Consider the following 139,182-nt stretch of genomic DNA (forward strand, 5'->3'; position numbering starts at 1 on the left):
TCCCCTTCTATTCTCCATCTACACTCACTCCCCCGGAGAACTCATTGGCTTCCACGGCTTCAACTACTATCTCTATGCAGATAATAGCCAAATCTACATCTCCCCTGTTCCCTCTCCCTCTCTCTAGGCCCACATCTTCTCCTGCCTTCAGGACATCTCTACTTGGATGCCCTCCTGCCACCTCAAACTCAACATGTCCAAGACAAAGCTCCTTGTCTTTCCTCCCAAACCCTGTCCTCTCCCGAACTTTCCCGTCACTGTGGATGGCACAACCATCCTTCACATCTCACAAGCCTGTAACTTTGGTGTTATCCTTGACTCTGCTCTCTCATTCAACCCACATATCCAATTCCTCAACAAATCCTGTCAGTTTCACCTCACAACACTCCCAAGATCCGCCCTTTCCTCTCCATCCAAACCGCTACCATGTTAGTACAATCACACATCCTATCCTGCCTAGATTACTGCATCAGCCTCCTTTCTGACCTCCCAACCTCCTGCCTCTCCCCACTCCAGTCATTCATTCATTCATTCAATCGTATTTACTGAATGCTTACTGTGTGCAGGGCACTGTACTAAGCACTTGGGAAGCACAATTCAGCAATACCCAACAACGGGCTCAGAGTCCACACTTCACTCTGCTGCCTGGATTATCTTTCCACAGAAACTTTCAGGACATGTCACTCCCCTCCTCGAAAACCTCCAATGGTTACCTATCCACCTCTGTAACAAACAAAAACTCCTCTCTATTGGCTTTAAAGCTCTCCATCACCTTGCCCCCTCCTACCTCACTTCCCTTCTCTCCTTCTACATCCCAGCCTGCACACTCCGCTCCTCTGGTGCTAATCTTCTCACTGTGCCTCTATCTTGCCTGTCTTGACCCCCAACCCCTGGCCCACGTCCTACCTCTGGCCTGGAACGGCCTCCCTCCTCAAATCCTCCAGACAATCACTCTCCCCTCCTTCAAAGCCCTACTGAAGGCACACAACCTCCAAGAGTCCTTCCCAGCCTAACCCCCACCTTTCCTCAGCTCCCACTCCCTTCTGCTTCACCCTGACTTGCTCCCTTTGCTCTTCCCCCCTCTTCCTGCCCCACAGCACTTGTGTATATTTTATTTATTTATATTGATGCCGGTTTATGTTTACTTGTATTGATGTCTGTCTCCCCCCGCCGACCAGACTGTGACCCCATTGTGGGTAGGGATCGTCTCTCTTTATTGCTGCATTGTACTTTCCAAGCTCTTAGTACAGTGCTCTGCACACAGTATGCACTCAATAAATTTGATTGAATGAATGAATGAAGCTTCACATTAACGGTGAGCATAGCCCTTTTTATGGTATTTATTAAGCACTTACTATAATAATAATTATTATTATTGCGGTATTTGTTAAGTACTTACTATGTACCAGGCACTATATTAAGCACTGGGGTAGATACAATTGAATCTGGTTGGACACAGTCCCTGTCCCACACGGGGCTCACAGTCTCAATCCCCATTTCACAGATGAGGTAACTGAGGCCCAGAGAAGTGAAGTAACTTGCCCAAGGTCACACAGCAGACAAGTGGTGGAGTCAGGATTAGAACCCAGGTCCTTCTGACTCCCAGGCCCATGATCTCAACAGCGGGCTCACAGTCTAGAAGGGGGAGACAGACAGCAAAACTAAACATATTGACAAAATAAATAGAATAAATATGTACAAGTAAAATAAAAAGAGTAATAAATATGTACAAACATATATACAGGTGTCCTGTACATATACATATGTCCTACGTGGGGCTCACAAGTCTTAACCCTCATTTTACAGATGATGTAACTGAGGCCCAGAGCAGTGAAGTGACTTACCCAAGGTCACACAGCAGACAAGTGGCGGAGCAAGGATTAGAAGCCACGTCCTTCTGACTCCCAAGCCCTTGCTCTATTCACTAGGCCACACGCTTCCAAAAGGGCTCAATAAATACGATTGAGTGAATGAATGAAGAAGAAACATACAATTTGGATAAAACATAAAAAGGTGCCAGAATAGAGAAAGCATAAAGGGGAGAGTACGTCAATCAACCAATACATTTTATTTGTTGAGCACTTACAAGCACTGAACTAAGCGCTTGGGAGATTACAATACAATAGAATTGGTAGACATGATCCCTGCCCACAAGGAGCTTACAATCTAGAAGGGGAGGTGGGCATTAAAATAAAGGACAAATAGGGGAAATGGCAGAATAGAAGGGCACGTACATAGGTGCTGGGGGCTGTGTGGGGTGAGAAATAAAGTGCTTATGGTTGGTGCTGTGCAGGAATGGTGAAGATTTCAAATGCTTAAGGGCTACAGACCCAAGCGCATAGGTACCTGAGAAGGAAGGGTGAGTAGTTGGGAAAATGAGGGGTTAGTCAGGAAAGACCTCTTGGAGGTGGTGTGATTTATGTATATATCGGTATCTGTAATGTATTATATTAATAATATTAATATTCAGAATAATATTGATATACATTATTTATATTAATGTCTGTATCCCCATCCAGACTGTGAGCTTGTTATGGGCAGGGAATGTATCTGTTGTAGGTTGCACTCTCCCAAGTGCTTAGTACAGTGCTTTGCAGACAGTAAGCACTCTTTCCCAAGCGCTTAGTGCAGTGCTGTGCACACAGTAAGCTCTCAATAAATACAATTGAATGAATAAATACGATTGAATGAATGAATGTAGTAGAGATAAATACAAGGAAAGCCCAGGAGGAGAGATGCTAGCTACTAAATATAGGTATAGTTAATTCTCATATGGAGTTCAGAAATGTGAGTATTTCTACTTTTACTCTGTACTAGTACTTTTACTACTTTACTATTTCTGAGTAGAAATACTTCTACTCAGTATTTCCACTGAGCAGCGTGGCTCAGTGGAAAGAACCCGGGCTTTGGAGTCAGAGGTCATGGGTTCAAATACCGGCTCCACCAGTTGTCAGCTGTGTGACTTTGGGCAAGTCACTTCACTTCTCTGGGCCTCAGTTACCTCATCTGTAAAATGGGGATTAAGACTGTGAGCCCCCCGTGGGGCAACCTGATCACCTTGTAACTTCCCCAGTGCTTTGCACATAGTAAGCGCTTAATGAATGCCATCATTATTATTATTATTACTATCTCTGAACTCTGGTGACCAACATTGTCCTCCCTCAGGCTTAGTGGAAAGAGTATGGGCTGGGAGCCAGAGGATCTAGGTTCTGATCCCTGCTTTGCCAGGTATCAGGCAGAAACTCCTCACCCTCGGCTTCAAGGCTCTCCATCACCTCGCCCCCTCCTACCTCACCTCCCTTCTTTCCTTCTACAGCCCAGCCCGCACCCTCCTCTCCTCTGCCGCTAATCTCCTCACCGTGCCTTGTTCTCGCCTGTCCCGCCGTCGACCCCCGGCCCACATCTTCCCCCTGGCCTGGAATGCCCTCCCTCCCCACATCCACCAAGCTAGCTCTCTTCCTCCCTTCAAGGCCCTACTGAGAGCTCACCTCCTCCAGGAGGCCTTCCCAGATTGAGCCCCTTCCTTCCTCTCCCCCTCGCCCCCCTCTCCATCCCCCCATCTTACCTCCTTCCCTTCCCAACAGCACCTGTATATATGTATATATGCCTGTACATATTTATTACTCTATTTATTTTACTTGTACATATCTATTCTATTTAATTTTGTTAGTATGTTTGGTTTTGTTCTCTGTCTCCCCCTTTTAGACTGTGAGCCCACTGTTGGGTTGGGACTGTCTCTATATGTTGCCGACTGGTACTTCCCAAGCGCTTAGTACAGTGCTCTGCACACAGTAAGCGCTCAATAAATACGATTGATTGATTGATTGCTGTGTGACCTTGGACAAGTCCCTTAACTTCTCCTTGCCTCAGTTCCCTCATCTGCAAAATGGGGATTTACTACCTGTTCTCCCTCTTACTTTGACTGTGAACCCCATGTGGGACCTGATTATCTTGTATCTACCCCAGTACCTAGTACCGTGCTTGGCAAAGTGTAGGTGCTTAACAAATACTATTATTATGATGATGATGATGACAATGATGTACATATCTGTAGTTTATATTAAAGTCTGTCTCCCCCTCTACACTGTAAGCTCATTGTGGGCAGGGTATGTGTCTGTTTATTGTTACATCGTACTCTCCCAAGCACATAATACAGTGCTCTGCACACAGTAAGTGCTCAATAAATACGATTGACTGACTGACTGACTGAGTGGTTTCATTCTGGTCTTAGGAGCCTACATCTCCTAGCCTAACCTGACATGTGAGACCACGGAGGGAGGGACGGAGCATGAAACCAGCCAACCCGAGTTAAGAAGATGCATACAGAACACTTCTGGTTTTATTGTACCTAGGAGAAATTAAGACAACGAAACAGGGAGCAGTTGCCGCAGGGGGCGCTTTCTACCTAAGGTGATGGGGGTGAAGTTTACTGCCATATACTGGCCAGTTAGGACTTGCACCAGGAGATTAGTGGCCATTGTATGAGACGGCTCCTCAAAACCAATGGTCAACAGCTGCTGGTAGTCACCAGAAGGCTGAATGCACAGGACCCTATGGAGGCAAAAAAGACTTGGATCAGTGGGGCCCCCACAAATTGGAGAGGGCAGACCACCTCACCGCTCATCACCAAGTGGTGATGCCCCATCCGGCCCACCCCTCCGGTGTAGCGTTTCAAATCCCATGGCCAGGACATATCTCTGCCCTTACTCCCATTTTACCCCAATCCCCAAATTGCCCTTCCCGCCATGGCCTGGCTCTCTACAACATTTTAGTTCCAAGACCACCCCGACCCATATCCTGCCCTACTGTGCTTACCAGGCATAAATGTCTGAAATTTCATTCTTGTCAGGCACTAGAGGCACCCATCGCCCCAAGGACCAGACTTTTCGGTTCCTTGTGCGTTTGCTGGAAGTCTTCTTGCCCTTTTTGGAGCTTGAATCTCGGTAGCAGAGGAAGTAACTGGGGAGTGGGCAAAGAGTTAACACTGATGTCTACCTGCCAGGTGGGGATTGGGGGGAAGGGGGGAGCGGGATGGTTAGAAAGTGGCTTTGCCACTTTCTTTGTTCCAAGGAGGAGGCAGAGGAGCAGCCACAACCACTCTTGCTTGGACTCTCCCCAGTCCCGGGCCTGTCGAGGGGGTGCGGATGGAGAAGTGGGGAGAGTATGCTCCCAGAATGCTCTTTATATCTGTCTGCAGGATGCTTTAGGATGAAAAAGGCTCTGAGCTCACACTGCTCAAGCACAACCACGCAATGGCAAGAAAGTCCAACTGCCGGGATTGCTCAAACCTGCATGGGCAACTGCCAAGTCACCCTGGTGTGTGATGGCCCACCAGTCTGGAATCAAGGTTGTGCCACTGTGTGAAGGGATGGTAACTTGAACATCTATCTCGATTTGGGTGGAGGGTCTTTGCCCACTAAGTTTACTTTGTTGGGGGGGGGGGGGCGGGGGGACGTCCTTGAGTGAGCAATTCACTTACTTTGGTTTGGTTGGGTGGGCCCTTGGATTTTGGTAGAGAGGAGACTTTTAGTGGTTATTTTGTTGGGGTATGTCACGAGTTTAAAAGGCAAGCTTTCGTTTGGAGGGGTGGGAGTGGGGGGAGACTCACTACTCCTCCTGGATTACAGGATTCTTGCTCCCAGGCTGTGGAGTGATCTCTACATTCCAGCGCATCTTCTTGTAGAGGTGGCGGGGGAGGCAGCGGGATGTATAAGGGTTCGGGGTGCAGTAGCGGAAGATGGAGATTTGATGAGAGGCACTGAGTGAGAACTTCCCACAGAAGAAACAGGAGATACTGAGGCAGAAAGAGAGAGCGGGATAAGAGTGGAAGGGAATGGTGACAAGTCTGATCAAAGGAGGAATCCTCTCTCCACCCTTCCTCCTTATCCAAGCCTAAACTTTCTTCCAGTGCCCTCTACCCTTATACCTAAGTGGATTGGTATCCTCCAAAGTGACCAAGTTACTAGTGGCATACAGGATGATCAGCTGCTCCAGCCGCAGTGCCAGCTGTTGAGAGACATCCAGCAGCTGTGGGAGGGAATGTAGGGTGAGAGAAATCTGTTAGTTCAGATGCCCCCTGGGGAGAGGGAAGGACCTTTCTCTCATGGAAGGAGAGAGAGAGAGGAGGACAGGAGGGGAGAGAGGAGTGAGGAGGAGGAAGGGAAGGGGGAGGAGAGAGAGGAGAAGGGACGGGGGAGGAAAGGGGAGGAGGAAGAAGGAGGGGAGCGTGGAGGGAGGGGAGCAATAAGGGAGGAGGGAGGAGGGAGGGGGAGGAGGGAGGAGGGAGGGGAGCAATAAGGGAGGAGGGAGGAGGGAGGGGGAGGAGGGAGGAGGGAGGGGGAGAAGGGGGAGGAAGGAATAAGGAAGGAGGAGGGGGAGGAAGGAAGAGGGGGGAGAGAGGAGACGGGAGGGGGAAGGAGGAGAAGGGGGGAGGGGGGAGGGAAGGTAGGAAGGAGGGGGGAGGGAGGAGGGAGAGAAGGAGGAGGGAGAGGAAGAGGGAAGAGAAGAGGGAGAAGGGAGAGAAGGGAGAGGGAGGAGGGGGAAGAAGCAAGGGGAGCAGGAAGGGAGGAGAAGGGAGAGGGAGAGGGAGGGAGAAGTGAGGGGGAGGGGGCGGGAGGAGAAACGGGGGAGGGAGAATCAGGGGAGTGAGGAGGGGGAAAGGTGTGAGAGAACGAGGGGGGAGGAGGGAGGCGGGAAGGAGGTGAGGGGAGGTAGATGGGTTTGAGCAATCTTACTTCCCCATCTTACCTGTTTGCGAACCGTGGAGGTCAGATTTTTGGGCAGATTTCCGAGCAGATTTCCAGGCAGGTTTCCTAGCAGATTTCCACTGGACTGGCATGACCCTCGGGCAGATGACTCCACAAACTGAAAGAAGGGCTGACACATCTGCAGGAGGGTGGGCACAGCCATGGCCACCTGCTTCTTCTGCATCTTGTCCCTAGGACCGTGCCCCACGTTGTCATGACGAGTGACTCTCCGGCGACCCTCCCTCCCCACCTGTCCCCCCGCCCCCTCCCCCGCCCCCGCCCCGCCCCCACGACCCGCCAAGCACCTCATAAGCAAGTAGCCCTGGAAATCATCGGCCTTCTTGAGCAAGTAGTGGAGCTGGTCCGTAATTGGTTTGAACAGGTTATCCTGAGGCGGGCGGGGCAGGAGGGTGACTTGCCTCCTAGGGGCTTTAACGGCCTTTGACGGGCATTTCCGCTGAGGCTGGGAGGCCCCAGGCTTCTGGGGGGCCTGGGCGGGGATTACTTTGATAGTGGGGGCGATGGCCAGGGTCCCCAGGATCTGGAGCTCCTTGACCCCCGACTGACTCACAACGGAGATGGGAATAGCGCTCCAGCAGCCCTGAAGGCCGGGCGGCCGGTGGCCGGCCCCCTCCACCTCGCACCGACCGATCGGGGCCTTGAAGGCCCTCCGGCTCTTTGGAGAAACGAAAAGGGGCCGCCAGGGCCTAGGCAGCCCCCCGTCCCGGTGGGGGCGTCGCCTCAGGGCCTCATTTGAATAGGAACCTGTGGAGCGGCGGGCGGGGAGGGCGTTACCCTCGCGCCGCAGCCGGTACGCGCGCTCGGCAAGACGCTTCCGTTCCAATTGCCTCAAAATTCCCACGGCTCCGCGAGCCACCGCTTCCCTTACCTCGCTCCCCCCCCCCGCCCCGGCCCCTTTCCCAAGGTACCGAGAGGAGGCGGCCGGAAGCCCCGATTCACACATGGGGGCCCTGAGGGCTTTTTTTTTTTTAACTTTATTTTAAAAAAAAAACAAACCTTCGGCGCAATATTAAAAAGCGACGCGGGAGGCCGGAGCGACAACCGGAACGGGGGTGCGGTGGGGAGCGGGAGAAAAATAAAAAAGAAAGGCAGGAGGGCCCGGGCCACCCCCAGGAGCACCTCAGACAGGCCGAGAGGCCCCGGGGGTGGGGTTTCGGGGAGGGAGGGGAGACCGATTGGAGGGGGAAGGTGTGGGTGGTGCCCTGCCTCCCACCAGAATGAACGCGGAGATACATTCACAAGGTAAAATCCCGGCCGAGGTTGAGGGAAGGGGTGACCCCTTTCTCTGTCTCTCCATGGAGTAGCCGGGGCGGAGAAGGGCTGCAGCGGGTAGACAGGGTAAGGGAGAGGAGAGTTCCTCCTGATGTGAAATTAGTGGTCCGTTCGCCCCCCTCCCCCCTTGGAAAGCAAGGACGTGCGGGATGGAGATCCACGAGACAGACAAGGGGAGGGGTGGGGGACTCAAGAGGGAAATCGGGAAGGGGGAGCAGAATGGGGTGCACGCCCCCTCATTGGAATATTCGTGTTGCAGGGAGGGCCCTTCCCCCTTCAAGAGCTTCCCGGATGAAGGGGGTTCTCCAGGGAGCTTTGGGTCACCTCCCTCGGGGATTGAGTGAGGTTAGGGACTCAACCCAGGAAGCCATCAGGGTCATCATCCTCAAAGTGGCCCTGCTGCAGCACCTTGATATGGTGCTCGTAGATCTTGAGGGCGGGGCCGAGGCGGATGGACAGACCGGTTAGCACGTCCGTGCGCTGCATCAGGAGCAGGGACTTCCCGTCAATCTCCTGTGAGGGAGGGGAGAAAGTAAAGCGCTTTTTCTTTTCTTTCATGGTACTGGTTAAGTGCTTATTTCGTACTAAGCACTGGGGTAGACACAAGACAACCCCCTGTCCCACATGGGACTCACAGTCTAAGGAGGAGGTAGTAGGATTTAATCCCCCCTTTTTCCGATGAGGTGTCTGAGGCCCAGAAGTGAAGTGACTTGCCCAAGGTCACACGACAGACCAGTGGCAGACCCGGGATTAGAACCCAGGTCCCCTGACTCTCAGGCCTGGGCTCTTTCCACCAGGCCTCTCTGCTTCCCTGACAGCTTGGACCCCGACAGGGCCAGGAGGAAGAGCTCTAGTTTTGAGGGAGTCCAGGGCCACTGTCTGGGTCTACAAACCAACGGGATGTATCAGCTCTGAGGGTGCAGGAATTCTCACCTGTTCCTGGAAAGCGGAGGCTTGCTCAGGGAAGCCAGCCTCGGTGAAGTATTCCACCACATCCATCACCGTCCACTCCACAGGGTCCGAAGGCTTCTCCTTCCGCCCGGAGCTGTGGACACTGATTCAGGTCAATTTGGGAGCAGCTGCTCTCTCTTTCGCTCGCTCTCTCTGGCTCTCTCCCTCCCCACATCCCTGGACCCCAGCCATCCCAACCACCATTCAAAGACCAGTCCTTCAGGTCCCCAACCCTCCCACCTCACACTCACGCGCAGCCAAAGGGTGTTCCATCTGCACCAGGCAGGGCCGGCTTCCCAGGAGGCAAAGGCACGGGCGAGGGGGGGTCGGGCCCTGCAGCAGCTGAAGCTGGAAACAAAGAAGGGGGGGGGGGGGAGGGAGGCGGTGAAGGAGTGTCATGCGGAATTCCCAGGTGTCCCTCCCTAACCCATGTCCTCCTCCCCTGTGACCAAGTCTTTACATTCAGTCACATCAGGGGTACCTAGGACAGCACCTAACTCTGGCAGCGGGGTGCCCCTAAACCCCTCTTAGGCCGTACAATACCCCTCACTTCGGGGGGGGCCCCCTTCCTCCCTACTTTCCACTCCTCTTCATTCCTGTGCACATCAGGGTCTTTCCCCAGAGGCACTTTTCAACAGCTGATGGGAGAGTGACCCGATGGGGTCTCTCTGCTACAGATCCCCCAAAGCCCATACCTGATCCCCCTTCTTTCTTCACCACGCCCACTGGGAAGGCCTCCCGAGTGCCATCTCCAGGGGCTAGCCGCTGACCCTCGTCCTGGCCCCTAGGCAGGGTCGGGGGGCTCCAGTCCCTTGGCCGCTCTTTCCTGCTATCCTTGGCCCGCTGTTCAGTCTCCCCATTTAGCTGGCACTGCCTGCTGGAAACCCCATCTCCCTCGGGCACTTCAGAACCCTCAGAGAGGGCGGACACTTCATCCTCATCCTCACTTTCCTCTTTCTCAGGCACTGGCTCTTCCCCAGCTTTCTGTAAGAGGAAGAGAAGGAAAGAGTGTGAGTGGGCCTGGCCCTGACTGACCATGCCTCAGAAGGCGGAACCCAAGGGAAGAGAAGAAAAGAGTGGGAGTGGGCCTAGCTCCGAGCGACCACACGGCCGCTTCTCTGCCACAACGCTCCTCTAGACTGGCCGTGTCCTACGGTTGGGGTACAGAGGGCCTGCAAGCTCCGTTACGCTCTCTTCTCCGATGGTCTAGAGGGGACGGGGGCAGGCCTCCCGGGCCCTCGATGGGCACTGCCCTCGCTTCGGTCGGGGCCGCTCCCCACAAGGGTGCCCCCGGCCTTGAACCCTGGCCCTCGCCTCCTGGCTTCCTGTCCCGCCCTCGCTCTCGGGCCCCCCAAGGGTGGATGATCGCTTTCCTCCCCCACTCCGGGCACGCGGCCGCTTCCGCCCCCTTTCTCTCTCTCTCTCTCTGGCTCTGTCGCTCGCTTCCCTCGTTCCGTCCCCGCCCCGCAGACCCTATGCCTCTCGCACTTACCTTACTTCGGGCCGCTCGGGGATTGGCATTGGCGGCGGCGGCGGCGGCGGCGGGGGCCCGTCCCGGGCGCTCCCCGCGGGACAAGGCGAGGCCTCCGAGGCGGGTCCGCTCCAGGCGGCCCCGGGCCACCGCCTCCTCCTCCAGCAGCCCCTGCACACGGCCGCGAGTTACCCGACCCCCGCTGCTCCCGGCCCCGCCGCCGCCGCTCCCTCCGAGGTAGCGCACTACCTCCCTCAGGCTCACGGGCCGGGCGGCCCCGCCCCGCTGCGCGCTGCCCTCCGGCAGTGGCGCCGGCGGGGTCTCTCGGGCAGCGGCTGGGGGCGGCCGGCGCAGGGCAGGCGGGGGAGCCACCGCGGGCGGGGGCGGAGGGGGAGGGGGGGCGGCCCGTTGGGAACGGGGTGGCGCCCCGCCGAGCGGCGGGGCAGCCGGGGTGCCGGGGGAGGGGGGCGCTGTTGCAGCTGCGGCCGCCCGGGGAGCCCGGGGCGGGGATGCAACCGGTGCAAGCGGCGGCGCGTTGGCGGCGGCGGCGGCGGCGGCGGCTGCAGCGCCCCGGGGGGCGCGCGGCGGGGCGGGCGGGGTGGCGCCCCGGCGCGGGGGCTGCACGCGCGCCGCGTTGCGGTAGGAAATGCTCCCCTTGTAGCTAACCCGGAGCACCGCGCGCTGCTGGATCAGCTTCTCCAGCTCGGCGCGCGTGCGCTCCGGCTCCGGCCCGTGGCGTCGCCGCACCATCCGGCAGATGCGCTCCAGGTCCGGCCGCGCCTTGCGCGAGCGCAGCGAGTCGATGGTGTCCAGGATCCACTCCTGGTAGCGGGGCGACGAGGCCGACGAGGCGGCAGTTGCCGCCGTCTCCGGCGGGGGCAGGGCCGGGGGCCCCGCCATGCCTCCCGCCCGGCCCGGCTGCACCGTGCGCGCCGCCTCCCTCCCAGCGCGACGCCCCCCCCCCCCGCCCCGAACCCAACACTCCGCTTTCCTCCCCTCCCTTCGCCGCTGCCCGCCTCCTCCTCCTCCTTTTCCCCCTCCCCCCCCGGCCCCCCGGGGGGCGCAGCGCCTCGGTGGAGCAGCGGCGGCGCTGCTGTTTCTTTGAAAAAGAAAAAAAAAAAGGAAAGAAAAGAGGAAAAAAACGCGCACACATACACACTCACACAGGCAGGCACGCACGCACACATACACATGCACAAAAAAAGCTCCTCCGGAGCGCGCTCGAGTCCCGGAGATGGGAGGTGGGGGGAGCGCGAGCTCCTCCCCGCCGCCGCCGCCGCCGCCGCCGCCGCACGCGCCGCCCGCCCCGCGGCCGGGACACTTCGGCCCCCCTTCCCCCTCACCCCCACGCGCCCGCTTTTAAGGTGGAGCCCGGGCCCAGCACAGCGCGCGCCCACCCCCCGCCGCCCTCCATTCCTTCCCTTTTCCCTCTCCCTTTCCCCAACTCCCGCGCGCTTTTTAAGGAGGCGCCGCGGAGTTGGCGCCGAGGCGGGGGCGGGAATGGGGAGGGGGGAAGCGAGGCAGTGGGGGGGGGGGGGGGCGGGGGCGGGGCGGCGGCGGCGTTCTCCTTCCACTATTGGGTACGGAACCCAGACGTCCTGCCGCCCAGCCCCCCTCCACCTCTCCGTCCTCGTTAGGCACGGAACTGCACTCAGCACTAACGATGGGCGAGTGAAGCGTCCTGCTTCCTGGCCTTACTTTTTGGCTGCACAAGCCCACGAATGCCGCCGGACCTGGGAGGAGGATCCTGAAACCCCGGCATCCTGTGTCTTCTCTCCACCCCACCTTCGCTCTAAAACCCTGACGCCCGACACCTAACTTTCTCCATTCCCTCAGATGAAGGAACGTAACCCCATCCACAAGGCCGCTTTTAAACTCTCCCTGTACAAAAAGCATTACTCTTAGTATTATTACATACGGCGCCACTCCCCCCACCTTTGGAGCACACCTCCGTCAAGAGTTCTTCCCTAAATCCTTTATTTTTCCCTATCCTTTTAGACTGTGAGCCCACTGTTGGGTAGGGACTGTCTCTATATGTTGCCAATTTGCACTTCCCAAGCGCGTAGTACAGTGCTCTGCACATAGTAATTGCTCAATAAATACGATTGATGATGATGATCCGCCCTCCTCTCTGTGTCACCTAAGCACTTGGATGGGTAGTCCTTGAAGCACTCAAGTCCACATCCTTAGACGCTATAATTTTCCCTACCTGAAGACATTTTAATTTGGTTTCCCCCTGTAGGCTGCAAGCTCCTCATTATTAGGGATCATGTCTACCGACTGTGCTACACTGCGCTTTCCCAAGGCCTGGAGACAGTGCTCTGTATACAGTAAATGCTCCACGAACACCATCGATTGACTCATTGATGGTGGTACTTGAGTACTTTACCTGTGTAGAGCACTGTACTGAGCGCTCGGAAGAGGACAATAGACTTCGTAGTCACACGCCCTACCCTGAACTTCCAACCCGAGGGGAAAGGCGGCAAGAAGACATCTTTCCAAACCTCCGTATAACTTAGTTACCCACCTTTCGGATCCACGTCCCTGTAAACGCTCCCCCCGTTTGCCGGGTCCTTATCCTTACTCCCCAAATCCCATCGCCAATCAATGGTATCTATTGAATGTCTATCGCCTAACTCCTCAGAGTTCTCGGGGTGAAGGTGGAACGACACTCTCTTCAGTTGCCTCTTCCACTCTGGGCAAAGGGTTTGGAGCAGTGGTTAGATCAGGAAAGTTGGTTGGGGGGACAGCTGCGTCCTATTTGGATATCTAGGAAGGAAACTCACCATTTTTTTTTCCTCCATCAGGTATGAAATTTCAAATGCTCGTCGGCCGCTCTCCCTTCTCTCTCCCCCTCACTACTTCAGGGATATATGGCGAGGTGGAGAAGACAAGACCTTTTTTTTTTTAAACAAAACTTTATTGGTAATTGTTTTCAAATATGTTTACAACAAAGCACACCGTTAAAGAGAAAGTCGTTTCCATGAAACAAATTTCTTCTCATCACACAGGTTTAAACTCCTGGGATTGCCCCCCCCCGCCCCCCTTTCCACAAGCCTGAGAGATCCTTCTGGGTTGGGTGCAAACTGCTAGGTGTGAGGGCAGGGGTGCCCCAAAAAGCAAGGAGGTGGGTAGGGGGAAAAGAGGTGGTGTTGCTCCCCTACTATTTCCTTAGTTACTTACTAGAAAGAGGAAAAACATTCTTATTCCTAAATCAGATATCTAAACAGGTTTATGAGGAAGGTGATTGACAGCTGTCAAACTGGGGGAAAGCCAATGGCAGAATAAAACGGGTGCTCCCGGTGCAAATGGAAGCAGTCTGATTTAGATCTCCCCCAATTCTGAAAGCAGATTCCAGGGTTAACTGGACCTCCTTTGATCTTTCTCTCTTTTTTTGCGGGGGGGCACACTCCCCAGGACACAAACCCCACCAGGTGATGGGAGATATGAAACTGGGATTTAAAACTTTACAGATAAGAATAACGGATAAAATTAAGGGGGCAGGGCTGAGAGGGAGGGAAGGCGGGAGGCTGAGGAGTTCCAAAGTTGAGGGCTGAATTGTCCCCAGGAATCAGAGTTCCCACAGAGAGGAAGGCCTCCCCACCATGGGGGAGGAAAGGGACTCCTTACTTTGTGGGGATCCTAAGTCAAATACCCCAAGAGGCAGTACTATCTATACAGACTAAGCCCTGGGGGCTGATGTCCACAAGGGAGGGAGGTTTAAGATGATGGGATTGGGAATCCTGGAGGAGATCAATGATCTTCAAAACATGGCAGGGAATCCATGAGTATCCATGCCTGGATACTCAGGGTATCCAGTTGTTTCAACAGCCTCTTAGCTCCAATCAGCGGCTGATGCTTCCCTACTCCTAGGTTTTAGAGGAGACCCTGGGGCTCAGGGTTCACAAGTTAAAATCCTCCAGGGATTCCTTCCCCTACCTCTTCCTCCACCTCAGGCTGATCCGGCCACATTAAAACATTTTTTTTTTTTTTTTGGGGGGGGGGGGATGAGGATGGAACACATGGAAGGAAGGAGGTGTAACTTAAATAACACTTTAAATTGTTTAAAAAAATATAAAGGCGCCACCAAAAACCTATCTAAAATTGTTTTCTTTCCCCAGGAAGATGGGTTTTGCTTTTTTGCCCTTGTTGTCCCCAGAGGATGGGGGGAGGGGGAAGGAAGACTGGGTAAAGCATTAGAAGCTGTAGAATTCCCAGAGAAGAGTTGCCTCTGTCATTTGCTGTCCAGTGCTGGTGGGACCGTTGGGAGGAAGGAGAAGATGGGCTATGTAGATAAAGACAATTCTGGTCCCTTATACAAGGAAAAGAAAAAAAAAAACCACAGAAAGCTAGATTTTTTGAGACAGGGTCTAATTTGGGGCTTAGAAGTTGGGAAACTGATTTAAAACTGGCACGTGACTGGATGAAAGAGAGGAGCAGGAAGACTGCTCTCCAGCAAAGACGGAAGGGAAAGAAAGCCACTGCAAAAAGAAAGCAGTAGGATACTGGGAATGGGGCTAGAGGTGGAGGAGGGATCTTTGAGGTACATAAATTCCCCCTCCTTTCCCCATTCCAGGTCTCAGTCTCCCACTACTACCTGAGGAAAAAAACAAAAAGCAAGGAACTCTCTGGAGCTTTCCCAATCTAGCCCCCCTCCCCACAAAGCAAAACCTCCCCTGGGGCACCCCTAGAACTCGGCAAACTCCTTGGCGCATTTCTCAGAAATGGAGACCCGGATCTCCTCCTCCTCGTAGTCATCAAAGTTGCTCGTATCACCCGGTCCTTTGCACTTCGGTATAAATGGAGCTTCCACCTGGGGAGTGGCCGGAAGAAAAGAAATTCAGTCGCAAAGATAGAGCGGGGCCCTCTTCTCACTTCCCAATTTCCCCCTATTGAGCAGCACTAAAACTCCTTCCCCCATCTCTGATATCTGGCCAGCTTCCTGGCTTGCCCCCTGCCTCTACCCCTCCTATTTTTCTTTCCCCTCACAGTACTTCCCACTATCACCCCAAGTCATTTACTTTTCTTCCTCTAGCTCCCAAATTCAGCCTCTTTATTCTTCCCACCCCAGTTCTAGCCCAGGCAGCCCACCTTCCTTTGGTAAATGGCAATCCAGTCAGTGGTGAGGAACCACTTGTGGGTTTTGATGTCGCTGACACCGTTCTTGAGGTTCCCAAAGCGCTTGGTGAGGTCCACCTGCAGCAGGTTCCGGAGGAGGTCCTTCAAGTCTGAGCTGAAGTGGGAGGGGAACCGCACCTGCAAAGTTGGGGAAATGGGGTGGTCCAAGACTGTCTGGGTGCCTGAGCACCCCATAAATATTTTGAATGCTTGCCTCCCCCATTACAGTGTGAGCTCCTTGGAAGTAGGGAACTTGTCACTTCTTTCTGCTGCATCAAAGGTATTTACTGAGTGCACAGCTCTGTACTAAGCGCCTGGGAGAGTACAATACAACTGAATTGGCAGACACATCCCCTGCCCTCGAGGGGGAAACAACTATTAATATAAATTGATAATAAATAATTTAAAGAGCTGTACATAACTGCGTCAGGGTTGAGGGTGGGTTGACGATCAGATGCTCAAAGGTCACAGATCCAAGGGCACTATTATGTACTTTCTGTACTTTCCAAACATCTTGCACAGGGCCCCGTACCACGAGAGAACTCAAACGCTACCGCTACTACTGACACCCCTCCTCCTCCACCCTCCTGACCAGGAACATGATCCATTAGCACGCACAGAGGCGCTGGATCCAGGCCTCCTGGATTCCCAAAAGCCAGGGACGAAAACCAAAGAGCCCACCATGGGGAGGCTGAAAGCCCACTCTCCTCACCTTCCCGGAGACAATCTTCTCATAGATCTGGATAGGCTGGTCGGCAAAGAAGGGGGGATAGCCAGCAACCATCTCATAGATCAGGACCCCCAAGGCCCACCAGTCCACAGCTTTATTGTAGCCCTGGAATAACAGAGTTAGGGGGTAGAAAGAGTGTCAAAGCAGACAGTTGGTTAAAGGTAATAATACTAATAAATAATAGCGATAGTGGTCTTTGTTAAGCACTTACTATGTGCCAAGCACCGCACTAAGCACTGAGGTAGGTATGAGATGATTAGGCCCCACAAGGGGCTGGCTCACATTTTAAGAAAGGGGGAGAAGATCCCCATTCTGCAGATGAGGGAACTGAGGCACAGAGAAATGAAGTGACTTGTCCAAAGTCACACAGTAGACAAGCGGCAGAGCTGGGAGTAGAACCCAGGTCCTCTGACTCCCAGGCCTGGGCTCTTTCAACTAGGCCACATTGCTTTGACGTGTGGGCAGAGGGCAAAGGAGGTGCCAGGGACGGTGGTTTTTAGAAAGGGGGCAAGAAACAGGGCAGCCGGGGAGAGAACTCGAGAAGGGGGATGGGGGTTTCCCAGTACTCGCCTTGCTCAGGATGATCTCAGGGGCCAGGTACTCCGGGGTACCACAGAGGGTCCAGGTTCGGCCTTTCACACGTTTGGCAAAACCAAAGTCCGTCACCTGTAGCCACGAGTAATAGGTACAGTCAAGGGTCGGCTGGGCGGGCCCAAGGAGGTACGGAAAGAGTCAAGGTACTTCCAACCCTGTGGATGCCACAAAGGGATGACAAGAGCCCAGGGGGTACCTCAATATAGCCCTGCTGGTCAATGAGGATATTCTCAGGCTTCAGGTCTCGGTAGATGAGGTCCAGCGAGTGCAGGTACTCAAAAGTCAGGACGATCTGAGCTGCGTAGAAGCGGGCATGTGGCTCACTGTTGGGGAAGAAGGGCATGGGGAATTATGGATGATCTCACAACCAAAAACCAGATGGGCCGCACTTTACAAACACTGCCCCCTCCACCCTTCTTTTTTTAATATATTTGTTCAGCACTTACTAGTCCCAAGCACTGTATTAAGCACTGGAGTAGAAACAAGATCATCAGGCTGGACAAAATCCATGTCCCACCTGGGGCTCACGGTCTTAATCCCCATTTTACAGGTGAGGTAACTGAGGCACAGAGAAGTTAAGTGACTTGCCCAAGGTCACACATCAGACAAGTGGCAGAGCCGGGATTGAAACTCACTCCCAGGTCCGTGCTCTTTCAGCAAAGCGACGCTGCCTTTTTTTTTTTTAAATGGTATTTGTTAAGCACCATGTGCCAGGCACTGTACTAAGCGCTGGTGTACAGACAAGCTAATCAAGTTGGACACGGTCCATGTCCCACACTGGGCTCCACAACCTTAATCCTCATTTTACAGATGAGGTAACTGAGGCCCAGATAAGTGAAGTGATTTGTCCAAAGTCACACAGCAGACAAGCGGCGGAGCTGGGATTAGAACCCAGGTCCTTCTGACTCCTAGGCCCTTGCTCTATCCACCAGGCCACGCTGCTTCTACCCAATCTCCAGGTCAAGCTGGCAATTTTTACTGCACAATATGCCCTCACCACCCCTTTGAAAGAGACTCCCAAGCTCTCAAAATTCCGACCCCTGCCACCCCAGTACTCCAAATGCTCGGCCCTACTTAGAAACTGACTGCTCGATGGGGAGTTGGGCATTTTTCGGGGGGAAAAAACAAATCTAGAAACTCATGTTCATAGTAGAGAAGCAGCATGGCCTAGTGGATAGAGCATGGGCCTGGGAGTCAGAAGGACCTGAGTTTTAATCCGAGCTCTGCTACTTGCCCGCTGGGTGACCTTGGGCAAGTCATTTCACTTCTCTGTGCCTCAGTAACCTCAACTGTAAAATGGGGATTAACACTGTGAGCCCCGGGTAGGACAAGGACTGTGTCCTAATTACCTCGTGTCTACCCCAGCACTTAGAACAGTGCCCGGCACATAGTAAGTGCATAAGAACACTGCTTGGCACATAGTAAGCGCTTAACAAATACCATCATTATTATTAATAATAAATACCATAAAAATTATTCCAATATTCTATCCATAATTTTTTCCACTGCAATTTGTGCCCTACAGAAATACACATGTCCTTGTCTGACCACAGCAGCCTGGAAGTGTACTGGTCCCAGACAACATGAGACAGAATCTCCCTCCCAGCCTCCCCCACTTCAAACAAACAAAAAAAGAGCAGCAGAAGAAAAGCGGTTGAGTGAAGTTCAATATACAAATCGAGCTGAAAATGCAATAGACAATGATGTCCTGTGATGGAATAATCATCATCAATCTCCTACAGCATAATCAATTCCCTTGCTGAAAAGAAGGCAAAGCATTGGGTTGTGGAAATTTCAAAGTAAGTTCAAAACATTCTGAAATGTTTATTATAACAAGTTTATCCTTATTTGAAATGTTATATTAGTTCACTGGCGGCAAGACTAGTGCAACGGGCAGGAAGATGATAAATCAACCTCCGACCCTGTTAGAAATTCACACTGCGGGAGTAGAGGGTGGGTAGGGAAGGGAAATTCTTACCTGAACCGTCCAATCCGGCGAAGGTGGGAGAACATCTCTCCACCAGGGACAAACTCCATCACCATGTACAGGTTTGAGTTGTCCTATAAGGGTCACAGAGCAGATCAGAACCTTGCCCCCTCACCCAACTACCCTAAAAGGCACCTTTGATCCTCTCTCCTCCATGGAAACTGGTGGGCCAGAACCTCTGAATTGCTGGCTCTCCTGTCTCCATATGTGCCCCTGGCCCTAACGTGCCTCAGTCCTCCCCGCCACACCCAATCTGCTTAAAGTGACACGGCACCCAGTCCCTGTAGGCAAGGTCTCCTTCGATGAAAGGGATCTGCCAACAATTGACCTAATGAATACTAATGTAAATTGTTAGTAATTGACTGATCTTCCCAGGCAGGAGGGAACATGTCTCAGTGTGGTTAAGTGAGGAACCCATCCGATCCAGCCCACTTCCTTGGCTCTGGTCTCTGAGGAGGGAGGAACGGGCAACTGGTGCCGTCGCTGACCTCCTCCCTGGGATCTTTCTTTTCTGGATTTCTAGCGGCTGGAGAGTCTACCTCTCGGCTCCCATCCCTGCCGAGGGCCCCAGTACCTTGAAGGAATACTCTAGACAGACAAGGAATGGAAAGTGAACAGCCTGTAGAATGCGCTTCTCATTCAGGGTATGTTCAATCTGTTTGAGCTTCACCACCTGTGCATTGGGGGGGGGGGAAGGGGGGGGCAGAAGGAAGTGAAAAAGCAAAGGAATATGTAGTCGCTGGATGGGGTGGGGATGCCCACCCTACCTGCAGTCAGGGAGAGATGGGCAGAATCTGGTTGCTCTCAGCTCAGTGGAGTAAGAGACAGATCCCAGATCTCATCTTCCTCCTTGGCCCGCCCAGTCAGACATGAGAGTTCTGTTCTGGGGGAGATGCCAGGACAAACTTGGGTCTTATTTCCTCCCGGGTATTTGCCGGGGAGCCATCGCTCCATCTCAGGGTCTAACCCGTTTGGGATGCGGGGACCCTGGGGATGGACGTTGGGGGGGGGGGGGGCGGGGAGGGGGGCCCAGCATCACTGCTCACCTTCTGTTTATCGAGGATTTTCATGGCAAAGTGGTTCCCAGTCTCCTTGTGCTTCACTAACATCACCCTACCAAACGAGCCTGTCCCCAGGGTCTTGATACGTTCAAACTGATCCAAATGGGCCGTGTTCTGCAGGGGGAGGGCAGAGAGATCCCAACTATTCCTACCTCGTTCTCCCCACCCCACCCCCGCCATCCCCTGCACCCCAAAGGCTCACATCCTTGCCTCTTCTCCCCAGTCTACGGACCCTCCGCGCTTTAGGAGCCTCGACTGAAAGTGGTATGCCTTTCCTTACCACCAGAGCGGGGGGGTCTGCTCCAGCCTTTGTCGGAGAGTGGCTGGAAATATGTGTGGGGGGGGGGGGGGAGAGAAGACGGCAGAGGAGAGCACATTCCACGGGAGGATATGGACGGGAAGGCATCTGGACCCGGCACTGGGTCCAGGAGGCTCCTGGAAGCAGCGTGGGGGGGGGGGGGGAGGGGGGGGGCACCCAGCAAAGGGGAAGCAGCGTGGCCTTGTGGAAAGGGCTGACCTGGGTTCTGATCCCGGCGCTGCCAAATGTTTGCTGTGTGACCTTGGGCAAGTCACTTAACTTCTCTGAGCCTCAGGTCTCCCGTTCTCTGTCCTACTTAGACTGTGAGCCCCACGAGGGACAGGGGCGGTGTCCAACCTAATTCACCTGCATCTTCCAGCGCTTAGAACGGTGCTTGGCACATAGTAAGCACTTAACACATACCATCATCATCATTATTATATTACCCCGGTGCTTAGAACAGTATTTGACTCATTGTAAGCACATAAATACCATTTTTTTAAAAAAATCTAGGCTCCTTGCCAGGGTTGGCAGCAAAGACAGCGGGGGGATTTAAACTTTTCCCTCTGGATCAGGGTACACAGAGGATGAGGAAGTGAAACTGACCCAAAATACAGTGAACTGATTAGGCTGTTGCCTCCACTGATGCTATCACGTCTCTTCTGCCTCCCTCCTCCACTCCCCCCAATTCCAGTGACAGTAGAGAGAGTTTAGACTTCCTCTGTGGACAGCTGATGATTTCCAGCCCCCACCATACTTCAGACACTCAGCCTTGCACCTAAGGTCCCAGAGATGGGGGGGGGGGCGGGTACCTGAGATGGATTTTCCCATTTCCGAAGGAAGTCTTCTTTGGCTTTGGCTAGGAACTCCTTCACTGGAATGAGAAGAAAACATAGTTAGGAAACTACAAGATTCATAAGGGGCAAAATGAAGGAGGGTGAAAGAGAACAGAGCCGAAGGAGTCCACATTCCCAGTCAGAGATGGAAGGGCAAGGCGTGGGGAGGCTGAGCTTCTACGCAGAAGACAGAGACAGACTAGATCATAAGGGAGAATGGGGAAGCATTCAGGAGAGGGTGCTGGACACCCGGGTGACTGCATCCTTCCTGGTGGCTGGATAACCGTTTGGTCAGAGCCAAAGGTCATAGCTGCCATTCCAGCAGGGATGCAGAGTCTCTGGAGGGAACCCAGCCTGGACACATCCCCTGCCACACAGGCAGAGCTAGAGGTTGGGAAGCAGAATCGGGGCGGGGGTGGGGGGAATTGGAGCCACTGGACAGAGTGGCTACCTCGGGGCTCTGGCTTGCATTCTGTGGGTGCTGAAGCAGGCCATGGTATTTATAGCCTCAGGATTTAGCTGTTTGATCCGGCCCTCATTCTTTAAAGGATCCTGGCCCTTGGATGGTCCCTGTGTTCCATCAGCCCCTTCCACCCACCGCTGTTCTATTCTGTTCTGTTCCAATGATTTTAGGCCCTGCCCTTGGGGGGTGGACTCTTTCACCCTACAGGTTTTGTCATTTCTGACCCAAAGGCTCCTTCCACCTCCAACTCCTAGCTCTCTTGTTCACTGTCGTCCATCCCCACCACCCACTCTCCACATGCCACTCCACTATTCTTCAGTCAGGGTGAGGAGAGCACATGGCAGGGGCAGTGATGAAGCAAGAGGGCAAAGCGGCCGTGAGGGAGGGATACCTGCAAAATCACAAGGGGAAATGAAGGAGCATGTTGGCGTTTCAGAAAAATGGCTCCTTCCAACAGAGGTGGAGTGAGGAACCTACTCTGTGAGGGAACTGAGGGCTGGATCAGAGTGAGAGAGAAGTTCAGGTGCTGGGAAGATCAACTGATCCTTGGAATGAAACCTAAGAGTCCCCCTCTTCCATTGGACTGTCCAGAGGGCAAGAAATGGGACCAGCACCCATTAAGCTGGAGTCTCTACCACCCCACAAATTTCCAGCCAAGGGGAGGAGGTGGGATGTTTCAGGCTTCAGGAATGGGGTAAACTCGGGAGGTCCAAGAACCTTCTTCCCAGACTCGACTCACTGTGCGAGGTCCAGGAGACTGGACTTTTGAGATCAATCCGGGTCCACTCTTTAGCCTCAGGGCCTGGGGAAACAGTCCACCCACCACAGCAGCGCCATCCCCCGCTCCCGACCGAGGAGGAGAACCGGACTTAGCTTTGTTCCTGTGGCTCAGCTTTCCTCCTGCACACCCTGCCAGGATTGCCGGCTCTCTGGACCCGCCCCCCCTTCCCCCCAACCGCCTCAAAGGGTCTGAGCCTGGGAGAAAACTTTCCTCCCTACCCCAGCGCTTAGCACAGGCTGGGCACTTAAGCCTGCTTGAGGAGAGAGGGGAGAATGGAACTCACCCCCCCCACCCCCCCCCCGAAATAATCCTGATCCCCAGTAGCTTGAGAAAGGCTCAGAGGCCAAGGGGGACTGGGGGAAGGGGTTGAGGGGGTAGGCAGGGGAGAGAAATGGTGGCAGTGGATCTGTCTGAACAATAGATAAGAGGGAAAGAAGAGCGAGAGATGCAAACAGGCAGGAGCTTTAAATAGATTCAGGCAGCAGCCGTGGATTTCTCCTGATCCAACCCTGCAGCCGGCAATATGCCGGGGTCAGAGATGGAATCTGGAAGCTGGGGGATAGGATGGTGACAGAGCAAGCTGGAGAGACGATGAAAAAACCTGTCAAATCAAAAAGCATCCACCCCCACATAGGTAGGAGGTGGGAGAGGCGTTGTCAGAAACACCCAGAGGGCCCCAAACCCACCTCTGCTTTCTGCTTCCTGGGGGGCATGCGCCCCAGTGGTGGAGGGATCCAGGGCCTCCTCCCTCTAAAAGGAACAATCCGAGAGGGAAAGGAGAAGGTTCCGGTGTTCGCCGTGGATCCTTTCACTGGAGGACCAGGGGCGATCCGGAAAGGAAAGCCTGGAGCTAAAGATGCTGGCTTATGGCTTGGGACCCCCAAGGGTGCGGCTCAGGTAGCCGATGAAGCGGAGAGTCAGGTGAGTCCAGAGGAAGAGTTGCAGCCACAGCTGGAAGGTCGTCTCTGAAGCCCCCACTTGGTCCCTCGACTCCATGCCCCGCTGGATCTCTCTGGGATTCTTTTGGTGGGGGAGGTCCCAAGAATTGGGAAGGAGATGAGATAGGCAGAGAGATGGGAGCAGTGGTGTCAGTGGGGAGAGACTGGGGGAGGGAGAGGAGGAGCTGGTTGCCAAGGCAGCACTTAAAGGTACCTGTTCCTTGCCTGGCAACTGTTCTAAGAGTAACAGCTCAACCCCCAGGGGAGCCCCCGCGTGGTTTTTCATAGGGGCAAATGAGGAACCAGGGGAGGAAATATCCAACTGCTTTGTTTCTTCTTTTTTGATGCTATGTGTGAAGCGCTATACGGCAGGCACTGTACTCAGCGCTGGGGTAGCCTCAAACTGATCAGGTTGGACAGAGTCCCTGTCCCACATAGGGCTCACAGTTTTAATCCCCTTTTTTTAGATGAGGTAAACTGAGGCCCAGAGAAGTTAATCGACTTGCCCAAAGTCGTACAGCAGGCACATGGCGGAGCTGAGATTAGAGTCCCGGTCCCTCACTCTCAGAGCCGTGCTCTATCCACGAGGTCATGCTGCTTTGCTCTCTCTTCTTCCCCAGATTCCAAGACAATCCGGAGCTGAGGGCCAGCTTCTGGGTCCAGGGGAATCCCGGTTCCACAGCTCCCAGGGCTCCCCCACCTCTGGTTGGGGGCAGGGGGAAAGGAGGAGGGTATTCGACTGCCCTGAAGGATGGTGAAGGAAGCTGGATATGCTCCCTGGGGCATGCCCAAAGGGGAGTCCTTACCTGTAGAAGGAGCAGCGCGGATGGGGTTAACATGCCGGGGCAGTGATAGCAACTACAGAGGATCCCTCAGGGATCAATGCCCCAAGAGCATCATTAAAAGGCTGGAAGGGGAGATGGAATTGCTTGATAGAGCGGCAGTAAAGATGGGGCAGGGAAAGCCATTTAGAATTTCCTTCATTTCCTTATAGAACCAAGCCAGGGGCAGAGCTACATATCCATCCATCCATTCATTCAATTGTATTTATTGAGCGCTTACTAGGTGCAGAGGACTATGCTAAGCATCTGGGAGAGTACCCTATAACAGAGTTGATAGACACATTCCCTACCCACAAGGGGCTTACAGTCTAGAGGGGGAGACAGAGATGAAAATCAATTGCGGATATGTACATATGTGCTGTGGGGCTGAAGGTGAGGTGAATAAAGGGTACAAATCCAAGTGCAAGGACGACACAGAAGGGATGGGGAGCAGGGGAAATGAGGGCTTAGTCAGGGAAGGCCTCTTGGAGGAGATGTTGTTCTGATAAGGCTTTGAAGGTGGGGAGAGTGATCGTCTGTGGGATATGAAGGGGGAGGGAGTTCTAGGCCAGAAGCAGGATGTGGGTGAAGGGCTGGAAACGAGTCAGACGAGATCGAGGTACTGCGAGTAGGTTGATATCAGAGGAGCCAAGTGAGCATGGTGGGTTGTAGTAGGAAAGCAGTGAGGTTAAGGTAGGAGGAGGCAAGGTGATTGAGTAATTTAAAGCCGATGGTAAGGCATTTCTGTTTGATGCAGAGGTAGATGGGTTCTTGAGGAGTGAGGAAACATGAACTGAACTGGTTTTTTTTAGAAAAATGATCCGGTGACAAAGTGAAGTATGGACTGGAGTCGGGGGAGAGACAGGAGGCAGGGAGGTCAGCAAGGAGGCTCATGCCATAGTCAAGACGGGTCATGATAAGTGCTTGGATCAACGTAGTAGCAGTTTGGAAGAAGAGGAAAAGAAGGATTTTAGCGATGTTGTGACGGCTGAACCGACAGGATTTGGGGAATATGTGGGTTGCATGAGAGAGATGAGTCATGTATCACACCAAGGTTACAGGCTTGAGAGGTAGGGAGGATGCTGGTGCTGTCTACAGTGATGGATAAATCAAGGGGCAGGTAGGGTTTGGGTGGGAAGATGAGTTTTAAATTCTCACCACCTCTTTCCTTCATACTAAGCCCTCAGGTACCACATATTGCAATTGGATGCTCAAGCAAAATGGAGGCACTGGGGTTGGGAAAACACCCTAAATGAAAATGCCTCTCAGGAGAGCAAAACAAAAAAAGAAAAGAAAAGAAAAATGACAGAGAGAGAGACCAGAGAATGTTCATAAAAGAAAGTGAAATGAACCACCTCTGCCAATTCCCCTCCTTGACAGGCGTATCACCAACAACAAATCAATCAATGAGTGATGTTTCTTGGACGCTTACTGTGGGCATAGCACCGTACTAAGCACTTGGGAAAGTACAATTCATTAGAGTTGGTACATGTGGGGTTTACAGTCTCTGGAGTTTACAGTCTACAGTACAAACAAATCCCGGTCCATTCAAATTGTTAGATGATTTCACTCTCTCAAAGCATCTCAAACTACTCCGCAAACAACTCTGCATTCCCTGTAGAAAAGGAAGGAGGAAGGATCCCACCAGGGAGGGTCAGAGGTCATGATGGTGGAGGGGAAACCTTAAAAATAAAAGTCTTAATTATCGTATTTTGAAAATTTGAAGTGAAGTGGATTTAGGTTGGAAAGTACAAAAACAAAGAAAAAACTGTTCCCTGAACCCCAGCCACCAAATCTGAAGATAGGGCAGGGAGAGGGGTCATGATCAGCTCACTTTTTAATTGGTCTTACAATGTGAAGTTTCAATTTCCAATGATCTCTTTAATCCAAGAAAAAATACTCACAAAAATTTTAATCTTCACCACAAATCACCTAAATCAACGAACTTTGAAGTGTCACGATTACAGGAAAACAAAAACAGAAAGAAAAACATTCAAATCTAAAGGCATTTGCAAAAAACAGGAAACACAATGGACAAAACCCTCACCCAGAAAAACAAACATTTTAAACAAACATTTTAAAAACCTATAATCAGTCACCAAAATGTGGGGGGAAAAACTCACAAACCAGAAAAATATCAACTATACAACCTCAAAATCAGGAGAACAAAAGCCCACCCCTAAAATAAACCCTCCCACATTTAATAGTATTTATTGAATTCGTATTGGGTGCAGAATACTGTACTAAGCACTAGGGAGAGTTGGTAAGAGTTGGTAGAAACATTCCCTGCCCACAAGGAACTTACAGTCTAGGGGGGGAGAGAGACACAGACTTACATACTGTGGGGCTGAGGGTTGTATGAATAAAGGGTATAGATTCAAGTGCAAGGGTGATGAAGGAGGAAGAGGGAGTAGGGAAAATGAGACCATAGTGGGGTAAGGCCTCTTGGAGGAGGTGTGCTTTTAATATGACTGTGAAGGTAGTGAGAGAGGTGGCCTGTTGGATATGAAGTGGGAGGGAGTTCCGGGCCAGAGGTAGGATGTGGGCGAGGGGTCAAGTGGCATGACAGGTGAGATCAAGGTACAGTGAGTGTGTCGGCCTTAGAAGAGTGAAGTGACTGTGATGGGCTGTAGTAGGAAATCAGTGTCATGGGAAATAAGTGAGGTAAAAAAGAAGGGGGCAAGGTGATTGAGCGCTTTAAAGCTGGTGGTAAGGAGTTTCTGTTTGATGCTGAGGTGGAGGGGCAACTGGAGGTTCTTGAGGAGGGGGGAACCATGACCTGAACGTTTTCTTAGAAAAATGAATCGTTCAGCAGAGTGAAGTATGGACCGGAGTGGGATAAGACAGAAGGCAGGGAGATCAGCAAGGAGGCTGATGCAGTAGTCAAGGCAATAAAGGAGGTGCTTTGATCAGCATAGTAGCAGTTTGGATGGAGAGGAAATGGCGGATTTTAATGATGTTGTGAAGGTAGAACTTGGTGACAGATTGAATATGTGGGTTGAATGAGAGAGATGAGTCGAGGATAATGCCAAGGTTACAGGCTTCTGAGACAGGGAGGATGATGAGGCCTGTCTACAGTGATGGGAAAGTCAGAGGGAGGGCAGGAAGATGAGGAATTCTGTTTTGAACATGTTACGTTTGAAGTGTGGCGGGATATCTTTTAGACTGTGAGCCCACTGTTGGGTAGGGACTGTCTCTATATGTTGCAAATTTGTACTTCCCAAGCGCTTAATACAGTGCTCTGCACATAGTAAGCGCTCAATAAATACGATTGATGATATCTGAGTAGAAACGTCCTGAAGGCAGGAGGAAATACGAAACTGCAGACAAAGAGAAAGATAAAGGCTGGAGAAGTAGATTTGGGAATAATCCTCATAGAGATGTTAGTTGAAGCCATGGGAGTGAAGGAGTTCTCCAAGAGAGTGGTTGTAGATGGACAAAAGAAGGGGACTCAGAACTGAGCCTTGAAGGACTCCCACCATTTAGGAGGTGGGAGGCAGAGGAGGAGCCCATGAAGAGATTGCAGATGAGTGGCTAGAGAGCTAAGAGAACCAGGGAAGAAGCAGCGTGGCCTAGTGAATAGAGCACGGGTCTGGGAGTCAGAAGGACCTGGGTTCTAGGCCCAGTTCCATTACTTGTCTATATGACCTTGGACAAGTCACTTAACTTCTCTGTGCCTCAGTTACCTCATCTGTTAAATAGGGATTAAGACTGTAAGCCCCATGCGGGAAAGGGACTATGTCCAACCTGATGACCTTCTATCTACCCCAGCACATAGAACAGTGCCTGGCACATAGTAAGCACTTAACAATATTATAAAATAAAAAAAACAGACAGTGTCAGTGAAGCCAAGGTTGGATGATTCTAGGAAAAGGGGGTGGTCCACAGTGGCGAAAGCAGCTGAGAGGTGGAGGAGGCTTAGGATGAGTAGAGGCAATTGAATTTGGCACAAAGGAGATCATGGGTGACCTTTGAGAGGGCAGTGTCCATGGAGTGATGGGGGTGGATGCCAGATTGGAGAGGGTTAAAGAGAGAATTGGAGGAGAGGAAGTGGAGGCAGTGGGTGCAGACAACTTGCTCAAGGAGATTGGAATTTGGAATGGTAGGAGGGAGATAATGGGAGGGAGCCGTGGGGGTCAAGGGAGGGTTTTTTTTTTTTTTTTTAGGATAGGGGAGACATGAGCATGCTTGAAAGCAGTGGGGAAGAAGACACTGGAGAGTGAACAGTTGAAGACGGCAGTCAGGGAAAGCAAGGGAGGGGGCAAGTATTTTGACAAGGAGTAACGGGTTGGGGTTGGAGGTGAACATGGAGAGCACAGATTTTGAGAGGTAGTGGGAGATCTCTTCTTGAGATACTGCTGGGAAAGATGGGAAAGTCCAAGAGGGGACAGGAGGAGGGTGGGACTGGAGAGGAGCAGGGAAGATTTTATGGAGATCATACCTGGTGGCTTCAATTTTCTCAATAAAATATGTGTCCAGGTCATTAGGGGCAAAAGATAGGAGGGGTGGGGGTATGGGGACAAGGGATTGAGGAGTGAGTTAAAAGGGGAAAGGGAAGCAGTGTGACCGAGTGGATAAAGCACAAACCTGGGAGCCAGAGAATCTGGGTTCTAATCACGGCTTCACCACTTGTCTGCTCTGTGACTTTGGGCAAGTCACAACTTCTCTGTGCCTCCATGTCCTCAACTTCAAAATGGGGATTCAATGCCTGTTCTTCCTACTTAGACTGTAAGCCCCGTGTGGGACATGGTCTGTGTCAGATCATCATCAATCGTATTTATTGAGCGCTTCCTATGTGCAGAGCACTGTACTATCTTTTATCTACCCCAGCGCTTAGAACAGTGGTTGACACACACACACATAGTAACTGTTTAACAAGTAATACTAATAATAATTGTGGCATTTGTTAAGCACTATGAGACGCACTGTACGAAGCGCTGGATACAAGCAAATCAGGTTGGACAGAGTCCCCGTCCCGTATAGGGCTCACAGTCTTCATCCCCATTTTACAGATGAAGTAACTGAGGCACAGAGAAGTTAACTGACTTACCCAGGGTCACACAGGAGACAAGTGATGGAGCCGGGATTAGAACCCAGGTCCTTCTGACTCCTAGGCCCATGTCCCATCCACCAGGGAACACTGCTTCTCTAAATGCCATATTAAAAAAAGTCTGAAACAACTGGTGAGGGAAATAAGCATGGGAGTTAATAAGGATGGAAAAATAACATAACAATATAATAAGACTAAGCCCCCTTTTCCTCAGCTCCTCATACCTTCCACGTCACCTCAACTCACTCCCTTTGCTCTCCCCCCAACTCCCTGCCACACAGCACTTGAGTATATAGATATATATCTATAATTCTACCTATTTATATGGATGCCTGTTTACTCATTTTGATGTCTCTCTCCACCCCTCTAGGCTGTAAGCCCATTGTGGGCAAGGACTGTCTCTATTGCTGTATTGTACTTTCCAAATGCTTAGTACAGTGCTCTCCTTTCTCTCCACCTCCCCATCCCCCCCGCCCTATCTCCTTCCCCTCCCCACAGCAGCTGTATATATGTTTGTACAAATTTATGACTATTTATTTTACTTGTACATATTTACTATTTTATTTTGTTAATGATGTGCAACTAGCTTTACTTCTATTTATTCTGATGACTTGACACCTGTTCACGTTTTGTTTTGTTTTGTTGTCTGTCTCCCCCTTCTACACTGTGAGCCCATTCTTGGGTAGGGACCGTCTCTATATGTTGCCAACTTGTACTTCCCAAGCACTTAGTACAGTGCTCTGCACACAGTGAGCGCTCAAATATGATTGAATGAATGAATAAGCACTCAATAAATATGACTGAACGACTGAACAAATGAATTGCCAGGCAGAGGAGAGGGCAGAGCTACAGTAGGTGAGGGTGAATTTACGATGGAAGAGGCCAGCCTGATAATAATAATAATAATAATAATAATAATAATCATTCATTCATTCACCTTTATTGAACACTTACTGTGGGCAGAGCACTGTACTAAGCGCTTGGGAAACACAAATTGGCAACATATAGAGACAGTCCCTACCCAATAACGGGCTCACAGTCTAGAACAAAACGAGTAGACAGTTGTCAATACTATAAGAATAAATAGAATTATAGCTATATACACATCATTAATAAAATAAATATAGTAAATATGTACAAATAAAATAGAGTAATAAATATGTAGAAATATATACAAGTGCTGGTATTTGTTTAGTGTTTATTACGTTCCAGGCACTATAGTAAGCGCTGATGTAGATACAATATAATCAGGATGGACAAAGTCTATGTCTCACATGGGGCTCAGTCTTCATCCCCATTTTACAGATGAGGTAACTGAGGCACAGAGTGACTTGCCCAGGGTCACTTAGCAGACAAGTGGAAGAGCCGGGATTGGAACCCAGGTCCTTCTGACGCCCAGGCCCATGTTCTATTCACTAGACCACACTACTTCTCTAAATACCATATTTAAAAAAAAGGCTGAAACAACTGAAGAGGGAAATAGGTATGGGAGTCAAAAAGGATGGAAAAATAATATTGCCGGACAGAGGAGAGGGCAGAGCTACAGTAGGTGAGGGTGAATTTGAGATGGAAAAGGTCAGCCTGGTATTGATAATAATAATAATATATATTCATGGCATTTGCTAAGTGCTTACTATGTTTCAGACACTGTACTAAGCACTGGGGTAGATACAATATAATCAGGGTGGACACAGTCCATGTCCCACATGGGGCTAACAGTCTTCATCCCCATTTTAAAGATGAGGTAACAGGCACAGAGAAGTTAACTGACTTAACCAGGGTCACACAGCAGACAAGTAGCAGAGCCAGGATTAGAACCTAGGTCCTTCTGACTCCCAGGCCTGCACTCTACCCACTCCATGCAGTGGGTGTGGGACATCAAACTCACAAACCAGAAGGGAAAAAGCAAACCTTCAAATCCAACTTTAAACTAGGAAGTCCATTTTCCCCCAACTTTTTAGTAGCTACCTTCTATCCCACCTCTCTGGTTCTTCCCCTCCCCACTGGGCTCTCTCTACCCTATGTTACCAAGATTGCCTTTCTATGGCACCTCAGGGTGTGATGAAAGCCCTAACTGAAGTTCTGAGATCCCTGCTCTCAAACCTGAGGCGCTGGAGTCTGTCAAGGATCTGAAGGTCTCCTCAAAACACTTCAGTCAGGAAACCATTTAGTTTCCTTCACACATTTCCCTCAGAATGACTCCCTAGAGGCTTATGTTACCCAAGTTTCCTTTCTCACCTCGCGAAACCCAGCTTCAGGAGAGTCTTATAGGTGAGGGGAAACACCCTAACTGAAAATAAGAAATGGGCCCTTCCTCTAGTTGGTCCAACTCATCAAGTTTTCTTGAGGAACCATGGAAAGTAAAAACAGAAATAAGAGCTTCTCCCACTTCTCAAAATATCCAACTCCAACCCAACTTCTGTGAAGAACCTAATTTCCCCCAAATTTTCTACAAGTGAGGAAGAACTACCATTGAACTTACCCTGAGCAGCCATCACTGTCTCCGGGAGAACTCAAGTGGCAGTTATTTCACGGGGGGGGGGGGGGGGGAGCACCAGGGAATTCTGGGGAAGAGAGAGAACCAAGCAAACATAGAAAACTGTGCCTTCTGGGGTTCCATAGACTTAGAACTGGCACCTTCTGGAAACTCAAAGCTCTGCTGAAATGGCCACTTGAGACTCTTGGAAATGCACAAGCGTGCCTTCCCACAGCAGCCTGTTCCTCTTAGGATCCTAGAAATCCTTTTGTGGTGTTGCCTGGGGCACGAGTCCCCCTAAATCTCTAAGCAGTGTGGCCCAGTCGAAAGAGCACAGGGCTGGGAGTCAGGAGACCCCAGTTCCACCACTTGCCTGCTGTGTGACCTCGGGCAAGTCACTTAACTTCTCTGTGCCTCACTGTCCCCATCTGTAGAGTGAGGATTAAGGAAACTAAATACCATTAATAACCAAACAACTATTTGTTAAGTGCCTACTATGTGCCAGGCACTGTACTAAACACTGGGGTAGTTACAAGACAATTGGTTTAGACGCAGCCCCTGTCTCACATAGGGCTGACAGTCTTAATCCCCATACTACAGATTAGGGAAGCAGCATGGCCTAGTGGAGAGACAACGGGTCTGGGTGTCCGAAGGAACTGGGTTCTATCTAATCCCAGCTCCGCCATTTGTCTGCTGTGTGACCTTGGGCAAGTCAGTGCTCTGCAGACAGTAAGCACATAATAAATATGACTGAATTGAATTAAAATGGGGATTAAGACTGTGAGCCCCATGTGGGCAGGAACTGTGTTCAACTTGATTACCTTGTATCTTCCCCAACACTTAGAACATTACTTGGCACATAGTAAATGCTTAAATACCAATTATTATTAATTATTATTCACTCCTCGGTGCCTCAGTTACCTCATCTGTAAAGTGGGGATTAAGACTGGGATCCCCACATGGGACATGGACTGTGTCCCACCTGGTTACCTTGTATTACCTCAGCATTTAGAACAGTGCCTGGCACATAGTAAGCGCTTAACAAATACAAAAAATGCCATATAAAAATTGGCTCTCTTCAACAGCTCCTCTCCAGCTTACATTCTTCACTCCTCCCAAACTCATCTCCTAATTGTATCCCACTGGCTTTTGACCCGTTTCTCAAGTTCTTCCCCTCCCAAAACCCCCACCAAACCTCAACCCTGCCCACCTTCCAAGTCCTCTTAAATCCCCCTTCCTCCATTATGCCCTCCCTGAATAATTCCCAATACCCTGAATCACATTAACCTAACAGGAACCTTTAGAATTTATTAATTTATAACCCATCTTCACCACTTATATATATATATATATATATATATATATATATATATATATTCATTTGTACTTTGGGATATTTGTTTTGATTCTGCTGTCTGTAAGTATTTAGTCAGGGTTTAATTTAGTCAGGGAAGGCTTTCTGGAGGAAATTTGATTTTAGTGGGGTTTTGAAGACGGGGAGAGTGTAGTCTGTCAGATGTGAAAAGGGAGGGACTTCCAAGCATGAGGGAGGATATGGTCAAGGAGTTGATGGCCAGAGAGATAATAATATAATAAAAATAATAATAATGAGGGCATTTGTTAAATGCCTACTAGGTGACAGGCACTGTAAAAAGCACTGCACAAGCAAATCAGGTTGAACACAGTCCCTGTTCCACATGGGGCTCACAGTCTTAATCCCCATTTTACAGATGAGGTAACTGAGGCACAGGAATGTTAAGTGACTTGCCCAAGGCCACACAGCAGACAAGTGGCAGAGCCTGGATTAGAACCCATGCCCATCTGATTCCCAGGCTTGTGCTCTATTCACTATGCCATGCTGCTTCCCGTGAGATGACAGAAAGGCACAGTGAGCAGGTTGGCATTAGAGGAGCAAAGTGTGCAGGCTGGGTTCTGGTAGGAAAGGAGTGTGAAGCATGGACGTAGAGAGGCTGGAGGCAGGGAGCTCAGCAAGGAGGCTGATGCAGTAGTTGAGTGGGGTATGACAAGTGGGGTGGCAGTTTGGATGGAGAGGAACAGGTAGCTGATAATTATTATTCAACGAGTTTGCAATCTAGTGGGGGAAAAAGAAATCAATAAGTCGTATTTATTGAGTGCTTACTATATGCAGAGCATTTTACTAAGTGTGTGGGAGAATATCATACAAGAAAATAATTTATCAAAAGGAGAAAGTGCTCAATTGTAGATGCCGTAAAATGATATGCACCAAAGTGCAATGGGGAGCAGTGAGTGCAAAAGTGCTACGATGATCTCCCTCTAGACTGTAAACTCGTTGTGGGCAGGGAATGTGTCTGTTATTGTGTACTCTCCCAAGCACTTAATACAGTGCTCTGCACACAGTAAGCTCCCTAAAACTATGATAGACTGACTGAACGATTGAAGGGAGGATAATAATAATTATGGCATTTGTTAAGTGCTTACTACGTGCCAGGCACTTTTCTAAATGCTGCGATAGATACAAGATAATTGGGTTGGACACAGTCCCTGTCGTACATGGGGCTCAGTCTTAATCCCCATTTGACAGATGAGGGAACTGAGGCCCAGAGAAATTAAGTGACTTGCCCAAGGCCTCACATCAGACAAGTGGCAGAGTCACAATTAGAACCCAGGACCTGGGGAGAAGAAAAATTAATTGGGAAAGTGTCTAAGAGAAGGTGGGATTTTGACGGTAGGGTTTTGAAGATGGGGAAGAAGTCAGAAGATCACTGTGGGGAGGGAATGTCACTGTTTATTGCTGCATTGTACTTTTGCAAGCGCTTTGTACTGTGCTCTGCACACAGTAAGCGCTCAATATGACAGTGAAAGAATTACATGATTAGTTTGTACCTACCCCAGAGTTTAGAACAGTGTTTGACACATAGTAAGCACTTAAATAGCATAAAAAAGAGAAGGGGACCCAAAACTGAGGCCTGAGGGACTCCCACAGTTAGGGGGTGGGAGGCAGAGGAGAATTCCGCAAAAGAGAGTGAGAAAGAGCAGCCAGAGAGATAGGAGGAGAACCAGGAGAGGACAGTGTCAGTGAAAATGAGGTTAGATAGTGTTTCCAGGAGAAGGGAGTGGCCCACAACGCCAGAGGCAGCTGACAGGTCAAGGGGGATTAAGATAGAGCCTGTTAGACTTGGTGAAAAGGAAGTCATGGGTGACATTGCAAAGTGCATTCTCAGTGGAGTGAATGGGGCAGAAACCAGGTTGTGCTGCATCAAAGGAAGAGGTGGCGGAGAGGAAGTAGAGGCAGCAGGTGAACACAATCTGAAAGTTTGGATAGGAATAGGAACAGGGAGAAGGGGCCATAGCTGGACAGTGCAGTGGGATCCAGACCAAGGTTTTTTCAGTCCAAGGGAGATGTGAGCATGTCAGGAAGGCCTAGGGGGAAGGAGCCATTTGAGAGTGAGAGGTTGAAAACAGCGGTATATGCGGAGGAGAGGGACAAGTGTGTTTGGGACAGAGAGAGAATGGAATCAGAGGCAAAACAGAGGGCTTAGATTTACAGAGCAGAGGGGAGAACTCATGAGGACAAAGAGTTGAGGGCAGTAAAGTAGCACTTATCCTATCCTGCCTTGATTGCTGCATCAGCCTCCTCGTTGACCTCCCTGCCTCCTGTCGCTCCCTACTCCAGTCCATACTTCGCTCTGCTGCCCGGATCATTATCTACAAAACCATTCAGTCCATGTTTCCCCATTCCCCAAGAACCTCCAGTGATTGCCCATCCACACCGCATCAAACAGAAACTCATCATCGGTTTTAAATCACTCAATCACCTTGCCCCCTCCTACCTTAACCACCTGCTTTCCTACTAGAACCCAGCCCTCACACTTCAATCCTCTAATGCCAAACGACCCACTGTACCTCAATCTCGATTCTCTCTCCACCGGCCCCTCGCCCAATTCCTGTTTCTATCCTGGAATGCCCTACTTTTTCAGATCCGGCAGGTGATCACTCTCCCCACCTTCAAAACCTTACTAAAAACACTCCCCGATTATGCCCTCATTTCCTCTTCTCCCACTTCCTTCTGCATCGCCCTGGTAATTGGATTTGCACCCTTTATTCATCTCTCCCTCAACCCTACAGCACTTATGTACATATGCATAACTTATTTATTTATATTAATGTCTGACTGCCAGCTCGTTGCGGGCAGTCATGTCCAAGACTGAGCTCCTTATCTTCCCTCCCAAACCCTGTCCTCTCCCTGACTTTTCCGTCACTGTAGACAGCACTAGTATCCTTCCCATCTCACAAGCCCGCAACCTTGGTGTCACCCTTGACTCCGCTCTCTCATCACCCCACACATCCAATCTGTCACCAAAACCTGCCGGTCTCACCTCTGCAACATCGCCAGGATCCGCCCTTTCCTCTCCATCCAAACTGCTACCTTGCTGGTTCAATATCTCATCCTATCCCAACTGGATTACTGCATCAGACTCCTCTCTGATCTCCCATCCTCCTGTCTCTTCCTGCTTCAGTCTATACTTCACTCAGCTGCCCAGATTATTTCTGTACAGAAACGCTCTGGGCATGACACTCCCCTCCTTAAAAATCTCCAGTGGTTGCCTGTCAACCTACAAATCAAGCAAAAACTCCTCACTCCTCATTCTCGGCTTCAAGGCTCTCCATCACCTCACCCCCTCCTACCTCGCCTCCCTTCTCTCCTTCTCCAGCCCAACCCGCACCCTCCGCTCCTCTGCTGCTACCTCCTCACTGGGCCTCGTTCTCGCCTGTCCCGCCTTCGACCCGCAGCACATGTCCTTCCCCTGGCCTGGAATGCCCTCGCTCCACACATCCGCCAAACTAGCTCTCTTCCTCCCTTCAAAGCCCTACTGAGAGCTCACCTCCTCCAGGAGGCCTTCCCAGACTGAGCCCCCCTTTTTCCTCTCCTCATCGCCCCCCCGCCCTACCCCCTTGCCCTCCCCACAGCACTTGTATATATTTGTACATATTTATTACTCTATTTTATTTGTATATATTCACTATATTTATTTTATTAATGATGTGTACTAGGCGCTTGGGAAGTACAAGTCGGAAACATATAGAGACGGTCCCTACTCAACAACAGGGGAGACAGACCACAAAACAACACATGTAGACAGGTGTCAAAACCATCAGAATAAACAGAATTATAGCTATATGCACAACATTAATAAAATTAAGTAGCAAATATGTACAAGTAAAATAGAGTAATAAATATGTCCCATGTGGGACAGGGACTATGTCCAAATCTACCCCAGTGCTTAGAACAGTGCTCGGCACACAGTAAGTGCTTAACAAGTACCATAATTATTATTAGTAGTAATAATAATTTAGTAAGGACTGATTGAGGCGTTTGGAGAGAATTTATTGACTAAAACGCTCAAGAGTCCTGGCTTTCCTGCAGGCCTCAGATCACTTCTAGGCCTTCCTTGCAACTGTATGTTCTCACTGAGAGTTGAGCCCTGAAATCAGTTGGGTCCTGAGTTTTTCTGCATCCTCACCCAGAACTCCTCCACATTCTTCTTTCCAGTCTGCTTTTCTCACTCACTCCCTTATCCACAGGCCAAAGCCAAGTGGTTCTGGGCTCTCGTTATATGTGGCCCAATCCAATTCAAGAAGCTTTATATTTATTGAACACCTATAGCATGTAAGACACTGGACTAATCATTTGGAAGAGTAGAACAGAATTAGTACAGCCTAAACCCTCATTTCCTCATCTCCTTCTCCCTTCTGTCTCCTGTGCACTTGGATTTGCACCTCTTATTCGCCTCTTCCTCAGCCCCACAACACATGTCCAGTGCTTAGAACAATGCTTAGCATATAATAAGCACTTAAATACCATAATTATTATTACCTAACCCTAATTTTTAAGTTTACATTAATGTCTGTCTTCCCCCACTAAACTGTAAGCTAATTGTGGGCAGGGAAACCGTCTACCAACTCTGTCATATTGTACTCTCCCAAGCGCTTAGTACAGTGCTCTGCACACAATAAGCACTCAATAAATACAACTGATCAATTGAGACCGGACCCCTGCCCTCAAGGAGCTGACCTTCTAGTGAGAGAGACAAAAATAAATTAGAGATAGAAGGAAGAAATAGAGGTGTAAAGATATGTATTTTAGTACTCAAGTACTAATTGTTAGTACTCGATTGCTTGGGTGATGCTCAAATGGCAGTTGGGTGGGGGGGGTGTAGAGGGTTAGGGAATGAGAGATTAACCAGGAAAGGCCTCTTGGAAATGTCATTGCAGAAGGGTGAGGAGGATGATGAAGAGGGTGGTGGTCTGTGGATGTGAAGGGGGAGGGAGTTCTAGGTAAGGAGGAGGCGTGAGCAAGAGGTGGGCGACGAGAGAGATGAAAATGAGGCAGGTTGAGAAGGTTGGCTTGAAAGGAACAAAGAGTGTGAGCCGGGGTGTGATAGGAGAGAGAGGATAAGTAGCAGCGAGAGGGCCGACTTAGTGCCTTAAAACTGAAGGTCAGGAATGTTTGCTTGAGAGGAATGGGTAACCACTGGAGCTAGTTGAGGAGTGGGGAGATGTGCACAGAATGAATGATTAGAAAGATGATCCAGGCAGCAGAGAAAAGTCTAGATTGGAGAGGGGAGAGACAGGCGGCATGGAGGTCAGCAGGGAGGCTGATGCAGTCTTCGAGAAGGGAGATGACCCAAGTGCTTGGACAAGCATGGGGGCCATTTGGATATAAAGAAAGGGAGTGGATTCTGGATATGCTGTGGAGTTAGAATCAACAGAATTTGGCAACAGGCGGAATATGGTAAGGCTGAAAGAGAAGAAAGAGTCAAGCAGGAAAACGGATTTAACTAATTTCTTTGGGGATCATAAACTTGGAACTTTGTTCTCTTCTCCAGTGTCACGGTTTACCAAAAGGAATTATGTTAGACTACAGTATTTCTGAGCAGCTTTGTCTGGGACCAAAGATTTTTCAGACTCCCACTCAACTGTAAGTGCCTTAAGGGCAGGGTTGGTTCTAATACCAGCTCTGCCACTTGTCTGCTGTGTGACTTTGGGCAAGTCACTTAACTTATCTGTGCCTCAATTACCTTATCTGTAAAATGGGGATTAAGACTTTGAGCTCCAAGGGGGACAGGGACTGTGTCCAACCTTATTACCTTGTATCTATCCCAGTGCTTGGTAAGCAAGCACTTAACAAATAACTATTATTTTACTTCTGTAGTATGTCTTTGAGCATCAAGTACAATGCTCTATTCTGAGTCAGCGTTCAAAAAATGTTACTTACGATACGGATGTTTCCAACCTCCTCTAGCCTTGGTCCGCTTTAACTGAGCTTTCAAGAAGTCTCAGCCCCATTCTTTTCTTCTCCCCATGATCTTGGTGCTTTTTTTCCATTCAGCCTTTCTTATTTCCTAACTTTTTACCCTTTTCTACTTTTATTACCCCCCTCCCCGCAACCAGAGCACAGTTCAAATCCCAGCTTAGCCACTTTGCCCGTGTGCCCTTGGGCAAGTCATTTAACTTCTTTATGCCTCAGTTTCCTTTATAAAATGGGGATAAAATCCCTGCTCTCCCTCCCTCTTAACCCTATGAGCCCCTTGTGGTATAGGGACCGTGCCCACTCTGATAATCTTGGATCTACTCCAGAGTTTGGCACAGAGTAAGCACTTACCCAATACCATTACTATTATTGTTGTTATCATTATTATTAATATAGTAAAACCAGCTTCCATTTCTATTTCCTGGTCACTGTTCACCTACCTGCCCTTCAGAGAGGGGAGACTGGATCCAGGGACCCTTCTTAGACCCTGCCACTGTGTAGCTTCTTGCAGTTTCCTCAGTTTTCTGCCTTTACCAGCTGGACAAAAACAATCGCCACTTCTGAACCAAGGGTAGGACTAAATAAGTTAATGAGATCATGAAGTATTTGGGAGATCCTCTGGTGATGGCTGAACAATCAGACAGCATTGCAGTATCAGGAAAAAAAAAATCATTAGGCTGTACTTTCTCCCCCGGGCTTCCGTTTTCACTGGGCCCTTTGGGTGTCTCTGTTGCATGGCGCTTCACTTAGATTATAGTGTTAAAATCTGGTTTGGTGCTTTGAAATCCTCCAGGGACGATTCCTTGCTCCATTGCCAGACAGCCGGGCGGGTGAAGTCCAGGCGCCCCCTGCAGACCAGCCCCTGTTATTGCCCCCAGACAAAACCCAGCAGAAAGAGGCCAGGAAACAGGAATCCGCCTAGAAGCTCTGGATCAATCAAACAAGAAGATTTATTGAGGACCTACTGTGAGCACAGCACTCCTGGGCAAGTACAATAAAGGAAAAAGGCAGAATCGAGAAGCAGTGTGGCCTAGTGGATAGAGCATGGGCTTGGGAGTCGGAAAGACCTGGGTTCTAATCCTGCCTTCAACACTTGTCTACTGTGTGACCTTAGGAAAGTCACTTCTCTGCGCCTCCGTTACCTCACCTGTAAAATGGGAATTAAGACTGTGAGCCCCATGTGGGACAGGATCTGTGTCCAACCTGATTAGCTTGTATCAGCCCTAGCGCTTAGAACAGCGTGAACAGTTCTAAGAGAAGCAGTGTGGCTCAGTGGAAAGAGCTCGGGCTTTGGAGTCAGAGGTCATGCGTTCAAATTCCGGCTCCGCAATTGTCAGCTGTGTGACTCTGGGCAAGTCACAACTTCTCTATGCCTCAGTTACCTCATCTGTAAAATGAGGATTAAGACTGTGAGCCCCCTGTGGGACAACCTGATTGCCTTGTAACCTCCCCAGAGCTTAGGACAGTGCTTTGCACATAGTAAGTGCTTAATAAATGTCATTATTATTAACAGTGTTTGACACACAGTAAGTGCTTAACAAATACCACTATTATTATTATTATTATTATTATAATCTATAGGATGTGTGTGTGTTGGGGGGGGGTTTCTTCCCTTCTATCCCCACCCCAGGAATGTCCCCCCAGTTTGCCAATACTTGATCTGTTCAGCTCACTTTAACCGATCCTAGGTCAGGGCTCCCACTACTTTCTCTGGAATAAAGCAAGTCGCCACACCGCCCTCACTTTGTAAGTCACACTGTGCCTCGGATCTTTCGCTTTTCTAATCACTCTTTGCTTTCCATGGTAGGCCAAACTGCTCCTCTGACCTCCCCAAACTTCACTCAGTTTCGGCCTAGTGACTCCGAATCCAAGTACACTACAGCGGCAGCCTCTTGCTGCTCTCCATTCAATAGGCAAGTTTGGGGGAAATAGAAAGTGTGGCTGAGGAGCAGGATACCTGGATTCGATATCAAGGTTGGGCAAAGGGTAGAGTCCAAACTTTTGGGTTCTCTCTGCCACTCAGACTATCCCATGACCACTGGGAGATGTCTCTCTACTTCCAGAGTAACCCATGGGTAGGTAAGAAACAGAGGTAACAAATTTGATCTCAGAGTAACTTGGACTTTACATAAAGTTTTGTGCCTGGCCAAGAATAATGACAACACTCTGGAAATCCAGATTTTGGGGGTGGACATGGATGGGCTACACTCAAATGGTATATATTAAGCACTTACTATGCACCAAGCGCTGTACTAGGCACAAGTTCACTGGTTCCCCTGCAAATTCACATGCACAAAAATAAATAAAATATAAAATAATTACAGCCATGAACCCCTCCTTGCCTCTGCATCCCAAAGCCAGATCCCCCAAACACTTACTGAGCAGGACTGCCCTGGGGCCTTTTTTAAAAAAAAAACAACAAAATAGCATTTGTTTCATGCTTACTGTGTGCCGGCACTGTACAAAGCTAATCGGGTTGGACAAAGTCCATGTCCCACATGGGGCTCACAGTCTTAATCCCCATCCTCACCATTGGTTTCCAAGCACTCAATCACCCGGCCCCCTCCTACCTCACCTTGCTACTCTCCTACTACAACCCAGCCCGCACACTTCGCTCCTCTAATGCTAACCTTCTCACTGTGCCTCGATCTCATCTATCTCGCCATCGACCTCTTGCCTACGTCTTGCCTCTGGCTTGGAACACCTTCCCCACCTCGAATCTGACAATTACTTTCCCCCGCTTCAAAGTCTTACTGAAGGCACATCTCCTCCATGAGGCCTTCCCTTACTGAGCTCTCCTTTCCTCTTCCTTCTGTGTCATCCTGACTTGCTCCTTTTATTCATCCCCCCGCCCCGTCCCGTCCCCACAGCACTTATGAACATATCTGTAATTTATTTATTTATTTACATTTATGTCTGTCTCCTCCTATAGACTGTAAGCTCGTATGGGCAGGGAATAATAATAATAAAGATGGTATTTGTTAAGTGCTTACTATGTGCCAAACTCCTTTCCTTTCCAAACTCCTAGAACAAGTTGTCTACACTCACTGCCTCGAATTCCTCAACTCCAACTCTCTCCTAGACCCCCTCCAATCTGGCTTCCGTCCCCTACGCTCCACCGAAACTGCCCTCTCAAAGGTCACCAATGACCTCCTTCTTGCCAAATCCAATGGCTCCTACTCTATCCTAATCCTCCTCGACCTCTCAGCTGCCTTCGACACTGTGGACCACCCTCTTCTCCTCAACACGCTATCCAACCTTGGCTTCATAGACTCCGTCCTCTCCTGGTTCTCCTCTTACCTCTCCAGCCATTCATTCTCAGTCTCCTTCGCGGGCTCCTCCTCCCCCTCCCATCCCCTTACTGTAGGGGTTCCTCAAGGGTCAGTTCTTAGTCCCCTTCTGTTTTCCATCTATACTCACTCCCTTGGTGAACTCATTCGCTCCCATGGCTTCAAACTATCATCTCTACACTGATGACACCCAAAACTACATCTCCAGCCCCTGCTCTCTCTCCCTCCCTCCAGGCTCGTATCTCCTCCTGCCTTCAGGACTTCTCCACCTGGATGTCTGCCCACCATCTAAAACTCAACATGTCTAAGATTGAGCTCCTTATCTTCCCTCCCAAACCCTGTCCTCTCCCTGACTTTCCCGTCACCGTAGACGGCACTACCATCCTTCCCTTCTCACAAGTCCACAATCTTGGTGTCATCTTTGACTCTACTCTCTCATTCACCCCACACATCCAATCCGTCACCAAAACGGGCTGGTCTCACCTCCACAACATCGCTAAGATCCGCCCTTTCCTCTCCATCCAAACTTCTACCTTGCTGGTTCAATCGCTGATCCTATCCCGACTGGATTACTTCATCAGCATCCTCTCTGACCTCCCAACCTCCTGTCTCTCCCCGCTTCAGTCTATACTTCACCCTGCTGCCTAGATTATCTTTGTACAGAAACACTCTGGGCATGTTACTCCCCTCCTCAATACTCTCCAGTGATTGCCTGTGGACCTACAAATCAAGCAAAAACTCCTCACTCCTCACTCTTGGCTTCAAGGCTCTCCATCACCTCGCCCCCTCCTACCTCACCTCCCTTCTCTCCTTCTGCAGCCCAGCCTGGACCCTCCCATCCTCTGCTGCTAACCTCCTCACTGCGCCTCGTTCTCGCCTGTCCCGCTGTCGACCCCCATCCTTCCCCTGGCCTGGAATGCCCTTCCTCTGCTCATCCGCCAAGATAGCTCTCTTCCTCCCTTCAAAGCCCTGAGAGCTCACCTCCTCCAGGAGGCCTTCCCAGACTGAGCCCCCTTTTTCCTCTCCCCCTCCATCACCCCCCTCCCTCTGCCTACCCCCTTCCCCTCACCACAGCACTTGCATATATTTGCACATATTTCTTTATTTTACTTGTGCATATTTTCTACTCTATTTTATTAATGATGTGCATTTAGCTATAATTCTATTTATTCTGACAGTTTTGACGCCTGTCTACTTGTTTTGTTTTGTTGTCTGTCTCCCCCTTCCAGACTGTGAGCCCGTTGCCGACTTGTACTTACCAAGCACTTAGTATGGTGCTCTGCACACAGTAAGGGCTCAATAAATATGATTGAATGAATGAATGTGGCAAGCACTGTTCTAAGCACTGGGGTTGATACAAGATAATCCAGTTGTCCCAAGTGGGGCTCACAGTCTTAATTCCAATTTTACAGATGAGGGAACTGAGGAACAGAAAAGTTAAGTGACTTGCCTAAGGTCACTCAGCAGACCAGTGGTGGAGTCGGGATTAGAACCCATGACCTCTGACCAGGGACTGTGTCTGCTTATTATTATATGGTACTCTCCCAAGAGCTTAGTATAATGCTCCGCACACAGTAAGTGCTCAACAAATACAAATGAATGAATTTTACAGACGAGGGAAGTGAGGCACAGAGAAGTAAAGTGGGTTGCCCAAGGCTCACCCAGCAGACAAGTGGCAAAAACGGGATTAAAACCCAGGTCCTTCTGACTCCCGGGCCTGTGCTCTACCCACTAGTCCATGCTGCTTCAAATCCTACCCCCGAATTCCTAACGGAATCTAGTCCTTCCCTCTTCAAGGGCTCCGGTTACAGCCCAACTGACCAAGACTCCAGGGCTAAACTGACAGACCAAGGATTGGGTGTATCTGGGATCTAGGAAAATGAGGGAACCAATCACCCTCCACTGCACCGGTTGTGAAACATCAGTTTATTGATGAATCCTGAAGGCTTAGAGGTCCCAGGAGGCAGGAAACAAGGGAGGCATCCAGGAGAAGGGAACTTGGCTGGTGGGGGAAAGGCCTCAGCCTCTCCCAAGCCAATCTTCTGTCACCTCCCTTACCAACAGGGTCCCTCCCCGAAAAAGATATAGAAACCAGGATAGATTTAACAGAATTAACCCCCTCAACGACAAGTCTGGCTCGGGGAGAGACTGGGGACAGTTTGAGAGCCGGGAACTGCAGTTGCTTATTCCCTTCTAGACTGTGAGCCCATTGCTGGGTAGGAACTGTCTATATGTTTTTGAATTGTACTTTCCAAGCGCTTAGTACAGTGCTCTGCACACAGTGAGCTCTCAATACAATTGAATGAATGCTTGAGAAGGGGAGAGACCACACGGAGGAGACTGGTGATAAAGTAGCATAGCCTAATGGACAGAGCACAGGCCTGGGAGCTAGAAGGTCGTGGGTTCTAATCCCTGCTCTGCCACTTGTCTGCTGTGCGACCTTGGGCAAGTCACTTAACTTCTCTGTACCTCAGTTCTCTCACCTTTAAAATGGGGATTAAGACGGTGAGCCCCAGGCGGGCCAGGGACTATGTCTGTCCCGATTATCTTGTATCTACCCCAGTGCTTAGAATAGTGCCTGGCACGTAGTGAGTGCTTAACAAATACCATCATTATTCTCAATTATTAGTATTACAAAAGATGAAAGTGGAGACCGACTTGTACTTCCCAAGCGCTTAGTACAGTGTTCTGCACACAAATACGATTGAATGAATGAATGAATGAGACATACCAAGGGGAAACGCTCAAAGATGTGGGGGGAGGAGAAGCGTAAGGAGGTTGGCAGGCAACATGGAGGTGCAGGGGTGACATGGAGTGAGGCTGTTAATAACGGACGCTATCCCAGCCGTGGACAGTAATGTACTGGACCACTCTGGAGGTATTGGGGACAGTGTCTGGCGCATAGTAAGCGCTTAATAAATACCAAAATCATTAGTATTATTAGTGTGGTGACAGGAAGAAGGGGCCATACTGAAGCTCACTGTGGGCGGGGCACATGTCTACCAACCCTCCCCAACGGTCACTTCAGCGCTCTGCACGGTGGGTAATGCCACTGATTGACTGTAAACAGGGTCGGGAGGAGGAGGATGGTTCTCCTTGGGAAGTGGAAGAAAAAAAAAACTGCGGTGGCCACACAGGGCCGAGAATGCCAACTCCCGGGCGCGACATCGGGCCCAGAGACGAGAACCAAACAGACGTCGTCGTAGTGAGGGCCCAGCACTGGGGACACGTGCTGGAGAAGGCAAAAGATTAAGTAGGGGGTAGGAGTGTCACGGTAACGCCAACCCCGAGGGACTCCCAGAAAGCTAATGGAAGTGGCCTGAGGAGAAAAGGCAAAAAGGAGAGGGAAGGGGGAGGCGGGGGTGTCAGAGGGGAGGAAGGTGAAGAGAAAGTGATGCTAACGAGGAGGGAGGGAGGCAGGGCGGGGCGAACGAGGGGCCGAGAAGTTGAGGCGTCGGGATGGGAACTCCCGGACCAGCTTCGGAGGGGTGAAATAGGGGAGAGAGGGGGACGATCAGAGCGTCCACTCACCGCTCTCAACCTCGCTGCCCTTCTTGGTGGTGGCCGCGTTGCCCATGTCCGCGACGCTGGCGGCAGGCGAGTCCCCGAACCCGAGCTGCGGCGCTGGCCAGGTCCCCCCCCCGCCCCCTAGCCCGGAATGGCGGCAGCAACCGACAGAAAAGAAGGCGCTTCGAGAAGCCTGTGGACTCCGAGCCGTCGAGCCGGTGCGCGCCGCCCCCCGCGCTCGCGCGCGCCTCCCCTCAGGCTCCGCGGGACTACCCCGACCCGCGTCCGCGGCCGCCCGTAACGCCCCGCGGCCCCCGCACGCCGCCGCCCATTGGTCACCGCTCTCCGGCCGGGCAGCCCCTCGGCGCCGCTGATTGGCTGAGGCAGCCCCTCCTGCCCTATCATTCGCCCTCGGCCCCGCCGACGCGCGACGCGGCCCGCCCCGCGCCCGGGGGGGCCAATCGGCTGCAGGTGGGCGGGCCCCAAACGGCCATTGGGCTCAGTGCGTGACGTCACGGAGCCCGCCCGCCTGGCCTTCCTATTGGCCGCGGGGAGGGGGCCGGAGCCCTATTTATAGACATTTAGACGAGACGTTTGAGAAAACGTAGGGTGCCAATCCGGCGACAAGGGCTGGGGTAGGGCCGGTTCGGATCGGATCGGATCGGATCGGTTGGGATCGGGCCGGACGGCGCTAAACCTTGCCAAAGGCCCTGGGCTCAACAGAGAAGGGGAGCGTGTTACCCACTTGTGCACAGCAGCCACGGCTGCCGGAGTTTTTAAAACCTAATCCAGGCGTTTAAAGCGATCTCGATTTTCCTGACCTGGTGGGGGAAGGCTTCAGAACTGGCTCGGGCTTTTCTTATTCTTCTAATCATTAATAATAATAAAAATAATAGTATCGGATAAGCGCTTACTTTATAAGCGCTGTTCTACGCACTGGGATAGACTGTGAGTCTTTTAGACTGTGAGCCCACTGGTGGGTAGGGACTGTCTCTATAGGTTGCCAAACTGTACTTCCCAAGCGCTTAGTACAGTGCTCTGCACACAGTAAGCGCTCGATAAATACGATTGATGATGGTGATGATGATAGATACAAGATAATCAGGTTGGACCCAGTCCCTGTACCACGTAGTACTCACATTCTTAATCAAGGATGGACTTAAATTGTACTTCCCAAGCTCTTAGTATTCATTCATTCATTCATTCAATCGTATTTATTGAGCGCTTTCTGTGTGCAGAGCACTGTACTAAGCGCTTGGGAAGTACAAGTTGGCAACATATAGAGACGGTCCCTACCCAACAGTGGGCTCACAGTCTAGAAGGGGGAGACAGACAACAAAACAAAACAAGTAGACAGGTGTCAATACCATCAGAATAAATAAATTATAGGATTATAGCTATATACGCAATGCTATTAGTACAGTGCTCTGCACACAGTAAGCGCGCAAACGCGATTGAATGAATTTAAAGTTAGAAGTGATTTGAAGTTCTTTTTTTATGGTATTTGTTAAGCGCTTACTATGTGTCAGGCACTGTTCCAAGCACTTTGGAGAGTACAATACAACAACAGACAGACACGCTCCCTGCCCACAATGAGCTTACAGTCTAGCAGGGGGAGACAGACATTATTATAAGTAAATTATGCTCAAAATCTTAATCCCCATTTTACAGATGAGGTAACTGAGGCACAGAGAAGTGAAGTGACTTGCCCAAAGGTCACACAACAGACAGTGGCGGAGTCAGGATTAGAACCCAGGTCCTTCGGACTCCCAAGCCCATAATAATAATAATAATGATGACATTTATTAAGCGCTTACTATGTGCAAAGCACTGTTCTAAGCGCTGGGGAGTCCCACGGGGGGCTCACAGTCTTAATCCCCATTTTTTACAGATGAGGTAACTGAGGCACAGAGAAGTTAAGTGTCACACAGTTGACAAGTGGCGGAGCCGGGATTTGAACTGATGACCTCTGACTCCAAAGCCCGTGCTCTTTCCACTGAGCCAAGCCCATGCTCTATCCACTAGGCCAGGCTACTTCTCTGTGGGCGGGGAATGTGTCTACCAAGTCTGTTACAGTGTATTCTCCCAAATGCTTAATACAATGCTTTGCACACAGTAAGCATTCAATAAATACCACTGATTGATTGATCGATTAACTATCTGTTGTCCTGCAGGGAGTTCTGGGTAGAGGAGGACAGAGTTGCTAGTTAGTAATAAGTTGCTGTTCTCTTCCAGACAGGCTGTTGTCATCCAAAAGTCTAACACTGATCTCAAGTGATCCTGGGCTTTTAACAATTTTAAACCTAAGGACTATTTCTCAGATACTGTGAAAAGTGACTTTTCCTCCTGGACTTTTTTTTTTACCAACTTACATTTCTGATTACATTTCTCATCCTATCGCGTCTGGACTACTGCATCAGCCTTCTCTCTGATCTCCCATCCTCATGTCTCTGCTCACTTCAATCCATACTTCATGCTGCTGCCCGGATTGTCTTTGTCCAGAAACGCTCTGGGCACGTTACTCCCCTCCTCAAAAATCTCCAGTGGCTACCAATCAATCTGCGCATCAGGCAGAAACTCCTCACCCTCAGCTTCAAGGCTCTCCATCCCCTCGCCCCCTCCTACCTCACCTCCCTTCTCTCCTTCTCCAGCCCAGCCCGCACCCTCCACTCCTCTGCCGCTAATCTCCTCACCGTGCCTCGTTCTCACCCGTCCTGCCGTCGACCCCCAGCCCACGTCATCCCCCTGGCCTGGAATGTCCTCCCTCTGCCCATCCGCCAAACTAGCTCTCTTCCTCCCTTCAAGGCCCTACTGAGAGCTCACCTCCTCCAGGAGGCCTTCCCAGAATAAGCCCCTTCCTTCCTCTCCCCATCGTCCTCTTCTCCATCCCCCCATCTTACCTCCTTCCCTTCCCCACAGCACCTGTATATATGTATATGTTTGTACATATTTATTACTCTATTTATTTATTTATTTTACTTGTACATAGCTATTCTATTTATTTTATTTTATTAATATGTTTGGTTTTGTTCTCTGTCTCCCCCCTCTAGACTGTGAGCCCACTGTTGGGTAGGGACTGTCTCTATATGTTGCCAACTTTCCCCTTTGGAAATCCACAGCTTTCCCCTTTGAAAATCCATCTCCTCCAGGAGCTTTTCCTCATCAAATTCTTCTCTCCCCACTTTATACACTGCAAGGTCAGCCCTTTCTTGCCACCTAAGCAGTAAGACTTTTATAACCCCCAGTAGTAGACATGTACATAAATTCATTCAATCATATTTATTGAGCGCTTACTGTGTGCAGAGCACTGTACTAATATACATATACATTCTCTTAGAACAGTGCTTGGCACATAATAAGCACTTAACAAATACCATGTTTTTATTTATTTGTTTTACTTCTGCCTCCCTGTACTTTACCTGTGTCTGTCTCTCCTACTAGATTGTACGATTCTTGAAAGCAGAGATCATGCCCACCAATCCTATAGTTCTTTCTCAAATGCTTGGTGCAGTGCTCTGCACACAGTTAACTACTCAATCAAAACTACTTGAATATATACCTGGGTGACACTTTCCGGGTATTTACCTGAGTCTGTTGCTAAGAGGTCTTCCCAAACTGAACTTTCCCAACCATCATTCCCACTTCTTTCCCAATCCCTCACCTCCCAGTAATTTAAAGGGGTAAACTTATACTACTATCACTTCTAGCTCGAGTGGATTTTTCTCTGGTTTTTGTTTTTTGAAATGGGTGGCAAATCAGGAACCTGGAAGTAGCGAGTATTTTCTACAGTACTGAGCAAAGCAACTTTAAGAAAGACATCAAAATCCAAGTCCTCTAATTTTGTCTGATGGGGTGTAGCCTCCTTAACACTTTCAGTAAATTCCATTACATATTTATTCAACAAAACGAATGAGGTTTAGGGCCTAAAAACTAGGAGGTGAATTTAAACAATTAATCTCTGCTTCTCTTTGCCCTTGCATGGGAATTTATGCCGGTTGAAGCATAAGTATTTTTGACTGCAGGTATGTGTCTGTAATTTCAGTCCGGTCAAATGGGGAACAAGCAGTAAAGGGGAAAAGGGTGCTGTGAGGGAGTGGAGGAAACACTAAGTGAAGCTGACTGGAGTCGGTGAATTGTGGAAGCAACTTTTTCATCTTGCTTTTCAGACTGGTTTAGTCCAATAAGGCTCCAGTGAATTCACTCAGGTTTGATGCAGTCTCTTTAAAGCAAAAATAATGTTCTCATTGAGAAAAGAAACAGTTCATGCTTTAAGATTTTATTCTCCTAGATATCTTCAATATAGCCTCTCTCATTCTTAGCCTTCATATAAGATGTGCTCACAATAAATCATTTTCTAAAAATCTACTGGCTTGCAGTGAACTTGATTTGCAGGTTACAAGGATAAAGTTGCACCAAGTTCCTGCCCTAGGAAAATGAAGGGAGAAGCTTTTGGTGGAAATGACAGCACCAGGCTAACATCAGCCACTTAGAATTCCCCTTTACTTGCTATACTTCTGTCCAAGAACATTACTTTTTGGTTTTTTTCATCTTTTTACCTCAAATTTCCCCTCATTTTATGAAGTGATTGGGGTACTTGGGGGGAAAGCAGCAGATCAATTCTTGATATGTGTATAACAGAGCCCTAATCAATCAATCAATCAATCGTATTTATTGAGCGCTTACTGTGTGCAGAGCACTGTACTAAGCGCTTGGGAAGTACAAGTTGGCAACATATAGAGACGGTCCCTACCCAACAGTGGGCTCACAGTCTAGAAGGGGGAGACAGACAACAAAACCAACATATTAATAAAATAAAATAGAATAGATATGTACAAGTAAAATAAATAGAGTAATAAGTATGTACAAACATATATACATATATACAGGTGCTGTGGGGAAGGGAAGGAGGTAAGATGGGGGGATGGAGAGGGGGACGAGGGGGAGAGGAAGGAAGGGGCTCATTCTGGGAAGGCCTCCTGGAGGAGGTGAGCTCTCAGTAGGGCCTTGAAGGGAGGAAGAGAGCTAGTTTGGCGGATGGGCAGAGGGAGGACATTCCAGGCCAGGGGGATGACGTGGGCTGGGGGTCGACGGCGGGACAGGCGAGAACGAGGCACGGTGAGGAGATTAGTGGCAGAGGAGAGGAGGGTGCGGGCTGGGCTGTAGAACTTGCCAAGATCCGCCCTTTCCTCTCCATCCATACCGCTACCCTGCTCATTCAAGCTCTCATCCTACCCCGTCTGGACTACTGCATCAGCCTTCTCTCTGATCTCCCATCCTCGTGTCTCTCCCCACTTCAATCCATACTTCATGCTGCTGCCCGGATTATCTTTGTCCAGAAATGCTCTGGGCATATTACTCCCCTCCTCAAAAATCTCCAGTGGCTACCAATCAATCTGCGCATCAGGCAGAAACTCCTCACCCTGGGCTTCAAGGCTGTCCATCACCTTGCCCCCTCCTACCTCACCTCCCTTCTCTCCTTCTACAGCCCAGCCCGCACCCTCCGCTCCTCCGCCGCTAATTCTCCTCACCGTACCTCGTTCTCGCCTGTCCCGCCATCGACCCCTGGCCCATGTCATCCCCCAGGCCTGGAATGCCCTCCCTCTGCCCATCCGCCAAGCTAGCTCTCTTCCTCCCTTCAAGGCCCTATTGAGAGCTCACCTCCTCCAGGAGGCCTTCCCAGACTGAGCCCCTTCCTTCCTCTCCCCCTCGTTCCCCTCTCCATCCCCCCCCATCTTACCTCCTTCCCTTCCCCACAGCACCTGTATATATGTATATATGTTCGAACATATTTATTACTCTATTTATTTATTTATTTATTTTACTTGTACATGTCTATTCTATTTATTTTATTTTGTTAGTATGCTTGGTTTTGTTCTCTGTCTCCCCCTTTTAGACTGTGAGCCCACTGTTGGGTAGGGACTGTCTATATATGTTGCCAACTTGTACTTCCCAAGCGCTTAGTACAGTGCTCTTCATACAGTAAGCGCTCAATAAATATGATTGATGATGATGATGATGAAGGAGAGAAGGGAGGTGAGGTAGGAGGGGACGAGGTGATGGAGAGCCTTGAAGCCGAGGGTGAGGAGTTTCTGCCTGATGCGCAGATTGATTGGTAGCCACTGGAGATTTTTGAGGAGGGGAGTAACGGGCCCAGAGCGTTTCTGGACAAAGACAATCCGGGCAGCAGCATGAAGTATGGATTGAAGTGAGCAGAGACATGAGGATGGGAGATCAGAGAGAAGGCTGATGCAGTAGTCCAGATGGGATAGGATGAGAAATGTAATCAGAAATGTAAGTTGGTAAAAAAAAAAAAAAAGTCCAGGAGGAAAAGTCACTTTTCACAGTATCTGAGAAATAGTCCTTAGGTTTAAAATTGTTAAAAGCCCAGGATCACTTGAGATCAGTGTTAGACTTTTGGATGACAACAACCTGTCTGGAAGAGAACAGCAACTTATTACTAACTAGCAACTCTGTCCTCCTCTACCCAGAACTCCCTGCAGGACAACAGATAGTTAATCGATCAATCAATCAGTGGTATTTATTGAATGCTTACTGTGTGCAAAGCATTGTATTAAGCATTTGGGAGAATACACTGTAACAGACTTGGTAGACACATTCCCCGCCCACAGAGAAGTAGCCTGGCCTAGTGGATAGAGCATGGGCTTGGCTCAGTGGAAAGAGCACGGGCTTTGGAGTCAGAGGTCATCGGTTCACATCCCGGCTCTGCCACTTGTCAGCTGTGTGACTTTGGGCAAGTCACTTAACTTCTCTGTGCCTCAGTTACCTCATCTGTAAAAAATGGGGATTAAGACTGTGAGCCCCCCGTGGGACTCCCCAGTGCTTTGCACATAGTAAGTGCTTAATAGATGTCATCATTATTATTATTATTATTCTTATCGGCTTGGGAGTCAGGACCTGGGTTCTAATCCTGACTCCGCCACTCTCTGTTGTGTGACCTTTGGGCAAGTCACTTCACTTCTCTGTGCCTCAGTTACCTCATCTGTAAAATGGGGATTAAGATTTTGAGCATAATTTACTTATATTAATGTCTGTCTCCCCCTTCTAGACTGTAAGCTCATTGTGGGCAGGGAGCGTGTCTGTCTGTTGTTGTATTGTACTCTCCAAAGTGCTTGGAACAGTGCCTGACACATAGTAAGCGCTTAACAAATACCATAAAAAAAGAACTTCAAATCACTTCTAACTTTAAATTCATTCAATCGCGTTTGAGCGCTTACTGTGTGCAGAGCACTGTACTAATAGCATTGTGTATATAGCTATAATTTATTTATTCTGATGGTATTGACACCTGTCTACTTGTTTTGTTTTGTTGTCTGTCTCCCCCTTCTAGACTGTGAGCCCACTGTTGGGTAGGGACCGTCTCTATATGTTGCCAACTTATACTTCCCAAGAGCTTAGTACATGCTCTACACACAGTAAGCGCTCAATAAATACGATTGATTGATTGATTGATTAGGGCTCTGTTATACACACATCAAGAATTGATCTGCTGCTTTCCCCCCAAGTACCCCAATCTCTTCATAAAATGAGGGGAAATTTGAGATAAAAAGATGAAAAAAAACAAAAAGTAATGTTCTTGGACAGAAGTATAGCAAGTAAAGGGGAATTCAAAGTGGCTGATGTTGGCCTGGTGCTGCTATTTCCACCAAAAGCCTCTCCCTTCATTTTCCTAGGGCAGGAACTTGGTGCAACTTTATCCTTGTAACCTGCAAATCAAGTTCACTGCAAGCCAGTAGATTTTTAGAAAATGATTTATTGTGAACACATCTTATATGAAGGCTAAGAATGAGAAAGGCTATATTGAAGGTATCTAGGAGAATAAAATCTTAAAACATAAACGGTTTCTTTTCTCAATGAGAACATTATTTTTGCTTTAAAGAGACTGCATCAAACCTGAGTGAATTCACTGGAGCCGTATTGGACTAAACCAGTCTGAAAAGCAAGATGAAAAAGTTGCTTCCACGATTCCCCTACTCCAGTCAGCTTCACTTATCAGTGTTTCCTCCACTCCCTCACAGCACCCTGTTCCCCTTTACTGCTTGTTCCCCATTTGACCAGACTGAAATTACAGACACATACCTGCAGTCAAAAATACTTATGCTTCAACTGGCATAAATTCCCATGCAAGGGCAAAGAGAAGCAGAGATTAATTGTTTAAATTCACCTCCTAGTTTTTAGGCCCTAAACCTCATTCGTTTTGTTGAATAAATATGTAATGGAATTTACTGAAAGTGTTAAGGAGGCTACACCCCATCAGACAAAATTAGAGGACTTGGATTTTGATGTCTTTCTTAAAGTTGCTTTGCTCAGTACTGTAGAAAATACTCGCTACTTCCAGGTTCCTGATTTGCCACCCATTTCAAAAAACAAAAACCAGAGAAAAATCCACTCGAGCTAGAAGTGATAGTAGTATAAGTTTACCCCTTTAAATTACTGGGAGGTGAGGGATTGGGAAAGAAGTGGGAATGATGGTTGGGAAAGTTCAGTTTGGGAAGACCTCTTAGCAACAGACTCAGGTAAATACCCGGAAAGTGTCACCCAGGTATATATTCAAGTAGTTTTGATTGAGTAGTTAACTGTGTGCAGAGCACTGCACCAAGCATTTGAGAAAGAACTATAGGATTGGTGGGCATGATCTCTGCTTTCAAGAATCGTACAATCTAGTAGGAGAGACAGACACAGGTAAAGTACAGGGAGGCAGAAGTAAAACAAATAAATAAAAACATGGTATTTGTTAAGTGCTTATTATGTGCCAAGCACTGTTCTAAGAGAATGTATATGTATATTAGTACAGTGCTCTGCACACAGTAAGCGCTCAATAAATATGATTGAATGAATTTATGTACATGTCTACTACTGGGGGTTATAAAAGTCTTACTGCTTAGGTGGCAAGAAAGGGCTGACCTTGCAGTGTATAAAGTGGGGAGAGAAGAATTTGATGAGGAAAAGCTCCTGGAGGAGATGGATTTCCAAAGGGGAAAGCTGCGGTCCCTTGGATATGAAGGGGGGAAGAGTAAGCAAGAGGTTGGTGGGGCGGGGGTGAGAATGAGGGCACAGTGAATAGGTTAACTTGAGAGAAATGAAGGGTGTGAGGGAAAAGAGCTGATCGAGTGCCTTAAATCCGTCCGACAGTCAGGAGTTCCTATTTGAGACAGAGAGGAATGGGAAGCGACAGGGAGGTTACTGAAGAAAGGGGAGATCTGTGCAGGACAGCGCTTTTAGAAAAATGATCCGGGCAGCAGAGTGAAGTATGGACTGGAGAGGGAAGAGACTGGAAGCAGGGAGGTCAGTGAGGAGTCTGATGAAGTAGTTAAGCTCAGATCATCATCATCATCAATCGTATTTAATGAGCGCTTACTGTGTGCAGAGCACTGTACTAAGCGCTTGGGAAGTACAAGTTGGCAACATATAGAGACAGTCCCTACCCAACAGTGGGCTCACAGTCTAAAAGGGGGAGACAGAGAACAAAACCAAACATACCAACAAAATAAAATAAATAGAATAGACATGTACAAGTAAAATAAATAAATAGAGTAATAAATATGTACAAACATATATACAGGTGCTGTGGGGAAGGGAAGGAGGTAAGATGGGGGGATGGAGAGGGGGACGAGGGGGAGAGGAAGGAAGGGGCTCAGTCTGGGAAGGCCTCCTGGAGGAGGTGAGCTCTCAGTAGGGCCTTGAAGGGAGGAAGAGAGCTAGCTTGGCGGATGGGCAGAGGGAGGGCATTCCAGGCCCGGGGGATGACGTGGGCCGGGGGCCGATGGCGGGACAGGCGAGAACGAGGTACGGTGAGGAGATTAGGAGCAGAGGAGCGGAGGGTGCGGGCTGGGTTGTAGAAGGAGAGAAGGGAGGTGAGGTAGGAGGGGGCGAGGTGAGGTAGGAGGGGGCGAGTTGATGGAGAGCCTTGAAGCCGAGGGTGAGGAGTTTCTGCCTGATGCGCAGAGTGATTGGTAGCCACTGGAGATTTTTGAGGAGGGGAGTAATATGCCCAGAGCGTTTCTGGACAAAGATAATCCGGGCAGCAGCATGAAGTATGGACTGAAGTGGGGAGAGACATGAGGATGGGAGATCAAAGAGAAGGCTGATGCAGTAGTCCAGACGGGATAGGATGAGAGCTTGAATGAGCAGGGTAGCGGTATGAATGGAGAGGAAAGGGCGGATCTTGGCAATGTTGCGGAGCTGAGACCAGCAAGAAGCTATCAGAGAGTGAATGGTTGAATATCCAACCTTAGCTTCACCGACTCCATCCTCTCCTGGTTCTCTTCTTATCTCTCTGGCCATTCATTCTCAGTCTCCTTCGTGGGCTCCTCCTCCACCTCCCAACCGCTTACTGTAGGGGTTCCTCAAGGGTCAGTTCTTGGTCCCCTTCTGTTCTCCATCTATACTCACTCCCTTGGTGAACTCATTCGCTCCCACGGCTTCAACTATCATCTCTAAGCAGATGACACCCAAATCTACATCTCCTCCCATTCTCTCTCCCTCCCTCCAGGCTCGTACCTCCTCCTGCCTTCAGGACATCTCCACCTGGATGTCCACCCGCCACCTAAAACTCATGTCCAAGACTGAGCTCCTTATGTTCCCTCCCAAACCCTGTCCCCTCCCTGGCTTTCCCATCACTGTGGACGGCACTACCATCCTTCCCGTCTCACAAGCCCACAACCTTGGTGTCATCCTTGACTCTGTGCAGCGTGGCTAGAGAAGCAGCGTGACTCAGTGGAAAGAGCCCGGGCTTTGGAGTCAGAGGTCAGGGGTTCAAATCCCGGCTCTGCCAATTGTCAGCTGTGTGACTTTGGGCAAGTCACTTAATAATAATAATAATGGCATTTGTTAAGCGCTTACTATGTGCAAAGCACTGTTCTAAGCGCTGGGGGGATACAAGGTGATCAGGTTGTCCCATGTGGGGCTCACAGTCTTAATCCCCATTTTACAGATAAGGTAACTGAGGCGTAGAGAAGTGAAGTGACTTGCCCCAAGTCACACAGCAGACATGTGGCAGAGCCGGGATTCGAACCCATGACCCCTGACTCCACAGCCCGGGCTCTTCCCACTGAGCCACGCTGCTTCCCACTGAGCCACGCTACTTAACTTCTCTGTGCCTCAGTTACCTCATCTGTAAAATGGGGATTAAGACTGTGAGCCCCCCGTGGGACAACCTGATCACCTTGTAACCTCCCCAGCACTTAGAACAGTGCTTTGCACATAGTAAGTGCTTAATAAATGCCATTATTATTATTATTATTCACCCCACACATCCAATTCATCACCAAAACCTGCTGGTCTCACCTTCACAGCATCGCCAAGATCCACCCTTTCCTCTCCATCCAAACTGCTACCTTGCTGGTTCAGTCTCTCATCCTATGTCAACTGGATTACTGCATCGGCCTCCTTTCTGATCTCCCATCCTCCTGTCTCTCCCTCCTTCAGTCTATACTTCACTCAGCTGCACGGATTATCTTTCTACAGAAACACTCTGGGCATGTCACTCCCCTCCTCAAAAATCTCCAGTGGTTGCCTATCAACCTTCGCATGAAGCAAAAACTCCTCACTATTGGCTTCAAAGCTCTCCATCACCTCGCCCCCTCCTACCTCATCTCCCTTCTCTCCTTCTACAGACCAGTCTGCACACTTCACTCCTCTGCCGCTAACCTCCTCACTGTGCCTCATTCTCGCCTGTCCTGCCGTCGATCCCTGGCCCATGTCCTACCTCTGGCCTGGAATGCCCTCCCTCCTCACATCCGCCAAACTAGCTCTCTTCCTCTCTTCAAAGCCCTATTGAGAGCTCATCTCCTCCAGGAGGCTTTCCCAGATTGAGTCCCCTTTTTCCTCTGCTCCTCCTCCCCTCCCTTTTGCCCACCCCCACGCCCTACTCCCCCTCCCTCTGCCCATCCCCTTCCCTCTGCCCATCCGCCAAACTAGCTCTCTTCCTCCCTTCAAGGCCCTACTGAGAGCTCACCTCCTCCAGGAGGCCTTTCCAGACTGAGCCCCTTCCTTCTTCTCCCCCTCGTCCCCCCTTTTCATCCCCCCATCTTACCTCCTTCCCTTCCCCACAGCACCTGTATATATGTATATATGTTTGTACATATTTCTCTATTTATTTATTTATTTATCTTACTTGTACATATCTATTCTATTTATTTTATTCTGTTAGTATGTTTGGTTTTGTTCTCTGTCTCCCCCTCCTAGACTGTGGGCCCGCTGTTGGGTAGGGACTGTCTCTATGTGTTGCCGACTTGTACTTCCCAAGCGCTTAGTACAGTGCTCTGCACACAGTAAGCGCTCAATAAATACGATTGATTGATTCCCCTGCCCACAGCACTTGTGTATATTTGTACATATTTATTACTCCATTTTATTATTGATGTGTATATATCTATAATTGCATTTATCTATTTTGATGGTATTGACACTCGTCTACTTGTTTTGTGTTGCCATCTGTCTCCCCCTTCTAGACTGTGAGCCCGTTGTTGGATAGGGACTGTCTCTGTTGCCGAATTGTACTTTCCAGGCACTTAGTATAGTGCTCTGCACACAGTAAGCGCTCAATAAATACAATTGAATGAATGAGTGAGTCTAGGGAAGGAAGAAGAGCAAGCATGTTTTTAGAAGGTGAGAAGGGATGGGGTGGGAGGTGAAGGTGGAGGGGCTAGATTTTGAAAGCAGGTGGGCAATCTCTTGACAAGAGTAAGCCCCGTGGGGGACAGGGACAGTTTCTGACCTGATTATCATATATCTGTCCCAGGGTTTAGTACGGTGCCTAGTGCATTGTAAATGCTTAATGAATACCAGTTATGAGTGTGAGTGAATGGATGTGGAGGTGGGAGGGAGCTGGGGAGTTGAAGGGAGATTTTTGTCAAAGTAGTTGACAGTGTCCTTGGTGTGAGGGGGTGAAGAAGTGGGGCTATTGGGGGTTTCAGGAGGGAGTCAATGAGGGAGAAGCAGTGTGGTCTAGTGGAGAGAGCACAAGTTCTCTGATCTCCCATCCTCGTGTCTCTCCCCACTTCAATCCATACTTCATGCTGCTGCCCGGATTATCTTTGTCCAGAAAGGCTCTGGGCATATTACTCCCCTCCTCAAAAATCTCCAGTGGCTACCAATCTGCGCATCAGGCAGAAACTCCTCACCCTGGGCTTCAAGGCTGTCCATCACCTCGCCCCCTCCTATCTCACCTCCCTTCTCTCCTTCTCCAGCGCAGCCCGCACCCTCCGCTCCTCTGCTGCTAATCTCCTCACCGTACCTCGTTCTCGCCTGTCCCGCCATCGACCCCCGGCCCACATCATCCCCCGGGCCTGGAATGCCCTCCCTCTGCCCATCCGCCAAGCTAGCTCTCTTCCTCCCTTCAAGGCCCTACTGAGAGCTCACCTCCTCCAGGAGGCCTTCCCAGACTGAGCCCCTTCCTTCCTCTCCCCCCTCGTCCCCCTCTCCATCCCCCCATCTTACCTCCTTCCCTTCCCCACAGCACCTGTATATATGTATATATGTTTGTACATATTTATTACTCTATTTATTTATTTATTTAACTTGTACATATCTATTCTATTTATTTTATTTTGTTAGTATGTTTGGTTTTGTCTCCCCCTTTTAGACTGTGAGCCCACTGTTGGGTAGAGACTGTCTCTATATGTTGCCAACTTGTACTTCCCAAGCGCTTAGTACAGTGCTCTGCACACAGTAAGCGCTCAATAAATACTATTGATGATGATGATGATGAAGGCCTGGGAGTCAGGCCCTCAGAAGGACCTGGGTTCTAATCCTGGCTCCACCACTTGTCTTCTGTGTGACCTTGGGCAAGTCACAACTTCTTTGTGCCTCAGTTCCCTCATCTGTAAAATGTGGATTAAGACTCTGAGCCCTATATGGCACAGTAACTGTGTCCAACCTGATTAACTTGTAAAAATAATAATAATTCTGGTATTTGTTAAGGGCTTACTATGTGCCAGGCACTGTACTAAGCGCTGGGGTGGATGCAAGCAAATTGGGTTGGACATATGTCCCATGTGAGGCTCACAGCCTCAATCCCCATTTTACAGATGAGGTATCTGAGGCCCAGAGAAGTGAAGTGACTTGCCCAATGTCACACAGCAGACAAGTGGTGGAGTCAGGATTGGAACCCATGACCTTCTGACTCCCAGGCCCGTGCTCGATCCACTATGCCATGCTGCTTCTAGACTGTGAGCCTGTTGTTGGGTAGTGACCATGTCTATATGTCACCAACTTGTACTTCCCAAGCGCTTAGTACAGTGCTCTGCACACAGTAAGCGCTCAATAAATATGATTGAATGAAATGAATACTTCCCATCTTGTATCTACCCCAGCGCTTAGTACAGAGCCTGGCGCATAGTAAGCGCTTAACAAATACCATTATTATTAACAAATACAAGGATTATTATTGTTATTAGAAGGGAGGGCAGAGGTACAGCAAGTAAAGAGGAATTGGAAGGGGCTGAAGTTGGCTTGGTGCTGATGTTCCCACCAGCGGTGCTCTGTGGCACGAGCGCAGGAGCGGGAGTGTACCAAGGTGACCCAGGACTGAGGGTTGGGGAGGTGAAATTGATTGAGGAACGGTGGGGCAAGGAAGTTGAGTTCAGCAGGGAGGATCCAGTTGGGAGCATGGATCTGTGGGCACTGAGAGGGGAGGTTGGGTAGGGAGTCCGAATGGGGTATGGTGGCCTAGGATAAGTGGAGTTCTAGGAATCAGCCTGTCCCGCCCACGTCCTACCTCTGGCCTGGAATGCCCTCCCTCCTCACATCTGCCAAACTAGCTCTCTTCCCCACTTCAAAGCCCTACTGAGAGCTCACCTCCTCCAGGAGGCCTTCCCAGACTGAGCCCCCCCTTATCCTCCACTCCTCCCCCCTTCACTCCGACTCCCTCCTTCTTCCCCATTGCAACAGCACTTGTGTATATTTGTACATATGTATTATTCTATTTATTTTATTAATGATATATCTATCTATACTTCTATTTATCTATTTTGACGCTACTGATGCCTGTCTACTTGTTTTGCTTTCTGTCTGCCCCCTTCTAGACTGTGAGTCCGTTGTTGGGTAGGGATTGTCTCTGTTGCCGAGTTGTACTTTCCAAGTGCTAAGTACAGTGCTCTGCACACAGTAAGCGCTCAATAAATACAATTGAGTGAATGAATGAATCAGAGGAGGTGGTCTCTGCAGAGGAGACAAGAACAGTCTTGTGGGAAGGGGGTCAGGGGGAGAGGTGGCAGTTTAGGAGGTTGTGGTCAGAGTGGTGATTCTGCATTACTTCTCCCTTCTGTGTCATTTATGCACTTGGATCTGTGACCTTTGGACATTTGATATTCGCCCCACCCCAACCCCGCAGCACTTATGTACATAGCTTTCAATATGTATTATAAATTACATATTTATTCATATTAATGTCCATCTCCCCCTCTAGTCTGTAAGCTCATTATGGGCATTCATTCATTCAATTGTATTTATTGAGTGCTTACTGTGTGCAGAGCACTACACTAAGTGCTTGGAAACTACAATTCAGCAATAGAGACAGTCCCTGCCCACGACAGGCTCACAATCTAGAAGAGGGAATGTGCATGCTCATTCTGTTCTATTGTACTCTCCCAAGTGCTTAGTAAAGTACACTGCACATAGTAAGCACTCAATAAATACTATTGATTGATTGATTAAGGTGGGGAGGTTAGAAACAATAGAATGACTTCAAGCACTTAGTATCGCGCTCTGCACACAGTAAGCGTTCAAGGAGTACGACTGAATGGACAAATGATCCAGTGTGGGTTCAAGTTGGTAAATGGGGGTGGAGCCGGGGGGGGGGGGGGGCGGTCAGTGGAGTGGAGAGGAAGCAAGCGGTTGGGGGTGGTCATCGGAACATCCACAAAGCTGTTGGAGGGTCCAAGGATCAGTGTAGCAGAGGAGGACCAAAGTTGAAAAAGGTGTCAAAAATCTCTCCGAAAATTGGAGGTGGGACCAGGGTTGTAGAGAACTGCAACAAGTAATTGAAGTGGGTGGTAAAGGCAGATGACTGGACTTCAAAAGAGAGGTGTGGGATGGTGTAAAACCAGCATGGAGCGAGCCAACACCTCCCCTTTTCCCCTGAAGTGGGGGAAATCGATGCCTCCGCCCACCTCAGGAAAGAGCAGCAGGGGAAGATGAGCACATTGAGTGAGCCAGTTTGTCATGATGGCAAGGATGAAGGGGAGTTTGCCCAGTGGAGCAGGGCAGACTGTTTCTAGAGTTGGTAGAGTAAGGGGTGAGAGGGGGAGTCAGGGATGCCCACCACAGATTGCCCTTAGGAAAAGGGGAGGAGGGAGGGCAAGGCATTTCTTTGTATCCTTCCACTAGCCCCACCTAGAAAAGGCAATCGTGAGACCCCTGCTGATGTCGGACAGAGGGTAGATTTGTAAGCACTCTACTTCTTCACTATCTCCAACTGTCACTTCTGCATTGTAACCCCTGTAATTGGGGCACAGTGTGAAGATGAGAATTCATCACCAAAAGTAAAATGCCATGTGTAACACATGGCCCAGCCGGGTGTGGAGTTGAGACTAGACAGCTTGATGAAGGATGGCTCACCGAGACGAGATTTAAAGACGAGACGAGGTTCTTTCTTCTCGGGGCGGCAGCGAACCCAGGGTCATACAATTCCTGGGAAACAGGCCTCCCAAGTTCGCCCAAGGTTAAAGGCCTGGTGTCACTGCATCGCTCACCCCTAGCAACCTCCCTGGCCAGCAGAGACCCCGTACTGGTGTCCTTTTTTTTTTTTTTTTTTTTTTTTTGGTAAGCATCTGCTATGTGCCAGGAACTGTTCTAAGCACTGGGGTAGATACAAGGTAATCAGATTGGACACAGTCCATGTCCCACATGAGGTTCACTGTCTTAATCCCCATTTTCCAGCTGAGGTAACAGGCCCAGAGAAGTGACCTGCCCAAGGTCACCCAGCAGCCAAGTGGCAGAGCCAAGATTAGGACCCAGGTCCTTCTGATTCCTAGGGCTGTGTTCTTCCCTAGGCCCTGCTGCTTTATTTTCTGGCTCCAGTCTAAGTGCCCACGACAGCTGTATTTCTGTGGTTTTGTCTGGTTTTCATTTTGCCCCTAGCCTTCACAAGAACGAAGGGAGTGGGGGGAAGGGGGAAGACTCTTCCCAAACCTAAGCCACGGAGTGTCAAACTCAATGATGGCTTGCCACATTGGAGGGGGGCACAACGGTCTCTACTGCCCTTGATGTCTCAGCTATTCCCTTCCGTGTCCACCAGCTGCACCTGTCTCCCCGCCTGGCCACTTGCCACTGCATGTTGGCAGGCACAGGGGTCACGAGCAGGCTCTGTGTGCTTTGCACACAGTGAGTGCCCAATAAATATGATCAAATGAAACGGCAGGAGAGTGGGGGTGGTTCAGCACCAGCCCCCACCACTACCGCGGAAACTCAAGTGCGAGTCCGGCTGGCAGTAAGACATACCTTTCCCCTCATCCACTGATGCCTGATCCATGCCCGGTTAAAGGGCAAGGGGCCAGAAAAAGGGGGTGCCATGGTATGAGCAATGCCCTCTTCTCGCCACACATGGACACGGGACAACTCTCCTACACCAGACACTCAACTTAGCCTCTCTCTAGAAGAGGCCAGCTTTGGTTAAGTCTTCTTCAACCTTTGGAGTAAGTAGAACAGCTCTGTTTCCTGGGCTGGTCCCTGAGTGGTAAGGGAAGGGTAACATAGGCTGGCCCCGTTTTCCCATTCGGGCCTGAGGCAGACACCCGGGAGAATAAAGGGACAACCCTAGAGCTAGACCAAGCCCAGGGAAGAAGCCACTACAGTCTGGCCTAAGTGCTTTTATTTCTCCATTAACCACAGCATCATTAATATACACGTTTAATACAAAGAGGTGGGGGGGCGGCTTCAAAGAGGGTTGCAGAGGAAAGGGAAGAAACTGGCTTAGGAGGTGTGCTTAGGCCAACAACCCCCACCACCATTCTTAAAAATTCACTCCTGAGTTGATAGCTTCGGCAGAAGTGGAGTCTAAAGGGATGCATTAAAATCGGCACGGATGAGATTGTCGACAAGGGGCTTCACACTCCAACTCTTGCCACCCAAGAGCGACCGACTGGGTTGGCAGGAGCCGGGAGACTGGACAGAATTGGGTTGGCGCCAGGAGGAAGGTTTTCACCCAGCCTGTCTTCACTTAGCTCTTCGATGAGCCTAACCTGAAAGCCTCAGGCTGCTGATCTTAGGCGCCAAGAAGAGATGGGGTATGCCAGTTGCTGGTGGGTCAGGAGATGTTCGTCTCTTCGCCTACCTCCACAAACAAGTTGAGGCTTCAGTGCCTAAACTGGTTGGTCACTGCTAGAGAATGGTTAGGAAAGGAAAGGAGCATGAGAAGAATGTGGCAGAAGTCAGGGGAGGAGAATGTTCTGGCCAGTCAAGGAAGCCTCCAACCAGGCTTGGTGGGGTGGGGTGGGGGGGAAGGGTAAAAGAAAAAAAAAAGAGCTAGAGAGAGAGATAGAGAGAGAGAGAGAGAGGGAAAAAAAAAGTTTAGCATGGAAGAGCTTAGCAGATCAATGGTGCTAGTCTTCTGTCAAACAGCACCTCACCCCTAGGGTATCTGTGGGACTGGAGGACAGGGAAGGGGTGGAAGTGGTGAAGAACAAAGAGGTAAGAACTGGAACATTTTCGAGAACGTGCCTGAGTAGAAGCTAGACCCCTGCCCCCCTCCCTCAGCCTCAGCTGGCCACGAGGGCTTGCCATCCCTTAGGGACCAGTTGTACTGGCCCAAGAATAGCTTGGAGCCACAGAGCAAGCTCTCTAGTCTGCATAACAACAGTGCATACCCAGGAACTTAAGCCTGCCCCCTCTGTCCTCGTTCCATTCCTCGTTAGATACAGTCCATGGAGTTCTCAGGAAGCAGGCTGAGGGCAGAGCCAGGAAGGCCCAGCCCCTTGGTCTGTGGGCTGCTCAGGGAAAGCCCACTGCTTAAGGCAGGGTCCTGATTCTCAATGTTCTCCACTTTGTCGGTGCTGTCCCAGTTGATGTGGAAGCGGGTCACCCGGGGATTGGAGGCCAAGATGTTGCGCTGGAGCTGGGATAAGAAAGAGTCAAGTTGTCAAAAGATATCAGCACAGAGGAGTTCCAGTAGGGCGGTCTCGCGCCTTACTCAAGAAGATGCTGAGGCTGGATTATGGGCTAGAGGCCCTGCCAGGGTGTGTGGTGGCGGGTGGGGAGAATCCAACACACAGCTGTTGATATTCACAAGATCAACAAGCTTGTCCTGGAAGTTGGAGGAAGCGGGGCTGTTAAATGCATCTTTCTTCCAGCACGGGGATCAGGTGGGAAAGTGGCAGGAGTCATTTAGCCCTTCACTTCCAACTGAACTCCCAAGACATCACCTGATCCGTGCTGGGTCAAGCCAAGAACCCAATGGGCTACCCCTCACCTCTTAGTCAACAGAATGAGGCACCTGCTCCAGTAATAATAGTAACAGTGGTATCTGTTAAGCGCTTACTATATGCCAAGCACTGTTCTAAGCGCTGGGGTAGATACGAGGTAATCAAGTTGTCCCACATGGGTCACGCAGTCTTAATCCCCCTTGTCCAGATGAGGTCACTGAGGCACCGAGAAGTTAAGTGACTTGCCTGAGGTCACACAGCAGGCAAGTGGCAGAGACAGGATTAGAACCCAGGTCCTCTGACTCCCAGGCCAGTGCTCTTTCCACTAGGCCATGCTGCTTCCACACAATCCCCCATCTCAGTCACCAGGCTAGTTTTTCTAGGTGTAAACCAAGAAGAGAGGTGGAAAGCGGGCCGGAGGTAGGCATACCTGGGAGAAGTCAGGTTTCAGGGGTGGGTTCTCCCGAAGCTCAGGGTCGGTGTACTCGTTGTTGACATAGTATCCGACGCGAATGAACTCCTGGCCGTGGTAGGTGCAGGTGATGAGGACCACGGTCACACCCACCACATCCGTCTCAGGGATAAGGAGGGAATTAGGGGCATTCGCCTGGTAAGGAGAGCAAACCCTGGGTGAAGCACGCTTCGGGTGGGGGGTAGGGGTAACAAGACAGGTCAGATGGCTCGAAAGTCACTCAGGAAAGGGGTGGGAACGATCTGGTTTCTTACCTGAAAGACAAACATGTGCCTTCCTGCTGGGACTGGCCCCACCAGCACCGAGTCCAAGACCTGGTCAAACTCCTCACTCTCGGCGGAGCCAACATAAATGATCTTCCATTCCAGGTCTGAAAAGGAAGGGTGGATGGGAAGGAGTCAGTGGCCACAGCTCACAGCCTAGGAGGAGGCTTTTTTTTTTAAATGGTATTTCTTAAGCGCTACTATGTGCCGGGCACTATACTAAGTGCTGGGGTAGACACAAACTAATCAGATTGAACACAGACCCTGTCCCACATGGGGCTCACAGTCTTAATCCCCATTTTACAGATAAGGGAATCGAAGCCCAGAGAAGTGAAGTGACAGACAAGTGGAGGAGGCGAGATTAGAACCCAGGTCATTCTGACTCCCAGGCCCGTGCTCATCATCAATCGTATTAATTGAGCGCTTACTGTGTTCAGAGCAATGTACTAAGCGCTTGGGAAGTACAAGTTGGCAACATATAGAGACAGTCCCTACCCAACAGTGGGCTCACAGTCTAAAAGGGGGAGACAAAACCAAACATACTAACAAAATAAAATAAATAGAATAGATATGTACAAGTAAAATAAATAGAGTAATAAATATGTACAAACATATATACATATATACAGGTATATACATATATACAAGTATATACATATATACAGGTGCTCCACCCGCTAGGCCACACTGCTTCTCTACTTAGATTTGTAAGCCCCTTGACAGCCAGGGTTTGGGTCAAGCAACTATTGTACGGTCCTCTCCTAAGCGCTTAGTACAGTGCTCTGCACAGTAATAGTAACAATAATGATAATTATGGTACTTACTATGTGCCAAGCACTGTTCAGATAATCACTCAATAATCAGATAAACACTCCATAAATGCCACTGATTGGCTCAGACTTATGGAAGGGCTGAAATCTTTCTTACACAAAGATTCAGCACATCTTTGAAGTTTGCCTTCCACCCCAAGAGCTCACGTTCCTCCTAGTCTGTGGTCTGAAACAGCATGGTGCGGCTGATTGGTAAGAGCAGCCGCACCTCTGCAGTAGGTTCGATTTGGGTGTTCAGAGTAATCTTGGGAGTCGCTCTGCCTCAGAGTCTTCCTCATCCATAAAGTATCGATCTTCCAGGGAAATGGAAGGGAGTGGAGAGAATGAATTATCAAGATAGAAGTTTATGCTCTATGAGGGTGCCGGGCAGTGAGGAACTGGGGCAGGGGAGAAGGCTTAGGGCTCTATCTGATAGGTCCTGGGCCAGGCGGCAGCATCCTCTCACACACAAGGAGCTGTGCCACCAAAATGAGTAAATCCCTTGACAACTGAGGCAGGGCAGCTGGCCCAAATCCAGGAGAGCCAGCCAACAAGGGAGGGAAAGAAGAGGAGAAATCAGCCCTGAGACAGCCTACTCCCTCCAAAAAATCAGACCCAGCCCCTGTGGATAATTATGTCTATTTACTGAAATGCAGGAGAGGGCCAAGTGGTAGACAGTCAACAAGCAGGTCTTCTATACGACCTCTGAACCCCAGCTCTTAAAGTAAGAGCAACGCCTTCCTACCCATCTAAAAGAAGTAGATACACTGAGGAGAATTGAGGTGAAGAAAGTGAAGTCAGGAGACTCTGCCCATTCTGGGGCATGACTGATAGTCTAACCCTCTTCCTAGAGATTCAGATGCATCAAAGAGTGTTATATTGGATGGAGGGGGGCTTGGCAGCTCAACTTGCAAAGTTATTTTAGGTTCCTTGAAGTTACACAATTTACAGCTCTAACTGCTGAGGGAGATTTCACAAGCTGTGATTTAACAGGAAGTGAGAACTCCTGGAAGTTAGCCTACTCCTTGGTAGGGCTTTTTTTTTTTTTCCAAGAATAAAGTTTCCAGACGGGGGAAAATGCAGGCTGTGGAATTTCTGCAAACATGAGGCACATTTCTCCCAGTTTCTTTCCTATAGCAGGCCTTTACTCCCACTGCCATTTGCCACAGTTTAGGTGGAGCATTCCCATTTAGGTACAGTACATGATTAGGGCAGGAGTCCCGGGTCTCCATGGAAGAGCTCAGCACCTTTTGGCCTTTTTCCTATCAGGGGAAAATGTTACATGTGCACTCTGAGGGAAGAAAAAAAGACAAAAAACAGAGGACTTTCTTTTCATATCATATTTACCAAGGAAGGAACCCAGTCACTGGAAAGGTAGCAAACCCAAATCGCTCGACTCCTTTCTCATCCTTCTACATGTCTTTTCTTTTTTTTAAAAAAAAAATATATATCTTTAATGGTATTTGTTAAGCGCTTACTACGTGTCAAACTCTCTAAGCGCTGGGGTAGATACAAGTTGATCAGGTTGGATACAGTCTCTGTCCTGCATGGGGCTCGCAATTTAAATAGGAGGAAGAAAAGGAAAACTAAGGCATGGAGAAATTAAGTGACTCACCCAAGGTCACATAGCAGGTAAGTAGTGGTATTAAAGCCCAGGTCCTCTCACTCCCAGGCCTGGGCTCTTTCCATTAGGCCACACTGCTTCTCTTGCAGACTGTAAACCTCGTATGTGCAGGGATTATCTTATTGCTGAATTGTAGTTCCCAAGTGCTTAGGACAGTGCTCTGCACACAGTAAGCACTCAACAAATAAGACTGAGTGAATGAAAAGATGGAGAGGTTTCCCCAGAAAGTGAGCCTTAAATTATTGGCTTTTTGACTCCCCTCGTTCTTAGCTGTGGGGACCTGGGCATAGCCAGCTGATGAATTGCAAAGTAGATCATTGACTGCTTGCTAAAAAGCACTGGCAGGAAAAGTTGAGAGGCACTAAGGTGTCTGAAGCAGCGTGGCATAGTGGAAAGAGCGTGGGCTTGGGAGTCAGAGGTCATGGGTTTTAATCCCGGCTACGCCGTTTATCAGCTGTGTGACTTTGGGCAAGTCACTTAACTTCTCTGTGCCTCAGTTACCTCATCTGGAAAATGGGGATTAAGACTGTGAGCCCCATGTGGGACAGCCTCATTACCTTGTATCTCCCCCAGTGCTTAGAACAGTGCTTGGCACATAGTAAGCGCTTAAATACCAAAATTATTATTATTACTGACCCAACTCCCAATTTGCTGTGATTAAGTCAATGGCTTTACTACTTTAGGCTTCAATTTCTTCAGTCTATGGAGTGAAAGTTGGGCCCAGACCATGCCCAACTCCTGAATTTTAGGAGGGTGGTCTGGAGACTGTCTCACCACTCCCCTAAAGGTGCCAGGATACTATATCAGCAGCTTCAGGTGATCATCAATTGCTAAAAAGGAACTTCACCCATTAGATTACTACAATTTACCAAATGGCAGAATGAATGATACCCAACATTTGTCACTTCTCTAACATCTTTCTCTATAGCTTGTTAACCACCTCTCCCATGGACTCTCATTCATCCTTACAATGTCTTTTTGAAATGGCCAGAGGTTTCCAGAAAAGGAGAAGCAGCATGGCTCAGTGGATAGAGCTCAGGCCTGGGAGTCAGAAGGACCTGGGTTCTAATCCTGCCTCTGCCACGTGTCTGCTGTGTGATCTTGGGCAAGTCACTTCACTTCTCTGGGCCTTAGTTCCCTCATCTATAAAATGGGGATGAGTGAGCACCTCATGTGTGACAGAGACTGTGTCCAACCTGATTAACTTGTATCTACCCCAGCGCTTGGCAAATAGTAAGTGCTTAACAAGTACCATAATAATTATTAGTATTTCCTAGCGTTGCATAGGGGAAACCACATACAGGAACACAACTAACCTAGGATCCGAGATATAAGGCCCAGTCCCCAAATCTGGATTCAGTTCAGGGAGCCAGCCTCAAGTATCACCCAGTTTTACACTGGGTAGCTTGAGAGGCCCAAGTTCTATTTCCAACTTAATTGTTAATTTGCCAGGTGGTCTTATGCCATATTTACAAATCAGCAAAGGGGCTACCAAATGCTTTCCTTTCAAGAGTGCAATCTAAGAATAAAGAAGGGTTGGGCTGGCCAATGCTTAAGAGAACCAGGTAAAACTTGCAGGAACATGATAGGGGAAAGGAGCAAGGAAAAGGAGTTGGAGGCTGCTCCCAATGTCTTGACATCTGAAAAGTTAGACTTCCCTCAAACCAAGTTCCTTACAACCTCTTCCAAATCTTGAAATTTTTCTTACTGCTGAATGTTATCCAGCAATTAGTTAACCACAAATTAAATTAGCCCACTCAAGCTGCAGGGAAAAGAAGCCTGGGGGACCGAACTGTCAGTCCTCCCCAGAAAGCTTCTTTTTCCAAAAGGCGGCATGGGGGAACGTAGTACTGCCATCAATGCACATTACGTTAAGTGGTGATGCTCCACTCTAACCACACGATTGCTACTTCTTGTGGCTAGAAAGCTCTCCTGTATTCCAGCCTACCTTACCACCTTTCCTCAGTTAGATTCCTGAGTTTCATGCTCTGACATGAATTGACTATGACACCCAACCAAGATATTCATTCATGGCTTAGTGGAAAGAGCACGGGCTTGGGAGTCAGAGGACGTGGGTTCTAATCCCACCTCTGCCACTTGTTTGCTGTGTGACCTTGGGCAAGTCACAACTTCTCTGTGCCTCAGTTCCCTCATCTGAAAAATGGGGATTAAGACTGTGAGCCCCAGTGGGGCAACCTGATTACCTTGTATCAACCAAGACTTAGAACAGTGCTTGGCACATAGTAAGCACTTAACAAATGCCATTATTATTATTAGATTGATAGAGCCTGCTTTAAACTGGTTTTTCTTTGCAACCAAGTGAATTCAACTCATTCAACAGAAACTCCTCTCTCGGGTAACTGTCCTCTAATAATAACAATCACGACAATAATAATAATAATAACGATGATGATGATTATGGTACTTGTTAAGCACTTACTATATGCCAAGCACCAGAACTCAATGAACAAGAGAGCCGTACTGTTGGAAAGCGCTGGCATTACTTACGCACAACCCGGGGGTAATGACTGGAAACTCACAGGATTTGAGGGGCAACGTTTCAGTTAATAAGAAAATGAAGCCAAAATTTGAGGGACCAACCCAAGCCCACTGTTGGGTAGGGACTGTCTCTCTATGTTGCCAATTTGTACTTCCCAAGCGCTTAGTACAGTGCTCTGCACACAGTAAGAGCTCAATAAATACGATTGATGAGGGCGGCCTGGGAGCCACTAAGAGATTAGTTGCATGTTGGCGGGTAAAGGAAGGGGCTACGCTGGGAAGCACAAAGGGGGAAAAAAACTGGCCTGCGGGAAGGCACAAGGCACGGGAGCCAGGCATCCCGGCCTCCCGCCGGCGTCCTTCGAGTCGAGAAAAAGCTCTAGAACTGATATGTCGCCAATCTGTACTTCCCAACCGCTTAGTACAGTGCTCTGCACATAGTAAGCGCTCAATAAATACGATTGATGATGATGCTAGGGGGTGGGGGCACAGAAGAGAAGAAACGCAGCACTTAGGGTACTCGCACAAAGAGGGTCACGGCGGGGGTGGGTGGAAAGGAAGAGGTATTAGCGGAAAGCGGGCAGGGCAAAGCGTGAAAGAAGAAGGGAAGAGAAGGAGGTTCCGAGGCTCGCCTGGCCCCGAGGCCTCCCTGTCAGTGGGGGGGGGGGGGGGGGGAGGGTCGGGGCCACCTCGAGTCTCACCGTCGCTCAAGGCCTCGCAGCACTCGAAGCTGATCTCGAACTGGAAGGGGCTGTGGAAAGAACTCGGGTTCTGCAACACCGACACGTTCAGCACCGACACCTTGGCCATTGCTGGTCGTCAAGCTGGGGTACCTTCCTTCGGCTAGTCCCGCGCGACCCCTCCGGCCCCGTGCCGCGCCCGCCAGAGAAAGCCGCCCCCTCCCCGCGGCCCCTTCAAACAGCACGTTCCGCCCCCCCCCCTTCCACCGGGCGCGAGCTCCTTTTCACCAATCACCAGAAGCCCGCCAGCGCGCGCCTTAGGATCTCCCCACCAATCCCCAGGGCTCTCTCGCCGGAGCGCGCGCCGCCCCGGAGCCAATCATCCCTCTTCTTGGAGGCCCGGGCGCGCGCGCTCGTTTTCACCTCAGCCAATCAGCAGCGTCTCCGTCCCGGACGTTAGCGGACAGCCCCGCCCGGCCGCCTAATCTTCGGCGCCTGACTGGGGCGCGCGTGCGCCCCACCCGCTCGATCCCCCTGTACGTTACCGGCGGTCGCCGAACGGGGGCGCGAGCCTCCCCGGGACGCGTGATTGACGGGTGGGGGGGGGGGCGGTGAGGTGGATCCTGAAGGTGGGCGAGAATCAATCAATCAATCAGTCCTATTTACTGAGCGTTTACTGTGTGCAGAGCACTGTACTAAGCGCTTGGGAAGTCCAAGTCGGCAACACATAGAGACAGTCCCTACCCAACAGCGGGCTCACAGTCTAGAAGGGGGAGACAGACAACAAAACCAAACATACTAACACAATAAAATAAATGATGATGATGGCATTTGTTAAGCGCTTACTATGTGCAAAGCACTGTTCTAAGCGCTGGGGGAGGTTACAAGGTGATCAAGTTGTCCCACAGGGGGCTTACAGTTTTAATCCCCATTTCACAGCTGAGGTAACTGAGGCACAGAGAAGTGAAGTGACTTGCCCAAAGTCACACAGCTGACAGTTGGCAGAGCCGGGATTTGAACCCATGATCTCTGACTCCAATAGAATAGATATGTACAAGTAAGATAAATAAATAGAGTAATAAATATGTACAAACATATATCCAGGTACAGAAGGAAAACGGGGCCACGGATGAGGCCAGGAAGGAGAGAATCCCGTCTAATACAGGATCATTAGGCCAGGTTCTTTAAAACAGCACTCCTGGACTTAGTGAGCGCCTCTGATTGGATCGGGGCCCGTGGGTGGGCGAGACGCTTAGTACAGTGCTCTACACACAGTAAGCGCTCAATAAATACGATTGAACGAACGGTCCCTTCCTCTGTCAATTATTTGCGAGTATCTGCCTCGCGTTTTAACGTGAAGAGAAATAAGTATTCAGGAGAAGCAGCGTGGCTCAGTGGAAAGAGCCCGGCTTTAGGAGTCAGAGGTCATGGGTTCTAATCCCAGCCCCGCCACTTGTCAGCTGGGCGACTTTGCGCAAGTCACTTCACTTCTCTGGGCCTCAGTTCCCTCATCTGTAAAAAATGGAGATTAAGACTGAGCCCCACGTGGGACAACCTGATTGCCTTGTATCCCCCCCAGCGCTTAGAACAGTGCTTGGCACATAGTAAGCTCTTAATAAATACCATCATTATTATTATTATTATTCGTCGAGGATTAGAGTCCTTGCGGCGTGGCTCAGTGGAAAGAGCATGGGTTTTGGAGTCGGCGGTCATGGGTTCGAATCCCGACTCCACCACATGTCTGCTGTGTGACCTTGGGCAAGTCACTTAACTTCTCGGAGCCTCAATTACCTCATTTGTAAAATGAGGATGATGACTGTGAGCCCCACACGGGACAACCTGATCACCTTGTATCCCCCCAGCGCTTAGAAGAGTGCTTTGCATGTAGTAAGCACTTAACAAACGCCATTATTATTATTATTATTTAATCACCCTTTTTATGGTATTTGTTAAATGCCTTGAGAAGCAGCAAGGCATAGTGAGTAGAGCACAGGCTTGGGAGTCAGAAGGACCTGGGTTCGAATTCCACCTCCTCCACTTGTCCACTGTGTGATCTTGGGCAAGTCATGTCATTTCTCTGTGCCCTTAGTTCCCTCATCTGTAAAATGGGGATTAAGACTGAGCCCCATGTGGGACAGGGACTACACCCAACCTGATACGTTTTTATCTGCCCTAGCTCTTGGTACAGTGCCTGGCACATAGTAAGTGCTTATCAAATACCATAAGTAAATAAAATACTAATACCTATAATAAGTGCTCACTATATTCCAGACACTGTTCTAAGCACTGGGGTAGGTTGCCCACAGTCCCCAGTCTTAAACCCCATTTTACAGATGAGGTAACAGGCACAGAGAAGTTAAGCAACTTGCCCAAGGTCACATAGCAGGCAAGTAGTGGAGCTGGGATTAGATCCCAGGTCATTTTGCCTCCCTGACTTTCCATTAGGTTCACCCTGCTTCACCCTGCCCCAGGAAGACACATAAGATGGGGTTTGCGAAGGTGGGGCTATTTATGCCCCAACCTGGAGAAAGCTCATGATACCACTGGTCAGTCATTCCTTCTTGCTGGATTTTCATGGTGTGTGTCTGGGGCCGGGGGGGGGGGGGTCCCTCGCCATCCTTTTTGGGGGAACTTGGGTTATGGGCACGCAGGCCTGGACAAAGGAGGTCTCAAGGGACCTTAATGTCACTCCTCTCTCAACCAGGAGCCACAGGATGAGGAAGATTGTTAGCCTTATTCTTCACATCCTTTTTACCTCCCTATCCCACTGCCATCCTGCTTTCCATGATGTCTCAGGTATCACCAGTGGCCACTAACCTGGTAAAGCAGGGAGGTGAAGGAGTTCTTGTGTTTGTGTGTGAGAGAGGTAAGCAGACTGCAGTACCTCCACCCTAGGACCCTTTGGTTGGGATCACCACCTTCCAATGGATAGATGCCGGTGGGAGGCTCACCACCATAGCGGACATGAAGATACTGCTCTTAAGCATGGACACAGTCAGTCAATTGTATTTATTGAGCGCTTATCGGGTGCAGAGCACTGTAACTAAGCGCTTGGGAGAGTACAATATAATAACAGACAAAGCCCCTGCCCACAACGAGTTTCCAGTCTAGAGGGCCCGGGGGGCACTCAGTGCCAAAAGCCCTAGGAATTAGGAGGAGAAGCCAGCTGGCCTAGGGCATTGTCTCATGACTTTTCACGACAGACTGGCAGGGTTGACAGACATGAAACTTTATGGGGAAGGTGAATTCTCATTCAACATAGCCAAAGGCGTCGAGGGGGAGTTTTTCCCAACAGGGCGGACATAGCAAAGATCCTTGCTAACGAATGGAAGGTGGCCTGACCCATAGCCACTCTTGCACTTAACGGTTTATTTGTTTATACATATCCTCTGCACTGATGTAAATAGTATATGCATATATGACAATTTGTTCTGATTCCTCTATTTGTAAGTATTCTTATGCCTGCCTCCTCCCATTAGAACTCCTTATGGGCAGGGAGTGCATGTAATAATAATGGTATTTGTTAAGCGCTTACCATGTGCCAAGCACTGTTCTAAGCACTGGAGTAGATACCAGGTAATCAGGTTGTCCCACGTGGGGCTCAGTCTTAATCCCCATTTTTTACAGATGAGGTAACTGAGGCACAGAGAAGCGGCTTGCCCAAAGTCACACAGCAGACACGTGGTGGAGCCGGGATTAGAACTCATGTCCTCTTACTCCCAAACCCTGGCTCTTTCCACTAAGCCACGCTGCTTCTCTATCTTATTCCATACTCCAGGTGTACTTTCTAGTGTTCGGTACAATGCAGTCCTCTCAGTAGATGTTCAATCAATAAGTCATATTTATTGGGCACTTACTGTGTGCGGAGCAATGTACTGAGTACTTGGGAGGGTATGCTATAACAGACTTGGTAGACACATTCCCTGCCCATAAGGAGCTGTTCATATTTAGGGCAGAGAAGACGAACAGGAGGAATACCACCTTGGGGAAGAAGCTCAATAAGTGGAAAGTTGTAAGGAGGCCTCAGTATTTTAAATGAACTTGACATTATTCTTTATAAGGTAAATTGAGAGCTGAGAACATATGCTTGCGCTAGGTAAAATCGTTTGGTAGAAGGCCTTCCCCAAAAATAACTGGAGAAGGGACAGCGACTGGGAGCTCTAATCTTGATTTGGCAGAGAGCACTCTCAAAAGTTAGCATCATTGGAATGTTTCTAGCAGAAAAGGACCCAGGGAAAAGGAAAAAGGGCTAGAGTATGAAAGAAAGTCATTTACTCAATCCAGAAGTACTCACTATTAGATCTTAGATAAATATTAGGGGTGAGATAAATACCATTATTACTGCTCCTATAAGACCTTGCCCTAAGATTGAATCCTGAGGTTTAGACGACTTGGGCTTTTAAGACACCTTTGGTGTCTGGGTGGCAGAGAGCTGGCCCCCAAAAGGAGGAAGCTTCTGGATCTCTCAACTCTTTGGAGGAATAGAGGGATTCTCTGAGTTCTGTTTCTTCAGATTCCCACCACCCCTTCAAATGTCAGAGTCCCGCTCATTGAGAAAGGCTCACGTCCCTGGGCACCCCTTCCCTTGATGGGGAGGTGGAACATGGGACTTTACCCATGGACTAGAGAAGGGGCAAAGGAAACTGTCAGCAGGTGTGGAGGGGTAAGTGACACAGGAGCCAGAATGCTGGACCTGACTTCCAAGAAGGATTACTAGAGTGCAGTTTTCAACCATGTCTGAGACGGTGAGTTGTGCATAGTAATAATAATAATAATGATGATGGCATTTGTTAAGCGCTTACTATTTGTGAAGGTACTCTTCCGTGTTCAAACATTTGGAGGCCCTGGGACAGAGAGGATCATCTTTAGTGCAGCAAACTCACCCCTTTCTCTCCTTTTCCGGAGCCCAGACCTTGCAGAATCCCCCAACCCTCAGAATCTGAGCCTCTGCTGACCTTTAATTACCAAGCAAGAAGCAATCTCACTCCCTGGCCTGACCCAACCCCCATGTCCATCTAAACTTTATCTCCCACTCACAAATAAAGCACATCCTTCCAGTTGATCCAAGAAATCTTATTTCGTTTATTGTTTGTTTTTGACTCAACAATAGTTCCTTTTTTTTGAGTTTTTTTTTCAAAACGTTCTTGTCATGTTATGAGCCTTTTATTTTGTTCTCGTTAAATGCACTCGACCCAAAATTGGTTTGGCATATCGAAAAGGAGGAGACTGAGAGGGAAAGGGGGAGAAGAGGAAGAGGGAGGCCTGGAACGGACATAGAGAAACTGAGGGCAGGAGGAGAGGGGGGAGAAAGAGACAGAGACATAGAGAAAGAGGGACAGACACAGATGTAGGAAGACGAGAGAAAAAGAGGAAGGCAAGGAACAAAGAATAATAGAAATCAAAATCCAGAAAAAAAGACCCACCAAACTGTAAGAGCGGAGGGAAATCACGAGCCCAGGGAGAGAGGGAGGAAACCAAGAACCTTCTCCATTCAGCGGGTCCCATCCCAGCCGAGGATGGGGGTGTCAAGGCACCAGGACTGATGGTTTCAGGGGAACAGCTGGGTTCTCCTGGGTGGCTTGGAATTGAGCTGCTATGGCAATTCAATTTTCCTACCAGGGGCCCACCCAAACAGCAGTGAGGCGTCCCACTGGATGGGAACAGAGAGATTGCTGTTCATTGTCAGGAGAGGTTTGGGGAACTCCTTCCACTCCTTTAGGCCTTGAGGAAACGTAGGAGCTTCCGTCCCTCAGCTGGTGTCACATCTCATTCACTGGCTGTCCCTGGAGTGAGGTGGATGGCATTAGCCCCCTCAAAGATATATTTTTTTTTTTGTGGGGGGGGGTAGTGGCAGTGGGAGCTTGGGCCAATTATGTCCCAATGAGCTTGCTTATTGGGCTCTAAACAACTCCAGGCCCCCAAACAGTGTCCAAGAACCCGTTCCAGGGAATATGAGGATGGAACCCTAGAAAGCCCTCCTAGGTTTCTTCCAGTTTCCGAAAGAAAATAAAACTGGAGGGGGAGGAGGGGAGGGGCAAAGGGGAGAACTTAGTCGTCCCGCTGAGAAACTTCTTATTTTCCCCCTTCCACTGCCACCCAGCCCTCAGGGGTCTCCCTCCCCGACCTCACTTGGGAGATCAAGTGATTGGAGTCCACTCACTGTGCCTACTTCCTTTTAACTGCCCTCCCCACCCTAAACTCCAAGTGGGACAAAACCTTCATCTTTGGTTTGACCCCTTCACCCCCTAATTGGTGGGGACGAGCCAGCCCAGTTCCCCTGATGGAGGGAGGGGGTTTCTAGCAGCAAAAAGGATCTCCCCAGCCCCCTCAATCTCTCCCCCACTTCCCCCTCCCATAATTCCTCCCTAGAAACGCGCTCCCCACAAAACAAAGAAATGCACGGCAGCAGCCGGCCGAGACCCGGAGATGTTAGAAAACTCATGGCACTTGTGAGAAGGGTGGGAAAGGTAGGGGCAGGGGCAGCCGCAGGCTGACCCCTTGGGGGAAATGGCAATGAGGGGTGCAGTGGGTGGGGCACTGTGGCACAACTGCCCCAGAACAGCACGTCTGGGATACCCCACCCCAAAGCAAAGGCTGGAAGGGAGTAGATGGGGTTGGGGTGGGGGGGACAAGATCAGAGAGCTTGAAGACCAGGAGGGTAAAACAGGGTGAGATGAAGAGAGGAACATTGTAGCGTGGTCCCTGTAAGCAGAGTTCCAAGATCTGAAGCCTCAAAGGAGGGTAGGAGGTCTGGGGATGTCCCCGCTGAAGAGCTTTGCACCCCATCTGAGGCTGAAGAGGTAAAACGAAGGGAGGGGAACAGCTCATTTTGCCTCCACCTCTTCCCCTTACAATCTTCCAAGCAAATGGTCCCTGGCTCCAGTGCCTCTCCAAACCACTGTCCCTCCCCACCATCAGTTTTGACTCTCTGCTCCCCCCCCCCCCACAAAAGGAAACCAGCCTCAATTCCCCCTCTCCCGGCCCAGAACCCCAGAAGCAATTTACAAGAAGCAGAACTTAAAGGGGCAGCGCAGCCATCTTGGCAAAAGCATCTTTGGGTCTGAGGACGTCTCCCCCAGGCCGGTGAGGGGGGGCGGGGGTGGGAGGAGACAGGCCCCCGAGTCCTGGGGCACAAAGAGGGCACAGGCCCCAGGTTGAGATGACGCCAGGGGCCGGCTGAGAAGAGAGGGGATGAATGGTACATTGCAGGGTAGGAAACAGGTTCTTTGTGTTTCTCTTTTGCTTCTCGATTTTTGTTTTTTTTTCCGTCTCTTGATTGTTAAAAGCCGTCCAAGGGACCCCCCTCTACCCTGGCCTGGGGAGGGGGGCGAGGGATGCACACACATGGAGAGAAGTCCTGGCTGCCAGGCTGGCGGGCGGGTGGTCCGGTTGGGGGAGATCCAGAGCCGACTCAAGCCGTGGGCTCCTGGTGACTTCAAGTGATATTTTTTTTTTGTAATTTTTTTTCTTTTCCATTTTGTTGAAATATTTACAGCAATGAGGGGTGAGGGGAGGACGGGAGAGGTGGGGGTGGATGGTGGGCCCCCACGGAGAGCGAATCAGCCCAGAACACACTCTCCAGGGAGATCCGAACCAAGGATCCCCACTCCTTAGAGATCTGAGCCCGGGATCCACTCCCCGGGGAGATCTGAGCACACGGGGCTGGGGAACTGCCCCTGTGTGGCTGCCCCCAAAGGCTGGGGGGTCCCATGAGGGGGTAGGGGTTGTGCTTCATCAGGAGTAGCCCCGGGGGAGTAGCGGGTGCAGTCTGGGGAGTCCAGGAGGTGGGCTTGCTGGGTTGGAGAGGGGAAGCCGGCCAGTTAGGGAGAAAGTTCAGCGTTTAACCCTTCCATTCCCCCACCTTGGAGTGTAACCCCCAGCCTGGGGGGAGTGGAATAGGGAGATACTAAGGTCGGGGCTGGGGCGGTGGGGGTGGGGAAGCCATTGGTCTGTTCGTCTGCCCCCAACCTCTTCCTTGGGGCGGGGGTGGGGGGCTGTAGGGAATCTGGCTGCAGAGAGGAGATGCTGATGGGGGGAGGAAGGGAGGGAGGGAGGATGGGAGGGCAAGAGGGCGGGAGGGAGCAACCTGGTTTGGAGCAGTAGGGGCTTTGGCAATTGTGGGATCTCGGCTGCCCCTCCCTGCCCAAGGGGAATGATGCAATAGCTTCACCCCTGGGTGGACAGCTATGCTCCTCTGATTTCTTCCCCCCTTCTTGCCCCCCTCACCCCTAGCCCAGGGGCCTTCAGCTCCACCTCACCATACTCCCCTCCCCTACCCCCCACCCCACAATAGAGCTGGTGTGTATGGCCAATGGGAATCCCCTTGTCCCCTGCTGCCCAGCCCACCTCTCGGGTTCCCCTGAAAGGGGAACGACAGGGCTTGTGGGCAAGGGGTGCATCTGGAGAGGGCGGCCAGCCTCCCACTCTCCCCTTCAGTCTGCCCTCTGTCCCTCAAAGTCCTTCCCTGCCCGGGGGCCCCCTCCCCTGGGGCTAGGCTGCCCAGCCCCCCTGGGTCCGTGGGGCCCTTCAGAGGCTGGTGACCAGCTGCATCTGCCCATCCCCATCAGGCCCCGGCCCCTCCAGCCCAGGGGTGGCCAGATAGCCCTCATGGCTAGGCCGCCGTACCTGGTAATAGCCCTGCAAGGGGTTCCGGGCCACCAGGGCCGGGCGAGAGGTGTAGTAGATTTCAGGAGGGCCCGGCGGGGCAGGGGGAGGAGGGGGCAGGGCCTCACTGGGCCCCTCGGGGCTGCTGTCCGGATAGGAGGGCGAGTCCCGCAGGTTGCCCCCGCTGGCATAGAGTGAGTCCCGGCCGGGGGGTGAGGAGAGGGGCCTGCTGGCCACCCCGTCCTCAGCAGCACAGCTCTCTGACTCGTCCAGGTCGCTCTGGTACAACACCGACTGGGCCCGGGGCAGCAGCAGGGGCTCCTCTAGGGCCTTGTACAGCAGTTCGATCTCGGCCCGGTCGGCCCCACCCGGGCCCCCGGCTTCCTCCTCTCCGCTGCCACTTCCTGCGACCGGAGGCGCAGGGGGCTCAGGCTGGGGAGGGCCCTTGGCGGCCCCACCGCTCCCCCGCAGGTTGTTGTGCACCAATTCCGAGATGATCATCTTCTCAAAGGCCGCTGCGTCGGCCAGATTCCGGCCCCGGGGCGGCTCGGGGCCTCCGTCCCCCGGGGGGAAGTCACCGCTGCGAAGCGAGTAGCTGTTGTTGAAGTTGCCATTGAGTGGGAGGGTATCCATGCCACAGGCGTCTCGGCCGCCAAGTGGGTGCTCTGCAGGAGGAAGGTGGGGGGCCGGTCAGGTGGAGGAGACTTGGGAGGAGGGACGGGCGAAGAGGGCATCAGGAAGGACGTGATGGGCAGGGAGAGGGAAAGAAGTGTGCGAGTACGAGAATGCGTGAGCTTGAGAGTGCGTCATCGGGGTGAATTTGGTGGTCGGGGGTGGGGGGGGGGGGGGGCGTGTGGGCCCTAGGCAGAGCCATGATCTGTACGGAGCTCTTCCCCTCTCTCCCCGGGGCTCAGGACACCCCCTTCACTGGGGACATTAACTCCTGCTCTGAGCAGGTACTCTCCTCCAGGTTTCTGTGCCAGGCCTGGGGCAAGAGTGACAGAGTTTCCCCCCCTCCTCCCCACCCACCCCCTGCCGCCCCCACCGCCCCCAGAGCCATCCTTTCACTTCCTGTACAACTGTCCCCCTAGGTGACCCTCTTATTTCAAACTTACTTGGGCTTTTCGCCCGGCAAACACAGAGAGACATCCTGCTGCCAGCGGTGGTAGAGGGGCCATCGTGGGTGGCTCTGGGAGCCGGCAGGGAGGAGTGGAAGGAAATGCACTTTCCTCCCTGCTTGGCATGTGGGTGCTGCTCACCACAGTAGGGTCAGGCAGTCCCAGTCCCAGGCAGTCCCAGGCTGGGGGCCTGGGGACGGGGTGGGAGTAAGGGAGTAAAGTTGAGCTTGGCAAAAAAAAAAAAAAAAAAAAAAAAAAAATCAGGGATCAGGTCAGACACAGACAACTTATTAGAAGTGTGGGCCCCAGCTGGGACGGGGACTGTGTCTGATCTGATTAATCTTGTACTTACCCAGCACTTAGCAGAGTGCTTGGTACATAGTAAGTGCTTAACAAATACCATCATTAGCTACCCAAGAGGCTCGAGCCAGGCCCCGGGCTGGATAACTGTCTATTGCCAGGCCTTGTCAAACTCTTAAAATTTCAGCCTGTGCAGACCGCTAACGTATGGCGGCTTGGAGACAGCAGAGAGAGAAAGAGAAAGAGAATGGACCCAACCTCAGGCTGGGATCCCCCACTTCTGTGGAGATGAGATCATTCAACTCATATTCACTGAGGCTTCAGTATACCCCTCTGGCAACAGCAGCTCCCCCTCCGCCCTGCGCGCCTCCCTTCCCCCCGCAACTTCCTTCCCCACCCAAGCCCTGTTAACTGGGATAAGAACAGACATACTGGGCTCACGGTAGCTCCCTGCAGGTGCCGCAGTGGGAAAGAAAAGAGAGGGTTATGGTGAGAGAGGGGAGATGTGACCCAACTCCTAACCCCAGATCAACCTCCTCCACCCAACCGACTTTGAAAATCGGGCCCTAACCTCCCAACACAGGCCCACCTAGGTGCCTGCTCCCTGCCCTCTATGACACAGGCCCTCGTGCCACCCCCCAACCCTGAACTTCTCAAAGACCCAGTTCCCACCACCAGAACACGGGCCTTCCCTTCTTCCTCCCACCCAACCTTAGAGGGTAGAGGCCCTGCCCCCTCGGTGATACACGTTACCTGGAGAGTTGAAGACAGGGGGTGAAGAGGGGTTGAAACCCACGGACTCGGCAATAAGGGTGTTGTAAGGACTGGTGCCCCCACGGGGTTGTAGCACAGGATTGGTCAGCAGGTGGTTCCCCATGGTGCCTGTCAGAGAGGATGAGGTCAGAGGTCAGAGAGCACCCAGGAGGCAGGGACTGGCTAGGAGACGGAACGGCATCAGAAGATCTCTTTCATTCATTCATTCAATCGTATTTATTGAGCGCTTACTGTGTGTAGAGCACTGTACTAAGCGCTTGGGAAGTACAAGTCGGCAACATATAGAGACGGTCCCTACCCAACAACGGGCTCACAGTCTAGAAGGGGGAGACAGACAACAAAACAAAACATGTAGATAGGAGTCAAAATAGTCAGAACCAATAGAATTAAATAGACTTAAAGCTATGAAGCAGTGCGGCCTATCAATCGATCGTATTTATTAGTGGATAGACCAGGGGTCTGGGAGTCAGGGGGACTTGGGTTCTAATCCCGGCTCCACCACGTGTCTGCTGTGTGACCCTGGGCAAGTCACTTCACCTCTCTGTGCCTCTATTACCTCATCTGGAAAAGGGGGATTAAGACTGTGAGCCCCTTATGGGACATAGATGGAGTAATATTAGCTTATATCTACCCCAGTGCTTAGTACAGTGCCTGGCACGTAGTAAGTGCTTAACAAGTATGATTTTTTTAAAAAAAGAATTAGCGTTCTCCCTTCAGGTCAAGGACTGAACGGGGGAGGGTCTCACCTCGGTTCAGGGTGGGAGTACTGTTGATATCCCCAGCCATGAAGGATGACTCAGTTTGCTTCCTCACTGTATCATTCCACATCCTCCGGATCCGACTCTGAGAACAAAATCCCAGGCATGAAGGAAGGGGGCGGAGGGGAATGACATGAAGTCCTAACATGAAGGCCTTAACCCCTCCCTCCTGGGTCCTCAGCATCATCATCAAACTGCCCATTGTTTGGAGCAGGTTCAACAGATCTAGTCTTTGTCCCTGAGGCGTTTACCCTCTGCCATCGTCTCCCACACCTCGCTCGGGCTTTCCTAGAACCCTGCAACCCACCCCAGTTCCACTCCCTAGATACCTGGGTGCCTGTGTAGTAGCGGTTGTTGCTGCGCATGGCCGAAGTCTTGAGGGAGCCATGAGTGCCTCCAGGTGGGGAGCGGATGCAGCAGTAGGAGTGGCGCAGGCACTTGCTATACTCCTTGTGCACCTGAGGATGGAGGATGGTGGTGGGGAGAGGGGGAGATGGAGACCGTTAACCACAGTGAACAGCTGGATGGTTTGGGGAAGGAGGCCCTTTCCCTCGCCCAACTCATGTTCCAATCCCTCAGTATCACATCATCCTTCCCCACCAGAGACTCCAAAGCTGGAGGGAGAAGAGAGAAGCTGCTTGAGGGTGGGAATCTGGGTCACGAGATTTGGGGGGCGGCCTGAGAGGGCTGGGCAGAGCTAGGATTGAAGGAACTGGCTTCAGACCTCACCTTCTTTTGCAAGGCGCAGTGAAAGACAAAGATGAAGACCCCCTGGAAAGCATTGAAGGTGGTGAAGAGATAGGCCATGACCACTGATTCCTTGTTGATGAAGAGAAGGCCAAAGGCCCACGTGAGTCCCAGCAGGAACAGCAGTGCAATGGCACCCAGGGCCCAGGACCTGTGAGAGAGAGAGAGAGAGAGAGAGAGAGAGAGAGAGAAAGAGAGATGGGTCGGCTGCAGTTGGCCCCGCATGGCTGCCTCTGAGGAGGGCCAAGGTGAGGCAGGGAGTCCTGAGGAGACAGGCTCCGACACTATCAATTGATCGTATTTATCCAGTGCTTGTGCCGAACACTGTACTAAGCGCTTGGGAGAGTATAACATCACAGAGTCGGTTGGCACATTTCTTGTCCACAGTGAGCTAGTGGGCTAATAATAATTACGGTATTTGTTAAGCCCTTACTAGGTGCCAGGCACTGTACTAAGTGCTGGGGTGGATACAAGCAAACGGGGTTGGACACAGTCCCTTGTCCCACGTGGGGCTCACAGTCTCAATCTGCATTTTCCAGATGAGGTAACTGAGCCCAGAGAAAGTGAAGCGACTTGCCCAAAGTCACACAGCAGATGAGTGGCAGAGCCGGGATTAGAACCCATGACCTTCTGACTGCCAGGCCCGTGTTCTATCCACTCGGCCAGGCTCATTCATTACCTTCGGCTTAGTCCCAAGCCTTCCCTGACGTGGTCATCTGCTGCCCAACCCTCCAATTCCCGTACCCACTCCCATCTTCTAGACTGTGAGCCCGCTGTTGGGTAGGGCCCGTCTCTATATGTTGCCAACTTGTACTTCCCAAGCGCTTAGTACAGTGCTCTGCACACAGTAAGCGCTCAATAAATACGATTGAATGAATGAATCTTTGCCTGGGTCGGGGCCAGGCTTCTCTCTGCTCCGCAGTTCCACTTGCCACCAGCAGAGGGCAGCAGCGCCCCCAGCCAGGTCAGAGCCTGCAGAAGGGGTGAAGAGAGCGCAATAATAATAATAATAATAATAATAATGATTATGGTACTTGTTAAGCGCTTACAATGTGCCAAGCACCGTTCGAAGCACTCACTATGTGCCAAGCACTGTTCTAAGCGCTGGGGTAGATTAAAGTTAATCAGGTTGGACACAATTTCTGTCCCACACAGGGCCCTATCCATCTGTCAAATCAGGGCCCATCCAGACTTGGTCCCCCAACCCGGGCACCCGCTGAACAGTTAGTGGACATGGGCGAGCCCGGAAATGGTTCCAGGCCTCATAATAATAATAATGATGGCATTTGTTAAGCGCTTACTATGTGCAAAGCACTGTTCTAAGTGCTGGAGGGGGGGGGTACAAGGTGATCAGGTTGTCCCACGTGGGGCTCACAGTCTTAATCCCTATTTTACAGATGAGGTAACTGAGGCACAGAGAAGTTAAGTGACTTGCCCAAGGTCACACAGCTGACAATTGGTGGAGCTGGGATCTGTGAGTGGTGCCACCGTGAGTGTAGTGTATTGCTGGAGCAAAGAGTCACTCATATAGAGCGGCATTTTCGCACCTGGGGCTCCCTCCCGATTCATTCATTCATTCAATCAATCAATCATTCAATCGTATCTATTGAGCGCTTACTGTGTGCAGAGCACTGTAATAATAATAGTAATAATAATGGCATTTATTAAGCGCTTACTATGTGCAAAGCACTGTTCTAAGTGCTGGGGGGGGATACAAGGTGATCAGGTTGTCCCACGTGGGGCTCACAGTCTTAATCCCCATTTTACAGATGAGGTAACTGAGGCTCAGAGAAGTTAAGTGACTTGCCCAAAGTCACACAACAGACGTGGTGGAGCCGGGAATAGAACCCATGACCTCTGGCTCCCAAGCCCGGGCTCTTTCCACTGAACCACGCTGCTTCCCAGCATGTACTAAGTGTACTGTACTAAGCGCTTGGGAAGTACAAGTTGGCAACATATAGAGACGGTCCCTACCGAACAACGGGCTCACAGTCTAGAAGATCCTCTCCATACCCTCCCCTGACCCAGTGCCAAACGACACAGACAGACAGGACTGCAGGGAATGCAGAAGAGGGGAGTCGGGGTGGATGCCTGAGCCCGGCCCCTAACCGGCTGGGTTTGGCTCTGCGCCGGCCCGACAGGGTCCCACGGTCAGCCACAGCTCCTTCGGGCTGGGACCTGAGGCGCCGTAGGTGGAGGGTGGGTCAGGCCGGGCCTTGGGGAGTAATAATAATAATGATGGCATTTATTAAGCACTTACTATGTGCAAAGCACTGTTCATTCAATCACTGTTCACTGTTTCTGTTCACTGGCATTTATTAAGCGCTTACTATGTGCAAAGCACTGTTCATTCATTCAATCTTCTAAGCACTGGAGTACGGGAAGAGGGGGCGGAGGCGCAGGGCCACTCACTTGATGTTGTCCAGGCGGCTGGAGTCGGGCTTGAGCACGGACGAGCTGCGGATCATCTTGTGCAGCGTCACCATAAGGAACACCAGATTTACCTGTGGGGTCACGGTGGGAGAGAGGAGGGAGGTGCAGGGGTGAGCCAAGGGCTCTCCAACCCCAGGGCCTTGGCGGGGGCCAGCCTAAGGATTTCTGGAGCGTCTACTGCGTGCAGAGCACTGTGCTAGGCACTCAGGGAAAACACCAAGGAAGTATGAGAGGTGATCCCTGCCCTCTAGGAGCTTACACTCTAACAGGGGAGGACAGTAGACAGAGTGATGGTTCTTCGACAGGAGTGAGAAGAGAGATAGAAAGAATCGACACAGGTGAATAATGGAAGTCATAAGGAATGAACAAAGGAATAAACAGAGATAGACAGATGCATGAGTGCTGAGGAAGCTGATGGGATAGCATGACCAGGAAGGTGGGGGAAGAGCCCTCACAAAGTACCCTGTCTCCAAAACTTGGATGTGACCGGTTGGAAGGTTCTCTGCCTTGATTTTCCCAGGTGGGGAAGGAAGCCAGAACGTGGGGTTCTGCCCCCCGACTTGGATGTGGATTTGGAGCAAGCTCCTCTCTCGCCTCGATTTCCCCTTCCAGGGGTGGCTGAGGCTGTTTGGCGGCCATCCTGGGTCAGGGGTGCCTGATGGGTTTGGGGGACTCTTTGGCCCCCCCCACTCACCACAATGACAAAGGAGACGGGCCCGATGAAGCTCCAAATGAAGTAGTTATCCACGCGGAGCCAGCAGCTGCCGGAGAGAGGGGGGAGGGGAGGAGCTTCCATCGGCCCCCTAGGGACCCCTAGAGCTCCCACCCAGCCCCCAGAGATCTCCATTCCTGCCCGCTCAAGATCGGGGGGCTGAAAACCCTCGTTTTATTCCCCGGGAAGGAAGGGCCAACCCGCCCAGGCACCTGGATCCTACCTCCAGGAGGGAGGTTATGGCCACAGGGTGGAGGGGCCTGGGGGGGGTCACCAAGTTCCAGGTAGGAGGAGCTCAGGCTCCTGGATCCTTCTGGTTGACCCTGCCCAAAGTGGGGTGTTGCCTGGGGCACGGGGGGCCTGGAAGGGTGATGCTGGGGAGCTGGAGGAGAAGGGGATGCTCTACTGGATGTGACGGGGGGAGGGACTCACGCCTTTTCGGTGCCGTAGCTGCGGTAGTCGATGGCGGCAGCGATGCCCACGACCAGGGCAGGGAAGCAGTAACCACCCAAGTAGTAGTACTTGGTGCGGGAGTATTCGCTCTCAAACACCTCCACCAGCAGTAAGTAGAGGTGCACGCCCTCCAGACAGAGCCACGAGAAGGCCGCCAGGAAGAAATAATGCAGCAAGCCGGCAAAGATGGGGCAGGCAATCTGAGGGCATGGGGGCAAAGGTGTGAGGAGGAGGGTGACCCTCCTGGGCATCTCTCCCAGTTTCCTTTCCACCGGCTTCCTCGGGCAAACCCTCCAGGCCAGCACTCCCCACCCGCCCCACTCTATGCCCCAGCCGGGTCTGGCCGACTGGGTCCGGGCACTTTGCCTTTCCCTCCGACTTCCCTCCCAGCCTTGCACCTGGGTACCACGGGCAGCCAGCTTGTGCCCTCCCCCCCACCCCCGGGGGTTCCCTTAGGCCCCTCGGGTCCAGCTCACCTCATACTGGGTCTTGTCAATGCCAACGAGGAAGAGCAGCTCGGCCAGGAAGAGGTTGATGCAGAGGTTCTTGTGGATGGTGTTACGGTCAGTTTGCAGCCCCCGCAAAAAGCAGAAGGTGGAAATGCAGATGGCCAAGCAGACCAGCGAGATCACGATGCCGACCCAGGTGATGACCGACAGCAGCAGCTCATTGATCCGGCCCTGGTACTGGAGGAGGCACAAGGAAAACCTGGCTCGGTCCCTCCTGGGCTCATCTTTGGGGCCCGTCCCTCAGGTGAGCTCCCTCTGGGCACTACCACAGCGCCAGCGTGGTGGATACTTCATGGGGTGGGGGCGTGATGGCCTCCACTATCTTCCCCCACCCCTCCTGACCCAGGATTCACTTCCCCACCCCATCTTCCTGTGCTCTGGTAGGTGACCAGTTCCTTCCGTGGGGTTGATGAGGGGAGGGCACCGTGGAATGAGGGTGACCATCACGCCAGTGCCCTGATCGTCCTTGGACCCCTTCTGATGTTCACAGGTTTGGTCAATTGGATTTATTATGCTCCCACGGTGGGCGCTACCCAGGTGAAGTCACCAAAAGATTGGCATAGTCCAACCCATGCTCCTCTGGGCTGGGCCTAGGCATTTCTGGGCTGGCTGCACCTTCTCTAGAGCGGCAGGACAGGAGGGCCCTTTTGTGCTCCTGGGCATGCCACTCTGGTTGCAAATGCAGTGGGTGCCACTCCTCAAGGTAGTTCTGTGGCCCCCAACTTCCCTGTTGGGCACCCCAACTATTTTCATCTTGGCCTGGCTATATGCTGTGGGGCCGTGACTCCTCCCTGACTGTGATAAGGAAATGATGTCATCTCCTCCAAGAGGCCTTCCCAGACTAAGCCACTCCTTTCCACCTCTCCCACTCTTTTCTGCATCGCCCTGACTTGCTTCATTGGTTCTTCCCCCCTCCCATCCCCACAGCACTTATGTACATATCTGTAATTTATTTATTTGTATTGATGTCTGTCACTGCCCCCCCCACCACCCGGTGAACTGTAAGCTCGTTGTGGGGAGGGAATGTGTTTGTTTATTGTTGTATCATACTCTTCCAAGCACTTAATACAGTGCTCTGCACACAGTAAGTGCTCAGTAAATATGACTGAATGAATGAAAGAATGAATGGATCTCAGGGACTTCTTAGTTATGGTATTTCTTAAGTGCTTACTATGTGGCAGGCACTGTACTAAGCGCTGGGACTGTCTTGGGACTGTCGGTTCATGTATCCCTTTTTGGGGGTAGACTCTGCTGCTCTCATCTCTCTAGGGGACCGCTCTACTCCCCCATCTGCTTTCTCTCTTGCCTTTTTGGGAGCTCTCTCTTCGCTCTTTTGTCTGAAGTGACCATATTTTCAAGAGTTCAAAGGAGGCCTCCAGGGGACAGGGTATGAGAAAAAGGCAGGAAAGGGAAACAGGCAAAGGAAATCCAAGAGAATAAGAGAGAGAGAAACCCAGACAGGCCCACTCAGATAACCAACGACAAACCCAACTAGACACCCGAAAGGACATCCAGAAGGCAGTGACTCCGTTCCCACCAACATGAAGAGGTGAAAGATTGCACAGTCTCCACTGTGACCACCCCTCCCACCTTGGGCAAGGAAGTCTCAAACTGAGCCCCTCCATCCTGCAGCCTGGCAGAAGGCCACAGAACTGGGGTGGGAGGGAATATCGCTTTCAGCTGAGGTAGCTGAATTTATTTATTTTTGTTAATGTCTGTCTCCCCCTCTAGACCACGAGCTCACTGTGGGCAGGGAATGTGTCTGTTGTTGTATTGTACTCTCCCAAGCACTTAGTACATCCGCCAAACTAGCTCTCTTCCTCCCTTAAGCCCTAAGAGCTCACCTCCAGGAGGCCTTCCTAGACTGAGCTCCCTTTTTCCTCTCCTCCTCCCTATCCCCCCCCGCCCTACCTCCTTCCCCTCCCCACAGCACTTGTATATATTTGTACAGATTTATTACTCTACTTATTTTACTTGTACATATTTACTAGGAGAAGCAGCATGGCTCAGTGGAAAGAGCCCGGGCTTTGGAGTCAGAGGTCATGGGTTCAAATCCCTGCTCCGCCACATGTCTGCTGTGTGACCTTGGGCAAGTAACTTAACTTCTCTGAGCCTCAGTTACCGCATCTGTAAAATGGGGATTACGACCATGATCCCCACGTGGGACAACCTGATCACCTTGTATTCCCCCCAGCGCTTAGAACAGTGCTTTGCACACAGTAAGCGCTTAACAAATGCCATCATTATTATTATTATTACTATTCTTTTAATTTTGTTAATGATGTGCATATAGCTAAAATTCTATTTATTCTGACGATTTTGACACCTGTCTACATGTTTTGTTTTGTTGTCTGTCTCCCCCTTCTAGACCATTGTTGGGCAAGGACCGTCTCTATATGTTGCCGACTTGTACTTCCCAAGCACTTAGCACAGTGCTCTGCACACAGTAAGCGCTCAATAAATAATATTGAATGAATGAATGAATGCAGTGCTTTGCACACAGTAAGTGCTCAATAAGGTTGAATGAATGAATGAATGAAAAGGTGGTGGGGTGTCTGGGGATGTACATAATAATTACAGATATTATGTCCACATCTGTAATTGATTTATTTAGATTAATGTCTATTTCCCACTTTAGACTATAAGCTCGTTGTGGGCAGGGAATGTGTCTGTTATACTGTACTCTCTCAAGCGCTTAGTACAGTGCTCTGCACTCAGTAAGTGCTCAAAAAATAGGACTGACCGACTGGGGAGCCAGAGGCATCGGAGCAGAGTGGAGCAGCGGCAGCAGGAGGTAAGTTAACCCCACCAGCAGAGCACAGCTGCCTCCAGGCTCCACTCCGGGCTAGTTTCTGCTGCTGCAAGTGTCTGGATGGCTCACATGTCTTTTTGAGTGTTGTTTCCTCTTGACCCTCTCTCTTCAGCAGCAGCTGACACGCTCCTTGCCTGGGCCGGAGCCTCTTGAGGTGGAAGGAGAGCTGGGGCCATCGTGCAGGTTTGCTTCCCACCCTCTTGAAGAGTGGGGGTGGAGGGGGGGAGACCCCCTTCTCCCCTGGCCCTGCCCCCTAAGCACGTTCCTAGCCTCAGGCTGCAGAGAAGGGAGCTGTAGTTGAGAGGACTCTGGGTATGCGTTGGGGGGTGTCCTGAGGGGTTGATGTTGAGGGGTCTAGACTCTAAGCTGGGCAGTGCTACCATCTCTTTTGTATTCTACTCTCTTAAGCACTCAGTACACAGCTCTGCACAGTAAGCGCTCATCTGTAAAATGGAGATTTAAGACTGTGAGACCCATGTGGGACAGGGAAGTGTCCAATGTCCACCAAACAAAAAAAATTCCCCCCACCCCCTTCAAAGCCCTACTGAAAGTTCACCTCCTTCAGCAGGCCTTCCCAGACTAATCCCCCCTTTTCATCAGCTCCCCCCGCCACCCCACATTCCCCTGACTCGCTCCCTTTACCCAACAGCACTTGCATATATATTTACATATCTATAACTCTACTGATATTAATGCCTGTTTTATTTGTTCAGATGTGTATACATATCTCTGATTCTAGTTATTTATACTGATGCTACTGATGCCTGTTTACTTGTTTGTGATGTCTGTCTCCCCCCTTCTAGACTGTAAGCCCGTTGTGGGCAGGGATCGTCTCTCTTTGTTGCTGAATTATACTTTCCAAGAGCTTAGTACAGTGCTCTGCACACAGTAAGCGCTCAATAAATACGATTGAATGAATGAATGAATGAATGAAAAGCGCTCAATAAATACCATTGATGATGATGATGAAGGGGGATGGGGTAAAGGGAGAATAAGGCCAAATGGTGCGAGGAAAGTGGATGGGAACAAAGATCCCAGAGCTCAGTGGCTTCAGGTTTTATCTAAGCACTTAGTACAGTGCTATGCACACAGTAAGTGCTCAGTAAATATCACTGATTGATTGACTATCCATCTCTCTGTTTTCCCCTCTGTCTCTGTCCGTCTCCCTCCTTCCTTTCCAGCATTTTTCCTCCCTGCCTGCTGGAGTCTGTTTTGCTGTGTCTAATGAGGCACATAGCCTCTTTAAGAACAAATACTTAACTCCTTTTTTATCATATCATTCCCGTTTCTTTACTTTCCAGTTACTATTTAATCTTTAAAGTGTACTAATCTAGATTTGGCCACTATCACTATCTGAAATCTTCACACCCTAACAACCCCCCTCCTCTGTCCTCACCACTGCAAGCCTGCTACTTGTCCTCGGGCTCACAAAACGACAACAGTTGACCCCCAGAGGTCCACAGAATCCCTGCTCCCAAGAAGCTTAAGCCCTAAAAGGAACTTACAATCTCGCGGTGTGCCATGAGCACAGCGAAATTGGTGAGGTGGCTGCAGGCGCAGGTGGTGTGGGTCTTGTTGGAGTCGACCAGCCGGCAGCCTTGGGTCGACCAGTAGCCGAGCATGGAGCGCTCTGAGTAATTCCAGAAGGAGCAGTTGGCATTGAAGTGGTTCTTGGCCTGCAGAAGTGGGGTTGGGAGGGGCATCAGAGGTTGGGGCTTCCAACCCACCACCTCTCTTGCCTCTGGCTGGGGGAGGGGTAGAGGCAGGACAGAGGGACCTCGAGTGTGGGAGGGGGACTCTGAGGAAGATGGGGAGCGGGCCTCACCTCGAGATGGGCGACGGTGAAGATGACCGGGTCCATGAGGAAGACACGGCTGGACTCCTTGTTGATTGACGCTGCGATGACTTGCGAGTTTACCACCAGGGAGGTGCCGCTTGCCCCTGCTCCTGCCTCACCCCCCAGTTTCACGGTGGCATTCTCCGTGGAAAGGAAAAGGCCCAGATTGTTGTAGAGAACGAAGACCACCTTCACCACTCCTGGAGGAGAGGAGGAAAGTGAGGGCATCAGGAAAGTGGGAGCAACCCCCAGGGGAGCCCTTAGATAATAATAATAATGACGATGATGATGATGGTATTTGTTAAGCGCTTACTATGTGCCAAGCATTGTTCTAAGTGCTGGGGTAGCCACAAGGTAATCAGGTTGTCCCACATGGGGCTCACAGTCTTAATCCCCATTTTACAGATGAGGGAACTGAGGCCCAGAGAAGTTAAGTCACTTGCCCAAAGTCACACAGCAGACAAGTGGCGGGAGCTGGGATTAGAACCCATAACTTGACTCCCAAGCCCATGCTCTTTCCACTTAAGACACCCCCCGCCCCCCCCCACGCCTTCTCACCCCTCTGACTCACATCTGACCAGGGACAAAACCCCGGCATCCTGTTCCCCAGCTCTTCTCTGCAGAGGAGGACCACTGCCTCTCCCGCCAGTCTATGCTCTTCCCCCCGGGACCCGGCCGCCCCAGCTGCCAGCGGCAGTGCCACTTCCCCTCCCGCCACCCCCAGCTCCAGCGCCTGACCGTTGCGGCTGTTTTGCTTGATGGTGTTGGCGGAGAGCTGGATGGAGTTCTCGCTGGGGTACTCCTGGGGGAACACCAGCTCTTGCACCTGGCCCTCTGTGTTCAGCACCGTCACCTCCAGCACTGCAGAGCGGGGAGCCACACAATGTCATCTGAGCACGTCGCTCCCACCTCCCCTCCACCTGGCCCATGCCCTTGTGTGTCCTTAGTTCCCCAGATATGCCCCCGGATCCCAGAATGTTTTCCCGAATGCCTGGAAATGTTCGGGGGCGGTGAGGTGGGGGTTGCCTAGTCTCCCAGCGTGTCCCTATATACCTGGGCTTGTCCCCCAGTCCCCATGGCCTGGGCATGACATCAGGGCACTCACCCACATTCTGCTTGGCGGCCAAGAAGCGGGCGGGCTCCTTGACGTTGTCTGCCAGCAGGAAGGCCCCTTCCTCGAGAATGTCCAGCAGCATGGTGGCTGTGTGCACCTGCTCTGTGGTGTTCATATCTTTCCAGGACTCCAACGCCTCGGGCCGCAGCAGGTTGTCCACCGTCTCCACCACCGCCTGGGGAGGGAGGTGTGGATATCGATCGGGTCCCCTTTGCTCATCTCTTTCCCAGGTCCTCCAGCGGCCCATCCACCCTCTGAGACTTCCTGGAGTTCCCTGAGCCAAATCCATTTTCACCTCGGCCACAGGGGCCCACAGGGGATGGGGATTGGAAAGGCCTCTTTATGCGCTTTGTCCCTGTTTTAGGGATGTTTAGATCCCCAGCCTGTGAGTGCCGCCTCACCTTGATGTAGTCCTTGCAGGTCTTCTCCCGCTTGTGCATCTGAGGGGGCGGAAGCCGGGAAAGGGGTGGGAGAAGAAGAGGTCAGATCCAACCCACGGGAAAGGCTGTCCAAGCCCCCTGCCCAGACTCCCTCAAAGCTCAGTCCCTCTCCCAAGGGAGCTTGGGAGAGTTGCAGGCATCCTGCCTTCCAGAATTCTCCAACACACCCAGGATGCTCCCAAGCCTCGTTGCTCAGAGACCTCAGGGGGGCCCTTCTCTCAGGCCCTGACTCTGCGCCTGCCATCTTCCCCCATTCCGGCCTCGGGTCCCTGAGCCTGGGTCTCACCTTGTTGTAATTCTTGCCAGCTGACTCGCGTTCGATGGGCCGCAGAGCCTGGAGCTGGGCATCCAGGATGTCCAGCAGCTGTTCCATCAGTTTGACAGAGGAAGAAACGTCACCTGCATAGATTGGGCCTCGCGTGTGGCGGGCCAGCTCGCTGGCTATGTTGGCTGCATTCTCCCCACTCTTGATCTGCCAAAGACAGGGACCCCAACCGGCTCTGTCGGGGCCATTCCATCTCCCACCCACCTCCCCTCCACCACAACTGGGATCCACCTCCAAATCCTACCAGGCAGAGTAGGGTGGCCTAAGAGTCTTTCTTCCCCTCCCCCATCACCGGTTTGGTTTCCCTCCCAAGTCCCTTCTCCCTCCCAAGATCCTGGAGCCCCTACTATTCCTGCTGGTCCCTGATAGGCCTCATTCCTGCACCCCAGCTCTTGCCAAAGGAAATCAGGGACTCCTGGAGTTGAGTAAGAGGGACCGCAGCTGGTACCTTTTGGGCCACCTGGTTGACCCAGGGGGAGGTGCAGTTGCTGAGATCGGGGCCCCGAGGGTTCCAGAGGCCCAGAGCCGGCAGACACTGGAAGGAGGCGATTCCTGCAGGGTCAGATGGACAGCGATAGACGGGATGGTAGGAGAGAAGGACAGAGGGCCAGAGGAGGAGATGGATGGCCCGATGGAAAAGAGAAGGGGGGGGGGGGTCGAGACAGGAGGAGTTGGGACAGGTGGGTCGGAATATTGAATATTGAGAGAGAGGGCCGAGTAAGTAGCGATGGGAGGGGGAGGGGTGGACAGAGAAGGGAGAGTGGGATAAACAGACACAGAGACAGAGTCAAAAAGGAGACAATTAAATGATCATTTTGCCCCCTGCCTCCCATTAAGCCCCAGTCTTCACCGACCCTCTACTCTCCCCCCGCCCCCCTACTGGGGAGGTCCCTGCTTGGATCTGAGGCCAGAGGATATTTGCCTGTTCCCCTGTTTCCCCCAAAGGGTAGAAGTGAGGTTAGAGTGAGCCAGGAGTCACCCGGGGAAGTTAGGAATGGAACCCAGATGCCCAGACTTCCTGCTCTCCTACTGTGTGGACCCCACCATAAACAAGCGCCTCACCTCTTGTCCCCTTGGGACAGGGCCTCTCCACCAGAATACCCTGCTGCGTGGCTGGCCACAGCACGCGCCGGACCTCTTTGGGCTCACAAAAAAGCTCTGGGGAGGCGTGGAGGTTGGGAGCCGGGGGCCGGCGGGTACTGGGGGCTGGAGCTGTGGCAGGCGGCAGGTCGGGCCCCAGCTGGTTGATGGCGCCCACAGGGTGGGTGGTGAGGGGCGCCCGGCGCAGTGGGGTGGTAGCAGCGGGCGAGGCTGTGCTGGTAAGCGGGGTCGGGCGAGCTGTGGTGGTGGTGCTGAGCGGGGGTGAAGTTGCTGGGCCTACACCGGAACGGGAGGAGAAATCATAAGCACTGCCCTTCCTTTAATCTCCAGGAGTTCCCTCTCAACCACCTCCTCAGAATTCCCCCTCATTTCACAGAGAGAGGGAGAAAGCGATAGCAACAGGACCCAGTCAACTGACCTCCCCTCCCCTCCCAACTCCTAAAGCCCAGCCTGAACCATTGGGGGACACCTCTTCCCCATAGCTTCTGGCTTTTCCCCATGCTACGTAAGTCCCAGTCCCCCCGGCCTCCCCGGCACACTATTGGTACCAAGTATCCCTGACCAGATCCCAGCCCCCAGCGGGACCTCCAGCTGGGGCCACAGAGTAGGGTTAAGAGCACTGTTAGCCACTCTGAAGTCAGAGAAGGAGTTACAGTGGAAAAGATGCCTTTAATCTGAGATCACAGGTAACCCTGACCCTCCCTGAGGTTGGGGGATTGCGGGGGAGCTGGGGGAATCAGAATGGAAGTCTGAACAGGAGTCAGCTCTCTTGAACCACCCTGTGGTTGGGGAGGAAAAGCCAAGGCAGGGGCAGAAACAAAACAAAGCTTAGCTTCCCTGAGGTCCAGAGAGAGGTCAACTGTCACCCTCACCTACCCAGGGGACAAGGGAAGAATTGGTCACTTTTACCCACCCTGTGGGGGTACGGAGTGTAGAGGTGGTTAGGGAAGGGAAGGTCAAAGGGCACCCTCACCTGCACTGGGGTCAGGTGGCCCGAACTCCAGCCCGTAGCGCACCACGAAGTAGTTGTTCCAGACGTACAACTGGTTGTCACGGGGGTTGTAGTCGACGGAAGACACGAACTGGTAGGGGTTGGGGAAGGCCAGGCCCACGGGCTCCTCCCTGTTAGCGTTGGTGTTGAAGGCATAGTCCACCCTGTTGCCGGCCGCCTCACTGTCATCGTCCACGTAGACAGAGCGTAGAACATAGAGCACGCCACACACCATGAAGGCATTGGAGGCCGAACGCTTGTCATAGCCCGTCTCCCAGGTGCCCTCAAAGCGCAGAGTGTAGGGGTTAAGCTGGCTCACCACCAGCCGCCCGTTGTTGCCCTCTGTGGCATAGATCACCCACAGCCCATTCTCGTCCACTGCCAGGTCGATGTCCGTCTTGCCCCCCCAGCGGTAGGGTGAGGTGTCGTGGTAATTGGCGGTATTGATGACCGTCTCTCCACTCTTGATGCGGGTCCGCAGGTCGTATTTGACAATGTTGCGCGTCCTCTCCTTGTTGTAGAAGACGGCGCCGTCGTACACCACGAAACCTGTGCCATCCACCCGGTTGGGCAGCCGATAGGTGGTGGTGTGGCGGGCAGCCACGTAGTCCTCCCAGGAGGCGTACTCGGTCAGCGTGTCCGTGCGGTACGGGATCCAGGGCATGACATAGATGCGGTCACCAGCCTGCAGAGGGTCCTTGCACCAGGCCCCAGACTGGTGTTCTGACTCATGGGTGGACGTGGCCTCCAGTACCTTCTGCAGGGTCCCAGGGCACACAAAGACTGGGCCAGGGGCAGGCGGGGAGGGCAGCAGAGGGGAGAAGAGAAAGAGAGAGAAAGGGAGAGAGACAGAGAGAGAGAGAGAGGGATTGGTCACAGGAGGCCAGGAATGGGAGTCAGAATCTCCCCTCCTGTGGCTGCAGTCACGGTTGCTTGACAGGGCTGGTTATGAGGGAAGGTTTTTGGGCCTCCCCCTCCTCCCTTACTGTCTGCTTTACTTTAAAGGTCACCCCTAGAGGCTGTGAGCCACAAAAATCAAGACAGGGTTAGAATTTTTTTTGGCAGGGTGTTAGGGGAGAGACCTAAGAATGGAAGTGGACGAGTATGAGGCCCACAGAAGCCTGCCCCCAATTTCCCAAGGGAACTGCAGGCCTCACTGACTAACAGAGGAGGGAAAACAGGAAAGGAGGCAGGAAGTCTGAGCCTCTTCCCTTGCTCATGACTAAAGAAGCAGCGTGGTCTAGTGGAAAGAGCACAGGCCTGGGAATCAGAGGACCTGGGTTCTAATTCCGACTCTGCTACATGTCCACTGTATGACTTTGGGCAAGTCACTTAACTTCTCTGGGCCTCAGTTACTCCAACTGTAAAATGGAGATTCAATCCTACTCCCTTCTACTAAGACTGTGAGCCCCATGTGGGACAGGGACTGTGTCCAACCTGATTAACTCGCATCTACCCCCAGTGTTTAGAACAGTGCTTGGCACACAGTAAGCACTTAAGCACCATAATCACTTATTATTATTTATGAAAATTCTCCAAGGGTTGCCTTGGGCTGACACCAGAAGGAGATGAGAAAATCCCCTTTTCTGTCTCACTCCAGGGTATTTTGCTGCTTTCTGGAATTCCTGCCACCCTGCTCCCCATGGGGAAGACGCGCAGTGAGAGGCCTAGGACTAAACAAAGAAGCCACTGGTGGGGGTGCTCAGAGGAAGGCGTCAAGTTTCTGTTTCACTAGGGATGGCGCCTAGACTCGCAGCACATCTCCGATAATGAGGGGAAAGAGAGGGGCAGCTTCCTCCACACCCAGGGTGGTTAGCCTTTCCTTTCATCAGTGATGGTGTCTGGATTTCTCCCACACCAACAGTGAAGACAAGACTTACTCCACAACACTGGCAGCACCTAAGCTCCCATCCTGTTTAGTGATCATTTCTCGGGAAACAGAGTAGCCTAGTGGACAAAGCCCAGGCCTGAGAGGCAGAGGACGTGGGTTCTAATCCCAGCTCCACCACTTGGCTGCTGGGTAACCTTGGGCAGGTCACTTAACTTCTCTGGGCCTCAGTTACCTCATCTGTAAAATGGGGATAAAATACCTGTTCTCCCTCCCACTTGGACTGTGGGCCCTGTGTAGGATAGGACTGTGTCCGATCTGATTATCGGCCCCAGTGCTTAGTACAGTGCTTGGCATACAGTAAGCGCTTAACAGATACCACAATCATTATCAGTGTCGTACTTCCACACCCAGTGCCTGGCGGGGGGTGGGTGCGGGAAGGTGGCCAAAGCAGGTTTTGTGTGCGTGTGTGTGTGTGTGCGCATGTGTGTGTGTGTGTGTGTGTGTGTGTGTGTGTGTGTGTGTGTGTGTTGGAGGTTGTCGGATCACAGCCTGGAAAGAAAGCCAGGACCAGCTGCCTCTGCACTGAATCCCCTTCTAGTCTTCTCCCCTCATTCCAAGACCCCACAAAATCTGGGAGGTGAAAAGGCTTCACCCTGCCCTTACCCTGGGACCTTTCTGGTGGGGTCATTACAGCCAGGATTGATTCAGCAACAAACACTGACAGTTGTGCACACGGTGGGAAGAGGGGGTGAGGGACATCGAAGGGGAGGGGGGAGCCCCGGGGACTTGGGGAGGGCAGAGTTGCACGGCGGCGAAGAGAGACAAGGAAGGGGAGGGGAAGGCGCCAATCCAGGGTCCAAAGTGCGCTGGAGAAAGCCTGGGAAGAAAGAGTTAATGCTGGCAGAGAGAAAGAGAGAGGCCGGCGCCCAGACATAGGATGAGCAGAGAATTCACTCCAGGGCCCGGGGTTCACTGGGTGTAGTAACAGGTCCAGCCAAAGGTGGGAGGTCGGGGGTGGGGGGTCGGGAACCAGAATCTACAGTTAAGGCATAACCCACCCAAACCGCCTCCCCCACCCCCACCCGCTTCCGGATTTACCTGCGACCATCCCCGGCGGGAAGAGGAATCAAGGCAGCGCTGGTGTCAGGAAGGTGGGGGGCCCCGTCCCCACCCCCCCCATTCCCTGAAAAGAGGAAAACCTCAACTGCATCTCTGTGCCTGGCTGGAACAAGTTCTGCCCTGTCCTCCCCATTTCCCTCTCCCCCAGAAAGATGGCATCATCTGTCTCCTTTCCCCCAAGGGAAGTGTCTGATTTCCTGAAAGGCTCTTCTAGCTTCCCCCTCATACAATGACAGGGGTCTAGTCTTCCCCCACCCCGGCCATTCAATGGAGGTGTCTAAATCCCCCTCAAACAATAGCGATGTCTAATCCGCATCTCCCCAAATGAATGGCAGTACTAGCTTCTTCATCTACAATGGCAGGATCCAGGGTCCCCTTGTGCAGCGGTAGGGTCAAGACTCCTCCCAGTAGAAAGGTAGCATCTTAGACGGTCTGCCCCCAACTTACTGGTGGGATCTAGTCTTCCCACCCCGCTTACAGTGTTGGTGGCTGCTTTAGTCTTGACCCTTGGGAGTGGGGAGTCTAGCCACCAGGGGACTGAGTGGCTTTGAGTGGCCTCCACCCTCCCCAGATTCTTGCCCTGCCTGACACCAGGGAGAGGAGAGAGGAGGTGGGAGGGGCCCTGGGGAGTCTGCAATGAATTCTCTGCTCTCGCCCAGTCTGTTATAGAAGCAGCAGCTGTCCCAGAGGGAGAGCCCCAGTCTCAGCCTAGCCTCAGATCAGAGGAGGCAACCTGGATGAGGGCCCGGCCAGTTCCCTCAAGCAGCTTGAGCCCTGGCCCCACTCCCAAGCTGGAGGCTTCCAGGCTCCTCTATTGAGTTCTTGGGTCAGACACACACACACGCACTTGGAGCACCTAGGGAGGCCCCCTGAGGGGAGGGAAGGGGGGAACCCTGCCCCCTGGATCCCCCTGACGGTTTCTGGAAAACTGTTAGCTGGGGAGTGGGGTGGGGAGCGAGAGAGGTCTCAAAGAACTTGCGGCCAGAAGATCCCTCATTGCAGCGAGACGGGGAGATGGAGACATAGACATAGAGCTGGGGAAGTTACCCAGGATGTCTACTCCCTGTTTCCTGAGCTCCACCTACAGGCCCCATTCCCCTCCCTGAGCTGAAGATCCCTCTGAGGACACCAGGCCTCTTCCCTCGAATCCAGCCTGGCCTGGGAGAGCAGAGGGGTGTCTACTATGGCTCTAGGGTCAGACTCTTCCATCGCTCTTTTTTGCTGACGGTGCCCAATTCAGCCGTTCACCCATCCTCTGCTTTCTTCCCTCTACCCAGGTTCAGCTCCTGGGCAGACCCCTGCTCCACCCACTTTGCCACTGACCCAGGCAGTTCCTGGGTCCCAAGGTGACCTTCCCCTCTCTCCCCCACCCCCCCCACCCCTCCCCTGTGGTCTGGCACCTGCCCCCCAGGTGGCCTCCTTCTCCTCCCAGCCCCACACCCATTTCCCCCTTCCCAAGCTGGGCTGCCCAGAGGTGTATGTGTGTCTGAGCCGTTGGCGTCGCAAGGGGGTAGGACGGCTGGGGTCCGGGGGGTGGCCGGGAGCCTGACCTGGCAACCTGGCAGAGGGGAAGAAGACATAGTTAGAAGCAACACTGCAGTGGTATGGGGGGAGGCGAAAAGGGGAGGGACGAGGGAGGGGAGCAGGGTCCGCCTATGACCTCTAATAAGGAAACAGAGTGGGCTGAGCAACCCCACACACAGATGCAGGCAGTATCTCTCATCCCCATCCCCCCACTCCCATTGTGCCCCCTCCCCCTGCCAGCCCTCTCCCCAAGGAGAGAAAACATCAGGTCCGGGGCCTCTGAGGAGCCGGTGCAGCCATGCCGGGCCTGCAAGGAGAGCATCCGGTTGTCGGAGGAAGAAGCCGAGTGACTCCAAGGAAAGAGAAACAGAAGAGAGCAGCTGGCGACATGGAATCAACCCTGGCTTAACCTAGTGGGGATTTTGGGAGGCCTGGCTGCCCAAGCCTCATCCTTACAGGGAAAGGGAAAGCAGTGCTGAGAGGCCCCGCCACCCCCTCCCCAGAGCCAAGAAGCCCCAGTGTACCGCAATTTCAGCAATTTCCAGATTCCCCAGGGACCTCAAAAAAGTCATTCCTTCCAGCCCCTGCCTCTGGACACGACTTGACCTAAATCATCAATCAGTGAATTAATTAATCAATCCCACATCATCCCAAACAGATGGAGGTTCATCCAGTTCATCCATAAAGATCTCCCATAGAGGAGATCCTGCCTTTTGGGGGCTCCCCTTCCATCTTTTCCTCTCTCCCCTCCAGATCTCTTTCTGCTTAATTCCTTTGGCCCCTCCCCATGGGGGGGTGGATACACCTTTAACGAGGGTGAGGGTGGAGATTCTCCATTCAACTTTTTTCCCTCTTTAGGCACGCACCCCCCACCCCCAGCCCCAATGGGCTAGACATGAAATTACGGTACTTGAGGAAGTCCCCAGACTCTGCCCAGTACCCTCTCCCTCCCTCCTTACCTCCCAGCCCAAGAAGGAACCTTGACTGCAGCTTTGAGAGGGTGGAACAGGAAAAAACAGACCTGGAGGCCTCCGCTGCCCCTCCCACCCCACTCTCCCTCTTCCTCAACCCCCACCAAATTCCCTCCCAGCATGGGCAGGAGGCCAACCAACCCAGAGCTGAGAACTAGAGCTCCAATGACCACCCCCCACCTCCCCTTCCCCTTCTAGTACAATTCCCTTCAAGTCCCAGCATCTAGGCTGCTAGGGGCCAGGCTTGGCCCTGCTGGGCCAGTTCTTTGGGGTACGAGACAAGGGAGATGATGGCATAGAGCAGAGTGGGGTCAGCAGCTGCAGGGTGGGTGGGGGTGTGCTGGACCTCTGGCCTGCCTCAGGGCCCGCTTCAGGGCCCGCCACAGGCCCCGGGCGCTTAGTCCTCCAAAGCATCTTTGTATCTGGGGAATTCCAAACCGAAAGAAACTCAGAGAGCCGTCAGAAGCCAAATTGAATCCAAACCCAAAATGGAAAGGAAGAAAACCCCCCGAGAAATGCCTTCTCCACCCTCTTCCCCCACCAAACCAGAACCAAATCCAAACCAAGGAGAGGAGGCAGAGAAAGGAGAGGAGACAGCCCTCAAAGGAAGAGTGGGAGGAAAGGGAGGAGGAAAGGAGCAAGGCCTTGGGTATTTGGGGTGGGGGCGAGGAGGTGGAGAGAAGTGAAGGTCTGGTCAGGTGGGAGGGAGGAGCAAACGACCCTGACCAGCCCCAGGCACATAGAAAGTTCTTCAGAAGGAGGCAAAACAAGTATGAGTCAACCAGGCCCTAATGGGATATTAAGGAGCAAGAGAGAGAAAAAGTGTGTGTGAAGAAGAAAATGTGTGTGTGTGAGTGAAAGAGAGGGTGAAAGACAGAGAGAGAGAGAGAGAGAGAGTGAGTGAAAGAGAGGGTGAAAGACAGAGAGAGAGAGAGAGAGAGAGAGAGAGAGAGAGAGAGAGAGAGAGAGTGCGAGAACATTTTCAAGAGCATACAAGCATGAGAGACCCACGTAGGTGGACAGCGGAATCCGGCGCCTGGAGAGAGGACACTGCTCTGGCGAGGGGCTCAAAAACTCTTTGCTGGCCTGGGGTGGGGAAGGGAGCTGCCCCTGACCTGGTGGCAGGGAACCTGGGTCAGGGAATATCAACTGATTGAGCAGAGTGGAGAAACGGGGGTGGGGGAGGGGGGGTGAGGGAGAGGAGGGGGAAAAGGGAAGGGGAAAGGAGCAGAGGAAAGGGAGAGGGTTTCACATTAAGTATGGGTACAGATAAAACAAAGTGTGGGTTAGGGGTTAGCATTGGTAACAGTGCTTTTACCTTTCTGCTCCACTTCTACTTTAAGCATCGGAAGAGAGAGAGAAAAAAAATTGAAAAAAAATGTGCAAGAAAAAAAGAGAAAAAAGAGATTAAATTGCTTTTGTTTCTTTTCGGTCAACGCAACCCTTTTCCTTTCCTTCCTCGCTCCTGCTTCCCCGACCCCTCAGCACCGCTTGGGCGCCCCCACGATCCCTTTCACTGAGGGGGATGTTGAGAGAGACAGTAATGGGAAGACCCAGAGGGAGACAGAGAGGTAGAGATAGACAGAGACAGAAAGAAAAAGGAGGAAGAGGAGAAAGAAAAGGAGAGACAGAAGGAAACTCTCTCTCTCTCTCTCTCTCTCTCTCTCTCACACACACACACACACACACACACACACACACACTCACACAAACACACACACAGACCCAGCCACTGGCTAGAAGGCTGGTTTGTAGTCACTGTTTTATCTTTTCAGATTAAGTACCGAGCCATATCCCTGGAATAAAAGAGAGACACTGAACTCTACTTAGGAAGGTGAGTGGAGCAGAGGAACTGCAGAGAAAGTAGGCACAGAGGGGAGAAAGTGGACAGTGAAGATGGTGGTGGGATCTACTTAGGGCAAGGAGCACCCCCAAGCCTGGCCCTGCCCCTCTTCATCACTCTGCTCCCATCATACCCCTGAGCTCTGGTCTGAGGCTTGGACCTGGGATATAGGAAGTCCCTCCCTCAGGGGTAGGGTGGTTAGTTGTCTGATTTTCCCCCTTGATGGCCTGCTTTTCAGCTGGCCCATTTCCTGTCCTGATATGGTGCACTTTAATCTACTTTACAAACTTTTTTTCAGTGCCAAGCCTCTCTCTACCATGGCTTCTGCCACTGAGTTCTGTGGCTCAGACCTTGGAGGGGAATGCAAAGACCCTGGAGCATGTTGAGGGCTCTGGGGTTCTCTCCAGAAAAATGCTTCTAGGAGTGTACCACAGGGGCATTCTCCAAAATGATGCCTAAAATGGCATCATGTTAAGCTGTGGGCCTGGTGTAAGGCATGGTACATTACAGGGGTCTCCTTGTCTTATATTTAAGGGGGCGTCAAGTGGCTATACTGCTCAGAGGTCAAGCCTGAGCCCAAGGAGGCTGGGCAGAAGAGCAAAATAAAGGCTCGATCCTTCAATCCCCTGCCCTGTTTTTCTGCAAAGGAGGGTCCTGCGAAGATGGAAAGGGAGCCTAAGGGTCCAGATCTCATTTTCCCTCTAGAGGCAGGAAGAGAACACAGGTGTCTGACCCTCAGTCTTTCCTCTGCCCTGGAGATTCCACCAAATAGAACACTGAAAAACCCAAGCAAAAGTGAAAAAAGGGAAGAAAAACAGAGGAAGATACAGCACACACACACACACACACACACACACACACACACATACACATGCAAGCAGGCACACACAGAAAGGGTAAAGTGACACACATAAGGAGACACAGAGAGAGGAGAAGGAGACTTGGGGTGGGGGTCAACAGACATTCCTCCCCACTGGAGTCGGTCCAACTCATATTTTTCTCTAAAATGTGACACTACAGAGGAACTGGCCTTTCCACGCAGACCAACCGATGGGCACCTGAGGAGGAAAGGGGTACCGGGTTAGACTGCACTCAGCTGCAAAGCAAACACGCTGTTAGTCGGGTTCGCCTCACAAGGCCCCCGCCTCTCCCAACCAATCCCCTGCCCTCCCCTCAAGGCCTCTCCCCCTCAACAGCACTGGAGTTTCACTCAGGGTGGGCGGAAATAGATGGGGTCCAAGAAGTTTCCTACCCAAATGTAAAGGAGCAGATCCTCAGATGCTAGGTTCAAAGGCTCCCCAAACCCTTTATTTCCTGGACCCTCCCCTTCTAGGGACTCCAGCCCAGTCTAAGTGCCTCTCACTTGGACCCCCTGGGTGTTCCCTGAGGGGGTGGTTCCCCCCTTTTTTCCTTTTGCCCCATCTCTTTTTTGGAATGTCTGTCTGACAGAATGAGAGACCATCCTGTCCATCCTCATGTCTCTAGGCCTAACTCATTGCTCATCCCAATCCTGTTATTAAACCTCTCCAGGAAAAGGGATTAACCAGCCCTCTTTGGGCACCCAATCTTCCCATCCAAGAATTAATTCTGGATGTCTAACTTCAATCCCTTCTGCTGTAATGCTAGCCCACTTGAAAGCACAGGATTGGTAGTCAGGAGACCTGGGTTCTGCCACTTGCCTCTGTGTGAGCTTGAACAAGTCACTTAACTTCTCTGTGCTTTAGTTTTCTCATCTGTAAAATGGGGATTCAATACCTGTTCTCCTTTCCCCTTAGACTGAGAGCCCCATTTGGGGACAGGGATGGTTTCTGATCAGATTATATTGTATCTACCTGCTGCTCAGCACAGTGCTTGACACACAGTGAGTGCTGAACAATAATAATAATAATAATAATGATAGTATTTGTTCATTCATTCATTCATTCATTCAATCGTATTTATTGAGCGCTTACTGTGTGCAGAGCACTGTACTAAGCGCTTGGGAAGTACAAGTTGGCAACATAAGCGCTTACTATGTGCCAAGCACTGTTCTAAGCACTGGGGTAGATACAAGGTAATCAGGTTATCACACGTGGGGCTTACAGTCTTAATCCCCATTTTACAGATGAGGTAACTGAGGCACAGAGAAGTTAAGTGACTTGCCCAAAGTCACACAGCTGACAAGTGTCAGAGCCAGGATTACAACCCACAACCTCTGACTCCCAAGCCCGGCCTCTTTCCACTGAGCCACGCTGCTTCTCCAGTGCTGAACAAATAAACCCCAGTGCTTAGAACACTGCTTTGCACATAGTAAGTGCTTAATAAATGCCATTTTAAAAAAAGCACTATTATTATTATTATCATTATTGTTCTCTTCTCAGAGAAGATGAAGGACAGCTGGTCACCGGTGGTGGTTGGGGGTGGTGGTGTGGGTGGGTGTGTGTGCACGTGCACACACACATGTGGGATTTTAGGTGTATGCTCCTTCTCTGGGTAACAATGCTGGGGCTGCAGTTTTTGTGATTTCTGTGGGGGTTCCCTTCCAGGGGCCCTGATATGTGGTCTACAGAGGGCAGTTGTGGATAATAGTTCAGAATCACTGACATGTAGGTGCTTGATAAATAATAAAATTCAAGACAGGTATTGAATCCACCTGCCTTTTTTTCTGCTTGCTAATGAACTCCAACTCCATGGGACTTATTGGGACAATTTTTTTTTAGCCCTTCAGGCTTTCCATTCCTCTCGGCTTGACCCTCTCTGAGCTTTCCATTTCCTTTTCAAGATGTGCAATCTCAAACTGGACCTGAGGTTCCAATAAGGATGTGATAACCATGAGTAATAACAATAGTAATCATAATAACAATGAAGATGATGGTATTTTTTAAGTGCTTACTACATGGCAAGCATTGTTCTTAGCGCTAGGGTAGATATAAGGTAATCAAGTTGGACACGGTTCTTGTCCTTCTTGGGGCTCACAGTCTTCATCCCCATTTTACAGATGAGGTTACTGAGGCACAGAGAAGTTAAGCGACTTGCCCAAGGTCACACAGCAGACAAGTTTGTGGAGCCGGGATTAGACCCAGGTCCTTCTGACTCCCAGGGCCGTGCTTTATCCACTAGGCCATGCTGCCTAGAGTAGAGAGGGAAGATTACTTCCAGGGCACGACGTCTTGTAAAGCTCTTCTAGTATCATGTCATTTTTTAAACACCCTTCTACCTAGCTGAATTTGCACAGCTTGTGGTCTGCTAGGACCCCTAGCTCATTTTCTGTCCCTGCTGGGCATGGCCTGGACTTCTCCAGCTTGCATATGTGTTGTGTGTTTCTGTCCCATCCTTGTCCTTCCCCTCCATCCCCGGGCATGGCTGACTCTCCCTCTCTGCCTCCTTCTGTGGATCTCTGGCTTCAATCCTCAGGGAAGCCTCAGGTGGTTTAGGGGGTTCTCAGTGCTGTGAAGGTGGGGTGGGCAGCAAGGAGAGGAGGGCTCTCCCCTCAGGTGGTGCTTGGATGGCCTGGGAGCTGAAAGGAAAGGATGAGGAGTCAGAGGAAAAAGTTAAGGAAGCACATTAGCAGCAGCTGCCTCACCTCTCCCGCAACAATGGCCTCTTCCTGTGAGGAGAAATCAAAGGGGGGAGCAACCAGGACCCCTTGGACCTCCCCCACTCCCTGGGCCCCCCAAAACACATATGCAAAAGAAGCTGGGGATCCTGATTTCCCACCCCCCCGGCAGCCCTGCCTCTGGGTGTGCTACATAAAGCTGGGGGGATTGGGACGGGAAGGGAAGGGAAGAGGGGGAGCAGGAGAGAAGAGGTGTTGAGTATGGAGCCAAGGAGGAGAGATCCCCACCTCCTGCTGCCTCCTGGCTGCCCCCTTTGACAGAGTGCTGGATGGCTAGGCTCCTGGCTCTTCAGAGTCCACTCACTCTAACCCCTGACCAAAGCTGGGAGACCGCCAGCTATTGGAGTCTTCAGGGGCACCCAATGGTCTTCCCTAATCTATCCCCATCCAGCATGGTGCTACTTCCTGTGGAGACAGGAAGTGGTCTTGCTGAGTCAGGAAAATGGCCTAAGAGGGTAAGGGGAGTCCCTTGTAGACATTTTCCTGACTTCTTGAAATTTGGAATAAGCCATCTCCTTCCTTCTGGGAGTTCAAGGACAGGTGATAATATATCCGATATCCGGAGTGGACACCCCAGCCTGATGGGGCAGCCAAGGGAATTCTGGTGCCCTCAAAGAATTGAGTCCCCAGGTATGGGCGAGGAAGAGAGAGTGGACCAAGGTATATGGGAGAGAATGCTACGGAGAGTATGAGTGAGTGAGACGGAAAGAAAGGAGTCAATGTGTAAGGGAAGAGTTATGAGGGGAAGGGAAGCAAAGAGTGACTGAAAAGGAGAGAAAGACTATAAGGGCAAGAGGGTGTGAGGGGTTAAGTATGCAATCAATCAGTAGTATTTATTGGATGTTTACTGCGTGCAGAGCACTGTGCTAAGCACTTATATAAGAGAGCGAATAACGGAGGAAGCAAAGAGAATGAGTATAGAAGGAAGAAGAGTGAGTGGGTGAAGGGGAAGATATTGAACAATTCAGGTAGGGTGGACCCTGAACTTGGCCAAATTCATCCCTGAGAAGCCACAAGCCCCCTCCCCTGCCTTGGGGAAAACTAATGTCCCAGTCTCCCAGCTGGTTCTGGCCCCAGGATCTCTCCTCCTGGCTTGGGGCTCTCGGCAGAGGGCGGGGTGGGGGGTAGGGGTGGGGGCAGGGGGCCCGCAGTCCGTGCGAGGAACAAAGCGACTCACTGTAGGGAACACAGTCGTACTGCACCTCCAGGTACTTGTAGGTTCCAGGACAGGGGTCAGGAAAAGCATCAGAGCCAGCCACCACCACACACTGTGTGCGGTTGTTACACCTGTGGAGGGAGACAAGCAGAAAGAGATCACCAGGGGCACAACTAGGAATGGCTGTTGGTAGGGAAGGGGCACAGGGAAGTTCAGAGTCTCCCTGGGGCCTAGCTCTTCTTCCACCAGGATTCCCCTGGCTAAGGTGGAGGAGGGAGAGAGGAAATGGAGGCAAAAGCTCAGGCAAGGACAGAGACGCACACACAACCACACACACACATGAGGAATGACTGAGCAGAGATGGGGAGGGGGCAGAAACTCAAGATGGGAAAGAAAAAAAAGGAAAAAAGCAAAGTAAAGAGGAAAATGAAGCCAAAGGGAAAGAAAGGAAGGAAGGACAATAGCAGAGACCCCTTCTCCCCAAGAAAGTGGGTGGAGAGAGAGGAAGGGGGCAGGGAAGCGAGAGAAGACACAGACACTAACAGAAATAAGAGAGAGCTGGGGGGATGGGGAGGGCAGGGAGAGACCAGCTATGCAAAAAGAGGCTTTGGTGGGAAAGAACCACAGCGCCGGGGTCCCAGGTGACATATGTTCACTTTCAACCCTGGCCCTGTCTGAAGGAGCTCAGGATTGGGATCCAGGAGTCCAAATCCAGTTCACCTTACACCGCTGCTGGCCTCCCCTTTCCACAGCTGCACCCCGGGACCCCACTGAAGTCAGAGGCCTGGGAGCCATGGAGCCCTGTGGGGCCAGATGACAGTCAGAGGAGAAGAACGGGCCGGAAGATGGATAGACAGCTGGAGCTCTGCAGACCAGCAGGTCTTGGGGGAGGGACGTGGTTCGGGGGAGGGTAAGAGATTGGGGGAGAGGGAGGAATCCGTGCACACTTCAGAGGCTTCGAAGCCCAGGTGCCACCCTGCCTTTGATGTGGGGCGCTACTTGGGGGTGGGGAGGTAAGGGTCGGCAGACCAGAGAGCCAGACAGACCATGGTGCCCTCTCCCTCACCCACTGGGTGGGAGAAGAGAAGAGGGGAAAGGGACTGAGGGAAGAGGCCAGAGGCCTGGCACAGCAGGCAACACTCGCTGACTCATTCACTCACTCACTCACTCACCCACCTTTGGGACATGATCTTGAAGGCATCAGGGAGGTAGCACTGCACGTTCTCCATCTGGAAGGGATCTGCATCACAGATCTTGTCGTCTGTGCGCCCGTAGTTAGCGTTCTCCACCATGATGACATCACTGCCCGGGCAGCGCAGCTCGATGGGGTACCCCTCGCAGGCTAGCTCCCGCCGCATCAAGCCAAAGGGCAACCCGGCCCGGCTCAGACCTGCCGATGGAGCAGGGAGAAGCGCTCAGCCTTTCCCATCAGCCTCCCCGTCTTTGGACGCCCTCTCCCACAGTGGGCGGGTGGCAGCTTCCCCTGTTTCGTGCCAGCTGCTCCCACCCTCATCTCAGCCCAGCTGTATTGTGGGTGGGGGACGGGGGCAGAGAGGAGTCACTGGGCTCCACAACCTCCTTAGCTTTTGGGTGCAGGGATTGGAGGTTGAAACCTTGGGCCCTCAGGAGGCCCATGGAGTCCGGAACCCAAGATTCCCCATGACTCAGCTCCCTCTCCAGTGGGGAGGTGACATAAGACCTGCAGAGAATCTCCAGCTCCACTCACTTTAAGCGGTCGGGATTCTGACTCCTTCAACCAGGGGATCTCAGTTGTCCCACACAACCCATCCCTAAGGGTCTCCTCCACCTAGGCCAGGACCCCTCCTCCCTCCCCCGCTAATATGGCCAGAGCCATGTAGAGCAAGAACAAGAAGGGCTAGAAAGGAAAGAAAGATCAAGACAGTCAGAGAAGGGGCTAAAGGCAGGGTGCAGGGGGAGGTGGGGCCTTCAAGTCAAAGAGTGACAGGGAAGAGAGCTGCCCTCCTCTGCTAAGGGCAGACCACGAAGGAAAAGGCTTAAACTGCAGCAAAAGGGACTTAGTTTAGACACGTGGAAGGGCTTTCTGATGAGAAGCAATGCTACACATTAGGCCAAATGACTGAGGAAAACTGAGAGCTGGAGGACTGAGGCCAGGGAAGACAGCCTGATAGAGCTGGCAGGGGCATGGAGGGCAGGTTGCTCCCCGGCCCCCCAAGAAGACCCAGACAGCGGATCACTGCTGCCTGGCTCTGTGGCCATGGAGTGCAGCGGAGGGCACTTGGTGCATCTTTGGAGAGAGTCACACCAATGCCCACCTGCCCTCCAATTTCCCCCTTCCCTAGGCCCTGCAAAGAAGAGGTCCCATCCCAACCCAAGTCCCACCATCACTCGACTGGGATCCTGGAGCTCTGGTCCTAAGCGAGGAAGGGAAGGGGAAGGCTCTGGGAGTTAAAGGGGTCCGGTGAGGTCCAGGGTCCCTAGATGCTATGCCCAACTCCAAGGGGAGGAAGGGGAAAGGAAAGAGGGCTTTGGGGAGGTGTGGTGGGCGGGTGGGGGGTCTGTGCCCAACTCTGAGCGTACATAGGGAGAGGGTGCGGGAGGATGTACCGGGGCTGGGCTGGGGGAGGATTTCTCATCTGCTCCATTCAGCACCATCTGCTTCCCTGTCTAATTTTAGCACCAAGTCGGCTGAGGGCGGGAGAGGTGGAGGGGAGTGATGGCTCAGCTGGGCCGGGAGAGGGTGCTCCTCCCACCCCCAAGGCCAGCCGGGGGTTCAGACCTGAGAAGAAAGATGCAGCGGGGGAGCCCAAAGGCCAGCATTCGGCTGTTGGGGGTTGGGGGGTGGGTGGAAGGGCCTTAACACAAAGGGTGTTCAGATGGGGTCTGTGGGCACTCTCCCAAACCAAGGGGAAAGGCCCCGCCCAGCTTGGCGCACGGTGTGTGTGTGTGTGTGTGTGTGCGCGCGCGCGCACACGCACATGCATGCACAAATGTACTTGGGAAGTTGCAGGGGGGTGTCTCCCCAGCACTTGCAGGGGTGAGGGATGGAATCATTGGACAGTGTGGGGCGTGGCTGGGGTCAGAAAATTATCTGCGGGTAAAGCAAGAGCTGGAGAGCCATGTAGGGGATGGGGCCAGAGACAGCAGGGGATAAGGTGGGGGAGCTGGGTTAGGGGCAAAGACAATGTTGGGGCAAGGGCTTAAGAGGGCATGAGGGCTGGGGGGCAGGATGGGCCCAGGGAACACCCAAGGGGATGCCCATTGCCCAGCTTCCCTCTGCTCAGCTCTTGCCTCCTTCCCCAACTCAGCCTGGGCCTGCCCCCTGCCGGGCACCACTGCCAGGAGTGTAATTGAATAATTGGGCCGGGCAGGCACGAGGGGCCAGGCGGGCACGGGTGCGGGGCACTAATTGCTGTGTACGTGGGATCCCAGGGATGGCGGCAGGGAGCTGTGCTGGGCAGAGCTGGGTAATTAGTTGTTTTTAAATAAACGGCAGCGGGCACGCTTTAATTAAGCTTTCCCAGCGAGAGCAGCAGAGATGTAATCACAGAGAGAGGGAGAGCGGGAGACAGAGAGAGGGAGACAGAGAAGAGAGAGAGAAAGAGACAGAGACGCTAGAAAAGGGCTGCCCTGCCAACTCCCTCCTCCCCCAACACCTTATCCTGCTCCTCTGGGAACTCCCAGCTCTGCTCTTGGCCCAGGTAAATGCTTTCCCACCGAGAAAAAGGGGATTCCTTCACCCTAAATTCAGATGCCCCAGCAGGAGGAAATAGTTAGGGGCTTCAACTAGGCCCCTCCTCTTGAGCCAGACCTCACTCTCACATCACACCCTCCCCTGCTGCCCCCCCCCAACTCTCCCACCCCCCACTACACACTTACCCTCTCACCCTGGTTCACTCCCTCCCCTCTTCACAGGGCCCGGCCTTACCTTGTGTGGCAGAGGTGACAAGGATGGCGGTGACGCAGAGGCTCCAGAGGGCAGGGGCAAGACGAGCCATACTGGCTGGCCAGCGGGCAAGCGGGCCTTGTGCTGAGGGCTACGGGATGTGCTCAGCAGTGGGCACACGGAACCTCCCTGCGCATTATAGGGCAGGCACAGGAGCAGTCTGGCAGCCAGTCAGCCTGGGGAGTGAAGGTCCAGGATGAAAAAGTAGCTCTCCCTGACCTCCTCTCTGGGTCCAGGCCAAGGTGCCAGCTTCCCCTTCTCTGCTGCCCCTTGGGAGTCCCAGTTCCGGGGTCCCACGGTATCCTACCCTGCGTCCCCCACTCCACGTTCCTTCCCCGGTCTTGGTCTTCTCCTTCCAGCGGAGGTGTCTAGTCCCCAGTAGGAGGATAGCCAGGGCCTGGGGGACCAGTTTGGTCACCCCACTCCAGCTCCAACTCCCTCAAACCCCAGGGTCCTCCTTCCTCACCCCCATCCTCTTGCCTGCCTGCCTTATCCCACCTCCCGCCCCTCCTCCCTAGGTTTGCTCTTTCTCCTCAGTTCTTTGTCTGCCTCAAATCTCATGTTGTTATTTCCGGCCCCACAGCCTCACCCTCTCGAGAGCTCTTTGTCTGTTCCTGTTGCTTCCCGACTGCCTCTGGTTCATGGAAACGCTTCAGTCTTTGCCCTTTGTGGCCCCTGCCCTCCCCCATTCCCCTCGGACGCCCAGCCCAGCCCCTCAACCACCCAGTGATCGCAAAGCAGGCTCCCCACAAGGGCATGTTCTACATAGCTGGTCATCAGCAGTCCTGCTCCTCCCCAGAGCTGGCTGATAGGACAGGAGCAGGCACATTCTGGCAGCCAGTGCACCTAGGGAGTTAAGGGACAGGGAAACAAGAGTGGGAGAATCCCGGGGGATGGTCCCCCACTGGCAGCTGCTTGGGAGGTTTACATTACACACACCTCCATGTACACATCCTCCCCCTCTCTCTGGGATGCCTCCAAAGAAGTGGAACCCAGGGGTCCTGCCTCCCTTCCCCAGCCACTCTCAGCTTCCTCCCAGAAAGCTGGTAGGCTACTCCTCAAGCTGTCCTTTTCAGCCTGCCTCCACTTCTCGCTCCCTAGTGGAAAGAGCCTGGGTCTGGGACTCAGAGGATCTGGGTTCTAATCCCTGCTATGCCACTTGTTTGTTGTGTGACCTTGGGTGAGTCATTTCACTTCTTTGGGCCTCAGTTTTCTGCTCTGTAAAATGGGGATGAAATACTTGTTCTCCCTCCCCCTTAATAATCAATCGTATTTACTGAGTGCTTACTGCAGAGCACTGTACTAAGCAGTTGGAAGAGTACAATATAACACAGTTGGTAGACATGTTCCCTGCTCACAACAAACTTACAGTTAGACAGTGTGCCCCATGTGGGACAGGGACTGTGCCTCACCTGATTATCTTGTATCTACCCCAGTGCTTAGTACAGTGTGGAGCACAGTAAGCACTTAACAAATACTATTATTGCTATTATTATCATTATTATTATCTGCTGCAGACATGGGGTCCATGAGCTCCTATGGCCCACTGACCCCCTCATCTGCTCTTTCCCCTCTCCCCCAACCCAGATCTGCCAGTCCAGGTGGGTGACAACAGAGCCCAGCAGTGACCTCTCCAGGTCCAGGCTGTGACATCACCATTCTGTGGGTGGCCCGTCTCCCAAAAAGAGCCCAAGTACTTGGCTATCCAGTTCCCCTGGCTTGCTCACGATTGGCAGCATCATCAGAGAAGCAGCCCGGCTCTGTGGATAAAGCATGGGCCTGGGCATCAGAAGGACCTGGGTTCTAATCCCGGCTCTGCCACATGTCTGCAGTGTGACCTTAGGCAAGTCAGTTAACTTCTCTGGGCCTCAGTTACCTCATCTGTAAAACAGGGAAGAAGAGTGTGAGCCCCATGTGGGACAGGGACTGTGTTCAACCTGATTGACTTGTATCTACCCCAGTGCTTAGAACAATGCTTGGCACATAGTAAGCACTTAACATGTACCATTATTATTGATACTACCATCTCCATTAAGATTCCACACGTCTCTGCCCCGATCTGTCCCCAAGTCACCTATTCTCCACCCTCGTCCCTGTGAGAACTGGCAGAGGACCCAGCCTTCAGCTGAGACAGCAACGCCACCCTCCATCTCAGCATCTCTGCTTCCTCTCCCTCTGAAACTCTCCCAACTTCCTTTCTAGTCTCTCCATTTCTCCCCCAGCTGCTGCCTGAGCTTTGGCTCTTCAATCAATCAATGAATCAATCAATGGTATTTACTGCACACTGACTGTGGGAAGAACACTGGACAAAGTGGACTAAGAGTTGGTAGACAAAATCCCTGTCCTCAAAGGAGTTTATACAGTCTAGTGGGGTTCCAGTTACCTTGGACCTCTCTCCCCAAATCTTGATTGCCTCCCCTAGTGAGGAGGGGCTGGGGAAGAGAAGGGGAGAGCGGGAAGGAGAGGGTGGGGGCTCAGTGAGAGGACTCCCCCGGGGACTTCCTGGGGCTGAGGCCCTCAGATCGTCCCCAGCTGCCGGCTCCATTCCGTCAGCCCAGAAGGGACTCCACCTTCATGCCCCCCAGCAGGGAGTAAAGGGTTAATGGAGACATCAGGGTTGTGAGAGGGGCTTCTGGCTCACACCAGTTCCCCCTTTTAACCTCTCTAGGACGGGGAGGGGGAATGGGGACCCAGATGCCAACCTCCCTAGCCCCTCACCCTAGTCGCCAACCTCCACGCTCTCCTTCCCAGAGCCAAGGCAGAACCCAGGCATCCTGTCTGCCAGGCCTCTAGTTTCCTGTCCCGCTGCTTCCCGCCTCCCATGACTAATTAGCTCCACTGCTTGCTGATGGGAGGGAGTCGTGGCGCCTCAGGGCTGGAACCAGTGACGACAGAGTCCCTACTTTTCCTTACTGGGGAAGCCTCCAGGGCCAGCCGCATGCAGACAGGCTGGCGGGACAACAGGATTGCTTTAACCTCGGGGGCAAATCAGGCATTTGCCCACGACCCACCGGCACCTTTAGCCCCTCCCCCGACCCCTCACTGGTTCTACATCCTCCTCCCCTACCGGCTCAGCTCAGTCTTCACTCTGCCATGCCACTACTCATCTAAAAATAGCTCTGGGAGTGCAGAGGAGGGACCGGCTTGCAGAACTGGGAATGCGGGAGTGCTGGGAAGGGACTGCATTTTTTGGGTTTTGTTTGGTTTTTTCGGACTTTTCATCACCCCCGGGCCCCGTAGGAGCCTTAAATTAGCCCAGGGCCGAAGGTCCCGGCGGGGATGGGGGCCGGGGACGCTGAGTCCTCTCTGGTCTTCGTTTCCTGCTCTTTTCCCCTCCTAATTCTCTTAGATCCACAATCCCATCTGGTTGAGCCTCAATAAATGCTGTTGATGACGATGATGAGCTTTGTGGAGAAGGTCGCAGAGTGAGAACCAAGACATCTGGGTTTGTTTCCCCACTTGGCTTGGTTCCGTTTCTCCCTCACGAGTTCAGGAGCTGCAGGGGGGTGGGAGAAGAAGCATGAGCGTATGTGTGAAAGCATGCAAGTTGGGGGGGGGGGGGCGGGGGGGGAGGGTCAAGGTGGAAAGAGAGGGACCGTCCTGGAGGGTCCCTCCAAAGTCTTTGGGTGAAAGCTGAGGTTAAGGTGGTTGCTTCGAGGAAGTGTGGGGGAATCAATCAATGGAATATACTGAATGCTTACTATGTGTACTGTACTAAGCGCTTGGGAGAATACAGTACAGAGTTAGCAGACACCAACTCTCCCAAGCGCTTAGTACAGTTCTCTGCACACAGTAAGTGCTCAAAGAATGAAGTTTCCTGCCCACAATAATCTTACAGTCCAAAGGGGAGAGAACAGTTTGCGGTCCCCACTGGGAGGTCAGATACCACTGGGCGGCCAGATTCCCTCTCCCGTACCTAGAAGGAATGAGTGTGATGAGGGTAGCAGGAAGGATAGTCTCAATCTCTCATCTTATCCCAACTGGATTACTGCATCAGCCTCTTCTCTGATCTCCCATCCTCCTGTCTCTCCCCACTTCAGTCTATACTTCACGTTGCTGCCCGGATCAGTGCTTTGCACATAGTAAGCGCTTAATAAATGCCATTATTATTATTATCTTTGTGCAGAAACGCTCTGGGCATGTTACTCCCCTCCTCAAAAATCTCCAGTGGCTGCCCGTCAACCTACGCATCAAGCAAAAACTCCTCACTCTCAGCTTCAAGGCTCTCCATCACCTCCGCCCCCTCCTACCTCACCTCCCTTCTCTCCTTCTACAGCCCAGCCCGCACCCTCCGCCGCTAACCTCCTCACTCGTTCTCGCCTGTCCTGCCGTCGACCCCCGGCCCACATCCTTCCCCTGGCCCGGAATGCCCTCTCTCCACACATCCGCCAAGCTAGCAAGCTCTTCCTCCCTTCAAAACCCTACTGAGAGCTCACCTCCTCCAAGAGGCCTTCCCAGACTGAGCCCCTCCTTTCCCCCTTTTCCTCTACTCCTCCCCATCCCCCACGCCCTACCTCCTTCCCCTTCCCACAGCACCTGTGTATATGTACAGATTTATTACTCTATTTTACTTATACATATTAACTATTCTATTTTTTTTGTCAATGATGTGCATTTACCTTTAATTCTATTTGGTCTGACGACTTGACACCTGTCCACATGTTTTGCTTTGTTGTCTGTCTCCCCCTTCTAGACTGTGAGCCCATTGTTGGGTAGGACCATCTCTATATGTTGCCAACTTGTACTTCCCAAGTGCTTAGTACAGTGCTCTGCACACCGTAAGCGCTCAATAAATACGATTGAATGAATGAATATACAAGTGGTTCTGGGAGGGGCAGAGCCTGCCTCATGGGCACTGGGTAGGGGGACAGACACCTATGGGTGGATGGGCAGACCAATCACAGGTCGCTGGATGGCAGGACTCCTGGCTTTCAGCCCCAGCTTTGCCCTCAACACGTTTGTCACGCTGCCTCGGTCTCAGACCTCTGACCGCTAAACTTCCCTTTCTCGCTGGCTGCCACCTCCAGCAGTTGTGAGGGCAGAAAACCCTCAGTCCATCCTACCCTGTTTCATGGTTTAGTGTGTGTGGGACTGGGCAGAAGAGTTGATCTCAGCCCTCTATATGGCTGGGGTCACTGACGCCAGCTGGTATGGTGGTACCCACCAGGGAGGGAGAAGATGTTTTTTGCTCTTCCTGGTGCTGACTCCCCCTAGGGAGCCTTGCTCATGCACCTGCTGCCTGGGGCACCAGCTGGGACTGGGGGCACCAGGAGGGGTAGAGGGAGGCAGAGCCTTAGAGCTTAGGCTTCACCCTGGGCATGAAGGCATTAACTTCAGCTGGCACAGAATAAAGGCTCAACCTGCTCCATGAGACAGGGAGGAGCTGGTGGGGTCCTGGGCTTTGGGGAAGAAAAGCTGAGTGGGTGTTGAAACTGGGAGCTGGGAAGTAGGGCTGCGTGGGTTCTCATTATAATCTCTGGGTAGATATCTGGGGAAACAGGGAAGCAGTATGTCCTAGTGGAAAAAGCACAGGTCCGGGAGTTAGAGGACCTGGGCTCGAATCTGGCTCTGCCATTTGCCTGCTTGTTAGGTTTGCTTGCTATGTGACCTCGTCTGCTGTGTGACCTTGGGCGAGTCACTTAACTTCTCTAGCCTCAGTTACCTCTTTTGCAAAATGGGGATTCAATACCTGTTCTCCCTCCAACTTGTTAGCCCCACATGGAACTGATTATCTTGCATCTACCCCAGCGCTTAGTACAGTGCTTGGACTATAGCAAGCACTGAACAAATACCACTATTATTGTTGTTATCAAATTTAGGGGGCGGGGGGAGGTGATCAGAGGCAGAAAGGCTTTAGACAGGAAGTAGAGTTGGGTGACTAGAAAGGAGGAGGTGGAGACAACAGCAGGTACAAGTTACTCTCTCCATATTCTGCATCCCCTGCTGGCTGGATCAGAGGATCCCACTGAGAAGCAGCAGCTCCTTCCTACAGCAATTAATTCCCTTCACCCAACCAGCCCTTCCAACGTCAACTGTTGGAGGGGGCAAGGAGATTGGGTCCCATTCCCAATAGGTCCAGGAGAGAAGATGGCAAGGATATGACATGGAGACTCGGAAGCGAAGGGCAAGCCTGGAGACCAACCCTGGGTGACACCTCTCCCCCACCCCCCAAACACCTCCCCAGCGCAGGCCTCTTTTCACCAGACCGTATGTTACGAGGGCTTCCAGCAAAATGAATCCCCCATGGTTCCAATAATCCTGAACATGGTAATCCACTCTAATTCCTTTGGAAAACCTGCTGCCCAAGGATTATGCTGGGAAGGGATTAGAGCCAGAAGTGCCCCCTTCCCAACAACTTTGAGGACCTAGGGTTGCTCTCTGCCCTCCCCCTCCTCCCCCCCCACCCCACCCCCAGACCCAGGCTCTGTCAGCAACTTCAAGTTACTCCAGGGAACTGACCACAGGGTTTGGAGAAAAGGCTTCGTGGAGATGACAGGGGAAGCTTTCAACTGCACATAGGAGTGGACTGAGGCAAGCCAGCAGCTGTACATGAGTGCTGAATTATGTTGGTGCATGTGTGTGTATGAATGAGCCCCGCGCGTTTCAGTGGATGCGCATTTGTGCTCCTGTATGTGGATGCATGGGGCTGTGTATGTCATTCTATGCAGCTGCCTATGCTCTAGTCCAACAGTTATGAGACATCAGCTGAGAAACCGCAACTGAGGAGAGGGGAAACAAAAAGAGGATGCGGGGAGGTGGAGGCCGGCACAGGCAGCAAGCAAAAACTCAGGGGAATGAGGTCTAGTAAGCAGATCCAGAGTCAGGAGATCCAGGTACCGGGATTCTATACTTTGCTGGGCCTTCCTGGGGGTGGACGCCCCAGCTGGGGGGTGTATGGTGTAGGGGGTTACAAAATGAGAACAAGCTGCCTCGGGTATCTCCCTCCTCCCCACCACCCTGCACAAACCTTCCCTCCCGCTCACAACCATCACCGGAGCTGCTGTTGCCATGGCAACACTACAGGTTTCTGGGGACTTGGAACCCTGCCTGGGAGGCGGGGTGGGGGGGTGGGGGAGAAGAGAGAATGGGATGGGGGGAATGGGGATGGAAGCATATAGAGGGGATGGGGAGGCAAGGTGTCTGGGTCCTTTTCCTGATCCTGGGAAGGAGTCAGGGGGCAGAGGGCTCAGATCATAAGGAAGAGAGTCAGGGCTCTTGACTTGGGTGGGGGATTTTGGGGGGTGTTCAATCCAGGAAATTGGACCTGGAGAATGGACCCTGAGTCTAGGACGTTTGAGCACCCAGATCCATTTTTTGACTTTACCCTCAACACCCAGTCTCCCAGACTTAGGCCTTTCTTGCCACTCTGCCCTTCCCCTGGCCTCACATGCCCCGAGCCCTTGAAAACCTTTCCTATCATTGGGCTGCAGAAGTGCCCAATATCTCCCATTTCTGCACCCCAGCATCCTCTAAAGAATCACCCTCTGGCTCTCTGCTCCCACTCCCCATCCTGTCTCCTTTTCACATACTAACTTCCTTCTGGCTCCTCAAGTGTCTCCCCTTCCTTCTCCCTTGGGACACCCTTGCCTACCCTTTCCCCGCCAATCTTCCTCAGACTTCAGCTCTGTTTCCCTGCCTAATCACCCCCAGCTCCCCATCTCCAGTCCAACTCATGATGCCTCTGGCCAGCCTCCCTGTGGATTCTCATGCTGACTCTTGTCCTCTGAATAATAATAATAATAACAGTAATAATGGTATTAGTTAAGCGCTTACTATGTGTCAAGCACTGTTCTAAGCACTAAAGGCCTCTTCTCATCCCAACCTCCCCTTCCCCGCCTCAAAATTCTCCTGGAGCTTGCTTCCCATCAAGAATGGCCACCCCCAGAATCATCTCCCTTTTGCCCTCTCCCCCTGATTTCATTCATTCATTCAATCGTATCTACTGAGTGCTTACTGCGTGCAGAGCACTGTACTAAGCGCTTGGGAAGTACAAGTTGGCAACATATAGAGACGGTCCCTACCCAACAATGGGCTCACAGTCTAGAAGGGGGAGACAGACAACAAAATATATTAACAAAATAAAATAAATAGAATAGTAAATATGTACAAATATGTAAATATGATTTCCCTCAAGCCTCCCCAGGGCTCGGCTTCCCAAAGCCCCAGGACTCCTACCCCTCCAGGTCCTACATCCAGATGCAGAAATGGACTCACGCCTGGTTCTGGCATGGCCAGTGTACCTCCCCTTTGCCCAAGGGTCCGTTCACCTCGCCACAGAAGGCCCTAGGATAGTGCTTTGCACATAGTAAGCGCTTAATAAATGCCATCATTATTATTAAGGACCACAGGGCCTGGGATCCTTCACAGTCAGATGAGTCAAGGCCAGTAGGTGGCGCCACTTGAGACAGGCTACCAAAGGCCCACCACCATAGCTCAAGTCCCCACATAGCTCGGGGAGGATTCCAGTAACCCTGGTAGCTCCCACATTTGCTTTCCATTTTCCCCAGTCTCCAAAGTCCCTCCCACTTACATTTCTGCATCTCCCCCATAGGACTCACCGTTGCAATTTAATTGGGAGTATCTGGGTTCTGCTCCCAGCCTCAGGAGGGAGTGAGGTTGCCTACTGGCCACCACAGGGGCTGGGAGGCTGGACATTTGGGTCACAGCTCTTGGGCAATCTGGATATGACACAGGGGGCACGCAAGCAGGGGAAGGAAATGGGGTGTTGGGAGAAGCCAGGGGGGATGGTAAGCCCGGCCAGGAGCAGTTACAGCCTCTCTGCTGCTACTGACTCCAAGAGTCTGTGATTTGCTCTTCCTGCTGGTTCTGTGCCAGGGAAGAGGAGAGGAAAGAGGAAAAGAAACCAGGCTTAGGGGAATGGGAATACTTGGGGATGAGGGAGGCTGGGTGGAAAATGAGACATATGAGGGGAAAGGGCTGGGCATTTTGGGCAGAAGGGGGAGCTGGAATAACAGGACTGGTGGGGGGAGAAGGGGGGAACTCCCTTCCTTACCCCTGAGAGTCTCATAAGCTAAAATGAGAGCAAAGGGGAGACCCAGGCTGGGCAGACTGCATTAGCAGTAGGGAGGAGAGGAGAGGGAGAGCAAGCTCTGGAATAAATAATGCAGGAGGCACCTCTAGGGAGAAGTGGGTGGGGAGAGTGGGAGCCTGCTTGAAGCAAGGACTAGTGGGGAACCAGGGCACCGGGGTGATGAGTCCAGTTCTCATCTAGAACCTGGGTTCTGCCTCCAGATCCACTCAGAGGAGCCTGGAGAGTGTAGGCACGTGGGGGTGTAGAATCAGGAGAAGGAGAATTGCACTCACCCTTGAAGCTGATTTCCTCTACCCAATCCTTGGTCCCACTTCCCCTGCCCTTCTAGGTCAAATGTCTAAATCAGGTAATGGTTGTCAGAAGGCTGTCTGTCGGGCAGTCTGTCCAGCTGCTCCAACCCTGGGCTTAGCTGCTCTGGGGCCAGGGAGGGAGATGGTACGTGCCACCAACCCAGTCCCAGGATCAGGAAGGTAGAGCTTAGAACAGTGCCCAGCGCTTAGAACACACAGTAAGTGCTTAACAAATACCATCATCATTATTACCATTATTATTAGAGGAGGTGGTGGCTGCTAGTGAGCATGATGTCTGGGTGCAGTCCCCTATACCCACCCTGGGAGGGGGTGGGGGGGTGGGGGTGGGGTGTGTGTGTGTGTGTGAGAGAGAGAGAGAGAGAGATAGTATGTAAGCAGTGTGGCTCAGTGGAAAGAGTATGGGCTTTGGAGTCAGAGGCCATGGGTTCAAATCCCAGCTCCGCCACTTGTCAGCTGTGTGACTTTGGGCAAGTCACTTCACTTCTCTGGGCCTCAGTTACCTCATCTGTAAAATAGGGATTAAGACTGTGAGCCCCACGTGGGACAACCTCATCACCTTGTAACCTCCCCAGTGCTTAGAACAGTGCTTTGCACATAGTAAGCGCTTAATAAATGCCATCATTATTCTCCCCCTTCTAGACTGTGAGCCCACTGTTGGGTAGGGACTGTCTCTATATGTTGCCAACTTGTACTTCCCAAGCGCTTAGTACAGTGCTCTGCACACAGTAAGTGCTCAATAAATACGATTGATTGATTGATTAATTGAGAGAGAGAGAGAGAGAGAGAGAGAGGGGCTATTTCTCCTCTGAAGAGAGCAGGATCAAAGAGGTTGGGGGCAGGGCAGGGGGTGAAGAAAAAAAGGTGCTATTCCTCCCTGTCCAATTCTGAGACTGCAAAGGGGGAGAGCATAATCTGGGTGCAAGGACCCAGCCAGGATGACTTAACTCTGATCCTTGCACCCCCAGGGAGCAGCAGGTCAAAAATGACTGAAGGCTGGGGTTCCTAGATTTCCAAATTCAGGAGAAGATGGCTTTCTGGGCAGTTTTTCCACCTTCCCTCTGTCTGATCCACCTTCATTCATCCTAATCCCCTTTGAAGGGGAATAAATAGAGGGTGGATACTGTCTGGAGCTTTGAGCCCAGGGCACCCCCTCTCTATGATGGCCTCAAGGAGAGGGCCCAGGCCCAAGGTGACTGTTCCAGCCCATTCAGGGCAACTAGTCTGATGATTTTGGGGGAGAGATTTGAGGGTGGCTAGAAGTCAACCCCATCTACTGCAGATTGGTAGAACATCTAGATGGATTTCCAGATTTTCTGTTTCCCTGGGCAGTCTCAATGAATCAATCAGTGGTATTTATTGAGTGCTTACTGTGTGCAGAGCATTGTACTGTTTGGGAATATACTCTACAAGAATTGGTAGATGGGATCCCTGCCCACAAGGAGCATACAGTCTAGAGGGGGTGATAGACATTACAACAGATTAGGGACAGGGGAAATAGTAGAGAGTGTAAGAATATTGATATAAGTGCTGTGGGGCTGGGGTGAGTATCAAAGTGTTTAAGGAGTACACAGCCAAAGGGGGGAAGGGGAAGAGGCAGAAGGGAAGGCGGATAGGGGAAACGACTTCCTCCTTGGAGATGTGATTTTAGGAGGGTTTTGAGGGTGGGGAGAGTTGTGGACTGTCAGATAGGAAGGGGGAGGGAGTTCCAGGCCCGAGGAAGGGCATGGGAGAGGGGTTGGTGGCAAGATGGATGAGCTCAAGGTACAGTGAGTAGGCTGGCATTAGAGGAGCAAGGTATGTGGGCTGCGCTGTATTAGGGGATCGGCAAGGTTAGGTCAGAGGAAGTGAACTGATTGTGTGCCTTAAAGCCGAGGGTAAGGAGTTTCTGTATGATGCCAAGGTGCTTGGGCAACCACTGGAAGTTCTTCAGGAGTGGGGAGATATGAACGGAATGGTTTGTTATCCAGTTCTTCCATTGGCTTCCACCCCAGCTGGCCTTCACTTCATCCTTACTGGGTTGTGGGCTGTTGGTGCCTGGACCCCAGCTCCCCACAGCTAGTCTGTTCTCCCTCCTTGCCCCAAACCCACCCCTCCCATGGAGCAGACAACCTTGTTTGCGGGGGGAGCACCCAAGGGCAAGGGAGGAGGGAATGAAGGTAATTCATTCAATCGTATTCAGTGAGCGCTTACTGTGTGCAGAGCCCTGAACTAAGCACTTGGAATCCCATAATCATACCTTGAATTTGCAGTGCTTTTAGATTTCTCCAAAGCATTTTTACATGACTTCTCTCACTGGGTCCTCACAACCCTGTGAGATAGGGAGAGGCAGATATTATCCTTTTTTATGGTACTTGTTAAACACTTACTATGTGTCAAACACTGTCCTAAGTACTGGGATAAATACAAGTTAATTAGGTTGGACACAGTCCCTGTCCCACATGGGGCTCACAGTCTAGATAGGAGGGAAAACAGGAGAACTGAGGCCCAGAGAAGTTAAGTGACTTGCCCAAGGTTACGCAGCAAGCACTTGGCAGATTTGGGATTAGAACCCAGGTCCTCTGGCATCCAAGCCCGTGCTCCTTCCACTAGGCCATGTTGCCTCTAGGTGAGGAAGCTGAGGTCCAGAGAGGTTAAGTGACTTCCTCAAGGACACACAGAAGGCCAACAGGACAAAACCCATGTCTCCTGACTGCCAGATTCATGCTCTTTCCACTAGGCCATGTTAAGATTCCTAGGCTTCCACTCCTCCCCTCTAGTGACGGCCCATCATCTCCTCCCCCTCTTCTTCAGGTTTCCCACAGCGGAAACCTGGCAGCAGTTCTTGCTGTTCCTTTCAGGCGAGGGGGAAGTTGGTGCAGAGAGAAGAGAGGGGTGAATGTCCTTTGTGACGACCGTTTACCCAGTGTGGTACCATGCAGTTTGCCAAGCCTGACCTTCAACCTTGGACTCGGCGGGGCATGATTGATTGATGGATGAAGCGGGTTCCAGTCCAGGGGCAAGGGGCCTGGACCCTGGGACGCGACAGGAGAAAATTGGCGGGGAGGTAAAACACCAGTTGCAATTTGGTTCAGGTCTCAGCTCTGGTAAGTCTTAAGAGTCCCTGAGCTCAGGCTCGGTTCACCAGGACTCAATCAATCACTCATTCATTCACTCATTCAGTCATATTTATTGAGTGCTTACCATGTGCGAAGCACTGTTCTAAGCACTTGGGAAAGTACAATATAATAATAAACAGACACATTCCCTGCCCACAACCAGCTTACAGTCTAGAGGGGAGTCCGACAGTCCATCAGTCCATCGTATTTACTGAGCACTGACTGCGTGCCGAGCACTGTACTAAGCACTAGAGAGAATGCAGTAGAACAGAGTTGGTAGACCCGTTCCCTGCCTGCAATGAGCTGACAGTCAAGAGGGAGAGGACTCTGGCAAATTGCCTTAGGATGGTGTCTTTGCACTGAAGGCTTTGTCCAGGGCCCTCTGCCTAGCTTCAGCCTCACCTTCACAAGTGGGCCCTGACCTCCGGGCCTCTTTCAGTCTAGCCCCCTCCCTAATACAGACAAATGCCCACATGGAGACAGGCACACAGAGACGAAAAGAAGTTTCGATGGACCTGGGGGTTCACCCAAAGATGCATGCCGATCTCAAGACTCACCCACATGCAGCGGCAGTGTCCCCAGGATCCTGGGGGGCTGTGACCACTGGGTCACAATCATGCTGGGATGGGGAAGAGGGTAGTGGGATGGGGCTTAGACCCCAGACCCAGGCCTCTAGCTCCCCAGCCCCAGCAGTCTCTAAAATTGGATGTTTTTAGCTCTGCTCTCTGGGCCAGAAGTGGGGTGATATGGGCAACCCGGTGGTGTCAATTCCCTCTGGGCCCTCCCAAGGGATTCATTCATTCAATCGTATTTACTGAGCGCTTACTGTGTGCAGAGCACTGTACTAAGCGCTTGGGAAGTACAAGTTGGCAACATATAGAGACGGTCCCTACCCAACAGCGGGCTCACAGTCTAGAAGGGGGTGGGACAGACAACAAAACATATTAACAAAATAAAATAAATAGAACAGTAAATACGTACAAGTAAAATAGAGTAATAAATCTGTACAAACATATATACAGGTGCTGTGGGGAGGGGAAGGAGGTAGGGCGGGGGGATGGGGAGGGGGAGAGGAAGGAGTGGGCTCAGTCTGGGAAGGCCTCCTGGAGGAGGTGAGCTCTCAGTAGGGCTTTGGAGGGAAGAAGAGAGCTAGCTTGGTGGATGTGCGGAGGGAGGGCATTCCAGGCCGGGGGAGGACGTGGGCCGGGGGTCGACGGCGGGACAGGCGAGAAGGAGGCACAGTGAGGATCTGACACTATGATCGGGGACCACACAATAGGTGGCTCAATCCTCCCCTGGTCCCCTAGCCCAGCTCTTCATCAACTTTGCTCTTCACCATCCCCACTTCTCCTCGGTTCCTTGCTCCATCTTCCTTCTTCTCCAACCATTTTCCTCATCTTCCTCTAAATCTGGCCCAGTTCAAGGGGGCAGATCCAGGAATGGCTCTCTCCTACAAAGCCCCTAAATTCCATCTTCAGAGGCTCACCTAGTCTCTCTTCTGCCTAACCCATGCTTTTCCGTTTTGTTTCAAGATCTTTCTCCTTGACCAATGCCCAGGCTGTCAGTCACTGCTCCCTTCAGCCATGCCAAAGGAGGGTCCCAGCCTTTGAGCCCCACCCCGAGCCCAGAGAACGCAGTTGTGGCCTAATGGATAGAGTATGGGCCTGGGACTCAGAAGGACCTGGGTTCTGATCCCAGATCCACCACTTGTCTGCTGTGGGACCTTGGGCAAGTCACTTAACTTCTCTGTGCCCAGTTCCCTCATATGTAAGATGGGGATTGAGCCTGTGAGCCCTATGTGGGCTAGCGACTGTATCCAACCCAATTATCTTGTATCTACCCCAGTGCTTAGAACAGTACCTGGCATACAGTAAGCACTTAACAAATACCATTAAAAAAAAGGTGGGGAGGGTGTTGGGAGGAGACTGTTGTGTGATGGCAGACTCTGACCCAGCCTCTCCTCGGGACCCCCAATCAATCAATCAATCAATCGTATTTATTGAGCACTTGTGTGCGGAGCGCTTCGGAGACGACTAAGTAGTCACAGTCCCTGCCCTCAGGGAATTTGGCATCTAGCAGGGGAGTGGGATGCTAAAAAAAATTACAGTTAGGGGAAGCAACCAAGAAGGATATGTGCCTAAGAGGCTGGGGATGGTGTGAGTACCCAAATGCTTGGGGGGCACAGACGCAGAAGAGAGGGAGACTAAGGTGGTTCCAAGTGGCCCCTCCATTCTCAGTTCCCACATGCTCCTTTCCTCCTGTATGGCCCAACTAAGCCACCAGGATACTGGGGAAAATCCCAGTGGGCTGGTGCCCAGTCGGGCCAGTCTGTGCCAATCCGAGTCGCATCTGCCTCCGAGCAGCCCCTTATTTGACCGGAGCAAGCAAGGGGCCACTGGGAGCCGGTTTGGAGAGCGGCTGGAAGTAGAGGAGCTTCCGCTCGCAAAGCCCCCATCCCCGGCTCTTAAGCATTCAGGGCGGGATTTCCCGGTAATGATTTTGGAGCCAGCCTGGCCCTGTCCTCCTGTGCAGCCAAGAGGGAAATGGAGATATCGGGAGAGAGGAACATGGTCTCAAATCCTCCAGGTCTCCTGGGGCCGATGCCAGCTCTATCTGCTCTCTGCAGAGAGTCAGAAGGCAGGAGCCTGCTTTTCCTGCCTCTCACTGCCCAACACACTGCTCCCCAGAGGGGAGAAGCAGCGCAAAGGCCGCAGTCGGAACGCGACTATTGCCTTAGCTCCAGACAGTCGGAGCCACGCAAGTGACACGCAGGGACACGCACGGGGGAGGAGGGGAGTGAGACCGAGATACACACGTGGCACCCAAAGTCCTAGACCAGAGGGTCAAAGGCTTCAGCTGCATCACAGCAGCTCTCAGTCTCCTGTCGCTTCCTGCTTCATATGGGGGCGGGGGGAAGGAGGGGGCTAGGGTCAGTTCCTGCCTTTACCGGAATGGGCCGGAGTCAGACCAGCCACAGGCCTCTGGCCTTCTGAAGGCAGGAATGAACCCCACAGCACTTCTGTATTACATAGCCATAATCTATTTATATCAAGGTCTGTCTCCCCCTCTAGACTGTAAGCTCCTTATGTGTCTACCAGGTCGACTGTATTGTCTTCTCCCAAGGGCACACAGTAAGCGCTCAAAAAATACCATTGGTTGATTTCCCGGTGGGAGCACCAAATCGAGGCGACTCAGTCCACAGGGCTCTCGGACAACTCTCCCCTCAGCAGAAAAGCCATCCAGACACCCAGATCCTGCCTGTCAGGGCTGGGGTCCCCTTCCCCTCACCGGCAAGGCTGGGTACTGTGGGCCCCGAGCCCCCTGCCCTTGTCAACACCCCATGTCCAGCCAATGCTTTGCCACCACAGACAACTGCTTGTTGGCATTTTGGTAGAGCCTCGTCCTCTTTCAACCGGGGAAACTGAGAGCTGGATGTGTGGGAAGCAGGAGAAGAGAGGCCTACTAGAGTTTCCCAGCATGGTGGAACCTCCAACTGAAGCCCCCGCAATGCTCAACCCTTTCCAGAGATGCCACCAGAACCTGGGCCTAGCTCTTCCACCCTCACCAACAGGCCCCCTCTCAGACAAATCCTGAATCCAAGAGTGCCATCTCCCCCTGGCAAGGTGGAACGGAACCGGGAGTCCAGGTTCCCAGCCCCCTGGGCCATGGGTGTTGAAAGATAGGTAGTATGAAAACAGGACTCCCAGCCTTGACCATGCATCCCTCCTGGGGGAAGGGCAGGGGTCAGGATGGAGTTGGATCTGGCGTACACACCTGTGCAGACGCAAACCTGTTTACGTACTTCCACGCACACACACATGCTAACAAATCTGAACTCATACCACCACCACCCCCACATGCAAGTAGGAGACTTAAGTGTACACAGGTTTGCACATACCTAGATACACTGAGCCACTCAAAAACACATACAGACCTTGTCTCTAACCACAGCTCCTTCGATTCCCCCACCTCCCCTCCTCCCAGCCTCCCCAAGGTTCAGCAGAGCCAGAGTAGGGGCTCCCAGGGCAGGCTGAGAATAGAAGCCAGGTGTCCTACCTCCAAGCCTCTGCTCTTCTCCCTCGGGTCCTGTTTCCTTCCAGCTCTACCTGCTAGCTTCCCAGGACTTGCTCTCCTCCCAAACTTGGGCATCACCCTTTCCAACTCTGCCTCTCTCTCATGTCCCCTACCACCACTCAAGGGCCAAGATTTAAGGGTGTAATAAGATTTGACTTCTGATGCTTAGTACTGTCAACCCAGGATCGGAGAGTGGCATGGGTGTGTGTGTGTGTGTGGGGGGGGGGGTTGAATATGCACATATGTGGATTTATGTGGTTCCATGTGCACACATATGCCTACCCACCCTTCAGCAGCCCCAAGGAGTGGGCGGGCCCATCACGGTGCCTGAGGGCAGCATGCACAGAGCCCATGAGCCAACCCACAGGGGTGGGAGGAGGCATGAGAGGAGTACACGCAAGGCCCCACTGCAGTCACAGGAGACACGTGTGGGGAGCTCAACTGCCTCAAGGAGCAAGCGTGCGCAGGCAAGTGATGAAGAGGAGGGGAGGGGCCCTGACTACGTGGGAACAAGAATAAGAGGGGGAGGATGGGGAAAGGACATGCATGTGCCTGGTCACATACGTGATGGCATGTGTGTGCAGGGGCACGGATCTTCATTGGCGAGAGATCAAATTAGTTCCTTTTCCCTCTTTCCAGATGATTTTTCATCTCTGTAATTAATGGGCAAGTCAGAACTGAACGGCGTGGCAGGAAAATTGCTAGTTAGGGAAATCACAGATAATTTTCTCGATATGATAATGAAGGTTGTATTCCTTCTTTTTATTCTTCCTGTTTTCATCCTGCTTTTAAGTAATAAATTTGGCATTAGAGGGAGGGGAGAAGAGGGTGGCGGGGGGATAAGAAAACCAGTTACCCTCCAAGGCCCAAGTTGGACCTGACTCTGGTCCATCCCTCAACCTTCACTCCCCTACCGGGGTCTCCAAACTGGGCCCCAGACGGTAAAGTGGTGGGGCCTGGACCCTGGGGGGAAAATACAGACTCTGCCAAACCCCCACCTTCTCCTGAGAGCTCTTTAGCAGGGTGCCTTTGCCCACTCTTTGGCAGAAAAATTGAACGGCGTGGGAGAAGGTTCTTGTGGCTGCGGGGCAGATATGAAGCCAAAGGCGAGCAAAAGAACTAGGGGAGAGTGCAGCAGAGGGTGGAAGCTGTGTGGGAGAAGGCTCTCACGCCTGGGGCTGTGAAAGAGAGGAAGCACAGGAGAGGCAGGAACAAGCAGCAGCAGAGGGTGGTGCTGTGTGGGAGGAGGCTCTTGCCAAGGGGCTGGGGGGAGGACTCGAGTGAAATGGGGAAGAGGTCAGGGCCATTCCACTGACAGGGAGGGTGTCAAGGAGACCAGGCCATGACCAAAGCCACATCAGAGGCAGGGGAGAGTGTGAACGAGAAGCTGGGTCCTCGGACAGTGGGGAATGGGCCCAACAAGGGGAGAGGGGCATTCCTGCCTACCACGGCTTCTCCCCGGCCCCCTGCCTCCCCTCCTGAAGCTAGCTTTCCCCATCCTACACAGGGGAAACCAGAGCCCCAAAAAGGCAGCGCACTTGAAGTGACCGCTGGAGGCCGAGCCAGGCCCCAATCCTGGCATCCTGTCCCCTGATCCTGTTGCAGGAGGAGGGTGAGGCTAAAAGGAAAAGTCCCCGCCGCTCGGGGAACACCCTCCCCCCGACATATGCTCTTCATCCCCATTCCCAGGATCCTCACCCTTCACACAGGGGCCTTTCCTAGCGATGCCAATATCGGGTGTGGGTGTGTGGAGGGAAGAGAAGAGAGGCGGCAGCCATTTTGGTGGCCATCTTAATTTCCACCCCCAAGTTCTGCCACGCTGGGTAGAGATTGGGAGAGACGGGGGAGAGGGCGGGGGGGGGGGGGATGAGGTGGTGACCATTTTGGTGACCATCCTAGTCCCCCCACACCCAACTTCATACCTTGTACTTGGAGACCAATCAATCAAGGGCTTCTGGAATCCCTCCTACTCTCTTCTCTCAACTTGGAGCTTGAGAGGAAAGAAATGTCTTTCCCCAAGATTCAGCAGTCTCTTCCCTGCCTGGTTTGGGGCTAATGGCGGATTCTTGAGGTGGCCTGGGAAAGAGAAGAGTGCCCCTACCCCTCTTAAAGGGCTGGGTATGCACTAGGACAATCAATCAGCCCCCTTGCCACATTAACCTGGATTCAAGAGACTAAGAGGATGACAGGAACGAAGAGGAGGAAGGGATACGGGAACTTGTTCCAGGCTGCAGTCAGTCTCTTTGGGGTAGGGGGCTGTAGAATGCTAGCAGGCCTGCCAAGATCCTGAGATGGCAGAAGTCTTGGTGGGGGAAAGGCTAAATCCTCGCTATCTCTGTTCACTCTCTCTACCCCACTGCCCCTCCTAGAACTTGAGACTGGGCACCTGAGCCAATGAGTCCAACTGTGGAAGATGGGGTGGCTTAGCAGGAGTGCTCTAGGCCAGGTCCCCAGGACCTTGGGGTTTCCCAGCACTGCTGGGAAGGGCACCAAAAAAAGGGGATGAAGTGAACACTCTCAGCCTGAGTTGCCCACCACAGACCACCCCTAACCCTTAACAAAAAAGATCCTTCCCCCTCCTCCTTCTTTCCACCTTGTAGTTTCCCAGCACTGCTGGGAAGGGCACCAAAAAAAGGGGATGAAGTGAACACTCTCAGCCTGAGTTGCCCACCACAGACCACCCCTAACCCTTAACAAAAAAGATCCTTCCCCCTCCTCCTTCTTTCCACCTTGTAGTCATGCCTCTCACCAGCCAGAGGGGACTGCAGCTCTCCTCTCCCCTTTCCCCTCCCTCTTCTCACCCCACAGTCCAGAGTATGGGGTTTTCGCCTTGTGCCCATCCTTTGCCCGCCTCGAGTGGGGGGTGTATTTGGGATGGGGCTAGAGGGTAAATTACAAATGGCTCTCCTCTCCTCCTCCCCCCGACCCTTCCCAGCTGGGACAACATCTTCTCCTTACCCCCCACCCCCCTAGCTAAATCTAGGCTCCATTGGTAGGAGGAAAGGTAGGGTTCATTCTTCACTCAGCAGGATCCTCTGGGGACAAGACCAGAGGGTCAGATGCTAAGGGGGGGTGGCCAGGGGCGGGGGTGAAGTTGCCGCTGGTTCGGGAAGGGAAAGGATGAACAAAATGGCCTTTCCTGGGTTGTTAATCTTTCCCTTATTACCACCTCCCTCTGCCCCCCTCCCCCCATCAGGACAGGGCACTGCCAACCGTGGACACTGGCAAGGTCTCCTTGCCCTTAAGTGTGCCTGGTGGCATATAGCACCCCCCCCCCCAGAATGCAGCCCCGGGTGCTCTTGCCCCTCATTAGCCCCGCAGCAATGTATTCCCTTTTCCTCCACCGCTCCCCCCCACCAACCCAGGCGGTGCCCGGGGTCTGTACCCAGTGGCCCCCACTCTGGCACGTCCTGGCAGGGACTGCAGCAGGGAAAGTGGGCAGTAGCCACCGCGACACCCAGACTCTCCCGCACCCTCCTCGCCAACCCTCCCCAACTCCCCCCCCCCCCCCGCCCGCCCCCAGCCACCTCCCAGAGAAAAACAAAAACTACAGCATCCTGCAGTACCAGCCCCAGACACGGCAGCACTGGGGATTGGGGGTGGGGGGGGAGGGTTGATAGTGGTGGGGCCGGAGGAGGAGGGGAGAGAGGGACGAACACGATCCAAGAAACAGACACACAATTACACACACACACCCGCACCCAGAAACACCCACCGAATTACAGCCGCCCCCAGACACACAAAGACACACAACCAGTTAGGCACGGACAAAATCAGGGATACATATCCAGGTACACAAAGACACACACCTAGCTGGGCATACACACACATTCCCCCTTCACCAGTCTGCCTGTCACATACACGCGCGCGCACAAACACACACACACACACACACATTCCCCCTTTGCCAGTCTGCCTGTTATACGCGCGCACACACACACACACACACGATCCGCGATTTCTCGCTATTCCGCGGTTCACAATTCCGCACTCTCCCCCCCGCCCCCACCCCCGCGCCCTCAGCCAGCACCTCGGCCAGCTCACAGCTGGTGCCCAGCTCCGCGACGGTGCCAGCCTTTGTACATCGCCCACAACCTCGCTGCGGGTATCGCTGCGGGCACAACGCCCCAGGCCCCCTTCTCCCCCCTCCCCCCGGCCAGGTGCAGTACCCCGCATCCAATCTCCTCACACTACCACCCCTCAATCCCTCATCTCCTTCTTCACCCCCTGCAATGGGCACGATGGAGACAAGGGCGGGGGAGGGGGGAAGCGGCCTCCGGTTCCTTGTCGTCCTCGCCCCCCCCCCCCCAAAGCAGACACCTGGCCCAGGTATAACGCTCTCTGCTCCCCCTCCCCAGCTCCGCACTCTCACCCCACCCCCACCAGGGTCGGCACTCACCTGTCCAGTTGGGCTATCGGCCCGTTCTCCTCGCCTTCCCTCTCTCCTGCGGCTCTTCCTCCCGGGCCCCCCCGCCTGGCACATCTCCCGGGGCCAGGGCAGGGGGGGGGAGGTGGGAGGGGACCGGGATGCGAGGGCGGAAAGGAGAGGTAGGGTGGGTGCGCGGGAGGGATGGCTCCGGGTCCTCCCCCCCCCTCCCCACCAGAAGAGGGGAAAAAAAAGACCCCCAAATCCTCGCCCTGTTCTTCAGGCTCGACGGCTCCGGGGGAAGGGTGAACGGGAAAAGGGATCTCTTCCCCACCCCCGCCCCCGGGATGGGGAGACGAGGCAGCCGGGGCGGGGGCGTCAGAGCTCCGGGCCCCGAGGTTGGGGCGAGGCGAAGCCGCCGAGGGCAGCACCGCAACGGGGCATCGTCCTCCTTCTGCCGGCGGCACGTGTGCGGACAGCCGCCTCTCCCTCCGACGGTGGCGGAGACCGCGGCGACGAAGGAGTTAATGGGGCTGCTCCTGACCCCCGCCCGCCGCCCCCCGCCCGGCGGGGCCTCTCCGGGGGCCCTTCTCCCCCATTCGCAGGGGCCGCCCCCTCTCCTCTGCAGACACAAGCCGGGGAGGGGGAGGAGGGTGGTGTCGCGATGCCCCCGCCCCGACGGCTCCGGCTCGAGCTCCCTGCGGGGCCGGCGGGTTCAGCGAGCTGCAGGAGGCATCCTAGGCGGCGGGGACTCGGGGAGGGGGCGGGAGGGAAGGCGCGGAGTCGAGGGGGGGGGGCGCGTTGCATAGTTCTCCCGCCCCCCCTTCCTCCCCCGGGGCAGCGACTAGGAGGAGCTCCGGGGGTTCGGCGGGTGGCGGGGCCCCGCTTGCACCGCAGGATACCCGAACGGAGCCGACGCCGGGCTCAGCAATGACAAGCCACCTGCTCCCTCCGCTCCCCAGCGCACCCACTCCGGGGAGGGGCCGCCGGCAAAGCCTGGCCCGGAGCCGCCACCGCCGCCAGGAGCGGGACCGCTGCAACCTGCCCCAATGCACCGTGCGAAAACCCGAAAACCCGGACTGGATTATTTCCTCTTGCCCACCTCACTCCCCTCCCCCTTCTCCTCCTTCCCTCCCCACCGCTTCCCCTGGAGAGGTGAGGAGATGGAATGCGACGTGCCCGATGGAGCGGGAGGTGGGGGGGGGGGGGAGCACTGAAAACCTGGGCTGGATCTTACTGGGAATGAAGAGGAATGCGACGATTCGAGTGCAGTGTGGGGACATGCAAACCCCGGGTTGGATTTGGCCAGGAAGAAGGCGGAAGGGGAATACATTGTGCCCAGTGCACCGGGGGCACACAATTCGCGGACCGGATTCTTCCCCGAGAGGGTTGAGTGCATCATGCCCAATGCAGCTAAGGCAAACAAAGCCTGAACTGGATTTACCCGGGGGCGGGGGGGGGGGGGGCAAAAAGGGAATCTGTTGATAGGGGGTGGGGGCTGGCTGGTTTCCATTGCCCGGAATGAAACGTGCAAGGGGGAAAAGCGGGGGAAGAGTCATAGCCCGGCCTTTATGCACGCATAAGCGGATGGGAACATGCTTGATAAACAAGCAATTGGCAGGTAAAATCGGGTCTGGATTTCCAGGGAGGATGTGAAAGGAATGCAATAGAAAGGCCACTGCCCGGGGAAGCAGGACCCACACACAAAAAAAGGCATGAGAGGGAAACAAATCCTGGACTGCCTATCTCCCCTGGAATGGGAAGGCCACGTGCAGAAGACTGGGGGGAGGGGGGGGCTAAACGGGGAGTCTTAGCCAACCTGGGTAGGAGAAGATGGAGCTAATGACTTGGAGGCGGTATTTATACTATACCCGCCTCTTTGAAAGAACAAATGCATTTTAGGTGCATGAAGGAGGCAAAACCCGAGCTGGATTCACAGTTGGAATAGTGCAAGAGCAAATGCATTGCAGTTGATGGTGGAAGAAAAAAAATCCGGTCCGGCAACACAGGCATCCGCCAGCGCGTTCCATTGAGTAGCAGGGAAGAGGTAAACCCTGGCTCTGAGGTCCAAAGGCTGTCGACCCGACCCCAGCGCAGCCCCCCCATCTGCTTGGAAGACGTGACCTGGCCTGGATTTCAAGAACAAAAACTCCATCTGCAAACAGGAGGGGAGCTGTAAAACCCGACACAGATTTCCTAAATTGGACACAGCGCAGCAGCTGACTAGGCACCCTACTGAGGGATGGGGAATGGGGGGTTGGGCAGGAGGGAGGTCTACGCACCAGGTTGGCTACAGATAAGACATGGCCTAGATACAAGGAAGCATAAAAACCCAAGTCGGGTTTTTCGAATGAAGTGAAGGAAAAGTGGGAGCCCAGTGGTGGGATGGAATAAAATCTGTCCTGGATCCCAGGGGAAGGGAATACCGATTGTTTGAGGGTGTTAGGCAGGCAAAACCCGAGCTGGATTCCAGCTGCCCCGGCACACCTGGAACCGAACGGGAGGGCAGAACGAACAATCCTGGCCCCCAGGAGAGAAAACAGACCACGGTGGGACGAGGGCAGGAGAAAAACATGGTCTGGAGCACAAGGAAAGGGATAAGGCTGGAGAATGGATGGTGCAAAACGAGATCTGGATCTCATGGGAAGGAACTGAACTCTCACACGGGTTTGCCACTGAAAAGGGTAAAAGATGGACAGGTTTTCCAAATGGGGTTTAAAAAAAAATCGGTGCAGCTGGCTTTGGGTGAATGGAGGACATTTCCCATAGCCTGTACTGATTTTTGGAGGACCTCTCCTTTTAGAAGCGTCAAACCTGGACCTGGAGCACAGTTGCTCGAACTGGCAAGGTATCATGTGGGTCAATCAATGGTATTTATCGAGGTCGAGGGGTCAATGAGGGACCCTGTAACCTGTTTTAGACTCTGCCTCCATATGGTCTGGCTATAGTCCTGCACTTCTCTGGACTCAGTTTTCCCCCTTTGAACACTGGAGGGTAAAATGTGTATCTCCTCCCTGTCTGGAGGGGTGGAAAGAGACAATGGGTGACCAGACATTTGAATGTTTCCCTGCACAGCAAACCCCGGTAGCTGACTCTGGGGAGTGCCATTACCCCAGAGACTCCCTGACACTTGCCCCAGCGGGGAAGCAAAGGTGTTAGCACAAATCCAAGATCCCCCCTCTTCACTACCCTGGATTTGGGTCTGTCTTCAGTGAGCATCCACGTGTGCCCGAAGCTGCCCTGTGACCGGGCCCAATTCCTGGGTGTGCCTTCAGCCAAGAAAGCTTTCTGAGCCCAGCACTCAAGACTGTTCTTATGCCTGGGGCAAGAGGGGGAGGTGAACTGGGGTGGACAGTTGTCAGAGGATGACTGGAAGGTTCACTCTTGGATTTTGTTTCCTTTATTGGGGGGGGGGGGGGGAAGGGAAGCAAAATCCTCCAATGCACTGGAGAAAGAGGACTCCTGGGTTCCTGCCTCTGGCCCTGCTCCTGGTTCACTATGCAACTTTAGGATCCCTTTTCCTTTGCTCTTTCCATAATTCACTTTCTACTCAAATGAAAAGAGTGTGGCTTAGGCTGGCTCTCACAGTGCTCAGAGAACCCCAGAGAGTTACTGTCCAGTAACATTCCGCACTCCTGAAAGGCCAGGACCTTTAAAGCCTCAGAGGATGCTGGGAGTTGTAGTTTCTCTTGGCCTAGTCTCTTGGTCAAAAGAGCCATTCACTTAAGGCCTCTGACACACAGGCATGCTGTATAGCTGGCTTCCACCTCCCAACCTCCCAGCTAGCACCTTAAAGGGTAGGAGAAAAGACAGGAAGAGAAAGCCAAGCAAGATGCTGCAAAGGAGTGAGGAGTTTGGGTTGGAATGTCTGGACAATTTCAGGGTATGGCTTGACTGCCTTCACCGGAGCAACTATTTCCACTCAGTTCCACCCGACTTCTTTCCTTCTAACTGCAGGCTACCTTTCGGCTCCCAGCTTTCCAAATCCACCTTAATCTTGTCTTCCCAGCAGGTGAATCTCAGGACCTTCCTTCCCTTCTAGTTTTACTGCTGGAAGCCTGAGAAACCAGCAAGGTGGGCTGGGGTGCGGTTTGTTTGGAAAGAGATGGCTGAGAGAGGATCCCAAGGCCTGTATCACTCACCTCCTCCCCGAAATGGGCACCCCTTCCCCCTCCTCCCTCTCGTTTCCCTCTCCCCCCCCCCCCCTTGGCTCTACTCCTTTTCACACGCTTTACCCCCTCCCCTAACTCTCCTACTAATGGCACAGGGACCCGCAGTAGCCACGGTGGGGAGGGGCCCGGGCCGCAATCTCTTCCCGGTGGGGTCTACCCCGTCCCAGCCCCCGCCCCCACATACGGTTTACGGGAAATGAGAAGGGGGTGGGGGAGCTAGAAGCTGGCGGGAGCTAATGGCATTAGCGGGGCGCCTCCGGCCGTTGGGAAAGGACGGGGGCCCAGCTGGAGGCGGGGAAGGCAAAGGAGGCTGGCGGCAAAGGGGTGCAGCCGCATATTGGGGGCGGTGTTCAAAGGACAGGTGAGCCAGGAGGGGGCCCTGAGAACTAGAGTGCAGATCTAGGTGTGCCACCTAACAGCAAAGGCAAGGCTACGGAGGCGGGCAGTGCCCAGGTATACACTTCGCCGGATCGGCAAATCTTCCCTCCCTTCTCCCCCTCCTCATTCCCGCCCCCGCCATGCAAGCATGAAGGCACGGATGCAGCGGTAGAGCTATGCACATCCGCAGACACGCAGTATGATCATACGTGCGTTCACATGCCGCGGAATACCAACATATGGGACAGGCAGAAATTGCAAGAAGCATGCACTGCTTGGACTTGCATATACATCACACAAGCAGAAGACTGCATATCCAGTCCATCAACTGTACATGCACCACATGCACAGAAAATGGCCACGTGTGCATCTTGCACATGCTAAGGCTCGTGGTCGATCCGCATACATACATATATACATCCATATACATATATATGACTAGATGGGGGGGGGGGGGGGTGTGACAACGATGCCTTCCCCTTCCTTCCCTTCCACCCTCCCCATCCTCTTTCCTCCGGCGACTGGGAGAAGAAACACCTCCAGACGCCTTCACTCGGGCGCCCCCTCCTGGAGAATTAGGGGGACACGCTGCTCCCGGGCCAAGAAACAGGAGAAAGCAGTTCAGGATGGCTGGGGGTGGGAATGAGAAGGGGGGGAAATGAGAGGGAGGGAGAAAGAGAGCGAGTGAGAGGCAGACAGATAGAGAGATTGGGGTCCCTCATATTGTAGGATGAGGAAGGAAGACCTACTGATAAAGCAGAGCTGAAGGGAAGAGAGGCCCTAGATCCAGAGCCACAGAGCCTTTGGGAGAGAGGGTATATGATCTAGTTGCAGTCACCCCTGGCCCCGTGGCAAACTGCCTTGCCCATGCAAGGCATGGCAAAGGTTTCTTTGTCCAGAAACGCTCTGGGCATATTACTCCCCTCCTCAAAAACCTCCAATGGCTACCAATCAATCTGCGCATCAGGCAGAAACTCCTCACCCTGGGCTTCAAGGCTCTCCATCACCTCGCCCCCTCCTACCTCACCTCCCTTCTCTCCTTCTACTGCCCAGCCCGCACCCTCCGCTCCTCCACCGCTAATCTCCTCACTGTACCTCGTTCTCGCCTGTCCCGCCATCGACCCCCGGTCCACGTCATCCCCCGGGCCTGGAATGCCCTCCCTCTGCCCCTCCGCCAAGGTAGCTCTCTTCCTCCCTTCAAGGCCCTACTGAGAGCTCACCTCCTCCAGGAGGCCTTCCCAGACTGAGCCCCTTCCTTCCTCTCCCCCTCGTCCCCCTCTCCGTCCCCCCATCTTACCTCCTTCCCTTCCC

General features: G+C 52.1%; 6 protein-coding genes across 18 annotated transcripts in view; 1 reads left to right on the forward strand and 5 right to left on the reverse strand.

Annotated features, from left to right (window-relative positions):
- Positions 1 to 4,312: 4,312 nt before the first annotated feature.
- On the reverse strand, positions 4,313 to 7,710 carry CX1H19orf67 (chromosome X1 C19orf67 homolog). The gene is made up of 6 exons (XM_038771774.1): positions 7,052 to 7,710; positions 6,748 to 6,937; positions 5,927 to 6,027; positions 5,609 to 5,794; positions 4,816 to 4,959; positions 4,313 to 4,551 (listed from the first exon to the last, which is right to left on the reverse strand). Exons 1-6 carry the CDS (start codon positions 7,708 to 7,710, stop codon positions 4,359 to 4,361), a joined length of 1,473 nt encoding a protein of 490 aa, XP_038627702.1. The 3' UTR covers positions 4,313 to 4,358.
- Positions 7,711 to 7,739: 29 nt separating this feature from the next.
- Positions 7,740 to 11,361, reverse strand: SAMD1 (sterile alpha motif domain containing 1). The gene is made up of 5 exons (XM_038739823.1): positions 10,483 to 11,361; positions 9,686 to 9,974; positions 9,242 to 9,338; positions 8,973 to 9,084; positions 7,740 to 8,552 (listed from the first exon to the last, which is right to left on the reverse strand). The coding sequence occupies exons 1-5, from the start codon at positions 11,359 to 11,361 to the stop codon at positions 8,394 to 8,396; spliced, it is 1,536 nt and encodes a 511-aa protein (XP_038595751.1). The 3' UTR covers positions 7,740 to 8,393.
- A 1,998-nt stretch (positions 11,362 to 13,359) lies between these two features.
- PRKACA (protein kinase cAMP-activated catalytic subunit alpha) lies at positions 13,360 to 45,911 on the reverse strand. 4 transcript variants are annotated; one of them, XM_038772408.1, is made up of 10 exons: positions 45,730 to 45,911; positions 21,062 to 21,123; positions 19,937 to 20,065; positions 19,465 to 19,563; positions 18,882 to 18,964; positions 17,100 to 17,226; positions 16,880 to 16,975; positions 16,292 to 16,414; positions 15,553 to 15,717; positions 13,360 to 15,274 (listed from the first exon to the last, which is right to left on the reverse strand). In XM_038772408.1, the coding sequence occupies exons 1-10, from the start codon at positions 45,773 to 45,775 to the stop codon at positions 15,149 to 15,151; spliced, it is 1,056 nt and encodes a 351-aa protein (XP_038628336.1). In that variant the 5' UTR covers positions 45,776 to 45,911; the 3' UTR covers positions 13,360 to 15,148. The 4 variants fall into 4 exon arrangements, with proteins under 4 accessions (XP_038628336.1, XP_038628337.1, XP_038628340.1 ...); XM_038772409.1 differs by lacking the exon at positions 45,730 to 45,911 and adding an exon at positions 31,621 to 31,643; XM_038772412.1 differs by lacking the exon at positions 45,730 to 45,911 and adding an exon at positions 23,016 to 23,533.
- Positions 45,912 to 63,523: 17,612 nt separating this feature from the next.
- ASF1B (anti-silencing function 1B histone chaperone) lies at positions 63,524 to 71,610 on the reverse strand. Of its 2 annotated transcripts, XM_038772694.1 has the most exons (5): positions 71,453 to 71,610; positions 65,811 to 65,926; positions 65,515 to 65,691; positions 64,530 to 64,777; positions 63,524 to 64,188 (listed from the first exon to the last, which is right to left on the reverse strand). In XM_038772694.1, exons 1-4 carry the CDS (start codon positions 71,559 to 71,561, stop codon positions 64,574 to 64,576), a joined length of 606 nt encoding a protein of 201 aa, XP_038628622.1. In that variant the 5' UTR covers positions 71,562 to 71,610; the 3' UTR covers positions 63,524 to 64,188; positions 64,530 to 64,573. The 2 variants fall into 2 exon arrangements, with proteins under 2 accessions (XP_038628622.1, XP_038628621.1); XM_038772693.1 differs by having other exon boundaries at positions 63,524 to 64,777.
- Positions 71,611 to 79,719: 8,109 nt separating this feature from the next.
- ADGRL1 (adhesion G protein-coupled receptor L1) lies at positions 79,720 to 133,455 on the reverse strand. 9 transcript variants are annotated; one of them, XM_038772489.1, is made up of 24 exons: positions 133,355 to 133,455; positions 112,406 to 112,599; positions 109,675 to 109,888; positions 108,520 to 108,629; positions 103,223 to 103,240; positions 96,442 to 97,242; positions 95,430 to 95,744; positions 94,816 to 94,919; positions 94,329 to 94,514; positions 94,004 to 94,042; positions 93,594 to 93,777; positions 93,227 to 93,349; positions 92,477 to 92,688; positions 92,157 to 92,327; positions 87,807 to 88,016; positions 87,310 to 87,530; positions 86,860 to 86,926; positions 86,145 to 86,236; positions 83,715 to 83,883; positions 83,315 to 83,443; positions 82,974 to 83,070; positions 82,207 to 82,335; positions 81,886 to 81,903; positions 79,720 to 80,700 (listed from the first exon to the last, which is right to left on the reverse strand). In XM_038772489.1, the coding sequence occupies exons 2-24, from the start codon at positions 112,473 to 112,475 to the stop codon at positions 79,958 to 79,960; spliced, it is 4,422 nt and encodes a 1,473-aa protein (XP_038628417.1). In that variant the 5' UTR covers positions 112,476 to 112,599; positions 133,355 to 133,455; the 3' UTR covers positions 79,720 to 79,957. The 9 variants fall into 9 exon arrangements, with proteins under 9 accessions (XP_038628417.1, XP_038628419.1, XP_038628418.1 ...); XM_038772491.1 differs by having other exon boundaries at positions 103,223 to 103,237; positions 133,355 to 133,454; XM_038772490.1 differs by lacking the exon at positions 133,355 to 133,455 and adding an exon at positions 130,878 to 130,988.
- Positions 133,456 to 137,153: 3,698 nt separating this feature from the next.
- The window catches only part of LOC119949920 (NADH dehydrogenase [ubiquinone] iron-sulfur protein 8, mitochondrial-like), a 6,060-nt gene continuing 4,031 nt past the window's right edge, over positions 137,154 to 139,182 (forward strand). Inside the window, exons 1-3 of the mRNA XM_038771775.1 lie at positions 137,154 to 137,204; positions 137,364 to 137,395; positions 137,766 to 137,854. Coding sequence (XP_038627703.1) covers positions 137,154 to 137,204; positions 137,364 to 137,395; positions 137,766 to 137,854 — 172 coding nt within the window. The remainder of the gene's footprint in view (positions 137,205 to 137,363; positions 137,396 to 137,765; positions 137,855 to 139,182) is intronic.

This window comes from Tachyglossus aculeatus, chromosome X1, assembly GCF_015852505.1.
Source record: "Tachyglossus aculeatus isolate mTacAcu1 chromosome X1, mTacAcu1.pri, whole genome shotgun sequence".
In the NCBI taxonomy this organism is placed as follows: Eukaryota; Metazoa; Chordata; class Mammalia; order Monotremata; family Tachyglossidae; genus Tachyglossus; species Tachyglossus aculeatus.

Bases quoted from the DNA above. Each gene is read 5' to 3' on its own strand.
- ADGRL1 (XM_038772489.1), bottom strand. From the start codon at position 112,475: ATGGCTCGTCTTGCCCCTGCCCTCTGGAGCCTCTGCGTCACCGCCATC. The intron at 109,889-112,405 runs GTAAGGCCGGGC...CTCCATCGGCAG, and splicing joins TGTCACCTCTGCCACACAAG to GTCTGAGCCGGGCCGGGTTG. The intron at 88,017-92,156 runs GTAAGTTCCTTT...TGCCTCCTCCAG, and splicing joins TCATGGCACACCGCGAGATT to TACCAGGGCCGGATCAATGA.
- SAMD1 (XM_038739823.1), bottom strand. From the start codon at position 11,361: ATGGCGGGGCCCCCGGCCCTGCCCCCGCCGGAGACGGCGGCAACTGCC. The intron at 9,339-9,685 runs GTATGGGCTTTG...CTTTGTTTCCAG, and splicing joins GAAGAAAGAAGGGGGATCAG to CTTCAGCTGCTGCAGGGCCC. The intron at 8,553-8,972 runs GTGAGAATTCCT...CCTCCCTCACAG, and splicing joins CCTCCGCTTTCCAGGAACAG to GAGATTGACGGGAAGTCCCT.
- ASF1B (XM_038772694.1), bottom strand. From the start codon at position 71,561: ATGGCCAAGGTGTCGGTGCTGAACGTGTCGGTGTTGCAGAACCCGAGT. The intron at 65,692-65,810 runs GTAAGAAACCAG...TCTCCTTACCAG, and splicing joins GGCACATGTTTGTCTTTCAG to GCGAATGCCCCTAATTCCCT. The intron at 64,778-65,514 runs GTATGCCTACCT...TTCTTATCCCAG, and splicing joins TGAAACCTGACTTCTCCCAG to CTCCAGCGCAACATCTTGGC.
- PRKACA (XM_038772408.1), bottom strand. From the start codon at position 45,775: ATGGGCAACGCGGCCACCACCAAGAAGGGCAGCGAGGTTGAGAGCG. The intron at 17,227-18,881 runs GTAAGAATTTCC...CTTCCCCAACAG, and splicing joins CGCCGGATTGGACGGTTCAG to TGAGCCACATGCCCGCTTCT. The intron at 16,976-17,099 runs GTACCCCCTGGG...TCGTGGCTACAG, and splicing joins ACCAGCAGGGCTATATTGAG to GTGACGGACTTTGGTTTTGC.
- CX1H19orf67 (XM_038771774.1), bottom strand. From the start codon at position 7,710: ATGTGTGAATCGGGGCTTCCGGCCGCCTCCTCTCGGTACCTTGGGAAA. The intron at 6,028-6,747 runs GTAAGATGGGGA...TCCCTCCCACAG, and splicing joins CCTCCACGGTTCGCAAACAG to CTGCTGGATGTCTCTCAACA. The intron at 4,552-4,815 runs GTAAGCACAGTA...TTGCCTCCATAG, and splicing joins ATTTCAGACATTTATGCCTG to GGTCCTGTGCATTCAGCCTT.